We start from the raw sequence: 144,179 nt of genomic DNA on the forward strand, positions 1-144,179 counted from the left end.
TGGACCACTGGAACCCAAATGCATGGGCGAGGCCCACACTCGATACCAGACTTCAAACGGAGAGAACACTGCAGGGGCATCAGATAGAAATGAAACAGGCACCTCAGGGGGAAGGGAATGGGGGGCACCTCAGCCGGATGAGTGCACGACACCAGCTCCACGAGGGTGCCCCATGCCCACTGTGCAAAGCCACAGTCTCACAAGTCTCTCCAGTGGGTGGTTTGCCCACTGCTGTATCCTGGGGAGTGCAAAGCCACAGTCTCTCAAGTCTCTCCAGTGGGTGGTTTGCCCACGGCTGTATCCTGGGGAGTGCAAAGCCACAGTCTCACAAGTCTCTCAAGTGGGGGGTTTGCCCACTGCTGTATCCTGGGGAGTGCAAAGCCGCAGTCTCACAAGTCTCTCAAGTGGGTGGGTTGCCCACTGCTGTATCCTGGGGAGTGCAAAGCCGCAGTCTCTCAAGTGGATAACAGTCTGCACTGGTTCTGGAGGGGGCTTTGTGCCCAGAGTGCTTCATCCTGCCAAGGACTGAGGTAGTGGATGCCTTTCTCCACTGGTTCTGGAGGGGGCTTTGTGCCCAGAGTGCTTCATCCTGCCAAGGACTGAGGTAGTGGATGCCTTTCTCCACTGGTTCTGGAGGGGGCTTTGTGCCCACAGTGCTTCATCCTGCAAAGGACTGAGGTAGTGGATGCCTTTCTCCACTGGTTCTGGAGGGGGCTTTGTGCCTAGAGTGCTTCATCCTGCCAAGGACTGAGGTAGTGGATGCCTTTCTCCACTGGTTCTGGAGGGGGCTTTGTGCCCAGTGTGCTTCATCCTGCCAAGGACTGAGGTAGTGGATGTGATACTCCACTGACGGTGGTGCAACATGCAAGCTGCCCAGGCTCCTGGTACTGACCACCAGCCTCGGACGACTGACCACTGGGGATGGCAGCCATGTCTGCGGTGGTGCCACTGGCTCAGGATGTCGCGGGGCTGCTGTCGGTTCTGGCGGCGGTGTCAGTAGCGGCGGTGCTTGCGGCTGCCTCAGTGGCATCGGTGCTGGCGGCGGTGTCAGTAGCGGCGGTGCTTGTGGCGGGCTCTGTGGCATCGGTGCTGGCGGTGGACTCTGTGGCATCGGTGCTGGCGGCAGGCTCTGTGGCATTGGTGCTGGCGGTGGACTCTGTGGCATCGGTGCTGACGGCGGGCTCTGTGGCATCGGTGCTGGCGGCGGTCTTTGTGGCGGCGGTGCTGGTGGCGGTGCGTGTGGCGGTGCAGGTGGCGGTGCTGGTGGCGGTCTTGTCCGCCGTGCAGGTTGGCGTCGACGTGGACCTGCCCTTGATTTTCTGACCCTTCCCCACCTTGGATAGTGGCGCAGCTGTCTTGCCACTATCCACTTTTGTTTTGCCTGAGCCCTTGGTGGCAGGTGTTTTCGCCTTCTCCCTCTGGGATGTGGGCAACTTTTTTACTTTTGGAGGTGGAGGAATGTCCTTGCCCTTGCTCCGTGGAACAATGGCAGCCCTGTTGCTTGGCGCACTCCAAAAGCCCGCAGTTACTGGCACCACTGTGCCCGGTGATGTGGTGGCTGAGGTGCTGGGTTGGGACCTGGAAAGGCGGGCCCTAAGGGACGGACGGGGGGGAGGTGTAGGGAAGAGGTCAATATTAGCTAGGAAAAGCTTTTTATACACACTGGGACGGGTAGATGGAGGGGGTTTGGGACTGGAGGAAGAGGTAGTGGTTGTAGGAGGTGTACGTTTGCTGACTTTTGGTGAAGGTGCATGGGCTGGAGGCTGTTGTGAGGTGGATGGATGTTGGGTGGGTGTGTGGCTGCGTTTGTGTACTTTGGGATGAGGGCTCACAGAAACGGGGATGTATGAATGGTAGTGGTGGTGGTGAGTGCACGTGAGCGGTGTGTGATGATGGGCGTGCTGGTGATGGAGGTAGTGGCTGAAGATGTAGTGCATGCAGGTGTGAGTGGAGACGAGACAGGGAGGGAGGAGGGAGACGTGGAGGAGGGGGAAACAGTGGAGGCAGTGGATGTTGGTATGTGTGCATAGGTATGATGCTTGTGTGAGTGCCAGTGGGATGTGTGGTGCTTCTGTTTGCCAGAGCCACCCTTGTGTGTTGAGGTGTGTGCATGCTGGTCTGATGGTGTGCTTGGGATAGGCTGAGGTACAGGGGATTGGGTCTGGGTGGAGGATGTTGGAGGGGGGAGGCTGGACACAGGGACAATGGCTGCCATCAGTGCTGAGGCCAGAGCCTGAAATGCTCTCTGTTGGGCTGCCTGGCCAGAATGAATGCCCTCCAGGTGTGCATTTGTTTGTTTCACCTGCCTCTCTACACCCTGGAATGCATTCAGAATGGTAGACTGCCCAATAGTGAGGGATCTCAGGAGGTCAATAGCCTCCTCACTGAGGGCAGCAAGGCTGACTGGGGCAGGGCCTGAGGTGCCTGGGGCGAAGGAGATGCCCACCCTCCTGGGTGAGCGGCCACGGGACACATACTGAGGGGCTGCTGGGAGGGCGGTGCTGGTAGGGGGGGTGGCGGCTGTACCTGTTGATGAGGGGGGCACAGAGGGGCCTGCCACCGCAAGGGAGCTCCCATCAGAGGAAGAGTCACTGATATCACCTCCTGTCCCGGCCGTGGAACTCCCCTCGCCCTCCGTCCCACTGGTGGCTTCAGACTCCATTGTCTCTCCCTTAGGGCCATGTGGGATACAGCTCCCTCCTGCTCCAGTGCCACTGCACCTCTGCCTGATGATGCTAATGCACACAAGAACAGGGAAACCACAAAAAGGGGGGGGAGACAGAAGAAAGACATGTTCAGTGCATGCAATACCTCTACCGTTGGCGGACACTACAAACACAGCAGCCCTCTGCACTACGCCATGCACTTAGAGTTCCCTAATTAATCACAGGGACATGGGGTACAAGGCCTATGCCCGATTGCTGCACACATGGAAGTCACAGGAGCCTGACTAGGTGTAGATGGCTCTTACCACTGGTGGGGTTGGGGTGCCACAAAGCCTGCCTCACAAAGGGACCTTGCCTACAAAACTCGCCCTGGCCTAGGGGAACCCACTGACCACCTCCCCCACCCAGACACCTCGTAATGCGCGCTGAGTCAGATGGATGTGACTGTACTCCCCCCCTTGTGGCTGCTGTGATGCCCTCAAGCGCCCATCCAACTCTGGATAGGCCACCGCTAGAATCTGGAACATCAGGTGGGTCATGGTGCGACGGGTACCCCTCCCACGTTGGGAGGCCATCCCCAGCTGGGCCTCCGCCGTCTTCTTGCTCCAGCGGCGAATGTCCTCCCATCTTTTACGGCAGTGGGTGCTCCGTCTGTGGTGGACCCCCAGGGTCCAGACGTCCTTGGCAATGGCACGCCAAATATCCTTCTTCTGGTGGGCACTGACCTAGAGGAATAGTACAGGGGAAAAGGATTATCTTTAACCGTCCGGACCGTCACAGTCATTGTCCCACGTTCCCACCCTTGCCCTGATGCACATATATTCACCGTCCGCTCATCCATGCCTCAGTCCCCCATATCTTCCATCCACACTACTCCAAACAGGCATTGCCCATACAGCATGCTCACAGTGTACTCACCTGTTTGTCTGGAGGACCGCAGAGTAGCGTGTAGTGGGGGAGGACCCCATCCACTAACTTCTCCAACTCCTCCGAAGTGAAGGCAGAGGCCCTTTCCTCAGACACATGAGCCATTGTCGCTTCCAGACTGAGGTCACAGCAGCCCTTGCAGTGTAGGTCCTCTCCTGTCGAAGGTCAGGAATCAAGTGAGTGAACAGACAGAAAATGGTGGTCACGTCCGCAGCGGTGCGTACCGTCACTGCCGGCGTACATCGTCATTGGCTCCTGGGACCCATAGTGTCCAATGTTAGCCAATGCAGGATTGCGCCGCGGTCTTCGACCGTCTACAGCGTCGGTGTACAACGCCAGCACAGTTGCCTCACATCCCCTTGTCCCACCCTACAGGTCAGGCAGCCGCCATTTCAGTGGGTCACATGGCATTCATTTTAAATGCGTCACACCTATCTAGGCCTTGCATACACACAGTGCGGATTGACAAATGTGTGCAATAATTCTTTTTTAATACCTCAGTGTTGGCTGACTCTCTGCTCGCTGTTCTCATCCATAGGGCACGTCCGCTGCAGCAGGTGAGGAGATGGCGGCATCCTCCGGTGTACAGACCACTGGTAGACCTGTCGACAATGGAAGAGAGACACGTAATAGTCACCTACAGACTTGATTGTGCAATAATCCATCAACTGTGTGCCCAGTTGGAGCCAGACACGATGTCAGCAATCCGCCATCCCACAGGGATCCCTCCTCTAGTGCAGGTCCTGTCAGTACTGCATTTCCTGGCAAGTGGGTCTTTTCAGACTACAGTGGCCATTGCATCAGGGATGTCCCAGCCTATGTTCTCAAACGTGTTGTCCAGAGTGTTGTCTGCCCTGCTGAAACACATGCACAGCTACATCGTTTTCCCTCAGGTGGAGGATTTGCCCACAGTGAAAGGTGACTTCTACGCCCTGGGACATATCCCCAACATCATAGGTGCCATTGATGGGACACATGTGGCCTTGGTACCCCCCCGCAGGAGTGAACAGGTGTACAGAAACCGGAAGAGCTACCATTCAATGAATGTGCAGATGGTGTGTTTGGCCGACCAGTACATCTCCCAATTGAATGCCAAGTTTCCTGGCTCAGTGCATGACGCTTACATTCTGAGGAATAGCAGCATCCCTTATGTGATGGGGCAACTCCAGAGGCATCGTGTGTGGCTAATAGGTGAGGACAAGGACCCTATACCCTGTGAATAGTTGTCTGGGGTTGTCCCTAAGGGTTAGTGTGTCTCTAACAGTTGTCCCTCGACATTTGCAGGTGACTCTGGGTACTGTCATGGCTACTGACCCCAGTGAGAAATCCCAGGACAAGGGCAGAGGAATGCTACAATGAGGCACATGGGCGAACTAGGAGAGTGATCGAAAGGACCTTCGGCCTTCTGAAGGCCAGGTTCCGGTGCCTCCATATGACAGGTGGTTCTCTCTACTACTCACCAAAGAAGGTGTGCCAGATCATCGTGGCCTGCTGTATGCTGCACAACCTGGCTTTGCGACGCCAGGCGCCTTTTCTGCAGGAGGATGGTCCAGAAGGAGGTCTTGGGGCAGCTGTGGAGCCTGTGGACAGCGAAGAAGAGGAGGCAAAAGAAGAGGATATCGACAACAGAAACAACGTTATCCAGCAATACTTCCAGTGAGACACAGGTAAGAAGATGTCACTGGCTCAGACATCTCATACAATTGTTAGACCTATCATATGTCTGTCACTTTCACCCAGTGTATGGACCCTGACTTGTCACTTTGGCTTTCCATTTCACAGATGTGGGTCCCACTGTGTGACCTCTGCTATATTACCTCATGGACTAGAGCTGTGAGACATTGGTATGTTGACAATACAATTGACGTTGCTATTTTCCTTAGTTATTGCAAATACTCATTTGTGAAAGCACAGACTGACTCCAGATTGTTTTGTGATTCAAGTGTGTTTATTTCAGTGCAAATTAGTGGAGGGGGTTGTAAAATGGCCAGGGGTGATGGGGGAGGATTGTCCATGGCAGAGTCCAGTCTATTTGTTTCAGAGGTGCATTGGCCAAAGGGGCATAGGAAGTGGAGCTAGGGCAGTTGATGGATGGACAGGGTGACGAAGTGGGACAGAAGGATGACTTTCAGGGTGGTCACATTTCCTGGCGGGGGTCTTGGAATTGTTCTCTGTCTTTGTCCTGGATCTCAGTGACCGTTTGCGGGGTGGTTCTCCATCTGCAGGGGGTGGGGTACTGGTGTCGTGGTCCTGTGCTGGTGCTTCCTGTCCACTTGCGCCGGCGGAGGTGGTGGGCTGTTCATCATCCAGGCTAGTGTCAGGGGCCCCTTGTTGTGCCACAGTGTCCCTCCTGGTGTTCACAGGGTGCTTCAGCACCCCTACAATGGTGACCAGGGTGCGGTTGATGGACTTGAGTTCCTCCCTGATCCCCAAATACTGTTCCTCCTGCAGTCGCTGGGTCTCCTGAAACTTGGCCAGTACCGTTGCCATTGTCTCCTGGGAATGATGGTATGCTCCCATGATGTTGGAGAGGGCCTTGTAGAGAGTGGGTTCCCTGGGCCTGTCCTCCCCCTGTTACGCAGCAGTCCTCCCAGTTCCCCTGTTTTTCTGTTCCTCTGTCCCCTGAACCGTGTGCCCACTGCCCCCAAGTCCCTGATTTTCTTGGGTTGGTGGGTTTGCCTGGGTTCCCTGTAGTGGTGGATACACTGCTGCTTGACGTGTCCTGGGGATAGAGGTATGGGCCCGCTGGGTTGGTGCTGTGCTGGTGTTTCCTGAGGGGGGAGGCTCTGTGGTGGCATGTGCCAGTGTCAGGGGAACCGACTGTCCTGAGTTCCCAGATGGGCCGGGCTGGTCATCTTGATGGAGTTGGACAGAGCTGCTGTCATCACTGTGGGTCTCTTCTGTGGGGGGAGTTGACATGTCTGGAACCTCCTGTCTGGTGACGTTGGGTAGGGGTCCTGCAGGGGTATAAAGGCATGATTATTGCATCTGTGTGTGCCATCGTGTGCAATGGGTGGGTGACCCTGTACTCCAGTGCTTGCATTCTTGTCTAGGACCTTTTGTGATAGTTGGTTTGGGGATCTGTGTGGGTATCTGTGGTGAACATGCTTTGGTGATGGGTGTCCATGCTTTGGTGTTGCATGCAGGGCTTGGTATTGGGATGTGTGGGTTGTGATAGTGGGGCATATGTGAGGTGTTGGAGTAATGGGGTGTGGGTGGAGTATGTGATAGCATGCAGGTAGGGTGGGGGACGTAATAGTTAAGATTTGACTTACCAGAGTCCATTCCTCCTGCTACTCCTGCGAGGCCCTCAGGATGCAGTATAGCCAAGACCTGCTCCTCCCATGTTGTTAGTTGTGGGGGAGGAGGTTGGGGTCCGCAGCCAGTCCTCTGAACTGCAATCTTGTGTCTTGAGACCACGGAACGCACCTTCCCCCGTAGGTCATTCCAACTCTTCATGATGTCATCCCTAGTTCTTGGATGCTGTCCCATTGCGTTGACCCTGTCTACGATTCTGCGCCATAGCTCCATCTTCCTAGCTATGAAGGTGTGCTGCACCTGTGATCCGAATAGCTGTGGCTCTACCCGGACGATTTCCTCCACCACGAGCCTGAGCTCCTCCTCAGAGAACCTGGGGTGTCTTTGCGGTGCCATGGTGTGGTGTGGGTGATGTGTGAGGTACTGTGTGTTGTGATGTGTGAGGGGATGTGTGAGGGGATGTGTGTGTGTTGTCTGAGGTGCGTGGATGTTATGTGAGTGATGGTGTTGTGTGCCTGTGGATGCTAGTATTGTTGATGGTGGTGTCTCTCTCTGTGCTTCTTTCTCAATTTTTGTCGTAGAGGTTTGTGGGTGATGTGGGTGTGTGTTTTATATTGTATTGAGTGTGTGGGAGTGGTGTGTGTATGTGTATCAGGTGTGTGTATTTCGAATTGTCCAATGTGGTTGTGTTTTGTAAATGTGTGTGTATTTTGAGCGCGGCAGTGTGTACCGCCAATGGAATAACGCGGTTGAAAGACCGCCGCGTGGATTCGTGGGTCGTGATAGTGTGGGCGTATTCCTGTTGGCGTGATGGTGGAGGTTTTGTTATCGCCAGTTTATTACTGACCCTTGGTGTGGCGGACTTGTGTGGGTGTCTGGATTTTGGCAGATTCTGGCCTGTGGGTTGTAATAGCTGTAGCGGAATTCCATCACCGCAGCAGTGTGTTGGCGGTCTTCTGCACGTCGGTAAGCGGGATTTACCGCCAATGATGTGGTCCCAGCGGTTTTAATCTGCCAGGGCAGCGCTGCTTGGATTACGAGTCCCCTTCCCGCCAGCCTTTTCATGGCAGTAGGAACCGCCATGGAAAGGCTGGCAGGAAGGGGAGTCGCAGGGCCCCGGGGGCCTTTGGCATGGGCAGAGCAGGGGCCCCCTGGCACAGCCCCACACAGCTTCTCACTGTCTGCACAGCAGACAGTGAAAAGCGCGACGGGTGCAACTGCACCCGTCGCACGGCCGCAACACCGCCGGCTCCATTTGGAGCCGGCTCCCATGTTGCGGCTGACATCCCCGCTGGCCTCCCCGCTGGCCCAGCGGGGATGTCATAATGGCCACCGCAGGAGTGTGGCCGCATTGGCGGCCGCATGGCCACCCGCCAAAGTTGTAATGAGGGCCTATATGCCCACTGCCTTCTCCTTGTCATACGTATGCCTCATTTTCAGGAAGGCATGTGCAATTTTGTGGATGTGGCCATATCGTGCCCTTCTCAATGCTACAGTTTTAGCCATATCTGCTGTCTTGTGAGCTAAGGAGAAAATTGTACTTCGTATTAGGCCAAGATTTGTATGTACAAACCGTATTACAAAAATCAAGCTGACATTGTTATGAAATTATACGAGGCAGTCCATACATGCACTGAATATTAGTATGTTCACTATACCTTCATTACAATGACATTTCCAATTACAATTTGCCAATCTAACAAGATTAAGGTCAGTGTAGGTGTACAAAATTCTCTTGAGTCACAGCATGCAGCCATTTCGGTAATATCAGTGATCCCCACTCACAGTGATGTTTTCAAGGAAACTTGCTACCCAAGGATCGTATGTGCAAACTTTTTGTGTTGGCCTTGCATCTTGCAAGGTGGTGCAAGGGCAAGCCAAAATCTAAGTGAGATGTGTTGAGATAAGAAAGGGCAGTTTATGTGGCTCTGCATGTTTTGAGTAATCTGGAGTTATGCAAGGCAGCGGAATTTGCTGAATTTACTTATTACGGCAGGGAGGCATTCCATAGGTGGAGGGTGGGTTTCTCACTGCATCAACCTGTTTTTGTCACGGCGTCCCAGATTTGCATCACTGTTAGACCTAGAAATGTGTCAAAATGCATCAAGTCCCCTGGTGAGCATGAACCAGAAGAAATAATCTAATTTTGTTTGTTTTTACCTCATTATCTGTGTGCTGAATTCTGCAGCACACAAAGAAAGAGAAAAATCCCTCTCTGGAGTGTGTCTATACAGGCAGGTGTCTCTACCTGCCCAAAAACTATTTTGCCTGCAATACAGGCCCATGATGCAAGGGTGCCTACATTGACGCTATGCAGGCAAAAGTATATCACCACTAGAAAAGGACAGGAACGTGCTATATAATGGAATTACTGTGCATTCGTGACCTTTCCAAAGTGGCTTGCTGTATAGCACTGCATGAAAGTTTGAGAAAAATGCCACCCAGGTTAGATACTGCCCAGGAGGCTGGCATTGATGTGCCAAAACATGGAAGATTTAAGTGCGTATGTCCTGCTGGCCAAACTTAGGCCAATGCACTTGTGTCCATGCTGTGGTGCCTACTGGAGCTGTATAGGTTCTTCATAAATGATATTACCATTCTGTGCTCTATCTGATACAATAATAACTGAGATATGCAGGCTGCCATCCACTGTACATCTGCTAGGCATCTGCTAGGCCACAGCACAAGTTCCATGATGACATCTCCCCTCACAAGGTGCATATGATTGAGAGGTATTTTTTGGTAGCAAACTTTGGAACAATACCTTAGCTGCCCTACAGTCATTTAGCCGAACATGGACACCTCTGATGAAGAGTCAGACACCCCTGGGACAAGATTACAACAGATACACCTCAGGTAAGTGGTAATAGTGAGGAAATGTTTGGACAGAATAGAAATGTCTCACAACTCTGTGGCAGCACATAGTGAGATGTCAATTGCTCTTTTTATAGGTTGTAATCAAGATATACCTATTGTTAGGGTGTTACTGGCACATTTCCAGCACCTATCTGCTGTGCACTGTTTGCAATATGATGGCTATCCTGGTAACACTGTAATGATTGTCTATGCAAAGTGCACTTAGGTATGACACACAAGTACTGTTACAGGTGTAACATCTCCATTTTCCAAGTGCGCTACAGCAGAAATACTCCATTCACAATAGTGGCTCCTGGTTTGTTTGAAATTGTGTCTAAATATGTGATGTGTTTGCTCAAAAATGTGAATGATTGGTTGCCAGTTGAGAAATACCTTGTCATACACATTACACTGTTACCACTATGATGAATCACACACACTGGTTACAAAGCTACAACCATGTTGTCATGACACTTTCCGCATTAGTATCCCTGAAGCAAACAATTTTGCCTTGTGAAAAAATGGCAATGTCCACCTGCAAAACATGTACGGTAAAATTGCTTGAAAATAGTGCAGCTACACACAGTTCTAAATATAAACTAAGCACTATGGCATACCAGTGTAATGGTATATTTAGACACCCTTAGACACTTATGTATACATTTTCAGACCATTGAATGCAGCTAGTCACTTATCAGGGCAGAGCTGCCTGAAGGTGGAAGGCCAGAAATGTCTAACATCATAAACAAAAATTGTGCCCCTTGATTGTGCTGTTGTAAGAACTGCTGCCCAGCTTCATCACAGGCCCCCTTGCAACATACCTCAAAGGTGCCGGCATTGGCACTAGGCAGCCAAAAGTGCACCTACTTTAGGAAAGGACACCATGTAATATTAAATATAGAACATTATAGTCCTGTCCCTCTCACGGAGCCCAGCAAGGTGGCTTGCTGCATAGTGCTGCAACAAACATTGAGAAATCTACCTCTGTATGCCCAACTTTATCTACTTATGCACAGATATTCACATACACAGGAATGTGTACTGCTTCTTGGATATACATTGAGTAGTACATATATGAAAAATGTGTCATTCACCAGTGCCATGCAAGGACACACAGTGAAATACTTAGTACATAAATACTAGCCTTACCACGCATGCATACCTTGTGTAGCATGGGTAATGACATGTATCAGGAATCTAGGCATAAGGGCAGATGTAGCTACATTTTGGGCAGTGTTTGCATCACTGAAATGAGGGAAAACTGCACAAAATATTAACTTCCTATTTTACTTACAAGTGCAAACCTTCATTAGTGCTGGAGATTGCTTAATAGTAATACTCATTTTGGTAAAGGGCTACTTTGCATTCCTTATCATCAAGAGTGCTACCTCCCTGCAATACAATGCTGCAAAGCACAGCATTTTTGACTGGTGTACTGCTTTGGAAGACAGTTTGATAAGTATGGCACCTTAGTGCGACATTTTTCAAACTTTCACAGTGCAGCAAGACACTTTGCTACGCTGCGTGAAAGGGCAGACATGTGATGTATTTAACATTATACAGCACATTCTTGCCCTTCCCTTGCACTGGCACACTTGTGGCTGCCTAGCACCAGTGCAGGCACCCCTGTGCCATGTTGTAAGGGTGTCTGCATCGTAGGTTGGATTGTTTTTGTGTAGTAAGGGGCACCTTTCTGTCCAAAGACAATCCTCAGAGGCATTTCCCTCTATCAAAATGTGCTACAAAGTGTAGCACATTTAGAAAGATGAAAAAAGAGGCATAATAAAGATATTTCTCCTTGTTGCGCCACCCTTGGGAAAGTGCAACTTAATGACTCACTCCGAGGTTTATCAGTGTTGGTAAATCTAGAAATGTGCCAAGATCCATAGATGGATTGTGGGGACACTCATACTACACACATGGAACGCTTCCCTGCAGCAGAATAACACAAGGCGGCAATTTGTGCTGCCTTGCATGACTCCAGATTTATCAAGTCACTCATGGCCATGCAAGGTGGCCTTTCATGGCTTGTTAACTGTCACTTAACTTTTGCATTACTCTTGCACCCTTTTGCATGGCGCAAGGTTGACACAAAACCATTAATAACAATTGCCCCTGGTGTCAATTGTGTGTGTCACAAGCCATTCACAGATAGCAACTATATGTTGAAATTGATATGTACCTTAACTAAGTTATTTATATTACATCAGGCTGGTGGTAAATTAATATATACCTACAGATACACAAATCCCCAAACCCTGCAGGTCCAGCACATCAGCCTTGCGCAAGATAACGTCTGCCCAGTGATGTTTCAGCTGTGACACCGACCTCTCTTCCTGTGACACCTTTGACATATGCCACCGCACACGGTCCCATCGGTCCTTCCTCCAGCAGCATGCATACTTGGCAAGTAGTGCACGTTTAGTCAAATCAGTGCACCAACTTACCCCTCCTTAAGGTGACCGCCACTCCCCTTTCCCGACATGGCCACAATAGCATAAGCCCTATCAATAATTATCCCTACAAAAAAGCCCTTAAACCCCTAACTATACCTAAGTAAATACTACCCCAAATACACAACCACCCAAAAATATTGAGACAATCAAATTGACAAAACTCAACACGTAGGCCCAAAACCTGCACAAAAAATACCTTCATGGGACAGAACAGACAGACTCCACCAGAAACAGCCAAAAAAACAACAAACACCCTCAGAACTCCTCACACCACCAGTATCAACGAACGGACACAAACAGAAAGTGAAAGTAACATTTACACTTCTGGTATGCAGCCACAACCATTTAATCATTTTCTGGGTGTGACAGGCAGGTTGTCATATTTTGCATTGATGTTCCAGATGCATTTCCACACAAATGAACATTGTGTGACACACTACTTTCTCTCTAACAACATACAGGCCCACACTATACCTATATACCTACGCAGTGGTCTATACAGTGTGCTGCAAATAGCCATGCAACGCATTGTTTCCTACACAGTGGATAATATAGCACAATGCATATAGCCACACAGTAGTGCTTAGGCATCAACATGAAGGGCCACGCAGTGGCTTATATAGTGCAAAACAAATAGCCATGCAACACATGGTTCCTATGCAGTGGCTTATATAACACAATGCACATAGCCACACAGTAGTACTTATGCAGCAATACAAAGGGCCATGCAGTGACCCAACTACAGCACTGCAAAGGGCCAATCAGTAGCTCGACTACAATAACTCAAAGGGCCATGAAGTGTCCCAACTACAGCAACGCAAAAGGCCACACTGAAGTCTGACTACATCAATACAAGGGGCTAAGCAGTGGCCCAACTACAGCAACCCAAAGGGCCACACAGTGTCATGACTACAGCAACACAAGGGGCCATGCTGTGACCCAACTACAACAACAAAAAGGGCCACCCAACTCATACATTAATGATGTCCGATTAACCATCACATGGAAGAATCTGATTATATGCGATGGTGTTTTTCAGCAATATAGTTTGCCAGTAATGGGAAAAATTGCTACATATATGAAGATATATTGCAGATGTACACGTGAGCTAGCACTGTAATGCACAGAAGGAGCTATATGTTTGATACATACATGCAACACAACACAGTAAAGCGGTGTGTGAAAGGCAAAGAGCCATAATGCTCCACAATCCTTCTTATAAGTAGCAGTCCTGTCCTCTCTTAGGGCTGATACAGCTTTGGCTACCTTGCACCAACACAGCCATCCTTCCATCATGTAGGAAGGGGGCCAGCCTTGCAGGTAGGTTTTTTGGTGCAGGAAGTGCTGAACTGCTGGACTGCTTATAAGAAAGACTGCTCTCTGCTTTGATCCGTTATCCTACTGCATGCTGATCTCTGCCCTGCTGAGGAAGATCTGGATCCCTCCCATCTGAACCCACAGAGACTCAAAGGACTTCGCTTATCCCCCTGTTCTCCTGCAGTCTCAGGGACCTCAAACAATGTCTACAACCAGTACCTGGACTATCTGTGCTGTAGGTCCTGCTCCGCCAGGTGGTGTCAATTCAGTCCTAGGCCCTTAGAAGTGAGTATCTGTGCTGCAACTCAAGAAAACCAATGCATTAATGAAGGGCCACCCATCAGAACCAACACATTTCCACTTAACACCAATGCAATGTCACTGTTGACCAAGTCGCAGACCCCACATTGCCTACAGCGCGGTGCATCATCCCTGGATTTCGATGCATCTTTGACCTTGTACAGCTTGGCGCGATGCATCGTTAGAACTCAGCGGCTCGACAACAATGCATCACTTTGACGCCCAACACTAACTGATCTTCGACGCATCCTCAATGATGCACAGCTCAGAATCAACGCATCACCTACATCTCCTCAACTGACAGCGACGCATCTCCTCTGCGCCATGCATTCTTCGATGTTGATGTTTTTTCCATCCAAGGTTCTTTCTTAGTAGACCTTGCCTGGGTTCTGTAGCCAGCCTGTTCTCCATCACGGTTGACCTGAACTTTGGATTTACCCCAGTCTGGCATGACCTCAAGTAACCTTTTAGCATTGTTAACTTCTTAGCACTATTTTGGTTTATTCTTTAAAAATTAATATCTCAACTTTTACTGGTTGGATTTTTGTCATTTTGGTCTTGATTTACTCATAAAATTACTGTCTATTGTTTAACCTGTGTGAAGTCTTTTTGTGGTGTTTTCATTTTGTTACTATTTATGTGTGTTGCACAAATACTTTACACATTACCTCTTTAGATAAGCCTGACTGCTCCGGGCCAAGCTACCAGAGGGTGAGCACAGGTTATCTTTAAGTGTGTATCTAGTTTACCCTGACTATAGTGGTGGTTCCTGCTTGTACTGGGTGCATACTCTGACAACCAGCAACCCCAATTCCAACACTGCCCATCTGTCTGGGGATTCGGACATAGGGTCATGATCCATGTCTACAAGCCATATCCTTGGTCACCTGAAATAAGAAAAAATCAACACTTAGGGCCACATGTACGAAGATCCGGTTTTGCGACTCGCAAACAAAACCGGATGTACAACAGTTTCAATGACACTGTTTGCGATTCGCAATGGGGTTGCAAATGACCTGAATATTCATGAGGTAGGTCGCAATTTGTGACCCTATTGGGAATGGCGGCACTCACAGGGATGGTGGCCTGCTTTTGTAGGCAGACCACCATGTCTGTGACTGCTTTTAAATAAAGTAGTATTTTTTTTAAATGCAGCCCGTTTTCCTTAAAGGAAAATGGAATACATTTCGAAAACACAAATGAAAAGTTTTCTTTTCATTTTTTCCGAGCAGGCAGTGGTCTGTGGGACCATTGCCTGCTCTGAATTTTTTTTTTTGCATTCATTCACATTTGCGGTCACAAAACAATCATACATAACATTTGGATTCGGTATTAGGAAGGGACGCCCTTGACACACCCCTTCCTAATAGCGAATCGCAAAACCCAAACTGCAATTCGGTAACAACTTACAAATCGCAGTGTGGGCTTTGTACATCCCAAAAAGCATTTTGCAAGTCGCAAACGGGCCGATTCTGTGAATCGGCCCGTTTGCGACTAGAAAAATGTTTCGTACATCTAGCCTTTAATGAATTGGTTCATTGTTACTTATACATAATTAATTATGTGTATTATGTATGTAGTTCAGGGGTCTCAGAGAGCCCAGCAGCAAGATGGCCGCACTCTGCTGAAGCTCTACCAGTCGGTAGCAGTAATCCGTTGTTTATTCTGGCATTTTGAGGGCCATCCAACTCTTTGAGATGTAGGTGCATGAGCAGACTGTGGACTATGACAAAATCAGCCTGCCTCTTGCAGCTGCTGAAACAATGTTGCCAAGTTGCTGGCTGCGTGGTTTGGCCTGGACTAAGTTGCTGCCGCTACTCCACCAGAAGGAATCTGTGAATGGGGGTCGCAGTGAGGGCCTGCTCAGACTGTGTGCCGAGACTCCCCTCCTGCATTACGCTGATGCGACATGAGGCCCATGACTGAGGTATTGGTGCGGGGACAAGAGCCATCTCGATCAGAGCCCTACCCGCTCTGTGGTGCTGGTAGGGGCCGCGGCCTGCTGGCTGTCACCACTGAGGAGGGGGGTGCCCTGGTAGAACCGGAGCTGAGGGCCCCGTCTTTGCCGTGCCTGCACGCTGCCCTACGGTGCATTGGAGGGGGCAATTCAGCACTGCCTAGATGGTTGAGGTGCCGGACTGACGTTTTGAGAGGGGCGGGCAGAGGTGGGGGACCTTTCGGGCTTGACCGGTATTAAATGGGCTGGCCAGTCAGAGGCCCTAGGGGTTGCGTGACAGCCCCGCTACTGATGCTGACACCCACCCCAGGGGAGGACGGTGTGCGACTGCCCCAAGTTAGTGCCTACTCAGGGCAGTCACCCCTGCACTCTGGATACTGGGCAAAGACGGAATTGCGTGTGGAGGCACCAGGACCCAGGCACGCTCTGGTAGGATGGTGTCTGAAGAGGACTGACTGCCTGTGATAGTGTTAGGATGACCCCGTCACTGAATGATTGGGCAGGAGAAAGCTATAATAACCAAGACACCATACCTCACCTGTATTTGATGGGTACCTGTCCCAAGATGTACCATGTCGGCCCATCACTGGAAATTACTAGACTGGATAGTACCGAAGTTCCTGGAACCCATGCTGGAAATAACTGCTGGTGAGCGGAATCTGATTGTAGCTGGCTAATGTTGGACATGTGGTGATGCTCTGAGATGTGGCATTCCCGAGTGCCTGCCATAACACTCTACTGCATGGCAGACCATTTTGCTTGAGGACTGGAGAAGTGACAAGGCCTACTCGTGCTCCCCCAAAATAGCCTTCTTGCCTGGAATAGCCCAAAATGTTTTGATTACTGGACTGAAATATTTGACAGAATTCAAAACATTATGGGACACCGACTTGAGCACGCCCCTGTGAGAGCTGTGCTGGGATATGTTAAAGATGTTCCCTCCAAAACTCACCAACTAATAGCAATTCCTTTACTGCTTGCTAAACACAGAGTGGTGATGTGATGGGGCACATATATTGTGCCGCTTCTAGCAGATTGACTTGCTGATGCTGCATACTCTCAAGAGAAGCTCGTGGCCTATTGGGATCTTATGCCTCCAAAATCCCATCCCAAAAATATCTGGCTTCCCCTTGAGCGATATCTGCATGCTCAACTCGAAACAGCAGATGCTGAGTGACATGGAGTAAATGCTGCTCCCATGACTAAATTGGCTGTAATACAGATAGATTCTGGCCCTCGCACCCTCATGAACATTGAGCTTTACAAATGCTCTTGATAGACCTTCCTATCCCTGACATTTTAGTCATACCCATAGGCACATGCGCATGCGAGGGACTGCTTTATAGTCCCCTCCCCACTTTCTTGCTTCTTTTTTTCTGTCTCTTCCACCTGTGTTACTACTTCTTTAAAGGGATTGTAAACCTGCAACATGTATACTATGGGCCCCATTATGAGTCTGGAAGTCACTTATCGACAGATAGGCGGTGGCAGTCAGACCACCATCAAAGTGGCAGTCCGAGCACCATATTATGACCACAGCAGTCGTGCCATGGTGAGACCATGAGCACCGCCAGTATCAGAGATCCTGGTGGTCTGGTGGCTGAGGTGGTCCTAATCCACCATTTTATGACCTTGTTATCTGTCAGCGATTTCACGGCGGTAGCACTGCCATGAAATGGTTGGCCAAGAACAAGTGCAGGAGTCCCCCTAGCTAGGGCCATCACAATGTTCACTGTCTGCTTTGCAGACAGTGAACACTGCAAGTGTGCTGGTGCTCCCTGCATCCTACAGTATTGGCGAAGGCTCGATTACGAGCTGGAGACAATGCTGTAGGGTGTTTCCCACTAGGCCAGTGGGCAGAAACTCAGGTTTTCGTCTGCTGACCTAGCGTAAAACTCATAATGGGCCAGGTGAGGAGGTAGCCACTATGGAGCCAAACTCCCCGTCAGATGTTCGGCAGATAGCCTAAACCATCTACCAAACTCGTAATGATGCCCTATGTGCTTACTTGTATGTGTACTGTAGTTGGAGATGAGCTACGTCTTCATGTTCTACTCTGTTATATTTGCTGTAACACCAAATTTCAAAAATAAAATTTAAAAATTGTATGCAGTCAAATTCATACACATTTCTTTTACTTTTAACTGATATGTCTTAGGTATTGTTGGCCTTTGATTTACACATGTATGATCAACATACATGGGTCATTGCACATATCGTACAGAGTGTAAGACATACAACATATCAATATGCTAACTTGCATGTTTAGCCAGAAGATCACTACAATAAGCAAGTTAGAATATTTGTATCATCTATATGAGAATGGCAGTCAATATGTATGCAATTTATCTAACTTAGGATCACATTATCTTTCATACATTTTGAGCTATATAGGTAGTGACCGTGGCAACTTGTTTGAGACTCACACATACATTTGTCCTATTTCACCTATGATGTCTTTGTTTAGCTACATACCAGGTGCATGTCCTTAGATTAGTTTCCATAGTTGTTTTGTAAATGTAACCATTATTCGACATGTAACATGGAAATAAAAAATCAGATTAGTTTTACATCAGCTAATGCTTTTTGCATGCCACATTCCCTTGCTGAACTTCAAATGACATATAGGTATTGCAATGTAGCCCTTTTTGCATGAGATAAAATAATGTAGAAATAAGTGACTTTGTCTTACAAACCTGTATGCAAAACTTTCTATAGTACCATGTATGTATGTGGTTTTGCCTTGTCTGTGAATCTGTACTTATATGCCTTTTACACCATTTCTTTAGAATGAGACAGTTCAAATTTTGATTGTAAATAAACTACGGTACCTTACTTTGGCCACATTTTCACATAGGTTATATCCTAGTGTATAATGTATTTCTCAGCCTATTTATCCATTGTGTCAGCAGGAACTGCAACCACATGATTTGTCAGCTTATGTCTTTGACACAGCAGAAATTGTGGTTCCGTCCACTCACACAGTGTGGCATGACGCAATACTTTTCACTGTGGGATTTTGCCTACTTCCATTGCAAAATCAGTGAGGGAATCACGCAAGGGGACATCACTGGCTGCATGTTGGTGTAAAATACTACCACTATGTGCACATGACACAAGATCCAGACACAAACACAGAGATGGATATTATGTCATATCTTACAACTCATTAGTTAGTATATTGAATAGTTCTGCTTTCTTGTCAATGAGTTGGGTGTTCCCATATCTTCCATTCTGAAACCACTAATTGATGGTACTGTGGCAAAAGGTGTATGCATCATGTACATTACCTCAAACTTTTGCAAGGACATTGATGACATTTCTATGATGATCCAATATTGCCTGAAAATTAATTGAGTAATTGTGTGTGTAGTTTCTGTACAAGTGTGATCTGACTGCAGGGGGCAAATATTGTGTATGTGTACAATCGATGGCACCAAGCACATGAGGGAATCCAGCAATGTCAGAGAGGTCTTGCTTAGTATCCAGTTGCTTTTGGGTAGTTTTGGGGAAGAGAAGGTCCTTGGTTTTGGACAGTGGATTATTGGTAGGGGCAGATAAGTGCTGACACTTAGTAATAGGCTACTAACCCCCAATAATTCCGGGGAGGTTTCAATAAAGAAATCCCCTTGGTGTCCTGGCAACGAGCTACAAGTCTTAACTTAGGAGACAGGTGTGTAAAGCATTTAAAAATCACAAAACAGTAGCTAAGGAAAACACAAAACACATTTAAAATCCCATACCAAGTCATAAAAATGGATTATATTTTTATCTTTAAAATGACACCAAAACGATTCAAATCGGATAAGGGAAACAGGAGATATGATTTTTTTAAATAATTAATGTTTTCTAGCACATAGAAACTAAAAGCGCCAATCTGGTCATCTGTTCGCACTAGATCGGGGCAAGGTTTGAGGCTGACCGTGATGGAGCCTTGCTCGGCTACAGCAAGGGGGAGGCCTCGGTCAAAGGTTTCCCCACAGACTAAGGCCCTCATTATGACATTCGCGGTAAATCCCGCTTACCGCCATGCCGACTGCCGCCAACAAAATGCCCCGTGGCGGATAACCGCCAAGCATATTATGACACACACATACCAATCCATCACTATACAGCCACACATACAAGTCCGCCACCCCAAAGGTCAGTGATAAACTGGCGGTAGCAAAACCCACACCGTTACGCCAACAGAACTACTCCCACAGCATTATGATCCACAAATCACTGCAGCGGACATTCAGTGGTGGTAAACCATTAGCGGTACATACCGCCCCGCTCAAAATACACACACTCAAACAAACCCACACCACATTCCCAGGATATGCTGAACCAGATACTGGACAAGTTGCAGGAGAACATGCGGCTGCAGGAGGGACAGTACCTGAGGGTCAGGGAGGACTTGAAGGACATCAACACCATCCTGGTCTCCATTGCAGGGGTGCTGGCAGATATGGCCAACAATATGAGGGAGGCAATGGCACCCCTCCGGGCCTCTGCCACTAGCCAAACTGATGAACAGCCCTCCACCTCCGCTAGTGGACAGGAGGCCCAGCCACAGGACTAACAGGCCATCAGCACCCCTCCCCCTGCAGAAGGAGAACCACCCCACAAACGTTCCCTGCGATCCAGGCAGAAGCCAGAGAGTATTGGCAAGACCCCCACCAGGAAATAAGACTCTCCTGCTTGTCACCCTTGTGTCCCACTCTGTTAACCTGTCCACCTTGAACTGCCATTGCTCCCTTCCTGGTCGGAGAGGATCCCACGCACCAGGCAGCCACACTGATAGGGTGCCTTTACCAAGTGCTGCAAGGAAGGGCCAGGAGGCACCCCCAGCTGCTGCAGGGAAGGGCAAGGAGGCACCCCCAGCTGCAAAAAGGAAGGGCAAGGAGGCACCCCAGCTGGTAAAAGGAAGGGCAGGGAGCAATCCCCCGCTGCTGAGAAGAAGGGCAAGGAGCAGTCCCCAGCTGCTGCCAAAAGGAGCAAGGAGCCATCCCCAGCTGCTGACAGGAAGGGCAAGGGGCCTGCACCAGAAGGCAAAAAGGACAGGAGGCCTGGTGCTGGGACTCAGTCGGAGTCCCCACCACCAACCATGATGGTTCAGCTGTCTGAGGCTGCAGGGGAAGAGCTGGAGTCTCCCCCCACCACTGCCAGCACCACCACCAGCACCCCTGCCTGCAGCAGCAGCCCCAGTGGGCAGCCGTCCGAGGCTGCAGGGAAAGGGCTGGAGCCTCCCCCCACCACAGCCAGCACCGCGACCAGCACCACTGCCAGCAGCAGCAGCCCCAGTGGGCAGCTGTCTGAGGCTGCAGGGGAAGGGCTGGAGCCAGCACCGCCACCAGCACCACCACTGCCACCACTGAGCAGCCGTCACCGCCAGCAGACAGTGTGTTGTCCTGCGTCCATGGGCTGTAGTGCGGCCTGGCCCCAGCAAATCCTGTGGGTCTGATACCCAGGTGAGAGACTGTGACCTTGCACTCCCCAAGATCTACATCACAGGGCAAGTTGCCCCCTCCAGAACCAGTGGAGAAGTCATCCACTCACCCCATTCTTCCCAAGATGAAGCTCACTGGGCACAATGCCCCCTCCAGAACCAGGGGAGTATTCACCTACTTGAGAGACTGTGGCCTTGCACTCCCCAGGATCAAGCGCAAGGCATGTTGCCCCCTCCAAAGCCAGTGGGCAAGTCACCCACTTGAGAGACTGTGGCCTTGCACTCCCCAGGACCAAGCACAGGGCATGTTGCCCCCTCCAGAGCCAGTGGGCAAGTCACCCACTTGAGAGACTGTGGCCTAGCATTATTCCTGAGGGGTATTGGTGAATATGTTATGTTACTGCATCTGCTTCTGTGTATGGTGTTGGGGGTGGGGGTGTTGCGTGTGTGTGTCACTCTCTTTTTCCTGCCTCCCCCCCCTGTGTGCTAGGCGACAGTACTCACTATGGTCGTCTTCGGCGGCGTTAGTGTTCGTAGTGGAGCAGCACGTAGAAGCGCATGGGGAACACATGCAACTCGGGCTCCATGGAGGCTTATTTCTTCCTTGAGTCTCCAGAGGTGAGTCTTTTCCCTTCTGTGCAGTGTTTCAGCCAGGCTTTTGATGTCGTTGGTCCCACCCTGGAAAAGGTGGCGGATTGGTGTCTCATAATACAGTGGGCGAAACATTGTCCTCCGCCTGGCTGTAGGCGGTCGGTGTGTTAAAGTGTCTGTCTGTCTGAGTGGTTTCCGCTGTGGTCATAATTTCAAATTTATTACAGCCGGCCTGTTGGCCAGTGTTGTAATAAGGGCCTTAGTCACTTTTTTTTTTGGCTTTTTCTCTGTGACATTGGACGACCCTCCACAGCAAGCCAATTTTGAGGTGACATCATCAGATTGCCTTTCCAGGAGCCCTCGGTGAAATCCTGGAAGTCTGGGGCTCCGGAGTTTTTCAGCGGGACGAACCTGTAAGCCAAGCCGGCTTGACTCTGAATGGGAGGTCGGTCCCTTTATGGAGCTTTTTACCAAAAGTTCTTTAATCTTCTCCAAACTTCTGGACCTTCTTCCAGAAGGTCTTTGAGGGTTCTTTAGGAGCCCATAGCTCACTCCAAGGTTCCAGGAGCTCTGAGTTGCTCCTTGAAGGCTAGGACTCCAACTCTCAGAATACACCTGGTTCAAATCCAAAATTGACTTGCGGGGGACTCTGGTTAGCTATTTTTTACCTGTAGCATGCAGGGAGTCCCTTCTTGAACCAGTTGAAGACAGGCAAAGTCTTTTTAGTGGTGAGGCCCAAGTGTGCAGCTGGTGCAGTCCTTTAGTGTGCAGAGTCCAGGTGCAGGCCAGGGGTCCTGCAGGGCAGCCCTTCTTCTGATGATGATGTTCCTTGTAGGGATCTGAGGTGTGGGTGCAGCTCTGCGATATTTATCCTTGCTCCTGTGGTGAAAAACAGGGGGGGAAACTGTCCAATCACAGGCAGGCCGTTACCCTCTTGATGACCACTTCCTGGGAAGTGTGGCAAAAATCTATCCCAGGGAGCAACATTCTTCAAAAATCCAACATGGCTGAAACTGATTTTTGGAGGTTAGGGGTGCCTGAGCCCACCCATTGGCGTGGCTCAAGATACTAAGCACACCCCTCTCCTGCCCTCTCCTAATCTAATCAAGAGGGCACCTGGTTGCCTGAGTTTGCAGGAAATGGGGGAGGTCCTGAGCTGCTCCAAATGTCCCTCCTTTAAAGACCTGTTTGGCTGCTCCCCCCCATCCTGTTTCACCATCTGCCGAGGCAGATATCCTTCCCCAGGCACTTCCCTTGTGTTCAGCCCAGGCCACTTCACATCTCATCAAAGCAGTGTGGCCAGGCTGTCAGAGGCTGACCAATCAGAGAAGGGCACTACAGATCTGAAACTGGTAACTTTTAGGAAGCGTTTTAAAACTCTTTCCCTGACATAGTTATATTAAGTCCAACAATAGCAGGTTGTGGGATTTATTATAACAATTAATTTGAAACCAAACTTGCCATATCTTGCTCCTTTGGAGACTTTATTAATTAAAACAAAGTCTCCCTATTTTAGCCTATAGAACCTATTCACTACAGTGAGGGAAAAACAAATGTGGCTATTTTACATCACCAGGGCTTATAAAACAATGTTTATATGGTCCCTGCTTATAGTTACATGGCACCCAACCCTAGGGGAACTAAGGGCACATCTTAGGGGTGACTTATATGTAAAAATAAGGTAGTTTGAGACTTTGTAAGTACTTTTACTTCCAAATTCAAATTTGCATGTAACTTTAGTTTAAAAGCATCCAGCAAGGCAAGCCTGCCTTTAAATTACACTGGGCACCTCAGCAGTACACTTATAGCTGCACCACCTATGCTGGGCTCCCTAAACCTACTTGCCCTACCATATACTAGGGACTTATAACCAGCAAAAGTGAAAGATGGGGGCAAAAAGCTAGGGGCCTCTGCAGTCAGCCCTGTTATCTCACACTGGGTTTAAGTTCTATGATGGCATCCAACACTGATGGAAGAAAGGCAGAAAATATTCCTTGTGAAATGCCAGCCAATGTGGCTGACTTGGAAGGATCCTAAGGCCAACATGTGTAGCACACTCATCAATTTTACCTGTGCTGGGATGGCATTGGTCCTTGCAGTTGCTGGCTGGAGACTTGGTGCTATCTTCTCTAACAATTTCATGATGGACTCACTCTTCACTCCCTGAGGTCAATGAGGGATATGAACTGGGAGAAAACACATTCCTTCCTCCTTCACTGCCTATGTTGTTGTCTTTTACCTACTCCCAACTGCAGTATAAGGACCTCCATGGCATAGTTGGACTTGTCAAAGTGTACTGTGATGGTGAGCTTTTTGTACGATAGCCACTGCATCATTTCCTGTGCCTGAGTTGCCTATGCACAGCAATGTAATGCATTTCTATTGTTGGTTACACTACGCCACGATGTGTGGTGCAGTGATATCATGTTAAATACCACTTCATTATATTTGTATTGGATTTTACACAGGAACGCCTAAATTGCATCAATTATTTCCAGCATAATGCAACCAGATTCAGAGCAGCAGTTGCACCATACAGTTGCCAGAAAACAACGCATTTGGGCTCTTGTGTTCTTTGTTAAATCTAATGTACTGCTTGTGTCAGCCTTGCATCACACTACGTGACACAAGGCCAACGCAAGCCCTTAATAAATATACCCCTGTGTTCGGAGGTGTGCGACTTAATTTGAAGGTGGTGCATAAATTATAAATTTAAGTCACAATTATAACTTTACACTTTTTAAAGTTTGTGTATTTTAAATTGGGTTTGTATCGAAAGAATACCTAACATATTTCTAACTATAAATTATCCTTAACCTTTGTTTTTTTCATTGTATGTTAATTTTTTTTTTTAAATAAAAATATGTTTCAAATTGCAGGGTGAGGTGTCATTGATTAGAGTGTCATAAAGTGCAGAGTAGTACAGTACATTGAAGAAGAGTGTTGTGGAGTCTAGCATTGTAGAGCTTTGTAGAGTAGAACAGAGTGCAGTCTTGCAAAATGGAGTGACACAGCTTACAGTGGAGTAAAGTGTTATACAGGGGAGTTCCATGGTGTGTCGTATCATGGAGTGGAGTATCGTAGAGTGGAGCGGTGTAGTGTACAGTGTAGTGGAGTATTGACAACAAATCTGAGTGTTATACAGTGATCATCGAGTAGAGTGTTGCAGAGTGGCATAGAGTGTAACAGAGTGCTGTAGAGTGTAGTGGCACAGAGTGGTGTTCAGTGGAGTAGAGTGTTGTATGTTTCAGTGTTGTCAAGTATAATTTTGTGCAGAAGAGTGCTGGAGAATCTCATACAGTGTTGTTTTGTACAGTGGCTTATCATTATTTCTAAGAACACAGTGCATGGTAGAGTGGTGAGTTATAATTAGTTTTTGCTGGTTAGTGAGCTGAAAAAGTGTTTAACAAGGTCCGCTACTTATACTAATTTAAAGGTGGTGAATAAATTGTAAATGAAAGTTTTAACTATAACTTTAGAATTTTTAAAGTTTGTGTGATTTAATCTTCAGTTGTATGTGGAACGTTTTCCTAACTATAACTAAGCTTTCATCTTTTTTATTTTTATTTCAATGCTTTTTTAAATTTTTAAATAAAAATGAATTTCATATTCTAGAGTCCAGTGTCACAAGTGGAGAGTTGTTATGTGGAGTTTCGTACAGTACAGTGGAAGAGAGTGTTGTAAAGTCTTTTGTCATACACTTGAGTATTGTAGATTAGAATTGAGTGCAGTAGAGGAGAGTGTATTGGCATACTGTACAGTGGAGTACAATGTAGTAAAATGTTATATAGGTTAGTGGCATGGTGTCTCATATAGTGGAGTCAAGTATTATAGACTGAAACAGCAAGTTGAACAGTGGAATAGCAGTTGAGTAGTGTGTCAGAGACTGTCATAGAGTGGAGAAGAGTGTTTTAGAGTGGAGTAGGGTAAAGTACACTGTCACTGAGTGAAGTATCATCAAGTGGAGTGTCGCAGAGTACAATGGAAGAGAATGTAATGTAGTGGAGTGTACTGGTGTAGCGCAAATAGTAAACTATTATAAATTAGAGTGAAGTCTCGTACAGAAGAGTGGATTGCTATGTATAGAAAAGAGTAGTATAGTGAAAAAGAGTGATGTACATTGGAATGTATGGGCATAGAGTTAAGTATAGATTTGGACAGTAGAGTGTACGGAGATAGAGTAAAGCAGAATGTCGTATGGTGCCATTAAGTGTTGTAGAGTTTTCTAGAGAGAAGTTATATAGAGTGGAAGAGAGTGTCATACAATGGAGCGTCATAGAGTGGAAGGGCGTGTACTGTAGTTGTGTAAAGTGGATTCTAGTAAAGTGGAGTAGCTTACAGTGGAATACTGTACAGTGGAGTGTAGAAGAGTGGAGTGACCTTGAGTGGAACAGCATAGAGTGGGTTGGTGTACAGTGAAGTGGCATAGAGTGGAGTAGGGTACAGTGGATTAGGATGGAGTGTAGTGACATACATTGAGGTGGCATAACGTAGGGTTCAGGAAACTGTTATAAATTGGAGTGGCATCTCTTATAGTAAAGTGGAGTGCTGTGTTGTACAGAGTTCAAAACTATTGTAGAATGTTGTACAATAGAATGTACTAGTATAGAGTTGGGTGCAAATTTGGACAGTGGACTGTAAAGGGAAGGAGTGAAGTAGAGACTACTAGAGGGGCATAGAGATTTGAGTGGAGTTAAATAGAGTAGAGGAGTATACACTGGAGTGGCATACCATGGTGTGGCAATAGAGTATAATAACACATATCTTAGTAGTCTACAGTGGACTGGTGTAAAGTGTAATAGCATACAGTGTAGTGGCGTAGAGTGGAGTGGTTTAGACTCGAGTTGTGTATTGTGGGGAAGAGTAGAGTGTAAAAGAATACAGTGGAGTGGTGTACAGTGGAGTGGAGTACAGTGGAATACCATGCAGTGGAGGGGCAACGATTTAAGTTGCGTACAGTGTAATAGCATAGAATGGAGTGGTATACATTGGAATAGCACAGAGTGGAGTACAGTGGAGTGCCATTAAGTAGGCTAGCATAGAGTGGAGTGGTGTACAGTGGAGAAGTACACATTGGAGTAGTGTACAGTAGGGTAAGGTAGAGTGAAATAGCAGATAGTGGAGTGGCGTAGAGTGGAGTGGCATCCAATGGACTAGCGTAGAATGGAGTGGTGTATATTGGAGGGGGCTACCGTGAAATGTCATATAATGGAGTGACATACAGTGGAATAGCATACAGTGGAGTGGTGTCCAGTAGAGTGACGTAAACTGGAATAGCACATAGTGGAGTAGCGTACACTACAGTGGCATACAGTGAAGTGGTGTGGACTGGAGTAGGCATACACTGGAATTGGGTAGAGTGTAAAAGCATTCAGAGAAGTGGTGTAGAGTATAGTAGTGTCCAATGGACTAGAGTAGAATGGAGTGGGGTAGAGTGGCATGGCACACACTGGAGTGGCATAGAGTGGAGTGCCATACAGTGGTGTGGCATACAGTAAAGTAGCATGGAGTGGAGTGGCATACATTGGAATGGCATAGAGTGGAACAACATACACTTCAGTATCATATCATGAAGTGGCATACAGTGAAGTGGCATCTACTGAGGAGCGGTAGAGTAGAATTGCATACTGTGTAATAGCATAGAGTGGACAGGCACAGAGTGGAGTTGTGTATAGTGTAATAGTGTAGAGTGGGGTGGTGTAGAAAGGAGTGTTGTACAGTGGAATGGCATAGATTATAATAGTGAATAGTGGAGTAGTGTACAGTGGAGGGGCATATGATGGAGTGGTGTATACTGGAGTGGTGTACAGTGGCGTGGGACAGAGTGTAATAGCATACAGTGGAGTGCCATACATTGAAGTAGTGTGCAATCAAGTGGCATAGAATGAAGTGGCGTAAAGTGGAATGCCATGCCCTTGAGTGGCATAGAGTGGAGTAGAGTAGAGTGGAATGGCACACAGTGGAATAGCATACAGTGGAGTGTTGTGGAGTGGAGGGGCATACAGTGGAATAGAGTAGAGTGCAATAGCATAAGGTAGAATGGCATAGAGTGGAGTAGCATATTGTACTGCCATTTGTTAAAGTTTGTTTTGACCAATGACTTTGTGTTTCACCACTGCGCATATTAGTTGCTCAATGTTCACCAGTAGCACATGATATGTTTTGTTCAGTTTAGCCATCTATGGGCTTTGACATTGCATTAGCCATTACTTTCTGTATTCAGTTGAGCCGCCTATGGGCTTTGACATTGCATTAGCCATTACATTCTGTATTCTGCCTATTGGCTTTGACATGCTGTATCCAGTCTAGCCGCCTATTGGCTTTGACATTGCATTCCTATTGGCTTTGACATGATGTATTCAATTTAGCTGCCTATTGACTTTGACATGCTATTAGATATTCTGCCTATGGGCTTTGACATGATATTATACATTGCATTTTGTATTCAGCTCAGCTGCCTATTGGCTTTGACATGATATTATACATTGCATTTTGTATTCAGCTCAGCTGCCTATGGGCTTTGACATGATATAAGCCATTGCATTTTGTATTCAGCTTAGATGCCTATTGGCTTTGACATGACACTAGACATTGCATTTGATATTTAGGTTAGCTGCCTATTGCCTTTAACATGACATTGCATTTGATATTTAGGTTAGCTGCCCATTGCCTTTAACGTGGAGTTAGACATTGCAGTTGAGAATCCAAGCTGTATTTTTCCAAGCTGTGTTTTTGCACAAGATGAACCAAGATGTTTTTCTCACAGTAGACTAGACATGATAAGAGAGAGTACATGGGTGTTGTTCTCTCTGCTTGAGCTTGGGAACAGGAGTAGTCTTGGAGACCTGGCCAGTCTCCAAAAGGCTTGCTCAGTTTCCCAGGTCTGAGAGGAGGGGGCACACCTTTGTAACGAATGTAACAGGCTGCAGAGGGTCAGATTCGAATCTGCCGGACCTCGTGCTGGAGCTTGGCGCCAGCTGCCAGCAATCCCGTGTGGGTAGATGAATCTCTTTCCCGCGGCTGACAGGGGTCATCAGCTTGCAGACCTTAGAAAGATGAAGCTGTAGATAGTTCCCACACGGTGAAGTATTTGTTTTGCTTTGCATTCAATATCTTATAAATATAACCTGCTGTGTATATTGCAAACTGATATATTTTGTTTGATTAACGCGGACTTGAAAGCTACTAATTCGTCATTCATAAATATTGTGGTTGGGGAAGAATTAACAAGAATAAAAGTCTTCTTTGACCTCAGAAGTGCATTTCTGTTGTGTTATGTTAGTGCTTAGAAACTAGATAAGAGGAAAGCACTACACATATAGTGGAACAGCGTCCAGTGGAGCGGTGTACAGTCATATTGCATACAGTGTAATAGCTTAGAGTGAAGTGACGTAGAGTGAAGTGCTGTAAAGAGGAGAGGCATAGAGTGGAGTGAAATAGAGTGGAATAGCATATAGTGGAGTGTCTACAGTGGCATGTCAAATGGTTATACGTGAAATTTAGCACCAATGTAGATTATGGTGTGCAGAGTAACACACAATAGAAAATTGTGCTTCGTTGTGTTTCTCCAGATTTACCATTCAACGCAGGGTCATGCATGGTGGTCTTGTGCTCCTTTGTACATCTGATGCAAGTATTGCACTGCTCATGCAACACCATATGTGACACAAGGTTACTGCAATCCAATAATGTGGTTAGTTTTATTTTGGGCCATGTTATACTCTGATAACTTTGCAATATACCATGGCATGTGACAAATCCAAGCTAGTATATAATTGTGTAATGGCTGTTTTTTTAGAATGAAAATCCAGCTATTTGTTTTTTTTACTACACTTTGGCTATGTGCAGTGTCAGGGCCTTAGATATAGGTGAGTTGCAGGTCCCTACCTATTACCACTTTAATAAAGTGATAATAGGCAAGGAAATATTTTTTTTTATATATTTTAAAATATGTTCACGGCCATGTGCCATGGTAGTTTTACAAAATATAGTGAAATTCCATGAAAGTACAGTGGTTACAGATGCCACTACGTTCATATGCCTTATTACTTAAAAAATACTTACCCTACTTACTGCAAATAATTTGTAGTTCCCTACCTATTACCACTTTATTAAGGTGATAATAGGCAAGGAAATCATTTTTTATATATTTTAAAATATGTTTACAGCCATGTTCCATGGGAGTTTCACACAATTTAGTGAAATTCCATGAACGTACAACAGTTACAGATACCACTTTGTTTAAATGCCTTATAACCTAAAAAATATTGAATCTACTTAACTGCAGTACCCAAAAAGAATCATCTCTGCGCAATAATGTTTAATCATGCTAAATTTCATGTAAATCCATTCAGCCATTTTTGCGCTACATCAAATTCAATAGTCTTTGAAAAATGCATTGGTGAAAAACACGTTTGGGACCCCCCTTTGAGTTTGCACCCGATTCACAAAAAAAAATTAGATCATCTCAAAATGTAGAAATGCTATAGGTCTGTAAAGTATAGTAGCGATTCGTCAAGTGGGTGGAAAATTATTAGGGAGGTAATATTCAAGGAATTCCTATCTTTCGGAATACTAACTGTAACTACAGAGTGGCAACCAGATTTGATGTGATTCCTCCCTTTTTATCTATTGTGTTTGTTATGTACTTGTTTATTGATTTACATAATCATATGACCATAAATGTGTCTTGTAGTTGTTCCTGTAGTAATTCTGAAACTTAATATATGCAGTCTAGTTTATTTTTGGTCTTCCTGGCAACTTTTAATAGGTTTGTGCTACATATGAAGCCCAAAGTGAATGAAAGCTAATCATTGTTGGTATAAAAATTAAGATAATTATTTTTGTTCCTAATGGCCAATTATCATGCCCTCCATATAATAGTTTATGTAGCTCACTGCTTGGTCACTTTTCCATTTTGTTACACAGGAGTACATAAGGCAGATGCTTTTTTGTTTGGCTTGTTGGACAGAGTTTTATTTTATGAGCCCGAGAGCAGGCAAAGAAAACTTAAGTAGATTAAGATCTATTCCATTTGTTATGTATTTGTTTATAGGGTTCCATTAGCTGTGACCATAAATCGAACTTTCAGTTGTTCATGTACTAAATCTGAAACCTTACTCATGCAGTCCAGTTTATTTTTTTGGGCTTCCTTGCTACTTTTAGTAGTATTGTGCTACAACATATCTCTAAGTAAAAAACATTATAACTTAAAGTTTACTTAATAAGAAAAAAGAAAAAGCTGTAGCTCAGTGTGAAAGTCACAGTTATGGTTACTTGAAAGAACTCTAGCTATAACTGCTGAATTTCTATGGTTTTGCACGAGTAGAGTCTGAACCTAACTATAACGTTCCTGTAACCTCTATAAAATATATAGATGCAAATATATATATATATATATATATATATATATATATATATATATGTGATTTTGCATATATACAAATCCTTTGATAAAACTACAACATTACCGCCCATATCCGCTGGACAGGTAATTATATTTTTATCTTTTTCTATAGAATCAATAGCCTTCCTCGGAGAAATGACTCTGCGACGCAAGGAATCCAAATATATTGTAGATCTTGAGCCTAAAAATCTTGGAAATGGAACACAGAAGAGGAATTAAAGATTCATCTGGATAATCCATTCTGTATTCAATATGTATTCAATCACCATGAGCTTTGATGCATATATAAATGAAGTTGGTGACAATTGATACATTGTGCTCTTTTATCTCTGCTTGTTTCGTGTGGTATTTGGTTTTGGATTTAAACGTTTCTATTTTTTTTCACATGAACAGGAGGTAGGGAATCTCAAGTGAGATGTGGCAATAGCACCATGGGGCTGCTTCCCCCCTCCGATAAGGAAACACCCTTTGTATCTTGTACTGTTTTTCCTTTGTGTTTGCTCTAAACTTAAAATTAATGATTTTGAGATGTATAAAAATTGCTCAATGTATATCTGCTTGGGTGTAGTGACTTTATTCACATAGGTCTGTTGACCTAATATTGAACATGTCTTTGACAATGTGATTTGTATTAATAGGCTTGAAGACTATGGCCCTCATTACAACCCTGGCGGTCAGTGTTAAAGCGGCGGTAACACCGCCAACAGGCCGGCGGTAAAAAAAATGGAATCACGACCACGACAGAAACCTCCAACATAGACAGCCACTTTAACACTCCGACCACCACTGCGGTAGCAACAAACACTGCGGCAGTCACCGCCAACAGACAGGCGGAAGACAATGTACCGCCCACACTATTATGAGAGGCCAATCCGCCGATGGTGAGTACTGCACCTAGCACACAGGGGAGGGGAGGAGGGAAAAGAGAGTGACACACACACACGACATGCAACACCACCACCCTCACCCACAACAATATACACACTAACACATCCAACAACATTACTGATACACCCCGTCACCCCCTGGAAGAACGCAAGGACAAAAGGAAATGAGTTTAACCAGTGTTATATTTGAACATTCAGATATAGCAATAGATTTTAAATATTCAGTATATACAAATATTTACATTATGTACATAAGGCCGTACACTGTCCCTTGTAAATGTCCGTGGACCAGTGGTCCTAAAAAGCAGGGGCGAAGCCCACACATGACACCTGCCTCAAATCAGAGAGAACACTGCAGGGGCATCAGTTCGAAAAAACACAGGCACCTCAGGGGGAAGGGAAGGGGAGGGGACACCTCAACCGGATGATGGTACGATGCCAATGCCCCTCGAGGGGGCTCCATGCCCACTGCTTGGTCCTGGGGAGTGCAAAGCAACAGTCTCTCAAGTCTCTCTAGTGGGTGGTTTGCCCACTGCTTGTTCCTGGGGAGTGTAAAGCCACAGTCTCTCTAGTGGGTGGTTTGCCCACTGCTTGGTCCTGGGGAGTGCAAAACCACAGTCTCTCAAGTCTCTCTAGAGGGTGGTTTGCCCACTGCTTTGTCCTGGGGAGTGCAAAGCCACAGTCTCTCAAGTCTCTCAAGTGGGTGGTCTGCCCACTGCTTGGTCTTGGGGAGTGCAAAGCCACAGTCTCTCAAGTCTCTCAAGTGGGTGGGTTGCCCACTCCTTGGTCCTGGGGAGTGCAAAGGCGCAGTCTCTCAAGTGGGTGACATGTTCCACTGGTTCTGGAGGAGGCTTTGTGCCCAGAGTGCTTCATCCTGCCAAGGATTGGGGGAGTGGATGCCTTTCTCCACTGGTTCTGGAGGGGGTTTTGTGCCCAGAGTGCTTCATTCTGCCAAGGATTGGGGAAGTGGATGCATTTCTCCACTGGTTCTGGAAGGGGTTTTGTGCCCAGAGTGCTTCATCCTGCCAAGGATTGGGGAAGTGGATGCCTTTCTCCGCTGGTTCTGGAGGGGGTTTTGTGCCCAGAGTGGTTCATCCTGCCAAGGATTGGAGGACTGGATGCCTTTCTCCACAGGTTCTGTAGGGGGCTTTGTGCCCAGTGATGCTGCACCTGGGGCATGGCAGTTAACATCGTCTCACCTGGGTGTCTGAGCCACGAGATGTACATGGAACAGGTAGCATGTAACTCCATGGAGGCAGAGCCACACTCCATTCTGCGGCGACTTAGGCTGCCAACTGCTGGTCGTGCCAGTGCTAGTGGTTGTGCCTCAAGTGGCGTTTCCAGGGTCCAGGACCACACCTGCAGCCTCGGACGGCTGCCCACTGGTGATGCTGCTGACGTGCGATATACTGGTACTGGCTGGGCACATGGCGGGGCAGATGGTGGTGCAGGTGGTGGTGGATGCAGCAGAGATGCTGCCGGTGCTGGCCGTGGTGCAAGTGTCTGGTGTGGTGGAGGGAGACACCATACCGTCTCCGGCAGCCTCGGATGGCTGATCCTTGGGGAGGATGCTGCTGACTGACGCTGTGGCAGTGGCGGTCTAGGTGGCGGTGCAGGTGGCGGTCGTTGAGGCGGTGCAGGTGGCGATCGTTGCAGCGGTGCAGGTGGCGGTCATAACGGTGGTGCAGATGCCCTTTGTCTTGTGTCCCTTCCCCACCTTGGCAGTCGCTGCTGGGACCTTGGTACTGTCCTCTCTGTGTTTGGGTGAGGCCTTGCTGGGTTTGTGGTGCGTCCTTCCCCTGCTGGAAGCCAGCCCCTTTTTTACCTTGGCAGGTGGCGGAATCGGGTGCTCCTTCACATCTGCAGGTGGCACACTGGCAGCCTTCGATCCACCCTGACTTGCACGGATCACAGCAGACGCAGATGTGGTGGCTGAGCTGCTGGGCTGGGATCTAGACATCCTGGCCCTAGGGGACGGACGGGGGGGAGGTGTAGGGAAGAGGTTCAAGTTAGCTAGGAAAATTTGCTTAGACATGCTGGGAAGGGAAGATGGAGGGGTGTGGGAGTGTAGGAAGAGGTAGTGGTTGTAGGAGGTGTACGTCTGCTGAGTTTGGGTGAAGGTGCATGGGCTGGAGGCTGATGTGATGTGGATGGCTGTTGAGTGGGTGCGTGCCAGCGTTTAGGCACTTTGGGAGGAGGGCTCACAGACACACTGGGTGAGGACACAGGGGACGTGTGAATGGTAGTGGGGTTGTGATTGCACGTGAGTGGTGTGTTGTGATGGGTGTGCTGGTGATGGAGGCAGTGGCTGATGATATAGTGCATGCAGGTGTGAGTGGAGACGAGACTGGGAGGGAGGTGGAGGATGTGGAGGAGGAGGGCATAGTGGAGGAAGTGGATGTTGGTATGTGTGCATGGGGATGGTACTTGTGTGAGTGCCTGTGTGATGTGTGGTGCTTATGTTTTCCTGAGCCACTTTTGTCTGTTGATGTGTGTGCATGCTGGTCCGAAGGTGTGCTTGGGATAGGCTGAGGTAGAGGGGATTGGGTCTGGGTAGTGGAAGTTGGAGGGGGGAGGCTGGACACAGGGACAATGGCTGCCATCAGAGCTGAGGCCAGAGCTTGAAATGCTCTCTGCTGGGCTGCCACACCAGAATGAATAACCTCCAGGTATGCATTTTTTTGTTGTAAACGCCTCTCCACACCGTGGATGGCATTCAGAATGGTTGACTGCCCAACAGTGAGGGATCTCAGGAGGTCAATAGCCTCCTCACTGAAGGCAGCAGGGCTGACTGGGGCAGGGCCTGAGGTGCCTGGGGTGAAGGAGATGCCCACCTTCCTGGGTGAGCGGGCACGGCAAACACGCTGAGGGGCTGCTGGGAGGGCGGTGCTGGTAGGGGGTGGCGGCTGTACCTGTAGTTGGGGTGGGCACAGAGGTGTCCGCCACCGCCAGAGAGCTTCCATCAGAGGAGGAGTCACTGTCGCTGGCATCCCCTCCTGTCCCCGTCGTGGAGCTCCCCTCGCCATCCGTCCCACTGGTGCCTTCACCCTCCGTGGATTCACCCTCCCTGGCCATGTGGGATGCAGCTCCCTCTGTCGCCAGTGCATATGCTCCTTCACCAGATGATGCTAATGCACACAAGGACAGGGTGACAAAACAAGAAGGGGGGGAAAGACAGAGGACACACATGGTCAATGCCAGCAACACCACTACCGTTGGCAGACACAACACACACTGAGCTGTCCTGTACACTAGGCCTTGCCCAACCAGTTACTATGGTAGTCACCACCCCATGGGGTACAATTCCTAACGCCAACACATGCACACCTGACACCCACAGAACCCTGCACACTAGTAGCTGCCCAATTGTACTACTGGGGTAGGGGTGCTTCTGAGCCTGCAAACAAGGGACCTACCCTGGCATGACCGTCCTGGCCTAGGGGCACCCACAGCCCACACCCCCTACCCAGATCCCTCCTAAACCACGCAGAGTCAGCTTTATGACACTGTACTCACCCCCTTGTGGCTGCTGTGATGCCCTCAAGCGCCCATCTAACTCCGGATAGGTCACTGCCAGGATGCGGAACATCAGGGGGGGTCATGGTGCGAAGGGGGCACCCCTTCCACGTTGGGAGGCCAGCCCCAGCTGGGCCTCCACCGTCTTCTTGCTCCAGCAGCGCAGGTCCTCCCATCTCTTGCGGCAGTGGGTGCTCCATCTGTGATAGACAACCAGGGTCCGCACTTCCTTGGCGATGGCACACCAAATACCCTTCTTCTGGTGGGAGCTGACCTAGAGGGAAAGGACAGGAGGAAAAAAAATTACTCACCCGTCCGGACCGTCATACTCATTGCCCACCAGTTCCCACCCATGCCCTTACGCACATACACTGACTATCCTCACATGCGGCACTCAGCCCCCCCCAACATGTGGCTTCCATCCACACCACTCCAAACAGGCATTGCCCACGCATCATGCTGACAGTGTAATCACCTGTTTGTCTGGAGGACCGAGGAGTAGTGTGTACTGGGGGAGGACCCCATCCACCAGTTTGTTCAACTCCTCCGCAATGAAGGCAGGGGCCCTTTCCCTAGACACTGTAGCCATTGTCGCTTCCAGACTCAGGTCACAGCAGCACTTGCAGTGTAGGTCCTCTCCTGTTGAAGGTCAGGTATCAAGTGAATGAACAGATAGAAAATGGTGGTCACGTCTCCAGCGATGCCTACCGTCACCGCCGGCGTACATGGCCATTGGCTCCTGGAACCCATAGGGCCCAATGATAACCAATGCTGAGTTGCGTGGAGTTCTTCGACCGCCTATCGCGACGCTGCACAACACCAGCACAGTTACCTCATTTCCCCTTGTCCCTCCTCACAAGTCAGGGAGCCGCCATTTCAGGGGTGTACATGGCATGGCACCTAAATGCATCACACCACATATTGGCACATTTACGGACTAACTCTTTCACACACCGATTCACTAACATTCGTGCAGACGCAGTTGTGCTACCTATGTGGTAAATGACCCTCTGCTCACTGTTCTCCTCCATAGGCTACAACCTCTGGGGCAGATGATGAGATGGCGGCATCCTCTGGTGTACAGACCCCTGGTGGACCTGTCGACAATGGAAGACAGACACATCATAATCACATACAGATTTGATCGTGCCACAATCCAAGAACTGTGTGCCCAATTGGAGCCAGACCTGATGTCATCTATCCGCCAGCCCACAGGTATCCCCCCTCTAGTGTAGGTCCTGTCAGTGCTCCATTTCCTGGCAAGTGGCTCCTTTCAAACTACAGTGGCCATGGCATCTGGGATGTCCCAGCCAATGTTTTCTAATGTGTTGACCAGAGTTTTGTCTGCCCTGCTGAAACACATGCGCAGCTACATCGTGTTCCCCCAGGTGGAGGATTTGGCCACTGTGAAAGCTGACTTTTATGCCCTGGAAATACCCCCAACATCATTGGTGCCATTGATGGTACACGTGTGGCATTTGTCCCCCCTCGCAGAAATGAACAGGTGTACAGAAATAGAAAAAGCTACCATTCGATGAATGTGCAAATGGTGTGTTTGGCGGACCAGTACACCTCCCATGTGAATGCCAAGTATCCTGACTCTGTGCATGACGCCTATATCTTGCGGAATAGCAGTATTCCTTATGTGATGGGCCAACTCCAGAGGCACCGGGTGTGGCTAATAGGTGAGCCCAAGGTCCCCACACAGTATGTGTAGGTATCTGGGTATGGGGTAGTCCCTAAGGGTGAGTGTGTGTCTAACAGGTATCCCTCGTAATTTGCAGGTGACTGGTTACCCCATCCTCTCATGGCTACTGACCCCAGTGAGGAATGCCAGGACAAGGGCAGAGGACCGCTACAATGAGGCACATGGCCGAACTAGGTGTATTATTGAGATTACGTTTGGCCTCCTGAAGGTTGGATTTCGGTGCCTCCATCTAACAGGTGGCTCCCTATACTACTCACCGAAGAAGGTGTGCCAGATAATAGTGGCATGCTGTATGTTGCACAACCTGGCATTGAGATGCCAGGTGCCTTTTCTGCTGGAGGATGAGCCGAGTGATGGTCTTGTGGCAGCGGAGATGCCTGTGGATAGTGAGGAAGAGGAGGCAGAGGAAGAAGAAGAAGATATTGACAACAGAACAAACATCATCATGCAGTACTTCCAGTGACACACAGGTAAGAGACTGTAACTCACATTTGAGTATACTTTGGGACATTGTACATGTCAGCCACTTAACCTCTGTCTACGGACACTGACTGTTCCCTTTGGATTTCCTTTTTCCAGATCTGGGTACCCCATTCTGCATTCTGCTATATGTACTGCTGCCCAACAACTGTCATCCATTGACATGAGTAAATGAACATTTACAGTGCTATTTGTTGCTAATGTTGTAATTATACATTTGTGAAAGATCAGACTGACTCCAGATTGGTTTTTGATTAGAGGGATTTTATTTAGGTGCTAATGGGTATAGGGGTATGTGCAAGGGGCTGGGGTGATGGTGGAGGAAGGTCGATAGTAGAGTCCAGTCTATTTGTATCACAGGTGCATTGTCCAATGGGGCATAGGAAGGTGGAGTAATGGTACTTCAAGTTGGACAGGGTGACATAGTGGGACAGAAGGGTGACAATCAGGAGAGTCTTATTTCCTGGCGGGGGTCTTGGCAATGTTCTCTGTCTTCTGCCTGGATCGCAGGAACCATTTGTGGGGTGGTTCTCCTTCTGCAGGGGGTGGGGTGCTGGTGGACTGTTGGTCCTGTGGCGGGGCATCCTGTCCACTAGCACTGGCGAAGTTGGAAGGCTGTTCCTCGGTTTGGCTAGTGTCAGAGGCCCTTTGTTGAGCCACTGCCTCCCTCATGGTCTTGCCCATATCAGCCAGCACCCTTGCTATGGTGACCAGGATGGTGTGCATTTTGGTGAGGTTATACCTGATCCCCATGTATTGCATTGTACCGTATTGTAATCATATTTATATAGCGCTTACTACCCCTGACGAGGCGTCGAAGCGCTTTTCGATGAGTAGCACGCTACTCTGGAACCCAACAAGAATTAGTGATGGATTAGTATCGTAAAATAATGAGTACAGTTTTAGTATTATTATGAGTTAATTTGAGCCGCGGATATGAGAGTTTGTTAGTTAGATTGACTGGAGTAACGGAGGGGTGGAGGAGGAAAGAAATCCAGAAGTGTTAATTGGGAGTATATCCTTCATTTACTCAACCCAAAGGCTTGGGATGAGTAAAGGGGGGTGGGGGGGGAAGAGTATGTGGAAGGGTTAGGGAGAGCATAGTAGCAGGGTGAGATAAATGCAGGAGAATTTAGTAGGGTTGTGTGGGAGGTCACAGTAGTAGAGTGAGGTTTGGTGAGTTAGATGTGGAAGCGGAGGGAAGAGCTTAGGCAGAGATATTTAGGAGATGAAAGTGGTAGAAGGGATTTGGGATGAGTCAGAGTGAGAATGGAGGATGGTTTGATAGAGACATGACATGAGAGTGATGAGTAGATAAGTGTGATAAGAGAGCAGGAATTCATAGATATCTAGTATAACAACCCACCCAGGAGCCATGCAATGATCCACGAACATGCCAAGCACAGAAACAACATATACACATACATGCATATATATATATATATACACACACATATGCACATACAATACATAATTAGAATCATGGGTAAAAAATACTTAACAGGTTTAAAGAGTGTGTGTGTATTTTATTGTTATGACATAGTAGCAATACATATTTTCTAAAGAAACTATAAATAAATAGAAATATACATATAATCTGAAAAAAATATTTATCAACATAGGCATATGCAGTTCATAGTTGTTTCAATAAGGTGGTTATGAAGGAAAGAGCCAACTCTTGAGTAGTTTTCTGAAGACAAGAAAGTTATCTGTGGCTCTTATAGTTGGGGGTAATGAATTCCATAGTTTGGCTGCTTGGACGGAGAAGGATGTACCACCTATAGTCTTTTTCTTGTATGGTGGTGTTCTAAGGCGGGGTGCCAATCTTGAACGGAGGGTTCTTTGTTGGATGTATTTGGTAATTTTCTTTCTGATAAAAAGCGGTCCTGTTCCATGTACAGCTTTGTGGGTGATACAAAGCAGCTTGAAAGTGCATCTTCTGGCAACGGGTAACCAGTGTAGTGCTCTCAAGGCAGGGGAGATGTGGGCTTGCGGCTTTATATGTAATAGTAGCCTGGCTGCGGAATTCTGGATATGTTGTAATTTTTTCATAACAGATAGAGATGATCCATGGTAGAGGCTATTGGCATAATCCAGTTTGGATAGTACAAGCGAGATAGTAGCTTGCACCTTGTGTGGAAATCCGAGGTGGGGGAAGATGCGTCGTAAAGTCTTTAAGGTGATGAAGCTTGTGCGTGCTAATTTGTCTACTTGGGCATTCATAGTTAACTTGGAATCCATGGTGATTCCTAGGTTTTTAACTTCCTTGGATAATTGAGGAGGTGGTCCGAGATCGTCAGGCCAGACGCACAGAGGGTCATAATTTTTCCAGTCACCACATATGAGTATTTCTGTTTTGGAGGTATTTAGTTTGAGATGGCTCCAGGTCATCCACTGATCAACGGCTCTGAGGCAACTGAAGATTTGTGAGTTTTCAATGTTTTTGGGGCATTCTAATTTAAGTAGTATTTGTGTGTCATCTGCATAGTTGTAGCATGTGAGATGGAAATCATTGATCAGTTCTGGTAAAGATATCATGTAGATGTTGAAAAGCAAAGGTGAGATGATTGACCCTTGGGGGACAAAGTAAGAAATAGCATGCACAGAGTCCAAGGGTTCCCCTTAGAGGTAAGATAGTGACAAAAAGAGATAATTCTAATGCTCTATTTTGTGGTAGTGTGGTCGAGCAGTAGGCTTATCAGAGGGTAGTGTTAAGCATTTGTTGTACACACACAGGCAATAAATGGGGAACACACACTCAGAGACAATTCCAGGCCAATAGGTTTTTGTATAGAAAAATATATTTTCTTAGTTTATTTTAAGAACCACAGGTTCAAGATTTACAAACAATACTTTAAATGAAAGGTATTTCACTTAGGAACTTTAGGAACTTTGAATTAGCAAAATAGCATATACAGTTTTCACACAAATGGCAAATAGCTATTTTAAAACTAGACACTGCAATTTTCAACAGTTCCTGGGGGAGGTAAGTGTTTGTTAGATTTGCAGGTAAGTAAACCACCTGCAGGGTTCAAAGTTGGGTCCAAGGTAGCCCACCGTTGGGGGTTCAGAGCAACCCCAAAGTTACCACACCAGCAGCTCAGGGCCTGTCAGGTGCAGAGGTCAAAGTGGTGCCCAAAACGCATAGGCTTCAATGGAGAAGTGGGTGCCCCGGTTCCAGTCTGCCAGCAGGTAAGTACCCGCGTCTTCGGAGGGCAGACCAGCGGGGTTTTGTAGGGCACCGGGGGGGGACACAAGTCAGCACAAAAAGTACACCCTCAGCGGCACGGGGGCGGCCGGGTGCAGTGTGCAAACAGGCGTCGGGTTCGCAATAGGTTTCAATGGGAGACCAAGTGGTCTCTTCAGCGATGCAGGCAGGCAAGGGGGGGGGCTCCTCGGGGCAGCCACCACCTGGGCAAGGGAGAGGGCCACCTGGGGGTCGCTCCTGCACTGGAGGCTGGATCCTTCAGGTCCTGGGGGCTGCGGGTGCAGTGTCCTTACCAGGCGTCGGGTTCTTAGAAGTAGGCAGTTGCGGTCAGGGGGAGCCTCTGGATTCCCACTGCAGGCGTCGCTGTGGGGGCTCAGGGGGGTCAACTCTGGCTACTCATGGGCTCGCAGTCGCCGGGGAGTCCTCCCTGTAGTGTTGTTTCTCCACAAGTCGTGCTGGGGGCGTCGGGTGCAGAGTGCAAAGTCTCACGCTTCCGGCGGGAAACGTATGTTCTTTAAAAGTTGCTTCTTTGTTGCAAAGATGTTTCTTCTTTGGAGCAGAGCCGCTGTCCTCAGGAGTTCTTGGTCCTTTTAGATGCAGGGTAGTCCTCTGCAGTTTTTCTTGAAGTGGGGAGACAGGCCGGTAGAGCTGGGGCCAAAGCAGTTGGTGTCTCCGTCTTCTCTGCAGGGCTTTCAGGTCAGCAGTCCTTCTTCGTCTTAGGTTGCAGGAATCTATCTTGCTGTGTTCTGGGAGCCCCTAAATACTCGATTTAGGGGTGTGTTTAGGTCTGGGGGGTTAGTAGCCAATGGCTACTAGCCCTGAGGGTGGCTACACCCTCTTTGTGCCTCCTCCCTGAGGGGAGGGGGGCACATCCCTATCCCTATTGGGGGAATCTTCTATCTGCAAGATGGAGGATTTCTAAAAGTCAGAGTCACCTCAGCTCAGGACACCTTAGGGGCTGTCCTGACTGGCCAGTGACTCCTCCTTGTTTTTCTCATTATCTCCTCCGGCCTTGCTGCCAAAAGTGGGGCCGTGGCCGGAGGGGGTGGGCAACTCCACTAGCTGGAGTGCCCTGGGGTGCTGTAACAAAGGGGGTGAGCCTTTGAGGCTCACCGCCAGGTGTTACAGTTCCTGCAGGGGGAGGTGAGAAGCACCTCCACCCAGTACAGGCTTTGTTACTAGCCACAGAGTGACAAAGGCACTCTCCCCATGTGGCCAGCAACATGTCTGGTGTGTGGCAGGCTGTTAAAACTAGTCAGCCCACACTGGCAGTCGGTTAAGGTTTCAGGGGGCATCTCTAAGATGCCCTCTGGGGTGTATTGTACAATAAAATGTACACTGGCATCAGTGTGCATTTATTGTGCTGAGAAGTTTGATACCAAACTTCACAGTTTTCAGTGTAGCCATTATGGTGCTCTGGAGTTCGTGCATGACAGACTCCCAGACCATATACTCTTATGGCTACCCTGAACTTACAATGTCTAAGGTTTTGCTTAGACACTGTAGGGCCATAGTGCTCATGCACTTATGCCCTCACCTATGGTATAGTGCACCCTGCCTTAGGGCTGTAAGGCCTGCTAGAGGGGTGACTTATCTATACCTATAGGCAGTGTGAGGTTGGCATGGCACCCTGAGGGGAGTGCCATGTCGACTTAGTCATTTTATCCCCACTAGCACACACAAGCTGGCAAGCAGTGTGTCTGTGCTGAGTGAGGGGTCCCCATGGTGGCATAAGACATGCTGCAGCCCTTAGAGACCTTCCTTGGCATCAGGACCCTTGGTACCAGAGGTACCAGTTACAAGGGACTTACCTGGATGCCAGAGTGTGCCAATTGTGGAAACAAAAGTACAGGTTAGGGAAAGAACACTGGTGCTGGGGCCTAGTTAGCAGGCCTCAGCACACTTTCAAATCATAACTTGGCATCAGCAAAGGCAAAAATTCAGGGGGTAACCATGCCAAGGAGGCATTTCCTTACACTTTGGTTCTGTCAATGTAAAATGTAAGTGCTCATTCAACATCTAAAGTGTGTAAAGCTCTCGCCACAACCGAGTCACGCTGCAGAGAGAAGACTGGTAATGGATTGGTTGATATGGAATTGGGAAACCACTTTAGGAAGGAAGTTTGGGTTTGTACAAGGACCACCTATGAATTTGGAAGAAAGGCTCTTCCAAGGCTAGGGCCTGGAGCTCACTAACAGGTATGAGTGATGTGATACTGACAAAGAATGCCACTTTCAAAGAAAGGTACTGAAGAGGGCATGAATGAAATGTCTCAAAAGGAGGGCGCATTAACCTAGTAAGCACAATATTGAGCTTCCAGGATGGTGCTGGAGGCACTCTGGGTGGAATAACCCTTTTAAGGACTTCCATGAAAGCTTTGATGACTGGGATTCTAAACAAGGAACTATGGGGGTCATTCCGACCCCGGCGGGCGGCGGAAGCCGTCCGCCTGGCGGGAACCGCCAAAAGACCGTAACGCGATCAAATGACCGCGGCGGTCATTCTGACTTTCCCGCTGGGCCGGCGGGCGACCGCCAAAAGGCCGCCCGCCGGCCGCCCGCCGGCCCAGCGGGAAAGCCCCTTCAACAATGAAGCCGGCTCCGAATGGTTGAAGTTGAAGGGGTGCGACGGGTGCAGTGGCACCCGTCGCGATTTTCAGTGTCTGCTTTGGGGCCCCATGACACCCGTTCCCGCCATCCTGTTCCTGGCGGAAGGGGGTCGGAATCCCCATGGCGGTGCTGCAAGCAGCGCCGCCATGGCGGATTCCTTGGGCCAGGGGTAAACCGGCGGGAAACCGCTGGTTGCCCTTTTCTGACCGCGGTTTTACCGCGCGGTCAGAATGGCCCAGGAAGCACCGCCAGCCTGTTGGCGGTGCTTCCGCGGTCCCCGGCCCTGGCGGTCATGGACCGCCAGGGTCGGAATGACCCCCTATGTTGTCTGTTCTGTAGATATGCAGCTATAGATGTGAGATGTAAGCGAATGGAAGTGTAAGCTAGATTTGCTTTCTGTAAGTGGAGCAAATAAACAATGTCTTGTACAGTAGTTTTAATGGGCTTACTACGTTTGGGATGGCAGTAACATACAAAACGTTTCCATTTTGCTGCATAACATGTTCTGGTTGTGGGTCTACGAGCTTCCCTGAGAATGTCCATACATTCCGCAAGCAATCGTCAGTAACCAAACTTTATGACTTCAGGAGCTATCGCAAGGTTGAGTGACTTGAGGTCTGGATGTCTGATCTGTCCTTGATTTTGAACAAGAAGGTCCAGCCTGTTGAGGAGTTTCTTGTGGGGAACTAATGTGAGGTTCAGAAGTGTGGTGAACCATGGCTGACGCGCCCAAGTGGGTGCTACAACGATCATGGTGAGAGATGCCTGCCTGATTCTCCGAACTAGAAATGGTATGAGAGGGAGACGAGGAAAAGCATAAACATATACACCTGATCAGTTCTTCCATGGAGTGTTGCCCTTGGATAGAGGGTGTGGGTACCTGGAAGCGAAACGTGGGCATTTTGCGTTTCCTTCTGTGTCAAAAAGGTCTATCTGAGGAGTTCCCCACTTTTTGAAGTACGTTTGAAGGACTTGTGGGTTGGAGTTCCCATTCATGGGCTTGCTGCTGGATCCTGCTGAGCACGTCTGCAAAGTCGTTGTCCTTCCCTGGGAGATACTCTGCCACCAGGTGAATGTGGTGGTGGAGACCCCACATATTGTCTAAGAGAGTTTTGACACATGGGACGACCATGTCCCACATCCCCCACCCCTGTTTCTGTAAATAATAAATGGCTGTCATGTTGTTCGTGTGGACTAAGACAACCTTGTGTGACAGGTGACGAAGAAATGCTTAGAGGGCTAGAAACACTGCCCGAAACTTGAGGTAATTGATATGTAGGAATGGGTGACTGAGATTGCAGAAGCCCTTTCCTGTGAGGCATTGAAGGTGAGCACCCCAACCCATCAGTGATGCATCTGTGGTTAGAATGACCTGCGCGCAGGGTCAAGAAAAGGCCGCCCTGTACCACCATTGTGGAGAGCAGTGAATATGGTGGTCTAACAAAACTAGATCCTCCCGGTGACCCTGTGACTGAGACTACTGACGAGACAAACAGCGATGTAGGGGACACATGCGGAGTCTGGCATGGGGAACAATGGCAATGCAGGATGCCATCATTCCTAACAGGCGCATGATAATCTTGACTGTGTATGTGTGATTCTCCTGAAACTGTGGGAAAAGAGACTGAAAACTCTTAACGTGGGAGGGGTTGGGGTATGCTAGCCCCAACTCTGCATCAGGAACAGCTCCTAGATAGGGCTGTATCTGTAGAGGTTGAAGATGGGATTTGACAGAGTTGATTGTCAATCCCAGCATGTGAAGCAGGTCCACTGGCATCTGAGTGTGATATTGGCACTGTGGTAGTGTGGTGGCTTTGATGAGCCAGTCGTCTAGGTAAGGGAACACGTGTATGTTTTGTCTTTTGAGATGTGTGGCGACTACTGCTAAGCACTTTGTGATGACTCTGGGAGCAGTTATGACTGAAAGACAGGACTTTGAACTAGCAATGTTTGCCTGCAACCACAAATCTTAGGTATTTTTGGTGTGCAGGGTGAATGGGGATATGGAAGTAGGTGTCCTTTAGATCTAGGGTCGTCATAAAGTCACCTTGTTGCAGAAACGGAATAACATCTTGAAGAGTTACCAAATGAAAGTGTTCTGAGAGAATGCATTGGTTTAATGGTCTGAGGTCCAGAATAGACCTGAGAGAGCTGTCCTTTTTGGGAAAAAGAAAGTGCAGGGAGTTTACTACTGATCCCTGGTGTTGTGAAGGGACAGGCTCCATAGCCCTTTGAGACAAAGGGACTAAACATCTTGTTCGAGAAGAGTGAGGTGCTCATGGAATAGTCTGAGTGTGAGGGGAAATGTTTGGAGGAGTGGTAATGAGTGCCAGACAACCATGTTGGATAACGTAAATGACCCACTGGTCCGTGGTGATGCTGACCCATTCAGGATGACATTTTTGAAGTCATCCACCGACAGGTGTGTAGTGGGCGGGGGAAGACACAGGTAGTCACTGCTTTGCAGTGGAGGGAGAGCCTCGGGAGGCGGTGTTCCTACCTCTGCCCTTGCGGTTATTGCCTCTGTAGGACCACCTAAAGAAACACCTAGAATAGGAGGATGAAGGCTGTCTGGGTTGGGAGGTAGACGCCTCTGAGGCCGTGGATCTGTAACCACCTCTTAAGGTGGGGCAATGAAAAGTGACCCTTTGTGTGGGAGACTGTTGGGCACCCATGGCGTTTGCTGTATTTGTGTCTTTTTTTCAACTTCTCAAGGGTCGAATCCACTTGAGGGACGGAAAGATGCTTCTTATCACTGTGAATGTTAAGCACTGCTTGATGGACCACTGGTTTAAAACCAGAGTAGCGAAGCCTCACATGTGTCCTAATCAAGACACTGGTATTAAAGCCGCATGCAGCTGTATCTCCGGCATCTAGGCCATAGCGAATGGAGTTGTTTGTGACAGTTTGCGCCCCTTAGCTGTCCTCTTCTGCAGCCACTCTTTTACCAGAAGCATCTATCTTCTTACTCTCCTTGTCAGAAGGAGGAGGCGGAGAGTCCCCTGTGACCTGGTTACTGACACGTTTTCATGCAGTGGTGGCTTCTATAGAGTCTGGAGGGACCTGTGGCTAATATAGACCAGATCTGTGGGAGCAGGCTTATATTTTTTATCTACTCCAGGGGTAATAACTCTGAAGAGGACGGGTTCTTTAAAAAGTTTTGTCGATGTGACGAGGCATGGGAGGGAGCACAGGGAGAACCTGAATATCCCTATGGGTGGATGTAAGGATATCGAACAGGAAGTCCTGTTCGATGGGGTCCCTGTGCAACTTTACATTGTGGAAGGTGGCAGCCCTTGTCACTACCTGCTGATAGGAAGTGCTATCCTCTGGTGTGGAGAGTCGTGCAGGATATAAATGTGGGTCGTTGGTCAATATGGGAAAAGGGCCATGTGTGTCCCATGGATCTGGGACCTGCTGTGTCCCACCCAAATCTTCCCCAGTGTTTACAGGGGATCCCTGAGGTGTAAAATCTCCTGCAGTAGGTAAGGCAGGTGAATGAGGAGGGGAGGCAGGTGGAGGAGGGGGAGAAAGAGGTGGAGAAGGTGGAGGAAGAGGCAGAGGAGGAAGAGGTGGAGAAGACTTGTGTGGTGCGGAGGAAGCCTTGTCCTTGGGAACTTTTTCTGGAAGTGTCCAAAGCCTCTACTAAGGACAGTTTCCTCTTGAAAAGTACTGGGGGGAAGCAATAATGCACCCGGTGCCCTCCTGGATATGGAGGTGGCACTGTCAAGCATCCATTGTCTCTACAATGGGCTACACAGGTGAAGGAGTAGCTGACGACTGGCTAGAGTCCTTGTGCTCCAAAGTGCTTGACTCTGTGGTTTTCGGCACCAAAGTTTTTGGTCGGTGCGACCTGCTTGGCCCCGAAGCGGAGGTGGTAGCTGGTCAGCTCGAAGCCAAAGTAATCAGAGCCAAAGTTCAGACCGAGATGGCAACAATGTCTTGGACCGAGGTGCCGGAGGCCAAAGACGCTGTCTTGGCTATTTTCAGAGCAGAGCTGGAGGGCGGGGTATCCAAAACAGTTTTTCGGATCCGGCCTTGGCGGCAGTCCAGTGTACTCTGCAAGGGACTTTTTAATAGTCTTAGGGTGAGGGCAGGAGGGGCCATAGGTAATCACAGGCTGTGCGTATGTCATGTCATCTCGTGGTTTTTTGATATGCAAACTGCATGTCGGAGTTCTGGATTGAAAAAGGCCTCCTCTTGTTCCGACCCCTCCTGGGCATGTTCCTCCCCAAAGATTTCCAGGGGTGTCGTCCGGTGGATTTTGCGCCATCTCCAACCGACCAGCATTCCGGTCTCGAAGGGTCTTCTTTGACCGGACGGATTTGCAGGTAGCTTCAAGGTGATCAGGGGAGAGGTACAAATTACACACCAGATGTTGATCGGTGTGGGGGAATTTTGCCTGGCACTGAGGACAGAAACAAAAAAGCATTGGTTCTATCAGCTAAGCATAATGTTCGGTGCCGCTTGGTGAGGTAGGCCCGAAACGGGCAAGGTCGCCCCAGAGGCCACGCAGCTGGTGCCCAGACCAACGAGTGGAGATGAACACGAAGATGGAAATATGCGATCGAGAAACAATACTGCTGATAAAGAGAAGACGGAAGGAAAGATTTTGAAACGGAGTGAGGTAAAGGACACGTCCGAACATGAAGGCAGAAAGAAAACAATCTAACAAAGGAGTTGATGCCCATGAGCAGTATCACCAAGAAGGAGGAGTCACTCAATCCAGTGACTAGAAAATGCTTCTTCGAAGAAAAATAACTTGCAACACTCCGGACCCAACACTAGATGGCAGGAGTATGCAGAGCATGTGTATCTACAGTCATGCATGCCATCGAACATATAGTATCCTGCACTGCTCTGGGGAAGATGAACCCTAATACAACAATTGAGTAGTGTCTCAAGTTCAGAAACAAGAACCAGGCTTAAATATTGTGCAGGGGAACCATAGATAGGGCTGTACAATTCTGTACACAAACAAAAAGAGCTTGGAGGACCGATCAAGCCTTAGCCCAAACTTCGTATGTAAGAAAAAAGGAAAGGAGGCACCTTACGTCCTAAAGGGCATTCATAAACACAGTGTTTGGCTGAGGTACCAGTAGAGCCACCAGCAGCACTCAGCATCACACACAAAAGCTTAAAAATAATGTGCAATGCGCTCCTGTTACTAGATCAGTGAAGGCCTAGCACTCCCAACATAACTGCATGTAGCTTGCATTTGAATAATCTAAACAAGCAATGTTTACAAATCACCATGACAAAGGTAGTAGAATCACTGTCCCTCATCTGTTAGTAGGTTTTCAGTAAGACTGAAATGTTCGGTATCTGTGTATGTTCTTTCTGAAGGATACTGTTTCTTTTAAATTGTCCAGTAACCAGGTTGAGAAACTAGAATATCTTTTCACATTACTGTTATCTGGAAGCAGCATGTATATACCATTTTGTTGCACGCTTGCTGCGCACATTCAACTAGATATGATGACATGCCTGTATCTCCCAGGTCCCAGACATTTCAGGCAGTGGCGTTCCGAAACATAAGGGACCCCCCCCTCTGCAAATTACATGGAGGGGGGCTCCCTTCCTCCGGCCCACCACCTAGCACCTCAGAGACCCAGTCAGTGTACTCTGCTGAGGGGGCCCGCTGGAGCTTGGTGTAGGGTGCTAGCTCAATTTAATGTGTACACCTATGATGTGGTCCCCTACAATGAGTCCCAGCAACCCTTAGTGATAGTGTTTTGGTGCCTGGATAACTAAAGCTCTCTAGGGGTGGCTGTGGATAGCATGCTCCGGCTTATCAAGGAGGCGTGTAAAGCACTTACAATACCACAGAAGTCAGTCAGTAACTGTTACACAAGAAAGACCAACACCAGTTGTTGCAAACAAAGTATTTTTTTACTACTTCACTAGACTAAACTAATATTGGTAAATCTCCACTTGGAGATATCAACACACAAAATATACACTTAGTAACAAGCAGGAAAAGCATAGAAATGGATGGAGCCCTATGGGAGGCCCACACCATACACCGAGAAAGAGGTATAAGAATGGAAGTACCCAACCAAAGTAAGTGTGTTAGAATCCCAGAGGCTGGGGGAGTAAGACATCACCAGATGGAAGTACTAGAAGTCCCACAGGTGCAGAGTTGTTCTCGAGCCGGGTGTCCCATAAGATAACACAGGACCATAGTGGTTGGATTTTTATGAGTTCAGGACCCTTCCCAGTGGACCCTGAGGAAACCAGTTGCACAAAGAAGTTTGGATAATGCTACCACCAGTGGATACCTGAAGGCCGGAGTACCTGCACCATGGAGCCCAGGTGCATAAGGGTGAAGCAATGTCAGAAACCTTCGTTGGAGTCAATGGAAGCCTCGATTATCCCGCTGCAGTCGCGATCTGTGGACCAGGTCGGTGGAACCCAAGGGTGGATTCCAGACGTGAAGAACCTGAAAATGAATGGGACAGTGTCCAGACAATCCGGTGTGGAGGTAGGCAAAGCTCACCCTCCTGCAGTTAAGTTCCTACAGAACGGTGAAGGAATACGTCCAGCTGCAGAGTCCCGGGGATGCAGGAGATCCTTGGAGACACCCACAAGCTGTCCATATCGGTCACCAGATTGCAGGAGGCTGAGTGGCCAGCAGGGCCACCAACAAGCCTTGGCAAATGCAATTAGTTGTTGCAAGGAAGATTGCAGGTTTTTGGGGACCAGCAAGGTCCTAGTGACACGACACTTGAGGGGTGGGGAGAGAGGAATCAGGGCAGGCCTTCAGCAGGAAGGAAAGCCAGCCGGAGTCGGAGGAGCCCCTACAAGTGATTCACTGGCAGAAGGCACAGGGAGTTGCAGGGAGGCCTCAGCAGCACAGCAAAACAGGAGTCCCACGAGCTGCAGAGTGGAAGCTGATTTTGGAATTGCAGAATGCTGGAGGCTGGGGCTTCTTGGAGCTTGAAGATCTCTTAGAGGAAGAGCCAACAAGCCTTGGCTAGAGCAGCAGTGGCGGCAGCAGGGTTCCACCGTCTCCCAAGTTGGTTAGAAGACAAGTTGGACCCAAAGAGAACCACAGAATCACCCCCTGTGAACAGAGCCTTTTCGTTGTATGTGAGACAGCAAGATCCACCAGCTGGTCTTTGTCGTCTTGAGGTTCCTGTGGATGCAGGGGAGTGACTCCTTCACCCCAAGGGAGATTCCCTTCTTGCTTCTTGGATGCACTCAGTCCTTGTGACCCTGGAGGATGCACAGCCATGGATGCTGCAAAATCTTGCAGGAGCTGAAGAAACAGTGTTGCAGTGGAGACGTCACAACTGGATAGTCTTGTTTCAGTTCCAAAAGCAGACCAGCAGTGGTTCCGGAGGCGAGGAGCAGATGATGTCTTGCAGAGAGTTCTTTCTAGAGTCTTGCTCGATGAATCTGAGAACCCACCCTGGGGGGGAGCCCTTAAGTAACCCTAAAAAGGGGATTGGTCACTCTCTGTAGTGACCCACCCATCAGAGGGGGTCAGGGACGTCATCTAACTGGCCTGACCAGTCAGATTCTCCCAGGGGCCTCTGCCTACCTTGCTTCCAAGATGGCAGAATCAACTGGCCACCTGGCAGAGCTCTGTGCACCTCCCTAAGGGAGGAGCTGGGCAGGGGCGGTGGTCACTCCCCTGTCCTTTGTGTGGTTTCGCACCAGAGCGGGACCGGGGGTTCCAGCACTGGAGCAAACCGGTTCATGCAAGAAGGGCACCAAATGTGCCCTTCAAAGCAGTCTGGTGGCTCCGGGAGGCCAACCCAGCTCAGCCCAGAGTCATCTACTTCTAAAGGAGAGGAGGTCACACCTCCCACCTACAGGAAACCCTTTGTTCTGTCTTCCCTGCTTGAGTTAGGCTCAGCAGCAGGAGGGCAGAACCGTGTCTGGGGTATGCAGCAGCGTGGGCTGGCAGGCAGACCATGTAAGGCTGTCCAGGCAGATCGGGGGCGTTCTCTAAGGATCCCCCCCCCCAGGGTACATGGTATCATGCAACTAACACTGGAATCTGTGTAGTTGCATGATTCCAACATGTTTGATACCAAACATGCCTAGGTTCTGTGAAGCCATTACATAGTAGGACTACTCATGTTGATCAGTGTCAACTACATGCTTCAAAATATCCTCCCCGCACTTACAAAGCCCAGGGAATGGAGTCTGGTGTTTGTAGGGGCACCTCTGCTCATGCAGGGGTGTCCTCACACTCAGGACCATGCACCCTGCCCTGGGGCTGAAAGGCCTACCAGGGGGTGAATTATAGTGTCAAAGTGCAGTGGCCGCGTTATAAGGCAAGCCTTATATCTTAAGTGAAACGTGCATGCACCATTTCACGCAGGCTGCAAATGCAGGATTGCAGACAGTTTGCATGGGCTTCCACAGGTGGCATAATACATGCTGCAGCCCATGGAAGACCCCTGGTGTACCAATGCCCTTGGTACCTAAGTTCCATGTCCTAGGGACTTACATGGTTACACCAGTATGCCAATTGTGGGGTGTAAAAGTTTACCAGCAACCAAATTTAGAGGAGAGAGCACAGACACTGGGGTCCTGATTAGCAGGATCCCAGTGTACTAAAGTCTAAACATACCGACACCAGGCAAAAAGAGGGGGTAACTATGCTAAAAAGATGCCACTCTCTTACACTTACCACCCGCCCCGCCCCCAAGCCTGCCACACTTCAACAGGAAGGACTGTTTCACACTAAATGCAACTATATGAGAGAGTGTGTCACTCACTCACACTACTGGGTGATATTGCTGCCAAGAAGACTAAAAAGTGTAGAGGGGCACAAAGATAACTAAGCAAATACAGGAACCATCAACTATGGCACCACCACATGTATGGAACTGACAGGTATGATGAGATACCACAGGAACCTCACAAAACAGAGTCCTTTACAGATGATGTCACCACCCAATCTCCAACAGTGGGAATATGCAGGCCTCCTTCAGAGCTGCAAGGCAAAGTGCTAAACTAGCAATAAAGGTACATAATGAAGGGCCACATTCAATGGACAGAATATTTATTTTATTTCTTTTTCTCCTTATCCATAAACCATATAAAGCCTCACCTGTGGCAGCCATTTATCATAACAGGTGTTCAATGAGAGGATGAGTGTGACAGTAAACTCATTCTACACGTTTGACATCATCACACATCTAACTAATTGTAAATCCAGGTGGACTTTGAAAGAGGCCCCGATACCCAACGACTGATTCACTCTACTGCTCTTATACATCCATGGCTGTCATCCTCTCCACCGCCCATTTGTGTGGTTCAATTACCCAACTCCCCCAAAGTTGACGGAGCCTTGGATATTTGGCCATGTCTATTGCATCCCAGACCCCAAGTATCCTAGCTGGTGCCCGTCAAGTTTTGGTTGCCCTAAAGGTTCCCTCTTATTCTTGCCCTATTTTGCCATTTGTGCACAACTCCACAATGTTTCGAGTCACGTGCCCTTGAGCACCTCAAGCATAAATCAGGTGCCCATAATATCTATACAGCTGTCCCTTGTATAGTATATTCTATGCAGGACTTTGAGCTGTACAGTCCTAGAAGTGGGTTTTATTGATACTCTTCTGAGAAATCTAAAGATTACTATCCCATATATGATACTAAGTCATGCCCAGGCCCTTTCCCATTTACCTTTTTAAGATGATCAAATCTCTGCTTATCAATCATAAAGCTAGCATAAGCCTGAAGTACTACCTGGCCAGTTTACACTAGTCTTCTAAGGGTGAGTCTTCCATTACTTCAATGTCAGCCCCATGCGTCACCAATGCATGCTTGAGTTGTAAGTATCTAAAAGTTTGTGTTTCATTTCACTTTCATTCAACTTACAGTCATCTCATGTTCACTCTGTAAGAGTGGGAAAAGCGGCATTCTATCTGCATCTCACATCGCTTAGACTGGAGATCCAGACTCTAGCCTCGTACCCACCCACGACAGGGTTTTAGGAGACAGCCTTTCTCCCAAATGCTTTTTCTTATTGAGCTGATAGCATGTCTTTGCTGTGGCTGATGTAACCTGCCATGTTCCATATTACAATGGCCCCCATATCCTTGACCATCTACAGCATCTATTGAATCAACCGTCTGTTCGCCTCTGGACACCTTTATTTTCAAAATGTAGTTCACCAGCCACAGGGTGATTAACTGAAATAGGACCCACTGCCTTCAAAGACACCAGTTACAATTAAACTACATTAAGCTATGTTATTATACTATACTTCAGAAAATCTACAGTCAAAATGTTAGCAAGATTTCAATGTATAAAATACTGGAAATTACTGCTGCTTCAGAGCTGAACTTGCCTCTCCCCATTTGCTTCTCCAAAGAAGGCCATAGTCACACCATCAGTTGTGCGTACTAAACGGCTCCTTGGGGGGGGGGGTTTCCAGCTGTGGATCAGCTCCCCAGAGCACAGGTGGCTCTTAGTGACATTCCAGAACTCTGATGTGAACTCCTTACTCACTACAAATACCCAAAAGTGCAACACACACCGATTTTACCTACACAAAGTCAAAACAGCTGTTTTTTCTAATCCTTTGTTTAAGAAACCCAAAAGAAAGGGAAAATGTAGAGGAAGAGCAGATATAAACTAAAATAGTAAGGTGAGGTTTTGAGAATCAGCAGACCTTTGATTGCATGTATGAAGAACAGGCATTGGAGAGGAAGGATGCTAGAGCATCTTATAAGCTGCTTACCCCTAGTGACGTCGCAAAATGACAGCAGAGCCAGGGCAGAAGCATTACGCACAATAGGAAGCAAAACCCCTCGTTCATGTCACGATATTGAAACATGGAAGTATGGCGTCGGCCAGGACAAAGCAACCTACCCTCAGCATCTGCTATTGTCTCTCCTGTAGCCGCTGGGTCTCCTGAAACTTGGCCAGTACTGTGCCCATGGTCTCCTGGGAATGGTTGTATGCTCCCATGATGTTGGAGAGTGCCTCATGGAGAGTGGGTTCCCTGGGCCTCTCCTCCCCCTGTCGCACAGCAGTCCTCCCAACTTCCCTGTTGTCCTGTGCCTCTGTCCCCTTAACCGTGTGCCCACTGCCACTGACCCCAGGTCCCTGATCGACCTGTGTTTGTGGGGTTGCCTGGGGTCCCTGTGGTGGTGGACACACTGCTGATTGACGTGTCCTGGGGACAGAGGGATCGGTCCGCTGGGTGGGTGCTGTGGTGGTGTTTCCTGAGGGGGGAGGCTCTGTGGTGGTTTGGGACTGTGGCAGGGAAACCCACTGTCCAGAGGTCCCAGATGGGCTCGGCTGGTCATCCAGATCCAAGCGTGCAGAGCTGCTGTCATCACTGTGGGCCTCTTGTGAGGGGGGGGACTGGATGTAGCTGGCACCTCCTGTCCGGTAACGTTGTGTAGGGGTCCTGTTGGGATGCAAATGCATTGTTATTGTATCTGTGTGTGCCATCATGTGCAATGGGTGTGTTTCCCTGTATGAACGTGCTTGCACTATCGCCTTGGCCTTGTGTGATTGAGATTATGTGGGCTGGGTGAGTCTATCGAGTGTGCATGCTGTGGTGATGGGTGTCCATGCAGGTCTGTGATGGGGGTCCATGCATTGTTGTTGCATGCAGGGCTTGGTATTGGGAGGGTTGGGTTGTGCTAGTGGGGTATATGTGGGGTATATGTGAGGTGTTGGAGTGATGGGGGTGAGGGTAGGGGTAGGAGTTTGTGATGGCATGCAAGTAGGGTGGGGGGGATAAAGTAGTAAAGATTTGCCTTACCAGAGTCCAGTCCTCCAGCTACTCCTGCGAGGCCCTCAGGATGCATGATCGCCAAGACTTGCTTCTCCCATGTTGTTAGTTGTGGGGGAGGAGGTGGGGGTCCACTGCCAGTCCTCAGTACAGCAATCTGGTGTCTTGAAACCACAGAACGCACCTTCCCACGTAGGTTGTTCCATCTCTTCCTGATGTCATCCCTTGTTCTTGGATGCTGTCCCACGGCGTTTATCCTGTCGACGATCCTCTGCCATAGCTCCATCTTCCTTGCAATGGATGTCTGCTGCACCTGTGATCCGAATAGCTGTGGCTCTACCCGGATGATTTCCTCCACCATGACCCTTAGCTCCTCCTCAGAAAACCTGGGGTGTGTTTGAAGTGCCATGATGTGGTGTGACTGATGTGGGAGGTGATGTGTGGGGTGCTTTGTTGTAATGTATTATGTGATGTGGGTGGATGGTGTATGTGTGATGGTGTTCTATGCCTCTGAGTGATGGTGTGGTCTTTGCTTTCCTCTCTCTCTGCTTGTTCTGATTTGTTAGTTGAAAGGGTTGTGGGTAATGTGGGTGTGTGTTTTATAGTGGTGTGAGTATGTGGGTGTGGTGTGTGTATGAGTGTCAGATGTGTGTATTTTGAATTGTCCAATGTGGTGTAGTTTTGTAAGAGTGTGTGTATTTTGAGCGCCGCGGAGTGTACCGTCAATGGTTTACCGCGGTTGAAAGACCACCGCAGTGATTCGTGGGTCGTGATACTGTGGGCGTATTCCTGTTGGCATGACGGTGTGGGTTTTGCTATCGCGTTTATCACTGACCTTTGGTGTGGCGGACTTGTGTGGGTGTCTGTATAGTGGCAGATTTCTCTGTGTGGGTAATAATACCTGTAGCGGAATTCTGCAGCGGTCATGGTATGTTGGTGGCCGTCGCCACGGTGGTAAGCAGAATTTTTACACCTGGGTTGTAATGAGGGCCTATGCATTTTATTTTATGTTTCCACTGGTGCTTTTCCCATATAGAATTTCATAGATGTATCCGTGACGATTTTACCACTAGGTATGTATTTCAATATTTTTCACCAGAACAGCCATGTATACAAAACTCTTCCTTATATGATACTACCTGCTTAGGAACAAAATACCTCACTGGTGCTTGTCCCGATGATAATTAAAAAATTACATATTACTGTGATTTATTTTCCACTAAGAATGTAATAGAACATGTTCCATCAGTGCAACCATATGGATATATCTCTACCCCATCTCTACCCCATGTGATGTATTCCACATTTAGAAATTTTGGCCCTCATTACAACATTGGCCAACACACCGCCGCGGCTGCGGAATTCTGCCACAGCTATGACGACCCACAGCTCAGAATCAGCCAAAATCTAGACACCCACACAAGTCCGCCACACCAAAGGTCAGTGATAAACTGGCGATAACAAAACCTCCACCGTCACGCCATCAGGAATACGCCCACACTATCACGACCCACTAATCCACGCGGCGGTCTTTCAACTGCTGTATTCCATTGGCGGTAGACACCGCTGTGCTCAAAATTCGCACACATTTACAAAACACAACCACATTGCACAATTCCAAATACACACACCTGATACACATACACACACCACACCCACACACCCAATCCAATATAAAACACACACCCACATTACCCACAAACCCTTACAACCAAAAATGTTGAAGAAGCAGAGAGACAGCAAAGCAAAGACCACACCAGCATACAGAGGCACACAACACCATCACTCATACACCATCCACGCACAAAACATCACACACCCCTAAACATCACCCCACACATCACAACACACACCACCACACACATCACCCACACCAACCCATGGCACCGCAAAGACACCCCAGGTTTTCTGAGGAGGAGCTCAGGGTCATGGTGGAGGAAATCATCCGGGTAGAGCCACAGCTATTTGGATCACAGGTGCAGCACACCTTCATAGCTAGGAAGATGGAGCTATGGCGCAGAATCGTGGATAGGGTCAACGCAGTGGGACAGCACCCAAGAACACAGGATGACATCAGGAAGAGGTGGAATGACCTACGGGGGAAGGTGTGTTTCGTGGTCTCAAGACACCACATTGCGGTTCAGAGGACTGGCGGCCCACCCCACATCCTCCCCCACAACTAACAACATGGGAGGAGCAGGTCTTGGCTATACTGCATCCCGAGGGCCTCGCAGGAGTAGGAGGAGGAATGGACTCTGGTAAGTCAAAGCTTTAACTACTTCCTCCCCCCCCACCTTACCTGCATGCTATCACATACCCGCACCCTCGCCCTCACCCCATCACTCCAACTCCTCACATATGTCCCACTATCACAAACCACACATCCCAACACCAAGCCCTGCATGCAACAACAAAGCATGGACACCCATCACCAATGCATGTCCACTACAGATACCCACACAGACCCCTAAACAATTATCACACAAGGTCCTACACAAGAATGTAAGCACTGGGGTACAGGGTCAACCACCCATTGCACACCATGGCACACACAGATGCAATAATCATGCCTTTACACCCCTGCAGGACCCCCTACCGAACGTCACCGGACAGGAGGTTCCAGACATGTCCACTCACCCCACAGAAGAGGCCCACAGTGATGCCAGCAGCTCTGTCCAACTGGATCTAGATGACCAGCCTGGCCCATCTGGGAGCTCAGGACAGTCGGTTCCCCTGACACAGTCACAGGCCACCACATAGTCTCCCCCCTCAGGAAACACCAGCACAGCACCCACCCAGTGGGCCCAGACCTCTGTCCCCAGGACACGTCAAGCAGCAGTGTGTCCACCACTACAGGGAACCCAGGCTAACCAACCACCCCAAGAACATCAGGGACCTGGGGGCAGTGGCAGTGGGCACACGGTTCAGGGGTCAGAGGCCCAGGAAAACCGGGAAACTGGGAGGTCTGCTGTGCGACAGGAGGAGGACAGGCCCAGGGAACCCACTCTCCACGAGGCCCCCTCCAACATCATGGGAGCGTACCATCATTCCCAGGAGACGATGGCAACGGTACTGGCCAAGTTTCAGGAGACCCAGCGGCTGCCGGAGGAACAGTATTTGGGGTTCAAGGAGGAACTCAAATCCATCAACACCACTCTGGGCACCATTTTAGGGGTGCTGAAGGACCTCATGAACACCAGGAGGGACACTGTGGCACAACAAGGGGCCCCTGACACTAGCCTGGATGATGAACTGCCCACCACCTCCACCGGCGCTAGTGGAGAGGAGGCACCGCCACAGGACCACAACATCAGCACCCCACCCCCTGCAGATGGAGAACCAGCCCGCAAGCGGCCCCTGAGATCCAGGACAAAGACAGAGAACAATGCCAAGACCCCCGCCAAGAAATGAGACCACCCTGAATGTCATCCATCTGTCCCACTTTGTCACCCTGTCCATCCTTAAACTGCCACTTCCTATGCCCCTTTGCACAATGCACATGTGAGACAAATAGACTGGACTCTGCCATGGACATTCCTCCACCATCACCACTGCCCATTTTACAACGCCCTCCACTATTTTGCACTTAAATAAACACCCTTGAATCACAAAACAATCTGGAGTCAGTCTGTGCTATCACAAATGTGTATTTGCAATAACTGAGGGAAATAGCAATGTCCATTGTATTGTCAACATACCTATGTCACACAGCTCTAGTCCATGAGGTAACATAGCAGAGGTCACACAGTGGGACCCACATCTGTGAAATCGAAAGGAAAAGTGACAAATCAGGGTCCACTGGGTGAAAGTGACAGACAGATGAGAGGTAGAACAATTTTATCAGATGTAGGAGGCAGTGATGTCTTCTTACCTGTGTCTCATTGGAAGTATTGCTGGATCACGGTGTTTCTGTTGTCTATGTCCTCTTCTTCTGCCTCCTCTTCTTCACTGTCCACAGGCTCCACAGCTGCCACAATACCTCCTTCTCGACCTGCAGAAAAGGCATCTGTCGTCGCAAAGCCAAGTTGTGCAGCATACAGCAGGCCACGATGATCTGGCACACCTTCTTGGTGAGTAGTATAGGGAACCATCTGTCATATGGAGGCACCGGAACCTGGCCTTCAGGAGGCTGAAGGTCCTCTCTATGATCCTCCTAGTTTGCCCATGTGGCTCATTGTAACGTTCCTCTGCCCTTCTCCTAGGATTCCTCACTGGGGTCAGTAGCCATGACAGGTTGGGGTAGCCAGAGTCACCTGCAAATGTCGCGGGACAACTGTTAGACACACACTAACCCTTAGGGACAACCCCAGACAACTATTCACAGGGTATAGGGTCCTTGTCCTCACGTATTAGCCACACACGGTGCCTCTGGAGTTGCGCCATCACATAAGTGATGCTGCTATTCCTCAGAATGTAAGCGTCATGCACTGAGCGGGAAACTTGGCGTTCACATGGGAGATGTACTGGTTGGCCAAACACACCATCTGCACATTCATAGAATGGTAACTCTTCCGGTTTCTGTACACCTGTTCACTCCTGCGGGGGTTACCAATGCCACATGTGTCCCATCAATGGCACCTATGATGTTGGGGATATGTCCCACTGCATAGAAGTCACCTTTCACTGTAGGCAAATCCTCCACCTGAGGGAAAACGATGTAGCTGCGCATGTGTTTCAGCAGGGCAGACAACACTCTGGACAACATGTTTGAGAACATAGGCTGGGACATCCCTGATGCTATGGCCACTGCAGTTTGAAAAGACCCACTTGCCAGGAAATGGAGTATTGACAGGACCTGCACTAGAGGGGGGATTCCTGTGGGATGGCGGATAGCTGACATCAGGTCTGGCTCCAACTGGGCACACAGTTCCTTGATTGTGGCACGATCAAGTCTGTAGGTGACTATTATATGTCGCTCTTCCATTGTCGACAGGTCCACCAGCGGTCTGTACATCGGAGGATGCCGCCATCTCCTCACCTGCCCCAGCGGACGTACTCTATGGATGAAAACAGCGATCAGAGGGTCAGCCAAAACTGAGGTACTAAAAAAACAACTTTATTGCACACATTTGTCAATCCGCTATGTGCCTGTCTTACTCTGTATGCAAGGCCTAGATATGTGTGACGCATTTAAAATTAATGCCATGTGGCCCCCTGAAATGGCGGCTGCCTGACGTGTAATGTGGGACAAGGGGATATGAGGTAACTGTGCTGGCATTCTACACCGTTGCGGTAGGCGGTCAAAGACCGCGGCGCAATCCTGCATTGGTTAACATTGGACCCTATGGGTCCCAGGAGCCAATGACGATGTACGCCGGCGGTGACGGTAGGCACCGCCACGGACGTGACCGCCATTTTCTCTCTGTTCACTCACTTGATACCTGATCTTCGACAGGAGAGGACCTACACTACAAGTGCTGCTGTGACCTCAGTCTGGAAGCGACAAAGGCTCATGTGTCTGGGGAAAGGGCACCTGCCTTCACATCGGAGGAGTTGGAGAAACTAGTGGATGGTGTCCTCCCCCAGCACACGCTGCTCTACGGTCCTCCAGACAAACAGGTGAGTACAATGTGAGCATGCTGTATGGGCAATGCCTGTTTGGAGTGGTGTGGGTGGGAGATAGGGGGGGTGAGGCCTGCATGATCCGACGGTGAGTGTATGTGCATCAGGGCAAGGGTGGGAACATGGGCCAATGACTGTGATGGTCCGGACGGTTAAAGATTTTCCTTTTCACCTGTACTATTCCTGTAGGTCAGCACCCACCAGAAGAAGGATATTTGGCGTGCAATTGCCAAGAACGTCCGGGCCCTGGGGGTCCACCACAGACGGAGCACCCACTGCCGTAAAAGATGGGAGGACATTCACCGCTGGAGCAAGAAGACGGCGGAGGCCCAGCTGGGGATGGCCTCCCAACGTGGGAGGGGTGCCCATCGCACCATGACCCCCCTGATGTTCCGGATCCTGGCGGTGGCGTATCCAAAGTTGGATGGGCGCTTGAGGGCATCACAGCAGCCACAAGGGGGTGAGTAAAGTCACATCCATCTGACTCTGCGTGCATTGGAGGTGTCTGGGTGGGGGAGGTGGGCTGTGGGTTCCCCTAGGCTAGGGCGAGCCTTGTAGACAAGGACCGTTTGTGAGGCAGGCTAAGTGGCACCCCAACCCCACCAGTAGTAAGAGCCATCTACACCTAGACAGGCTCCTATGACTTCCATGTGCGCAGCAATCAGGCATAGGCCACGTACCCCATGTCCCTGTGATTAATTAGGGAACTCTAAGTGCATGGCGTAGTGCAGAGGGCTGCTGTGTCTGTAGTGTCCGCCAATGGTAGCGGTATTGTATGTACTGAACATGTCTTCCTACTTTCTTCCCCCCCCTTTTTGTGGTCTCCCTGTTTTTGTGTGCATTAGCATCATCAGGTGGAGGAGGTCCAGGTACCTCAGGCCCTGCCCCAGTCAGCCCTGCTGCGCTCAATGAGGAGGCCATTGACCTCTTGAGATCCCTCACTATTGGGGAGTCTACCATTGTGAATGCCATCCAGTGTGTACAGAGGCAGTTGCAACAGACAAATGCATACCTGCAGGGCATTCATTCTGGCCAGGCAGCCCAACTGAGAACATTTCAGACTCTGGCCTCAGCACTGATGGCAGCCATTGTCCCTGTGTCCAACCTTCCCCCTCCAACTTCCTCCACCCAGACCCAATCCCCAGTACCTCAGCCTATCCCAAGCACACCATCAGACCAGCATGCACACACCTCAACACACAAGGGTATCTCTGGCAAACATAAGCACCACACATCCCACAGGCACTCACACAAGCATCATACCCATACACACATACCAACATCCACTACCTCCACTGTGTCCGCCCCCTCCACGTCTCCCTCCTCCCTCCCAGTCTTGTCTCCACTCACACCTGCATGCACTACATCCCCAGCAACTACCTCCATCACCAGCACGCCCATCACCACACACCGCTCACGTGCACTCACCACCCCCACTACCATTCCACATCCCCAGTGTCCTCTACCAGTGTGTCTGTGAGCCCTCCCCCCAAAGTACACAAACGCAGTCACACACCCACCCAACAGCCATCTACCTCACGACAGCCTCCAGCCCATGCACCTTCACCCAAAGTCAGCAAGCAAACACCTCCTACAACCACTACCTCTTCTTCCACTCCCAAACCCCCTCCATCTACCCATCCCAGTGTGCCTAAAAACCTTTTCCTGTCAAACCTTGACCTCTTCCCTTTACCTCCCCCACCCCTTCCGTCCCCTAGGGCCCGCCTTTCCAGGTCCCAACCCACACCTCTGCCACCACATCACCGGGCACAGTGGTGCCAGCAGCAACTGGATTCTGGAGTGCGCCAAGCAGCAGGGCTGCCAGTGTCCCAAGGAGCAAGGCCAGGGACATTCCCCCACCTCCCAAGCAGAAGATGTTGCCCACATCCCAGAGGGAGAAGGCCAAAACACCTGCCTCCAAGGGCTCAGCAAAGACAACAGTTGGGAGTGGCAAGACAGCTGCGCCACCATCCACGGTGGGGAAGGGCCAGAACAAGAAAGGCAAGTCAACGTCGCCACCAACCTGCATGGCGGACAAGACAGCCACTGGCACTGCCACATGCACCACGGGCACCGCCACGGGCACCGCCGCCAGCACCCAAGCTACTGAGCCCTTCACCAGCACCGCAGACACTGTGCCCTTCAGCAGCACCGAGGTCAGTGAGCCCGCCACCAGCACCGCCGCTCATGACACCGCCGCCAGCACCGAGGTCAGTGAGCCCCCCACCAGCACCGCCGCTCATGACACCGCCGCCAGCACCGAGGTCAGTGAGCCCCCCACCAGCACCACTGCCCGATGATCACCGCAAGCACCGCCGCTACTGAGCCCGCCGCCAGCACTGCCAGCGGCCACGCCACATCCTGAGCCAGTGGCACCACCGGACACATGGCTGCCATCCCCAGTGGTCATTCGTATGAGGCTGGTGGTCAGTTCCAGGGGCCTGGGCAGCTTCCATGTTGCCCCACTGTCAGTGGACTGTCACATCCACTACCTCTGTCCTTGGCAGGATGGAGCACTCTGGGCACCAAGCCCCCTCCAGAACCAGTGGAGAAAGGCATCCACTACCTCTGTCCTTGGCAGGATGAAGCACTCTGGGCACCAAGCCCCCTCCAGAACCAGTGGAGAAAGGCATCCACTACCTCAGTCCTTGGCAGGATGAAGCACTCTGGGCACCAAGCCCCCTTCAGAACCAGTGGAGAAAGGGATCCACTATCTGAGTCCTTGGCAGGATGAAGCACTCTGGGCACAAAGCCCCCTCCAGAATCAGTGGAGAATCACATCCACTACCTCAGTCCTTGGCAGGATGAAGCACTCTGGGCACAAAGCCCCCTCCAGAACCAGTGGTGAAAGGCATGCACTACCTCTGTCCTTGGCAGGATGGAGCACTCTGGGCACCAAGCCCCCTCCAGAACCAGTGGAGAAAGGCATCCACTACCTCTGTCCTTGGCAGGATGAAGCACTCTGGGCACCAAGCACCCTCCAGAACCAGTGGAGAAAGGCATCCACTACCTCAGTCCTTGGCAGGATGAAGCACTCTGGGCACCAAGCCCCCTCCAGAACCAGTGGAGAAAGGGATCCACTATCTGAGTCCTTGGCAGGATGAAGCACTCTGGGCACAAAGCCCCCTCCAGAATCAGTGGAGAATCACATCCACTACCTCAGTCCTTGGCAGGATTAAGCACTCTGGGCCCAAAGCCCCCTCCCGAATCAGTGGAAAAAGGCATCCACTACCTCAGTCCTTGGCAGGATGAAGCACTCTGGGCACAAAGCCCCCTCCAGAACCAGTGGTGAAAGGCATGCACTACCTCAGTCCTTGGCAGGATGAAGCACTCTGGGCACCAAGCCCTCTCCAGAACCAGTGGAGAATCACATCCACTACCTCAGTCCTTGGCAGGATGAAGCACTCTGGGCACCAAGCCCCCTCCAGAATCAGTGGAGACTGTTATCCACTTGAGAGACTGTGGTTATGCACTCCCCAGGATAAAGCAGTGGGCAACCCACCCACTGGAGAGATTCGAGAGACTGTGGCTTTGCACTCCCCAGGATAAAGCAGTGGGCAACCCACCCACTGGAGAGACTTGAGAGACTGTGGCTTTGCACTCCCCAGGATAAAGCAGTGGGCAACCCACCCATTGGAGAGACTTGAGAGACTGTGCCTTTGCACTCCCCAGGATAAAGCAGTGGGAAAAGCACCCACTGGAGAGACTTGAGAGACTGTGGCTTTGCACTCCCCAGGATACATCAATGAGCATGGAGCCCCCTTGTGGAGCTGGCGTTGTGCACTCATCCGGCTGAGGTGCCCCCCTTCCCTTCCCCCTGAGGTGCCTGTTTTATTTCGATCTGATGCCCCTGCAGTGTTCTCTCCGTTTTGATCTGGTATCTTGTGTGGGCCTCACCCATGCATTTTGGGCCCAGTGGTCCACGGACTATATAGGTGCAGTACCTGGACTTGAATTCTTGGTGTACATATTTGTTTATAGTATATATAAAATTTTGACTAATGGATTTTTCTTGATTACATATGGTTACAATAATTTCCTTTTGTCATTGCGTTCTTCCAGGGGCGGTTGGGGGGTGTAAATGTAATGTTGCAGCATGTATCTGTGTGTATGGTGTTGTGGGTGAGGGTGGGGGTGTTGCGTGATGCGTGTGTGTGTCACTCTCTTTTCCCTCCCCCTCCCCGTGTCGTAGGTGCTGTACTCACCGTGGTCATCGCTGCCGTCGGTCATGCTCCTGGTAGAGGAGCAGGAAGACAATCGCAGGGAGTATTTGGAGTTCAGGCTCCATGGCGTCCTGGTTCCTCGTGGGGTGTTTAGAGGTGAGTGTTTTCCCTTCCAAGTCCTGTTTCCGCCGTGTTTTTGTTCGCGTAGAGTCTGCTCCGGAAAAGGTGGTGGATTGGCCTGTCATGATACTGTGGGCGGTACATTGTCTTCCGCCTGTCTGTTGGCGGTGACCGCCATGCTGTTTGTTTGTACTGCTTTGGCGGTCGGAGTGTTAAAGTGTCTGTCTATGTTGGCGGTTTCCGCCATGGTCGTGATTCAAATTTTTTTCCGCCAGCCTGTTGGCGGTCTTATCGCCGCTTTACCACCGACCGTCAGGGCATGTAATGAGGGCCATTATGCCTTACTTTTGACACATTTTGTTTCAAAATGATATCTGCTTGGATTCTACAATGTGTCTAATATTTTTTCATAAGCAAAAATATTGGTTTATCAATGGAGTTTTCTAATACTGTTCAAAACTATTGCAATAAGAAGTCAATTTCATTTCGCAATGCATTTACATTTGTTGGAAAATGGGTTATTGGTAGGGCAGGTAGGTACCTACACCTAGCAACAAGCCACAAACCTCCACATAAGTACAGTTAGGTCTCAGTAAATTAATCCCAGCTCTACCCTTGGTAGCTTGGCATCGAGCGTCAAGGCTTAACTTAGGAGACAAAGTGTAAAGCATTCAAATATCACAAAACAGTAATTAAATAAAACACAGGAAACAGTTTAAAAATCCAAAACCAATTTATAAAAATAGCTTATATTTTTATCTTTAAAATGACACAAAAACGATTAAAATCGGTTCAGGGGAACCGGAGATATGAATTTTTTAAGTATTATTATTTTCTAGCGCTTAGAAACAAAAAGCGCCAATCGGGTCATCTGGTTGCACCAGGACCGGGGCAAAGTCAAACTTTCAGGCCGACCGTGATGGAGCCCTGCTCGGCTACAAGTCGCGGGAGGCCTCGGTTAAAAAGTTACCTTCTGACTTAGTCTCTTTTTTGATGTTTTTCTTCCCCGGGACGAACCTGCCAGTTGGATCCGACCTCCTGGAGCCCTTGTCCGGATACGCGAAGTCGGTTTCCTCGGTGGTGATTTTTACCTTCGGACTTAGCCGTTTTTTCGAGATGAAAATCCTTCGACCGGGGTAAACCTGGATCTTGATCCGACGTCCGTGGAGCCCTTCTCGGATACGATGGCTGGAAGGTCCCGGTCAAATTTTTACGTTCGGACTTAGTCTCTTTTTTGGATGTTTTTCTTTACCGGGACGAACCACGAAGTCAGGCCGGGTCGCGGTTGAGGCAAGCCGGCTAGAATTTCCGCGTCGGGTCGGTCACTTTATGGAGCTTTTTTTCAAAAATTCTCCAATCTTTTCCAAACTTCTGGGGCTTCACCCAGATGTTCTTTTAAGGTTCTTTTGGGGTCCACAGCTCACCCCAAGGGTCCAGAAGTTCTGTGATGGTCCTTGGGAAGTGCGGACTTCAACTCCCAGAGTGCACCTGGCGCAAACTCCTTTTTGGCCACTGGACAGTGGTCAGCTGGTCACTTTTTCAGGAGTTGGTGCAGGGGACTCTGGTTAGCAATTTTTCACCTGTAGCAAACAGGGAGTCCCTCCTTGAACCAGTGGAAGCCAGGCAAAGTCCTTCTTGTGGTGAAGCCCAAGTGTGCAGCTGGTGCAGTCTTTCTGAGTGCAGGGTCCAGGTGCAGGCCAGGGGTCCAGCAGGGCTGTCCTTCTTCTCCTTGTAGTTCCTTCTTCTTGAAATTTGGTGGGGATCTGAGGCGTGGGTGCAGGTCTGCCAGTTTTATCCTTGCTCCTGGGTGAAAAGCAGGGGGGCCCTGGTTCTCCAATCAGGGACAGGGTCGTCCCCCTTTGATGACCACTTCCTGGGAAGTGTGGCAAAAATCCATCCCAGAAGGCAACAGTCTCTAAAAATCCAAAATGGATGAATCTGATTTTTGGAGGAGAGATCTGGCTGAGCCCACCCACTGGTGTGGCTAAAAATCATAAACACACCCTTCTCCTGCCCTCTCCTAATCTAATCAAGGGGGCACCTAGCTGCCTGGGGTTGCAGGATGTGGGGGTGTTGCTGGGTGCTCCAGATGTCCTTCTCTGCCTTTGAAGACCAGTTTGGCAGCCCTCCCCCTTCCTGCCTCACCATCTGCTGAGGGGAGATTCTCTCCCCCAAGCACATTCCTTTGTGTGAAGCCAGGCCACTTCACACCTCATTAAAGTAGCCTGGCAGAAGCTGCTGCAGGCTGGCCAATCAGAGCACAGCAGCAAAAACAATGCAGAGCTGAAATTGGCAACTTTGTAGGTAAAGTCTAAACTTTTTACCTGAACTGGTTATATTAAATCCAACAACTGGAAGTTGTGGGATTTATTATAACAATCAATTTGATACCAAATTCTTGGTATGTAACATTTAAGGAGACTTTAAAATTTAAAATAAAGTCTGCCCATTCTAGCCTATGAAGGCCATTTACTTCAATGAGGGAAAAACGAATTTGGCTGTTTTTACCTCACCAGGGCTTATAAATCTATTTTTATAAAGTCCCTGCTTATAGTTACATGGCACCCAGCCCTAGGGGCACATAGGGCACACCTTAGGGGTGACTTATATGTAAAAATAAGGTAGTTTAAGACTTTGGAAGTACCTTTAATTCCAAAGTCGAATTTGCATATAACTTTAATTTAAAAGCAGCCAGCAAGTCAGGCTTGCTTTTAAAATGACACTGGGCACCTCAGCAATGCACCTAGGTGTGCACCACCTATGCTGTGGTCCCTAACCTACATGCCCTACCATATACTAGGGACTTATAGGTAGGTTAACTTAGCCAATTATAATTAGCCTAATTTGCATATCCATTTTACACAGAGCACTGGCCCTGGGACTGGTAAGCAGTACCCAGGGCACAGCCAAGAGTCAGTAACCACCAGTACCTATCCAGAAAGAGTGGGGGTGATCAGGCAAAAAAAAAAAAGGACTTTCCTACACTGCCCCCCCCCAGATGAAAGGTGATGGGTACTAACCTACACCCTGGTAGTCCTCATCAGCTAAGTGGAAAAACCTGGAAAGGCCATCTGCATTGGCATGAGCAGTCCCAGGTCTGTGCTCCACTGTGAAGTCCATCCCCTGTAGGGAAATGGACCACCTTAACAGTTTTGGGTTCTCCCCCCTCATCTGCATCAACCATCTGAGAGGTCTGTGGTCAGTTTGTACACGGAAGTGAGTGCCAAACAAGTAAGGCCTCAACTTCTTCAGGGACCAAATCACAGCAAAGGCCTCCCTCTCAATGGCACTCCATTTTTTCTCTCTGGGGAGTAGTCGCCTGCTGATGAAGGCAACTGGGTGATCATGGCCCTCTTCATTAACTTGTGCTAACACTGCCCCAATCCCTTCCTCTGAAGCATCTGTTTGCACTACAAATTCCTTGCTATAGTCAGGGGCCAGTAACACTGGTGCTGAACACATAGCCTGTTTTAGGGTGTCAAAAGCTTTTTGACACTCTGGGGTCCAAATGACCTTCTTGGGCTGTTTCTTGGAGGTAAGCTCAGTTAGAGGGGCCACTATGGTCCCAAAATTTTGAACAAACCTCCTGTAATACCCAGTCAGGCCAAGAAAGGCCCTGACCTGAGTATGGGTTTTTGGAGCCTCCCAATCCAGGATAGTCTGGATCTTGGGCTGGAGAGGTTGTACATGGCCTCCACCAACAAGGTGGCCCAGGTACACAACAGAACTTTGCCCTATCTGGCACTTGCTTGCCTTGATAGTCAGGCCTGCTTGAAGCAGGGCCTGAAGCACTTCCTTCAGGTGGACCAGGTGGTCCCTCCAGGTGGAACTAAATACAGCTATATCATCCAGATAAGCTGCACTAAAAGATTCCAACCCAGATAGGACTCTATTCACCAACCGTTGGAAGGTGGCAGGAGCATTTTTCATCCCGAAGGGCATCACCTTGAACTGAAAGTGTCCCTCTGGTGTGGAAAATGCTGACCTCTCCTTAGCTCTTGGACTTAAGGCAATCTGCCAATATCCTGAGGTCAGATCAAATGTGCTCAGGAATTTGGCAGCCCCCAACCTGTCAATGAGCTCATCAGCTCTAGGTATGGGGTGAGCATCAGTCCTAGTGACTGCATTTAGACCTCTGTAGTCCACACAGAATCTTAATTCTTTCTTCCCACCTTGGGGATTAGCTTTGGGCACCAGTACCACTGGACTGGACCAAGGACTATCAGAGGGCTCAATTACCTTCAGGTCCAACATCTTAGCCACTTCAGCTTTGATGTTGGCCTTGACCTGGTCAGACAGCCTGTACAGCTTGTTCTTGACAGGCAAGCTGTCACCAGTGTCAACATCATGGACACACCAATTGGTGAGTCCAGGGGTCAGGGAGAACAGACTAGCAAACTGTCCCAAGACTTGCTTACAGTCTTGTTGTTGCTGATCTGTCAATTTGGGAGAGAGTACCACTCCCTCCACTGACCCATCTTTTGCCTTTGAGGACAGGAGGTCTGGCAGAGGTTCACCCTCCTCCTCCTTCCCTTCATCAGTGACCATCAGCATGGTCATGTCTGCCCTGTCCTGGTGGGGTTTCATCCTGTTTACATGTAGGATCCTGTGAGGATTCCTGGGGGTGCCAAGGTCCACCAGGTAGGTGACCTCACCTTTTTTTCTCTAGGATTGGATAGGGCCCAGTCCATTTGGCCTGTAGTGCCCTAGGAGCCATGGGCTCCAAAACCCACACCAGCTGTCCTGGGTGATACTCAGGCATGGTAGCCTTTTGATCATGCCAGAGCTTCATGAGCTCCTGACTGGCCTCCAGGTTTCTGCTTGCCTTCTTCACATACTCAGCCATGCGAGACCGCAGGCCTAGTACATAATCCAGCACATTCTCCTTGGATTCCTTGAGAGGCTTTTCCCAAGACTCTCTCACCAAGCACAATGGGCCTCTTACAGGGTGCCCAAACAGTAACTCAAAGGGGCTGAATCCAACCCCCTTCTGTGGCACCTCCCTGTAGGCAAACAGCAGGCATGGGAGGAGGACATCCCATCTCCTCCTGAGTTTGTCAGACAAACCCATGATCATTCCCTTCAGGGTCTTATTGAATCTTTCCACCAGACCATTGGTCTGTGGATGGTAGGGTGTGCTGAACTTATAAGTAACACCACACTCCTCCCACATGGCTTTCAGATAGGCTGACATAAAGTTTGTGCCCCTATCTGAGACCACCTCCTTTGGGAATCCCACTCTGGTGAACACACCAAGTAGGGCCCTAGCCACTGTGGGAGCAGTGACTGTCCGGAGGGGTATTGCCTCAGGGTACCTGGTCGCATGGTCCACTACCACCACAATGTACCTGTTACCTGAAGCAGTTGGTGGGTCTAGGGGACCAACAATGTCAATCCCCACCCTCTCAAAGGGAGTCCCAACCACTGGCAGTGGAATCAAGGGAGCCTTTGGCTTGCCCCCTGTCTTGCCACTGGCTTGACAGGTGACACAGGAGCTGCAAAACTCCCTGACTTTTTCTGACATTTCGGGCCAATAAAAATGGTCTTGGTCTGTCCCAAATGACCAGCTAAGGGGATATCATGGCTTAAGATAAGGAGGAATTCTCTATACTTTTGGGGGACCACTACTCTCCTAGTAGCCCCTTCTTTAAGGGCCCTTGCCTCAGTGTAGAGAACTCCATCCTCCCAGTAAACCTTGTGGGTACCACTGGTATCCCCTTGTTCTTGCTTGGCAGCAGTCTGCCTCAGGCCCTCAAGAGTGGGACACTCTCTTTGTCCCTGGCACAAATCTTCTCTGGTGGGCCCACCTGCCCCTTGCAGTTCTGCCAAGTCAGGCAGAGTTTGCAGGGAAGGTGTCCCTCCCTCAGAGTTCAGATCCTCCCCCTCAGGGTTGGATTCTTCCTGACCCTCTGTACTTGTTGGGGCTGGCAAGCCAGACCCAGTGCCTTTTCTCTTTTTCTTGGAGGCTTGGCCCATTGTTCCAGGGTCCAAGTGTCCAGCATTCCCCTGTTGTGCCGCCTGTGACCTGGTCACAGCACACACCCATTCAGGGAGGTCCAGCATCTGTGCATGGACCCTACTTTCCACTTCTGACCACTCAGATGCTTCAAGATCATTCCCCAGTAGACACTCTACTGGGAGGGCAGGAGCTACTGCTACTTTTTTAGGGCCAGTCACACCTCCCCATTCCAGACTCACCATAGCCATGGGATGGAGTTTGGTTCTGGTATCTGCATAAGTCACCTGGTGGAAGACACCAGGTAAGACCTGCTCTGGAGAAACCAGCTTTTCTGCGACCATTGTCACACTGGCTCCTGTATCTCTCAGAGCTTCCACTTCAGTCCCATTGACTTTAGGCCTCTGCCTATACCTCTCCATGATGGGAGGTAAGGTGGCCATAGTTGCAATGTCCACCCCACCCACGGATACTAAGGTGACCTCAGTGTACCCTGATTCCACCCCTGGGCCAACTTCCACCCCCAACCCTACACTAGCAATCCCCTGGGATTGCCCACCAGTGGGGGGCTTCTTGGAGCAGATAGTATCTCCTCTTTTATGTCCTGGCTGATGACAGTCAAAACACTTGCCGGCCTTAGCAAGCTCCTGAAACTTTCCTGCTTTAGCAGGATCATAATTCTTTCCCTGATACCCTTTCCCTTTAAAAGTGAATTGGCTCGGGGTTCCCCCTCCCTGAGAAGTTTTTGGGGACTCTTGTGAGGACTCTTTGGGTTTTTTGTCATCTTTCCCCTGGTTCTTCCCCTGAGAAGAACCATGTCCTCCCTTTTTCTGATCACCCCCTGGGGGTTTCTGGTTAACCCTAGTTCTTAACAAGTCATCTGCTGCCTCCCCCAGCTCTCTGGGGTTGGTCAACCTAGAGTCTACTAGATACTGGCGGAGCCTCTCTTGGACACAATTAGTTAGAAGGTGCTCCCTCATAATCAAATTGTACAGCCCCTCAAAGGTACTTACCCTGTTGCCCTGTATCCAGCCCTCCAGTGCTTTTACTGAAATGTCCACAAAGTCCACCCAGGACTGGGTGCTTGTCTTTTGGGTGTCCCTAAACTTAAGCCTATACTGCTCTGGGGTTAGACCAAACTTTTTAGTCAAGCAACTCTTCATACTGGGGTATGAGTCTGCATCCTCCCCACTCATGGTTAGGAGCCTATCCCTCCCAGAGTTGGGAACTAACTCCCAAAGGAGTGAACCCCAGTACTGAGGCTTGACTTTCCTCATCTGGAGGGCCCTCTCAAAGGCCCCCAGCCACTTATCTATGTCATCCCCCTCTACATAGGCAGGAACCACCCCTTTGGGTAATCTGGGGGCAAAACCCCCACCCAGGGACACCTCAGTTTCTTTCTCGCTGCCTCCATCTTTTTTTTCTTTGCTTGCCCACTTTTTCTTTTCTAGGGCAAGCTTATCTGCTTCCAAAGCTAGGTAGGCTAGCTGGGCTTCCAGCTCTCTTTCTCTGATGGATGGGTTCTCTCCTCCTGAAAGGACCCCCTTCCTACCACTAGCTTTGGGTCTGCCCCTAGTGACTGTATCCACTGAGGACCGTTCCCCCTCTTCCTCACTTGGGGTCTGATGCCTTCCCTCCCCTGAAAGGTTAGAGCTAGCATCTTCCCCTTTTTCTTCCTCCTCTGGAGCTTCCTCTGTCTCTACCTCTTGGGCCTCAGCCCATGCTGTCAGGGATTTAATCAGGATTTCCTTCCTGAGATTAGTGGTTGCAGGCAACCCTCTTTCAATACACAACCCCCTAAGCTGGACTACTGTCAGTGTGGGTAGGCTAGCCAGATCAAGCTCCATGGTTCCCTAGTTTTGTGTCAACAAAAACTTTTTGCAAAAATTGGAAACAAGAATTTAGAAAAATTACAAAAATTCAATAATTGAAATTAATCCAAATTAAAAATTAAAAACAATTTTTGCACTAGGACAATTTAAAGGATTTTTAATTTGTTTTACCTAAAACTGTAACGTGATATTGAACACAAGTACAGGATCCCGTCGCTGCTTCCAATTATGTTGGAAAATGGGTTATTGGTAGGGCAGGTAGGTACCTACACCTAGCAACAAGCCACAAACCTCCACATAAGTACAGTTAGGTCTCAGTAAATTAATCCCAGCTCTACCCTTGGTAGCTTGGCATCGAGCGTCAAGGCTTAACTTAGGAGACAAAGTGTAAAGCATTCAAATATCACAAAACAGTAATTAAATAAAACACAGGAAACAGTTTAAAAATCCAAAACCAATTTATAAAAATAGCTTATATTTTTATCTTTAAAATGACACAAAAACGATTAAAATCGGTTCAGGGGAACCGGAGATATGAATTTTTAAAGTATTATTATTTTCTAGCGCTTAGAAACAAAAAGCGCCAATCGGGTCATCTGGTTGCACCAGGACCGGGGCAAAGTCAAACTTTCAGGCCGACCGCGATGGAGCCCTGCTCGGCTACAAGTCGCGGGAGGCCTCGGTTAAAAAGTTACCTTCTGACTTAGTCTCTTTTTTGATGTTTTTCTTCCCCGGGACGAACCTGCCAGTTGGATCCGACCTCCTGGAGCCCTTGTCCGGATACGCGAAGTCGGTTTCCTCGGTGGTGATTTTTACCTTCGGACTTAGTCGTTTTTTCGAGATGAAAATCCTTCGACCGGGGTAAACCTGGATCTTGATCCGACGTCCGTGGAGCCCTTCTCGGATACGATGGCTGGAAGGTCCCGGTCAACTTTTTACGTTCGGACTTAGTCTCTTTTTTGGATGTTTTTCTTTACCGGGACGAACCACGAAGTCAGGCCGGGTCGCGGTTGAGGCAAGCCAGCTAGAATTTCCGCGTCGGGTCGGTCACTTTATGGAGCTTTTTTAAAAAAATTCTCCAATCTTTTCCAAACTTCTGGGGCTTCACCCAGATGTTCTTTTAAGGTTCTTTTGGGGTCCACAACTCACCCCAAGGGTCCAGAAGTTCTGTGATGGTCCTTGGGAAGTGCGGACTTCAACTCCCAGAGTGCACCTGGCGCAAACTCCTTTTTGGCCACTGGACAGTGGTCAGCTGGTCACTTTTTCAGGAGTTGGTGCAGGGGACTCTGGTTAGCAATTTTTCACCTGTAGCAAACAGGGAGTCCCTCCTTGAACCAGTGGAAGCCAGGCAAAGTCCTTCTTGTGGTGAAGCCCAAGTGTGCAGCTGGTGCAGTCTTTCTGAGTGCAGGGTCCAGGTGCAGGCCAGGGGTCCAGCAGGGCTATCCTTCTTCTCCTTGTAGTTCCTTCTTCTTGAAATTTGGTGGGGATCTGAGGCGTGGGTGCAGGTCTGCCAGTTTTATCCTTGCTCCTGGGTGAAAAGCAGGGGGGCCCTGGTTCTCCAATCAGGGACAGGGTCGTCCCCCTGTGATGACCACTTCATGGGAAGTGTGGCAAAAATCCATCCCAGAAGGCAACAGTCTCTAAAAATCCAAAATGGATGAATCTGATTTTTGGAGGAGAGATCTGGCTGAGCCCACCCACTGGTGTGGCTAAAAATCATAAACACACCCCTCTCCTGCCCTCTCCTAATCTAATCAAGGGGGCACCTAGCTGTCTGGGGTTGCAGGATGTGGGGGTGTTGCTGGGTGCTCCAGATGTCCTTCTCTGCCTTTGAAGACCAGTTTGGCAGCCCTCCCCCTTCCTGCCTCACCATCTGCTGAGGGGAGATTCTCTCCCCCAAGCACATTCCTTTGTGTGAAGCCAGGCCACTTCACACCTCATTAAAGTAGCCTGGCAGAAGCTGCTGCAGGCTGGCCAATCAGAGCACAGCAGCAAAAACAATGCAGAGCTGAAATTGGCAACTTTTTAGGTAAAGTCTAAACTTTTTACCTGAACTGGTTATATTAAATCCAACAACTGGAAGTTGTGGGATTTATTATAACAATCAATTTGATACCAAATTCTTGGTATGTAACATTTAAGGAGACTTTAAAATTTAAAATAAAGTCTGCCCATTCTAGCCTATGAAGGCCATTTACTTCAATGAGGGAAAAACGAATTTGGCTGTTTTTACCTCACCAGGGCTTATAAATCTATTTTTATAAAGTCCCTGCTTATAGTTACATGGCACCCAGCCCTAGGGGCACATAGGGCACACCTTAGGGGTGACTTATATGTAAAAATAAGGTAGTTTAAGACTTTGGAAGTACCTTTAATTCCAAAGTCGAATTTGCATATAACTTTAATTTAAAAGCAGCCAGCAAGTCAGGCTTGCTTTTAAAATGACACTGGGCACCTCAGCAATGCCCCTAGGTGTGCACCACCTATGCTGTGGTCCCTAAACCTACATGCCCTACCATATACTAGGGACTTATAGGTAGGTTAACTTAGCCAATTATAATTAGCCTAATTTGCATATCCATTTTACACAGAGCACTGGCCCTGGGACTGGTAAGCAGTACCCAGGGCACAGCCAAGAGTCAGTAACCACCAGTACCTATCCAGAAAGAGTGGGGGTGATCAGGCAAAAAAAAAAGGACTTTCCTACAACATTCATCTGTGTATGGCAATGAAGTTCCACTTGGGACATGGCTGTGAAAATTTAATGGTACAATACAAGAGTTTAAGTACTTCCTACTACACAAAATCAACAAAACTATATTGTTGCAAAACCATGTCCTTTATGACTTGGGTTATGCTATTTTATTATGCTTAGCTATTTTGTAAATTTGGTTTATATGTGGTCCATTCTGTCTCATAAATAATGTTATTTGTTGTCAGAGTAAGAATATATGTATCAAAGGATTTTGCTAACTCTCTTCACATGCTTATGATGTTTACAATATGACACCGCTGTTTACTGTTTGGGGTGTTTCCTTTTAATATTAGTCCTTCCTTTCTGTTTGTGTAAGGATTCACTAAGGTGGTCATATAATCAATGCCCTATGGCCGAAACGCTTTGTATGTTTGATTTGGAATAAAGCCCTGTGGCTTCACAGTTACTGTGTAAGCGATATTTTTTTTTTGTATGTTCATGGATAGATAGATAGATAGATAGATAGATAGATAGATAGATAGATAGATAGATAGATAGATAGATAGATAGATAGATATCCATAGACTTTTCAATCAGACATAGCAAAAAAATGGCTGAATGTCATTTGGCAGGAATATGCATTATGGTGTGAAAAGGGTCCATTTTATTATTTGATCTGAATTGCTTCAGTAGTTTTTAAGTAATAAGGAACATAGCACTCCAGTGTACAAGATACCATTCCACTCTAAGGGCCAGATGTACGTAGCTTTTTTTTATCACAAATGGCCGGATTCACAGAATCAGGCCGTTTGTGACCAAAAAAAAGCATTCAGCAATGCACAAGCCCCAATTTGGTGATATATTTACGGAATCACAAAATGGGTTTGTGACTCCCTATTAGGAAGGGGCATGCCAAGGGTGTCCCTTCCTAATAGCGACTTCCAGTGGTAGGAATGATTAGTTTGTGACCATGAATGCAGTGGCAAAACAATTGCAGTAACCACCAATTTCAAAATGTTTTTTAAGACCAGGCAGTGGTCCCACATACACTGCTTGCTTTTTAAAGGCATCCCATTTTCCTTTAAGGAAAATGGGCTGTGTTTAAACAAAAGATTGCTTTATTTAAAAAATGATTGCTTTATTTAAAAACAATGACCCCAGCTGGCCACCATCATGTGATTTTTGCGATTCCCAGTGGTTCGCAAATTGTGACCTACCTCATTAATATTAATGAGGTATGACTATTTGCAACCCACTGGGAATCACAAACGAAACTCAATGGAGTCTAATACAATTGGAATTGCAATTTCCTAATTGCTGTTCGCATAGAATTGCAATTAGGAAATCGCAATTCCAAAGGTTTGCACATGTGGCCCTTAAACAGACCACTCCACTCTATGACATGTAACTCCACTCTATAACACACCACTAGCCTCTGCTCCCCTCCCCTCTAACACACTCTACGACATGCCACTCTATGACATGACACTCCACTCAACGACATCACTCCATTCTCCAACACTTTACTCCACTCTATGCCCCTCCACTTTATGCCACTCAACTCCACTCTACGACTCACTATTCCACGACATGCCACTCCACTTTACAACACCCTACACCACTATACCACACCCTACCTCACTGTATGACATGCCACCACACTCTACGACATCCCACTCCAGTGTATGACATATCATTCCACTCTAAGGCACACCACTCTACACTACGACATGCCACTGCACCCCTCCACTCTAAGACGCTCCCTGACATGCCACTCCACTCTACGACACACAAATGAACTCAACATCAATCCACTCTACAACATGACACTCCACTGTATGACACGCACCCTGATTTACTCTGTGACATGCCACTCCATCCCACTCCATGACACCCCACTCCACTGTGACCCCCAATCTAATGTATAACACTCCACTCTATGACACACCACTCCAGTGTATGACATGCCACTCCAGTCTATGACGTGCCACTACACCCTATGCCACTCCACTCTTTGCCCCTCCACTCTAAGACACTCTACAACATGCCACTCCACTCCATGAGACTCAACTCCACTGTATGATACTCCATGCCAATCCACTCTACAACACACCACTTCACTATATGCCACTCCAATCTTGGTCCCCAATCAGCACTCCTCCACTCTAAGCCACTCTATAACACATCACTCCACTCTACTCTACAACTTTCCACTCTGATCTACACCACTCTACTCTTCTCTAGTACATGCCACTCCACTTTATGACACTCCACTCTATGATACTCCACTTCACTCTACGACATTCCATAGCACTCCAATCTACAACACACCACTCCACTCTATGACACGCCATTCCATGCTCCTCCATTCTACTCTACAACAAACCACACCACTTTCAGATACACCACTCCACTGTACAACACTTCAGTCAATGATACTCCATTCTATGGCACAATGCTCCACTCTCTGCATTCCACTCCACTCTACAACACCCCACTTAACTCTATGACACTCCACTCCACTGTAAAACACTCCACACTATTTGACATGCCACTCCAGTGTATGATATGCCACTCCACCCTAAGACACTTCACTCCACTGTACAACACTTCACTCCATGACACTCCATTCTATGACACACTACTCCTCTCCCTGACATTTCACTCCACTCTACAGCATCCCACTTCACTCTATGACACTCCACTCCACTATAACACTCCACACTATATGACATGCCACTGTACTCTATGGCATGTCGCTCCAGTGTATGGCATGCCATTCCACTCTAAGACACACCACTACACTCTAGGCCACTCCAATCTTTGTCCCTCCACTCTAAGACACTCTATAACACACCACTCTATGACATGCTACTCAACTCTATGACACGCAACTGATCTCACCACCAATCCACTCTACAACAAGCCACTCCACTGTATGACACACCACCCCCTCAATGACATGCCACTCCATCCACAACACTTCACTCTACAATACCCCACTCCACTCTACACCCCTACACTCTAAGACACTCTGCAACTCACCACTTTACGACACACCATTCCACTCTCCTCTACAACACACCACTCCACTCTACAATACTTTACACCACTCTATGCCCCTCCACTCTAGTTCACCATATGACACTCTATGACACACCATGCCAATCCAATCTATGACACATCACTCCACTCTATGACAAGCCCCGGCACTCTACAACACGGCACTCCAGTTTACAACATGCACTTCATTCTACAACATGCCAGTTAACTCTATGCCACTCCACTTTAAACCCCTCCACTCTAAGACACTCTACGACATGCCACTCTATGACACACCACTCAATACTACTCTATGACGCACCACTATACGCCACTCCACTCTATTCTATGACTTGCCACTCTACTATACAACTTGCCACTCCGCAACAGGTCACTGAACTTTACTCCACTTCACTCTATGAAAGACCACTCCTCTCTACTCTACGCCACACCACTCTAAGGCACCATATGAAAGGCTCACTATGACAAGCCACTCCACTCTACTCCACACCACTCCACTACACTCTGCTCTACTCAACACTCCACTTTAAGAGACACAACTCCATTGTACACTACTCCACAACACTCCACCGTACAACACACCACTTTGCTCTATTATACACCACTTCACATGCTAATGCACTCTACACCCCTCCACTCCATGACACTCTGCAACACGCCACTCAACGGCATGTCACTCCACTACATTCATTGACATACCACTCCACCCTATGACAATTCACTCTACAACACTTTACTCCACTTCTTGCTCCTCATTCTTCCTCCTTGTACTCCACTCTACAACACACCACCCTACTCCACTCTACGACACACCACTCCATTCTACGACACACAACTCCACTTTACGGCACACTACTCCAGTGTATAACACACCACTCCACTCTGAACCACTACACTATATGTCCTTCTACTCTAAGACACTCTATGACTCTTTACTTTGGCACACCACTCCACTCTATGACACTCCACTCTATATATCACTCCATTCTATGGCAAGCCACTCCACTATTTGACATGTCACTCCATGACAGGTGTCTGCACTTTATGATATGCCACTCCATTACCCTATGCCACTCCACCCTCCACTCCTCCACTCTAAAACACTCTATGTTACACCACTCTATGACATACCACTCCACTATACTCTATGACATATCACTTGACTACCTTGTGTTACTCCATATTTACCAACCATGTAGGGCCACACAAGGTGGCTTTGCATGGCTTAGTAAATCTTACCTGAGCCCCTAAGTTACCTTGCATCACCTTGCGTCATGCAAGGGCAATGCACAGGCTTAGTAAATCTGGCCCTATGTATTTGTCATTGGTTAAAATTCAATAGATGGGTGAGCACACAGGGGGTAATTCTGACCGCAGCGGTCGGCGGTCACCACCCGCCGCCCGCCAAGCGGTTTCCGCCGAAAGACCGCTCCGCGGTCAAAAGACTGCGGCGGCCATTCCGGCTTTCCCGCTGGGCCGGCAGGTGACCGCCAGAAGACCGCCGGCCGGCCCAGCGGGAAAGCCCCTTCAACAATTAAGCCGGCTCGGAATGGAGCCGGCGGAGTTGCAGGGGTGCGACGGGTGCAGTGGCACCCGTCGTGATTTTCACTGTCTGCAAAGCAGACAGTGAAAATCTTTGTGGGGCCCTGTTAGGGGGCCCCTGCACTGCCCATGCCAGTGGCATGGGCAGTGCAGGGGCCCCCAGGGGCCCCACGGCACCCATTCCCGCCATCCTGGTTCTGGCGGTGGACACCGCCAGAAACAGGCTGGCGGGAAGGCGGTCAGAATCCCCATGGCGGTGCTGCAAGCAGCGCCGCCATGGCGGATTCCCTGGGCCAGCGGGAAACCGGCGGGAAACCGGCGGGAAACCGCCGGCTCCCCTTTTCTGACCGTGGCTTTACCGCCGCGGTCAGAATCGCCCAGGAAGCACCGCCAGCCTGTTGGCGGTGTTTCCGTCGCCCTCCGCCATGGCGGTCATGGACCGCCAGGGTCAGAATGACCCCCACAATCTTTAGGTATGTCGCCTCAATCTGTTACTTCACAGTATGACATCTGTGTTGAAAAGACTGGAGAGGGTAGCTTGCTCCATATGACTCCAAATAGATTGGCAGCAACGTTACATGTAGTGCACAGTAGCCTGCACAAATGGAGGGTAGCAGAGTTACAAACCTAACACCCTGACAGGAAGTGAGGTCTGCACGCAGTATCCCTGAATGCATTGAACAACAGCATACTGACAAGACGTAAGATCTTCATAAAGTATAATTGAGTGCATTGAATGTTTTGGATATATGGGGCACAAGTATGACTTACAATGAATTCAATTGCTAACCCTTGATGCAGAGAAAGCCTCTGCTTATGTCAAGAGACCTTTATTTAGAAGTGGGCATTTAATGTTTTGGATACATGGGAATTGAGTAGGTATTCCACTGAAAATCAAGAGGCACTATTGCTAACCCTTAATGAAGAGGAAGCCTTTGTTTACGTCAAGACATCTTTAATTATAAGTAGCACGTGAAGTGGAAATGGAAATCTTTCTGTTGTGTGAGCGAGGCTTTTGGATTTTTCACATGGCTATTTTGGGTCCTGAAAGCAGTTGAAATCTACTTTTGAAAGAAAACACATCAGGAAATGGGAGAAGAAACGCCGAACATCCATTATGTCCTGCCCATAGATTTACTGGCAGCCCAGTAACAGTAATTCAAAACGGACAAATAACAGGGATTAATCTAGGGCACTCATAATAAAGGCATAATAGTCTAGCTCCTGAGGGTTAGTCAATGGTCTTGCTTTTTCCAGTTTCCTTTCACAGATTACCCCTTTTGCTTGCTTTTGATGATGTAGACACTGGCATGCTCCATCACGGTTAAAAAGAGAATTGAGGTGCTAGGGTGTGGCAACGTTCCTGTTTCGATAATGATTTTCATAAGTATCAAATGTAAATTGGGGCTCTGCAGATTGTGATTCAGGAGGTGCAAAGTTATCCTTGTTAGCAATCAATATATTACAGTTTGTGAGAAATTGGGCTGTTGGTTGAATGCAGTGACTCCTGTTCAAGCAACAGCCACCATCCAGTTAGAGGTGAACCACAAAAGTCACTAAATGAACCCGTGCTTAACCCTCTCGTAGTTTGGCAAAAAAGTAGTCAGGCTTTACTAAGAGGCAATCTGTAAAGTATTTGTGCAGCACACAAACAGTAATAAAGTGAAAACACAGCAAAAGAAATATCCCATGCCAATTCAGAAATATAGATTAAATGTTAATGAATTATGTGACTCGAAAATAACAAAAATCAAATCAGTATAATCAGAGTCATGAATTTTAAAAACTTTTAGTGAAACCTAGCACCTAAATGATCAGAGCACCCACCGTAGACATCTATTTGCACAAGAGTTGGCTAAAGTAAAAAAATATGACTGACCGCGGTGGAGCAGGGTTCAAATACAAGACGTGGATAGGGCCCGGTCTGCCCTTGGCATTAGACTTTGAAGAAATGTTTGAGAAAATGCTCAGGGAAAGTAAAGTTCACGGAGGCAAGGCTGCAGGAGAGAGCATCATCATCGAGGGAGACACTGGACAAAGTTGGGGTGAAGATTTCTATGTTCAGACTTAAAGCCTGATTTATGAAAAGTTAGTGCCGCCTTAGCGTCATTTTTTGAAGTAAAAGTGGCACAAATTTACAAAATATAATTGTGTTTTGTAAGTTTGCGCCGCTTTTGCATCAACAAATCACGCTAAGATGGCACAAACTTTTCATATATCAGGCCCTTAGTCTATTTTGTGGAAATTAAAAATCATCCGTGGGATGAAACTAGAGGCTGTAGCTGCTGAGATTTCAAGGAGGTCTGATACCCCTTTGACGAAAGACCCCTGAGCAGGATCTACTGCTGTGGCAAAGAAGGTAGCAGGAGTTGGCATGAAGTCAGCCAACCAGCGATGTACCTTCGGTGGATAGACAAACAGGTTGGTCCCCTCGGAACAGTTTTTAGCCAAAATGTTTTTATGTCCCAAGATGTGGAATTTGGCTGTCTGGGCACCTCCAACACTACAACCAAGGGTCCAGAACTGAAGGGGCACCATTTTGGGGTTCAGAACACACTCAGGCTGGGTCCTGGTAGGAGTTCAAGATGGTGGGAGTCTTTCAGGTCCCTCTGGCTCTTACCAGGAGGCCAGCAAACATGCACTTGAAGTCACTCTAGTAGACCTGGGTTCAAGTGATGAAGCAGGGCTCAAACAGCAGGGAAATGCTCTGAGAGTTCAACGCAGGCTCCATGCAGCAAAGCAGGCCTTCCAGGTGCAACAAAGCTGTCTTATAGAGGTCACAGCAGGCCACAGCAGGAAAACGTCCTCTGAGATTCCTTCTGCAGGTGTAGAAAGTGAACTGAAGAGTGGGTCTGGGGGTCATATCTTTACACCTGATGCCTTCTTTGAAGTAGGAGAAGTTTCTCTAGAAGGTTTCCTTTGAAGGGCTTGGAATTTCCAGACTCTCCTGCCCTGACTCCTAGCTGGCTGCAGGGACAAGGAAGGGGTGACAAGTCCTTTGTGTAAAGGGAGAGCACAGCCTATCAGTTGCAAGTGGGGTTCTGTCCAGCTCCTCCTCCCTATTTTTGCCAGCAGAAGGCCCATTCAGGCACACCCGATCCCTCTATTGTTTCTGTATAGGAGGAATTAACAAACTCCAACTGCCAACTACACCCAGTCATAAGACTGATGTCAGGCTGCAGGCACCAAATGGCAAGGGCATGAAAATGCCAACTTTTTAACAGTGGCATTCTCAAAATTGTAATTTATAATCTGACTTTCTCATTAAAGTGGATTTTTAACTACAATTGTATAGACACCAACATGAAAGGCTTGCCTGTTCCAATTCAAATGCCAGTTTTTATTATTTGTAATACATTAACCCAATGTCATCCCACGTGACAGGTAGGCATAAATTAGGAGTTTCTTACTACCAGGCCAAGTAAAACTTAAAAGTACAGATCCAATCTCTTAATTGCCATGCACCCTGACCTATGGGCAACTTAGGGCTGTCCTTAGGGGTGACGTATATGCAATGAAAGGGGTGTTTAACCCCTTCGCTGCCAGGCCTTTTGCCCCTCAGGTGCCAAGCCTTTTTTGGCTATTTGGGATAGTTCGCGCTGAGGTCCTCATACCTTTTTGTCCACATAAGCTATTCTCGCCAAATTTGAATCCTTTTTTTCCAACAGCCTATGGATTCTAAAGGTACCCAGAGTTTGTAGGTTCCCCTGGAGGAGACCAAGAAATTAGCAAGAATACAGATAAAATTTCATTTTTTTCAGGGAAGTGGGAAAAAAGGGCTGCAGAAGAAAGCATTTAGTTTTTTCCCTGAAAATGGCATCAACAAAAGACTTGTGGTGCTAAAATCACCATCTTTCCAGCTTTCAGGAACAGGCAGACCTGAATCAGATAACCACATTTTTCAACACGATTTTGACATTTTACTGGGACATTATCCATTTTTACTATTTTTTGAGCTTTTAGCCTCTTTCCAGTTAGTGACAGAAATAGGTGTGAAACCAATGCTGGATCCCAGACAGCTAAACATTTCTGAAAAGTAGACACAATTATGAATTCAGCAAGGAGTCATTTGTGTAAATCCTTCAAGGTTTTCCTACAGAAAGCTAAATTAAACAAAATATTGAAATTGAGGTGAAAAAAGAGCCATTTCTGCTCACGTTTTCTTCCATAAATTTTTCCAGCTATGGCAGATTTATTAAAGCAATATACCGTTATGTCTGCTGGGCTTTTCTGGTTGTGGGGATATATAGGGCTTGTGGGTTCATCAACAACCCTAGGTACCCAGATCCAATAAATGAGCTGCATAGTGCAATGGGTTTTCATTGGATATCGGGTATTTAGGAATTCATTTGGTAAAATATAAAGAGTGAAAAATAGGTATCAAGGATACCTTTGTACTTCCAAAATGGGCAGAAGATAAGGTGTTGAGAAGCAGGGATTATTTGCACATCTCTGAATTCTGAGGTCCCCATACAAGCAGGTAAATTGCAGGGCATTTCTCAAATAGACTTCTTTCTTTCACACTGTCTAACATTTGAAAGGAAAAATGTAGAGAAAGATAAAGGGGAATAATACTTGTTCTTCTATTCTGTGTTTCCCCAAGTCTCCTGAAAAATTGGTACCTCACTTGTGTGGGAAGGCCTAGTGCCTGCGAAACGCCCCAAAATGTAACATGGACACATCACATTTTTATATTGAAATCTGACGTGTTTCTTGGAAAGTGCCTAGCTGTGGATTTTGGCCTCTAACTCAGCTAGCACCTAGGGAAACCTAGCAAACCTGTGCATTTATGAAAAATAGACCCCCTAGGGAAATCCAGGAATGGGTGACTTGTGGGGCTCTCACCAGGTTCTGTTACCCAGAAACCTTTGCAAACCTCAAAATTTGACACAACTGAGGTATCATTTTTATCTGCAAACCGAGGGGAATATTGGGTGGTAGGAAATTTGTACCGGAATGGTGGTCCTACAAAGAAAAGTGAGGAAATATGTTTTTTAAGGAAATTTTGAGGTTTGCGGGTAGTCCAGGTAAGGAAAATTTGGGGGATCCACTCAAGCCATACCTCCCTGTACTCCACCTGGTGTCTAGTTTAAAAAAATATCTGGGTTTGGTAGGTTTCCCTAGAGGGCCGCGCACCTCGGACAAAAAACATAGGTGCCCCCCTTGCAAAAACAGGTCGTTTTGTAATAGATCATTTTGATGTGTCCACGTCTTTCTGGGATGTTCCAAACATTCAAATTTACACGACCATTCACTGCCGCCAGCCGAGGGCCCAGCACATTACAACACTTGCATCAACAGACAGCGCCATTCAAGAGTCCATTAAATCCATACGCCCACATGCCTGACACAGCACTCACACCAGCTGACGGAGTCTATGGACTGGCATTGGCTAGCAGTGTCACTATTTACACCGCCAGCCAAGCGCCTCTCCACGCACACTGCCATCACTTTTTTTAACAAAAAAGAAAACACTAACTAATAATAAGTACAAAACTACTAACACAAAAGCTGTAACTAAATACATGGCAGTAATGCCAACCGTGAAACTGAACAAAAAATATAAAACAATATAGAATAGGCAGTTTACACTCACGGTAGTTCCCAATAATTTTTTTGGGTGTGGGAACTTCTGAAACAGCTGACTACACACAGCCCAGGCTTAGAAGGACAGTGTCAGAGTACCCTAATTGGGTACTCTCAGGAGCAGAAGATAAATCCTCAGTCCCAACCCAGACTACTCGCAACGAAATAGAATCTCCGTATTGAGCACCCTGGAAGGGGAAAGGAGATTGGGATTTAGAGAGACTGCCTCAGAGATGATGTTTCGTCAAATACTCAGTCTGCCACCTCATGTCTTGTTTGACTGGATATCAGCACCTGAAAAATCACATTTACAATTGCTAGGGACACACTATTATATGTTACTATACTTTCTTATTAACTAACAATTAATTTTCTCTGACATCCAATGCTATACTCACTCACCCTAAGCTCTCTGAGGATTTGCCTCTCTGTTTGTATAAATGTTTATTATTGATATGATAATGAACTTCTTGAAATAGTTCTCAAATGATCACGAATAATTGTCTGCTTCTTGACTCTTGTGATGAGGTTTTCAATTCTGTATACGTTTCTTTACATGTCCCTAATGATTGAGCAGGTTTGCTATATATATAGTTAATAGTTATTTATGGTTCCATTAGTTGTGTTAAAGATTTCCTCTTGACTGTCTTCTAATTACTTTTCCTATCAAGAATAACTTGTGTGCCTTGTTGAAAAAATGCGTATTGAACTTCCTGTTGTAGATTTCTTAAGCTTTGTTGTTTGTATATTGTTAACTAGATTATTTGGTTTGTTGTTTGAATATCTTAGTCTAGTTTTCCTCACGAAAACGTTTACCTCAAAAGATGCGCTCTCTCTGTACATCTGGATTCGGTCAGATCACAGTTGAAGTGCGAAGCTCTCAAGCGGCGCGCGCGTATCCTAGCAACTAAACTGAAAGCAGCACTAGAAATACAACTTAACTTTCCGGCTTCTCGTCGGCCATCTTGGATTCCTTTCTTTGGCCTTTTCTTTGTAACAAGCGCAGCACGACTCAGCAAACCTTCTTCCAACTAGGACGTTACTGTCTCCAATGTGGATACTTCTTTGCTTGCATTCTTATTGCTTTTCTTGGACTTTTCACCGTTACTGCTTGGCAGGTTTGAAGGGTCGTGACAGACAGTCGGGCAGTATATACAAGTCTCCCTCCAGATACCTCTTTGGGCACAGACTCTACATTTCTTAACGGGAAAGTCTTTTTTGGGAGTGGGAGGAATCTGATCAGGAAAGTGGCAATCTTTCAATCTAGCCACATCCTCCACCACTGTTACTCTAGGAACTCTTGCCTGTTCCACCACAAGGCTCTCTATCACTGACTCCTGAAATTTAACAAATGTCATCCTTGACTCAGGGGAACAATCCTTGAACACAATCAAAACATTAAAAGTTGGTAAATGGAACAAATGTATAGCCAACCTTTTACACCAAACATAAGAGTTACGAACAGCAGTGTAAGGTTCCAAACTCTGATCTACTCTAGCAACACCACCCAGTGCTTACTGTAGTCCAAAATGCACGCAGATTTGCACATTTTGACAACCTGACCCCAAACAGTCATAGGGGAAGTACTCTCATCATGGATGGAGCATGTAGACATCCCTCCTGTCTGCAAATTTCACATCTAGCAGCTCATCATTCCGCATGGCACTGCACTGTCCCCTCTCAAGTTTTTTACACACAAGCTCCCATGGATAGCCTTTCCAGTCAGAGCGGATTGTTCCACAAGCAACAGTGTCCACTCTGAACAATTCCCTGAACAATTGCACTCAAGTGTAGAAGTTATCTAGGTACAAATGGTGACCTTTGAAATACGGTTGTCTACCAAGTTCCCACACAATTCTTTCACTAACTCCAAAACTGGGCGGACAACCAGGGGGGTCAATACTGGAATCCCTACCAGTGTAGACCCGGAAATTATAAACATATCCTGTACTACTTATCTTAATTCCATTCCGTGCCCTATTGCTAGAAATGTACTGCCTAGAAACCAAACCGCCCTTGAACAGGACCAAAGACTTATCTACAGATATTTCTTTCCCTGGAACATAGACCTTTGAAAACTGATCTACAAAATGATCAAGGACAGGCCTAATCTTAAAAAGACGGTCAGAATCAGGGTGATCTTGTGGCAAGGTTAAAGCATTTTCAACAAAATGCAGCATCCGACGAAGAAGCAAATGCCGGTTACAAGTCATGGTTGCAGGAAATATAACCATTGCCATCAAGGGACTAGTAGACCAATAAGAAGCCAGTGGCGGCTTCCTTATCAACCCCATCAAAAAATCAAACCCAAGAACTTTTTCATCTCTTCCAGATTTGTGGGAATCCAGTGGGTAGCTCTAGAATGTGGCCTAAGTCTGGCACTGTTGTCCCTCAAATGCTGCTCAGCATACAAATTAGTCTGCTCAACAATCTCTTCCAAAAATACGTCGTTCATAAACAACTGAAAGAAATTGCTAGGCAAAAAGATTTCTGTGTTGAATCTACACCGTGGGAGACCAATAAAGGCAGGCAACTCTGGCTGCTCCATGTTTGGGCCACCCAAGAGTTCAGGTCTTCCAATGGGAAACCTTTCAGCCCCATGCTGCTGCAATATTGGCACATCAAATAGGTCCTTCATCTGCACTGAGAGTGGCTTCTTCATCAGAAGATTCCTCTAGGACAGAAAATAATTCACTGCCAGAGTCTTGCACTTCCTCCTCTGCCTTAGATGCAGAGTCAGTCTCATAATCATGGTCAAAAGATTACTCAAAAAGCATACCAAGGACCTGCTGAGCGGTCACCCTGCGGCTAGCCATGATCCTTTCTAAGAAAAGTAACTTGACAAATATGCCACCAACAACCAACACTGTCTAAGATAAGCAGTAAACAAAGTGTGGCTTTATTACAAAGAGTTATGTACTAAAAAACTATGCCACTCACTTGCCTGAAAAAGCTAGACTAACCAGCAACTACTCTGCACAGACACAGCAATCACCAATGACATCCCACTAAAAATAAAAAATAAAAGAAAATTAGACATAAGACATCACAAATATCATGGTGCACAAATCGAAGGACAATTTCACACACAAAAATGTCATTCATGCATGGCAACAATGCTCATTTGAGGTAAATTGTTTTTTCTTACCTAAAACATGCAACTATGCAAACTGCAGGTCAACCACTGCCAAAACCACAAGGAGTAACAGCAAAGGAAACAAAAGCTTTGAACTAGAACAAAAAGGAGAAATAAACTGTTATAATCACAAATGCAAATACTTCACCAGTTGACAAACACCCCGCCACCAAACATTTAGAAATTTTCCCGGGGGTCTTGTGATTTCTGCTCCCCTTGGGAGCAAATTGGCCTAAAAAAACTAGGCTTATCTGCCCCCAAGGGAGGTCAGTAATGGCCAACAGTTATGTGCCCCCTTTGGGTGGGCGACCCTTGCCCAAGGGACTGCCCCCCCACACAAAAAAAACATAAACAAAAACTATCCCTGGTGCCTAAACATAATAGGCTGATCTTCCCCAAGTGGGGGGCAGAAATGGCCAAAAGTCAAGTGGCCCTTGGGTTGGGCAACCCCCCCACACCAAAAAACATAAAACAAAATATTCCCTGGTGTCTTTGTGGCTTCTGCCCCCCTTGGGGAGGATTACCTTAAAAAAAATAGGCCGATCTGCTCCCAAGGGGGGCAGAAATGGCCAACAGTTGTGTGCACCCCTTGGGGGGTGACCCTTGCCCAGGGGCCACCCCAACACAAAAAATAAAAAAAACACAAACTGAAAAAATCCCTGGTGTCTTTGTGGCTTCTGCCCCCCCCCCCCCCCTTGGGGAGGATGGGCCTAAATATAATAGGCCGATCTGCCCCCAGGTTGGCAGAAATGACCAACAGTTGTGTGACCCCATTGGGGGTTGACCCTTGCCCAAGGACCACCCTAACACTAAAAAAGAAAACTAAAAAAATCCCTGGTGTCTTTGTAGCTTCGACTCCTCTTTGGGGCAAGTGGGCCTTAAAAAAATAGGCCGATCTGCCCCCAGGGGGGGCAGAAATAGCCATCAGTAATGTGTCCCCTTTGGGGTGGGATCCTTGCCCAAGGGGCTGCCCCCCCACACAAAACACACACAACATCCCTGGTGCCTAAGTGGTTTCTGCTCCCCTTGGGGGCAGATTGGTCTAAACAAAATAGGGTGATCTGCCCCCAAGGGGGACAGAACTGGCCAACAAGTGCCACCTCCACACAAATAAAACAAACGTAAACAATCCCTGACATCATTGTGGCTTCTGGTCCCATTTGGGGCAGATCGGCCTAAATATAATAGGCCGATCTGCCACAAAGGGGGGCAGAAATGGTGTACAACATTATGCCCCCCTAAGGAGAGTGACCCTTGCCCAAGGGGCCGCTCCCCCCAAATGAAATTTACAAAAATAAACTCCCTGGTGTCAAGTGGGCATTCCTGCACCGCGATCGGGAAGCAGGAATGCTGAAAGAGACATTGAGGAAAAGGAAAGGCCTTTCCTTTTCCCCCATTGTCTCTTTTACAGAAAATCCCCCCGGCTGCAGGAGAAACTTACCTGTTTCTCCCTCGTTGCGCTGGAAGCAAATGGCTTCCAGTGCGATGGCGGCCTCTAATGAAGTCAGCACATAATCGTGCGCTTATGTCATTACATGGGGCTGGAGGGTGCAGGGTTGGAATGAAAAATTATTCCCCTTCCATCCCTGCCCAGGGGGGTGGGAGGCCCATGGGGGAGCACTAGCTCTACCCCATGGGTCAGGTCTAGGACGTAACGGTTACATCCTCGGCACCTGAGCGGTGCAGCCAAGGATGTAACTGTTACATCCTCAGCACCTAAGGGGTTAAGGCTTACCACGGTGGTTATGCTCCCAAGTTGAATTAGCAGTTTAACATTGAATTAAGGCTGGAATGGCAAACCTAGGACATGTTTTATGGGACTACTTAAATTGGTGGCATAGAACGTGCTGCAGCACACTAGTAGCATTTAATCTACCCGACCTTGGTATATAGTATACCACTCTACAAGGTATGTACAGGTAAATTAACAATGCAAATCAGGTGTAAGCCAATTTTACTATATTTAGGGGAGTGAGCACAAGTGTTTTAGTACTGGTTGGCAGTGGCTAAGTGCACAGAGTCCTAAGGCCAACAAAAATTACTTCAGTGAAAATGAGGAGGTGTGAATGCAAAAGGTTTAGGGGTGACCCTGCAGACAGGGCCAAGTCCAGCAAAGTTGTATTTGCCTCATTCGCCAGGGGCTATAAGAAATGTGGGGGTATCTGTGGACACATGGCCTATTCTGGATGATAGATTAGCATGCTTTTTAACATAACGATAGGTGTTTACACAAACAGGAAATAGGATGACAAATGAAGATGACAAATCACTGACAAGAAGGCCTTGAACATAATAGCAATATTAGAGCTTAATAATCTCAATCATAAGCACAAAAGGTGAATCTATTATTTTGATCAAAACGTTATCCTTAAATTTAGAAAAGACGGTGAACTGTGTATGAACAGTGAATTGCTCGAACACTATAGGAACATTCTGCAATAAACTCAGGACCTGATTTACAGTTTGGCAGATGAATTAATCCATACCAAACATGATGGATATACTGTTTGCTTTATTGCAAGTGCATTGTGGTCTTTGGCATTTGTAATGAGGTGGACAGGATATTTGTCATGTTTATGACAAAATTACCCTTCCACCAAACTCTAAATTAGGCCCTAACATTTCTCCCTCTCTAGATATATCGAATAATGGTTGGGTTAAAGGTACTTAGAAGATATCACTACAAGCTCATCAGGCTCTCTAGGATGCATGAGACATCTTCACAGATCTACCCTAGAGGTTGGAAAGGAGTGAGAAATGTTCCAAATTTGGAAAGAATGTGCCAAACCCCGGACATATTAGGTGAGCCAAGTCTAAGGGAGTCTCAAGAAGAGAAAGGAAAATATTAAGGGCAGACTGACGAGCTCTTGGAAAGAAATGGAAGATGGAAAGGTTACTACACAAAAGAGCAGCTATAAAAGGTCTGTCATGTATTCATTATAGAAAAACACATTTCTGGTTAAAGGTGGCTAGTCCTTTTTTATGGCATACTCAGGTCTTTTTCTACTGACATACTCATCAGACTACTCATGCATTTGTATCCAAAAAGCTTGGCAAATGTGCAGCTTTGTCGAGAACTGACACACTCATAAGACCATTCCTTGTCGTGGTAGTATGGGTTATATGCAATATACAATAAATACTTGATTGATTTATTTGATGTTTGTGAAAAACTCAAAAACTTGCCAATAAATTTATGGTTAAAGATTAAGCCAGTGCAATTCACAACAGAAAAGAAATAAAGCAAAGAAATTCCATGCTTGTAAATTCTTTTAAGGAGCAAACAGGAGCATTAGAGGTGTGGAAGAGGAATTGAGAACAAGCTTTCAAGCAATCAAGGATAAAGCAACAGAATGATAAGAGACAGCACGAAATAACCAAGGGCCAGGAAATGAGGAGGAGGAAAAGAAGAAGAGAAGGAAGAGGATAATGAGGAGGAGAAGGAGGAGGAAGACGGCTAATTTCTAGAGGAGGCTAAATCCTCAAACAAAGGCGACAGTGTTTGCAGCTCTAGAAGACCAGCCATGGAGGAATAACATCATTCACTCTAGTACAACCTACACATCCGTGACGATAGACACCCGCGAGCCAAAGCATGCTAATAGTTCCATGAGGAGTATTATAGGATTGAGTCCTGCAAGGAATTTTCAAATAAGAGGCTTTTAATTATGTTTTACGTAAAAAAGCAAAATGTTTGTTTCTGGGAAAAATGAACTGAAGAATAGATTAACATTGTGGAGCCACCGACTGAGGACGGCAATGCTGCTTAGAGAGGCATAAGAAATTATTTGTTTTGAAATTTGGGAGTATACTACCAAGGAAGGGCATTCTGTGATGGCTCCAAAGATAATTGCTATGGTAGGAATACGATATTGACTTATTCTTAGTAAGATTGACAGGAAATGAAGTACGTAGTATAGAAAACAAATTCTGAACCACTGAAAACAAAACAATATTGTTTTTACATTGAAATAAGTCAAGGGAATATTTTGGTGTAAAAATATAGCAAGCAAGAATAACCATTTTCTACACAGATAAGAGGAAAAGAGGGAATGTGTAATAAACAGTCTACCTGGTGTGAAGGCTTAAGGGTTCTGTCTGCCTACATGTTGAAGGGATCCCTAACAGTCCACTAGATGAACCACTAAAGGACATTGGTAGGTTGGCAGCGACTTTAAATACCTATAAATTATGTTATTTTTTATTCCTGACAGAAGGTGGTTGATTGCTTCTCTGACAACTCTCCAATTTGAGTTGCTCTTGAATTTGTTTCACACATAGTGACAAAAATGAAGGTGAAGACACACAAATCTACACTCGTCTTCAATTAGTCCATTGGGGGCAGGGATCAGTGTTATACGGGTTCTCTACAAATCAGGTGGAACTGTGTATCTGGTCAACACAAACATATGTCAAAATGTATAGGGACTTAGGCCCATATTTATACCTTTTTAGCGCTGCATTTGTGTAATTTTTTTACACAAAAGTGGCGCAAACTTGCAAAATACAATTGTATTTTGTAAGTTTGCGCAGCTTTTGCGTCAAAAAGCGACGCAAATGCGGCACTAAAAAAGTATAAATATGGGCCTTAGTCCACTTATACCATCAGGGAATGTTCACACGGTTTCTAGGTACCTCACAGTGCTCCATCTGAACCCCTAAACACACAAGGGTACCAGATGATAATGCAACCTCGAACGTGACTGCTTAGAAATTGTGGAAACAGAGTAACCCTTTGTTGTCACAATGATGTACCCAAGATGAGACAAAAGAAAGATGCTGAAATGTAATTTCAAACATTTATTGCAACAATCATATTCTTGCGTAAAAAATATGAGTTGAGATTATTAGGCAAACAAGACAAATCATGGTAACCAGCATTGGGAAAATGGTGAAAAAAATAAACAGTTCAACCATGATAATGTTATTATGTTGGTACATTCCTATCTGTCAGTGCCTACTCATTGAGAACATTGTAGGAGTACCCTCTGCCAGGTCTATTGGGATAGCCTAACCCTCCATACCTGGGCAAGATGTACTGGGAAGCCATGAATCTGGTCCAATGTAGTGCAGGCTATTGTCCAGTGCTGTGTAGAGGTCATAGTCAGCATCAGAGTCAGCAAGCCTGCATCTCGGGCCCTGTGTGCCGCACTCCAGGATAATTGTAGCCAAAGTGCTCCTCTCCTGAATGTGATGCAGATGCAAGCACTGTGTCAGAGATGCAGGGCCGATGCGATGATATATCTGCAAGTAATGAGCAGTCTCCGTGGACAATCACAATAATAGTGAATTGAGTTCTGTGTGCCTAGCTTTGGACAGAAGGTACAGACTGGATGGCAGCAACGCTTACAAGAAGCAAGCTGCATGTACAGTGAATCCTCAGAACAATATCTCATGAGTGAAAAGTCATGAAAAGGTCACTGTTAGAAAAGGAATGCAAAGTTAAAATGTGTATTCTAAAATGGAGGTACTGAGTGGGCCCCATGGTGCTTCACCACACCAGGACATAGCACTGCATCCACGATACATAAAAGAGAATGCTGACAGACCATTAATGGCTTAGGTGGTCGACCTTCTGCGAGCCAGATGAAAAGTAGAAGGCACATTTCTCAAATGTAAAGCTGCGAAACAGCATCTAGTAAGGTAAAAAGTTAGGAAACTCCAGAACAGCTATGATCAATTGCAGAGCAGTTTCCGGAAATGGCCAAGCACTGGGCATTTCAAGGCCGCCAGGAGGGATAACACTTCATAGAGATTTCATAGTGTACATCAAAATTGAGTAGAGCCGAGAGAAAATAACGTTTTTTAATGTTACCTCTTGCTCATAATAAAGTTCACAATGGCTGAAGCAACCGCATACGCTGCAGCAGTGAAACAGAAGCTCACACTCAAGTAATTCATATTATCAAAGAACTGGTCTGGTCTTTGTCATGTGCATTTTTGGTCTTCTGTATTGGTCATGTATGTCAAAAATGTTTATCAACATAAGGTCAGAAACTCAGTCGTCTTGTTTTTGGAAAAAGAGGTTTGTGCTTTTAGAGACCAAAAAGTCTGACTATTTTTCTAAAAGCCATTTCTTGTAGAAAGATGCTGTCATCAAGGATACCACTAGAGACTTCTGATGCGCACTTACACTTACAAGTCCAAAAGCAACTTCACATTCCATACATATTGACCTCAAAAGAAAGAACATTTGGAATATGGCAGCTTTAAACACAACTAATACTACAAACAGAAAAAAACACACGCCGACTTCTTGCATGTGAGAATCAGGTGGGAGGAATCAGAGGTAAGCAACTAGTTTCATGGGGTTTATCCTTATTTACATTTTAAGACGCTGGGCTTTACAATTGCAGGGAGAACTTATTGTAGCTCACCCTTGTGTTTTTTGATGTTGTCATAGGATGACAAACTTAAACTGACATAAAGTCAGCCTTTGGCAAATTTACTGCACAGGTGAAAGCCTTTGCTTTACAGGTAAAAGTGATGCTCGCATCAATGCAATAGTTCAGGATATAGGGTTGGCGAATTGAACACAGAATGCCCCACCCCCCGTCAAAGAGTTTCATACATGTGACCCCACCTGAGCTCACTGCTGATCTTTAGCAGGGAGAGGAGTGGATCCTAGTATGTGTGAACGCTCAGTGACCTATAGAGAATGCCGACTGAGCAATAATGTCTTTTGTGGTCTACTCTCTGCGACCCAGATGTGGTATACCTTTTGCGACCCAAATGAAAAGTAGACTTCAAATCTCTCAAAGGTAAAACCGCGAAACAGCATCTAGAAGGGTAAAAAGTTAGGAAATTCCTGAACAGCAAAGGTAAGGTACAGACCTAATGCTGAAAACACATAAGACTTTGACATTGTTAAATGTTGCTTAACTGATTGCTGTTGCCTGATTCTCTCAGTGGAGTAAGGAAACTGCCCCCCCCCCCTGCATAATAACATGGTGGGGACTGCAGTGGCCTTTGTTACGCCCCAGGATTCTCTCATGAAGTCAGTCTGTCTTTTTCTGTTTGTAGAATTAGTCACAGTTCCAGGACGATGAAAATAACAGACCTTAAATATTTCTTGCTGCTCATTTCTTGTAGTACCTACATAAAGAACAACTGAAACACATAACATTTGCTTAATTTTGTGTATTTGGACAAGTGACAAGAAGGTCCTACAATAGGAAAACATAATACTTGCCCCACCTCTTCAAAGGATGCTGTCTCTGTGACATGCACTTAGACGGCTTCTGAGAAATGTATCCTGTTAGCTCCTGGAACATTGCCTTTGTTACCAATAGCAGGCTAAATCTCTCGCTTTTTCATTTTGTCTAAGATTATGACATTGTGATCTTCTTTCACATTCTCTTCCGCCAGTTTCCACAGTGCCATTCATAGACTGGTAAATTCATGTTAATCCTGCTTCCATTTAGTATGGTTCTAAATTATTCTCCTTTCTTTCTTAGCCCCATTTTCCTTGCTCTCGACGTGGTGATTGATTTCCTCTGCATAACTTAGCGTGCAAGGACTCTAATTGAGGACGGAAACAATGCACGGCATACATTTGTATGCTCTCTATGGTTTGTCCTATGGTACAGAATGGAACGCTAATGGCACCTCTTGAGGCTACAGTGCGCCCCGGTGTTCAAGGTCAATGAGTAGGCTGTGTTCTCGTCCTCTGCTGACAGAGGTAAGTACGTGCCAGTTTTGCTGCTTCAGGCTTTCCTGGTGACTATGCTCATGATCTAAAGATGTGTTTATTTTATGTTGCATGCAGTTCCCATGTTTTCAATCAAGGTGGGAGGAACAATTTCTATCACTGAGTCTGCCATTAGCATTTATCTTTAGCAAATGAGGTAATCCCCTTGGTTAAGGAGCCAGCTGATCTTTGCTAACATGGATGTTACGGGTTCAAGGGTCAGATGTACTAAGGGCCAGATTTTCAAGGCCCTAGTGCCTCCTTGTGCCACATTAGTCTTTTTTTACCACAGTATATTTACAAAGTGGCACAATGAATGCATTGCACCACTTCGCGACCCCTTGCACCAGATTATGCCTGCGTCAGATATAATGTATGCATGGGGGGAACATTCCGGCGTTAGGAGGCCAGCAAAAATGGCACACTGAAATCAAAAAGATTTCACTGCACTACCTTTGGTGCTCAGAGCAGGTGGTAAAATGAGGCACCCATTTAAATCTTTGGGCCTCCTTGCACTTTGCTACACTAGCGTCAACATTTTTTATGCTAGTGTAGCAAAGCGCCACAATAGCGTTACCAATTTTGATGCTATTTTCTAACGACTGCCATGGTGCGCAGTATTATAAATACGGTGCACACATGGTGTTGTTAGGTGGGGCAAGGGCGCCGTAATAAAAGTGCTGCATCAGTACCTTGTAAATCTGGCCCTAAATGTTTCTATGGCCACAAACACTGCTACAAATCTCTTTTTTTGATTGCAAATACTTTTTTTGCACTTTACTACACCATTTTAGGAGTCCGTAAAATGTTGTGAACTTTGAGAATGGGTTTGCAACTCCAGTTGCCCTTTGCAAATACCTAACCAGTATGTGATGTATCAATGTTTTGAGACTGATATACAGAAGTTAAGGACCCCTGAGTAAAAGTGCTAAGCCATTTGCAAAATAGAAGTGGTTCTAATGGGTAACAAAAACAGTTGGTGGGCAGTAGGCAGTGGATTTAGGGGACACTGACAACTCTGAAAGAAAATTTTAAAAGGGTAACTGTAATTTTTAAACGCTGCCCCATTTCCTTTAAGAAAAATTGGCTTAATTTAAAAAAAAGTGTTTACTTCATTTAGGGGCAATATAAGACATGGCAGTATGCTGACCCAAGCTGGACATCATCCTTGTGATGTCCACCAATTGGAGTGAGTCACAATTTTCAAATGACCTCAGTAGTATTCATGAGTAGGTCGGATTGTGACACTCCCTCAATCAGAATTTCACAAAGTAACCTATTAATAAATAGGTTGGTTCAAAATTCAATACTGGTCACAAAAACTGTTTGCAAATTGTGACCGGTCTTTTGCTGCCGATATTTAGTTCATCTGTCTCTAGTTCAATAAAATCAACCCTTCTTTTTTAATCCTTTTGAGGCAGACAAAATAAGCAACCAATCCAGCAGGGAAGAAATATGTTTTTTGTAAGTGATCATGCACCGAACGAAGTATGAATACAAATATTTGTGTCAGGCATTATCATGGCCAACGTTGATATTACTCTTAACGTACCTATGCCCCTAAGGGGCAATGGGACAGAGGCAGGGGCTGGTGAGAAAGCACTACCAGGGTTTACGGCAGGGGTGTCAGGCAAAATCTTGCAACTCCTAGCAGAATTCTAGTGACTGGCCAACAAAATATCACCTAGGCTGGCAGATACATAGAACTGCAAAGACCCTGAGCTGGGTGGGCATCAATGCCCCACTCCACAGGGGGTGCTTGGTCTTCTGGCCAATAATGTAGAAACTTCCTTATTTTGAGGCATCAGCTGTTAAACTATCACTGAAAACTGAAGTTTTTAATGTTTACTTTTTAAACTGGAAATATGCCAACTCACACACTGAGGCCCATATTTATACTTTTTGATGCAAATTAGCTCCAGGGCAGATTTGCGTCAAAATTTTTACTGCCGGCTAATGCCATTCCAACGTGCCAGCCGAGCACCTTATTTATGGAATGACGTTAGCCGGTGCTGCGGCCTGGTTTGCGTCAAAATAAGTGACTCTAACCGGGCAGTGAAGGGACGACTGGGGGTGTGCGTCAAAGAATGGTGCAAGGCAGATTAGAGTCACAAATATTGGTTCTAACCTGACTAACGTCATTTTTTGACGCACAACCCCATGGAAATGACTCCTGTCTTAGCAAAGACAGGAGTCATGCCCCCCTGCCCAATGACCATGCCCAGGGGACTTCTGTCCCCTGGGCTTGGCCTTTGGGCACAGTGGCATGTAGGGGACCCAAGTTAGGCCCCCCTCTGCCACTTTAAACATTTTTTTATTATACTTACCTGCACTTACCTGCACTCACCATGGATGGCTTCCCCCATCCATGGGTATCCTGCAGGGGTGGGCTAGTGTGGCAGGGAGTGTCCCTGGGTGCAGGGAAGGGCACATGTGGACTGCTTCCATGGTCTTCCACCATTGGAAAGGGCCCACATGTCCCTTAACGCCTGCCCTGACCCAGGCGTTAATTTTTTATGCAAATCGGGATTTACGACATTTTCCGGCTCCGCCTCCCAGCCGTGCGCCATTTTTGCCTGGTTGGATAAATATGGCGCACAGGTGTTTAAGTCATTTTGTGGACGGGAACATTACCTTGCATGTCATTAACGCAAGGTGGTTTCACGAACCCAGAAAATGAATACACACTGAGATATTTTGACGTTAGCGGGGTCTAGCGTCAAAGTATAAATATGGTGTTAGTTTTGCGCTGAATTTGCATTAAAAAATGACGCTATTCCGGCGCAAGCAGAGTAGTAATATGCCCCTGAATGTACCAGAGGATAAATGAACACCATTTCACATTAATCACAGACACAGTTTAAAAATGTGAGTATTTCTGAGTGAGCCGATGCTATGTCTGTGAAGCTTGTGCGGCCTATGCCTGCTTTATTTCAGTAATACCGCTCATAAAATGAAGGGCCGGAAACAAACCCAGAGCTTGCACAAACAGAATTTCAAGGGATGATAAAACTACCCACCAGTTCCTTTGTTTGTGTGACAAGAAATCGATATAATCACTTCCATACTATCTCTTAGAGAAGTTAAACGAGATAATGTAAGTGTGGACAGCCCAGCGCAATGTGAATGAGCGGTGCCGCTCCGAGGTTTCATTATTTACCAAAAACATTAGACCACCGAAGCTTAATCACACAATGGCCTCCTGTATTGACTTCGCTTTTGACAGAGCATGCTGTGTTCCATGCATCGAATGATTATCCCCAGACCAGTCTGGCGCCAGGGGTAAAGTAAAGCAAATTTAGAGCCATGGAAGCAGCCTTAACATATGGGCAGACATGAGGACGCACGCGCACCTGTAGGCCGCGAATGCTGTAATTTTATTGATGACCTCTCCTAACATATTGAGCTGTTTTTTCAGATGGCCGGTGGTGATTATGCTACCTCATAAAGACTAACAAATGCAGCAATAGCTTTAACACCTCTCGCTGTTATTGAGTGTAATTTCTATTTATTAGCATTACTGAGTGTGGGGCGGGTCCTTGACATGATAAATATATTTATGCCATGACAGTGAACATGAGTGTGGCACAATAACACGTAGCCCAATTGTTCTACATAAGCTAAATGTACACATTTATGAAAACACTGCAAATGTCTCATTTTTATTTATTGTGGCAGTGTTTCACAATTGAGAAAAAACACATTTTGCTACCTCATAGTTTGCATATAATATGCTACTTTTTATCGTTGTTGAGGGATAGTTCGGGTATCATGAGTCACTCGATGGTTAATCTCTCTCGAGTCATGGTTCCCAAACAATAATGGTAATGAATAGCATATAACAATCTGCAAATATATGCAGGTTTGTGTGTATATAGCTATCATCTATATATAGATATATATATATATATATATATATATATATATATATATATATATATATATATATATATATATAACATAGTGGCGGTGACCACTGGGTAGCTATAGATAGGACCATGATTCCATAGAAAAAGCATTTTTTGACTTGCCGATATCTTTGGCACCATTTGACGAATCTTCCCGAAATGTTCCCAAAAAAGTGGCCCAGTGATTCTTGTTGTGCCTGGATAGTTTCGGTGTGATCTGTCAAGCAGGGGCCGAGAAAGAGAGGGCTAAAAAACTTCTTCATTTCACATGTTAATTCCCATAGGTCCTTTAGACACAACTACAGGCCGAACCACTGGGCGGAATTACACCAAATCTGACAGAAAGCTAGCTGTTGGTATGCAGATCACGTTTTCGCTTATTTGGTGTGAATCCGTTCAGTAGTTATGGAGATATTAAGGGGGGAAATAAATTAGTACATCTAGGGATGCAGGTCCTTTGTGATTATTTGCGAAAAAAGACGAATTTGTGCAGGGAAATGTACAGCTCTGATTGGCTGCCAACACTTCCAATCAAGAAGTGTTTTAGAGCCATCTTGGGACTCAGCTTCAGCCAAGTCCCAGGAAAAAAGTTTTAAAAAATGAGAAAAGGGGCCAGGGTAGGGACACTCTGACCCCTTCCCTCTGGTGGGCAAAAAAAAAAGCATTTAAAAAAAAGATTTTTTAGCTGCAAATTCACGTTATTTGAGGAAATAAAAATAAAAATAAACAAGCACAGGCTCCTATGCTTGTTTTTTGAAAGACCTCTGGGTGGGCCAGGTCCCAGGGGCATTGATAATTTTGTGTGGGGGGGCTCCCACGAGGACCACCATCTCCCAAAGCAACTTTTGTCAATATATGCCGGGGCACCGGTGGCCCCCCCACAGCCCTGGGATCACCACCTCCCGAGCCAATGTTGAAATCTGGTGCGAGGGGGCATGTGCCCCCCCTGCAGCCCCAGGGATCACCATCTCCCCGGGGCAAAGTTAAAATTGGGTGCAGGTGGCTGCGCATCCCCCCCCGCAGCACCAGGGATCACCACCTCACCGTTTGGAACCCCTTAGCCCCAGGGACCACCATCTACCTGGGCTATCGTCACGTTGGAGGGGGCTGTGCGGCCCCCTTCATGGAGCCAAAAATGGCCCTGGGGACTGCCCCTTCCCCCCCCCAGGGCTGGCTCCTGCTATGTCCCTGGGTGCCCACCCCTGGTACATAGCTGTTTGCTGTGGCTTGGCTGCAGCTCTTTTTAAAAAAACGAGAAATACATTTTTATTTTAAATTGTACACAAATATCTCATTCTAGGTATATCAAACTTCAAAGCCTAAAAAACTCTGGGGCAGATTTAAGACCCCCCAGTGCCTCCTTGCGCCACATTATCATCATTTTTTTTAACGTTAATGTGGTGCAACAAGGCCAAAATCACAGCGCCAAATTTACAAAGTAGTACAGTGCATGCATTTTGCCACTTTGGAACCCTTTGCACTACATTATGCTTGTGCCAGGCATAATGTATGCAAAGGGGGTGTTCCCCTATTAGAGGGGCTGAAACTGGTGAAAATAAAGCTAAGAGATTTCTTTGCATCATTTTTACAGCACTTTTAACGCCTTCTCAGAGAAGGCATTAAAAGGAGGCACACCATTGTTTACAAATTAGCCTTAATGGGCTTTGCAGTTTTAGCGTCAACATTTTTTACGCTAATCCTGCAGAGCGGCAAACTAGCGTACAAAAGTATGATGCTAGTTCCCTAACTACCGCCATGGTGTGCCATATATTAAGTACGGCGCACACATGGTGACGTTAGGGGCCGCTAAGGGGCACTAGAAAAGTGGCGCTGCATTAGGTAAAGTGCCACTTTTCATAAATCTACCCCTCTGTGTCTCTCTACCTCTCACTTTCTTTCTCTCTTTCTGTCTCTCTTTCAATCAATTTCTCCCACTCACACACCCACTCCCTTATGCACCTACTCACAGACTCACTCAGACACTCACGCACCCACTCACAGAACCACTCACACACTCAGGCACCCACTCACAGACCCACTCAGACCCTCATGCACTCACTCACAGCCCCAGTTAGACACTCACACACCCACTCACAGACCCACTCAGACAGTTATGCACCCACTCACACACCCACTGACACCCTCATCCATCCACTCACAGACCCGCAAGTCCTTCGTCAACCTCTACTGCACATGGGAGAAGGCCCTGCGCGGTGCAAGGTTGGGTGATTATAGGGGGTAGGCCTCAGGGCTTGCCGCAAGCCAGGCCCTGTGTCCAACTGCCATCGCACGCTGCCGAAGGACATGCTTGGCTGTGGTTGGATTAACACATAGTACTAAAAATTACTATACGTTAAAAAACCTATAGAAATTCACTGAAAAAAACAAAGGTTACAGGGACTTTATAGTTAGGTTCTGAATTTACTCATGCAAAATCATAGAAATTCAGCAGTTACAGTTATTTCAAGTAACTATGACTTGTGGCCTAAGGTAACTGTAACTCGCACCTTTGCCATGCACTGCTAGTTACCACAGATATTACATCACTCATGACGACTTTTATAATGTCAATAAAAATATCAATGAAACCTTAGAAGTCAAATTATTGCAGAAAAAACTGTGCATCCATCAATCGAGGGCTGAGAAAAAGGGATGAAAAAAAACATGCGTTTCCCATGTTAATTCCCATTGGAGTTTTAAACATGACGACAGCCCAAACTGCTGAATGGAATTACACTTAGGCTCTCATTACAACCCTGGTGGTAAATCCCGCTTTCCGCCGTGCTGAAGACCGCCAACATACCGTTGCGGCGGGGGAAATCCGTCACAGGTATTACGACTCACAGCTCGGAATCCGCCACAATACAGACACCCACACAAGTCCGCCACACCAAAGGTCAGTGATAAACTGGCAATACCAAAACCCACACCGTCACGCCAACAAGAATACGCCCACTCTATCACGACCCACGAATCAACGGGAAGGTCTTTCAACCATGGTAATCCATTGGCGGTACACACTGCCTCGTTCAAAATACATACACATTTACAAAACACAACCACATTGGACAATTCGAAATACACACAACTGATACACATACACACACCACACCCACACACAATCCAATCTAAAGCACACACCCACATGACCCACAGCTCCTTACAACCAAACATTTGAAGGAAGGCCAGAGAGAGAGATTAGCAAACACAACACCAGCATCCACAGACAGACAACACCATCACTCATACAACATCCACGCACTTCAAACAACACACACCAACACATCCCCTCACCCATCACAACAGACAGCACCTCACACATCACCCACACCACATCATGGCACCTCAGAGACACCCAAGGTTTTCTGAGGAGGAGCTCAGGTGGAGGAAATCAACCGGGTAGAGCCACAGCTATTCAGATCACAGGTGCAGCAGACATCCATTGCTAGGAAGATGGAGCTATGGTGGAGAATCGTCGACAGCATCCAAGAACATGGGATGACATCAGAAAGAGGCGGAACGACTTACGGTATAAGGTACGTTCCATGGTATCCAGACACCAGACTGCTGTACAGAGGACTGGCGGTGGACCCCCAACCTCCTCCCTGAGATCCAGGAACAAGACAGAGAACATTGCCAAGACCCGCCAGGAAATAAGACCCCCCTTCTGTCCCACTTTGTCACCCTGTCCACCTTAAACTGCCATTGCTCCTCTTCTATGCCCCATTGGATAATGCACTTGTGATACAAATAGACTGGACTCTGCCATGGACATTCCTCCACCATCACCCCAGCCCACGTCACAAGCCCCTCCACTTATTTGCACAGAAATAAACACCCTTGAATCACAAAACAATCTGGAGTCAGTCTGTGCTTTCACAAATGTGTAATTGCAAAAGCTCTGGAATATAGCAATGTCAATTTACTTGTTCACAAACCAATGTAACACCGCTGTAGGCCAGCTATAAACATAGCAGAGGGCACAAATTTGGACCCAGATCTGTGAAATGGAAAGGCAAAGTAACAAGTCAGGGTCCATACACAGAGTGAAAATGGCAGACTTAGGCTAGCTCCAACAATAGTATGAGATGTGGGAAGCAGTTCCATCTTCTTACCTGTGTCTCACTGGAAGTATTGCATGATGATGTTGTTTCGGTTGTCTACATCTTCTTCTTCTGCCTCCTCTTCTTCACTGTCCACAGGCTCCACAGCTGCCACAAGACCAACATCAGGCCCATCCTCCTGCAGAAAAGGCACCTGGCGTCGCAAAGCCAGGTTGTGCAACATACAGCAGGCCACGATTACCTGGCACACCTTCTTTGGTGAGTAGTATAGGGATCCACCTGTCAGATGGAGGCACCGGAATCTGGCCTTCAGGAGGCCGAAGGTGCGTTCGATAATCCTCCGAGTTCGCCCATGTGCCTCATTGTAGCGTTCCTCTGCCCTTGTCCTGGGATTCCTCACTGGGGTCAGTAGCCATGACAGGTTGGGGTAACCAGAGTCACCTGCAAATATCGAGGGACAACTGTTAGACATCCTCCAAACATTAGGGAATCTCCCATACCTAGACCCCTAATGAAACTGTGTGGGGACTTTAGGTTCACCTATTAGCCACACACAGTGCCTCTGGAGTTGCCCCATCACATAAGGGATGCTGCTATTCCTCAAAATGTAAGCGTCATGCACTGAGCCAGGATACTTGGCATTCACATGGGAGATGTACTGGTCTGCCAAGCACACCATCTGCACATTCATTGAATGATAGCTTTTCCGGTTTCTTTACACCTGTTCATTCCTGCGGGGGGACAAATGCCACATGTGTACCATCAATGGCACCAATGATGTTGGGGATATGTCCCAGGGCATAGAAGTCACCTTTCACTGTTGGCAACTCCTCCACTTAAGGGAAAACGATGTAGCTGCGAATGTGTTTCAGCAGGGCAGACAACACTCTGGACAAGGACAACACGTTAGAGAACATTAGCTGGGACATCCCTGATGCCATGGCCACTGTTTTTTTAAAAGACCCACTGGCCAGGAAATGGAGTACAGACAGAACCTGCATGAGAGGGGGGATTCCTGTGGGTTGGCGGATAGCTGGCATCAGGTCTGGCTCCAACTGGGAACACAGTTTGTGGATTGTTGCACGATCAAGTCTGTAAGTGATAATGATGTGTCTCTCTTCCATTGTTGACAGGTCCACCAGGGGTCTGTACACCGGAGGCTGCCGCCATCTCATCACCTGCCCCAGCAGACGTGCCCTATGGAGGAGAACAGTGAGCAGAGGGTCATCCAACATTTAGGTATCACGATGTGTTATTTGCTAAAACGTTAGAAATTTGCAATGTGCCTTTATCTGTCCGTATTCCAGGCCTAAATAGATGTGACACCGTTTTTTTGCCTCTCATGTGGCCCCCTGAAATGGTGGCTGACTGACCTGTAAGGTGGGACAAGGGGAAATGAGGCAACTGCGCTGGCGTTGTACACCGTCGCAGTAGGCGGTCGAAGACTGCGGTGCAATTCAGCATTGGTTAACATTGGGCCCTATGGGTCCCAGGAGCCAATGACGATGTACGCCGGCGGTGCCAGTACACACCGCCGCGGACGTGGCCGCCATTTTCTAACTGTTCCCTTACTTGATACCTGACCTTCAACAGGAGAGGACCTACACTGCAAGTGCTGCTGTGACCTGTGTCTGGAAGCGACAATGGCTACAGTGTCTGGGGAAAGGGCCCCTGCCTTCACTTCAGAGGATTTGGCGAAACTGGTGGATGGGGTCTTCCCCCAGTACACGCAACAGTACAGGCCTCCAGACAAACAGGTGAGTGCACTGTGAGCATGGTGGATGGCACATGATTGTATGGAGTGTCGTGGATGGAAGAGGGTGGGGAGGGGGACAGGCCAGCATGTCAGGGTAGTGTGTGTGTATGTATGTCTGGCCGAGGGTGGGAGGTGTTTAAGCAATGCGTGAGATGAAATGTATGGGATAGTAACATCCATTCTAACTTCACATTTCCTTTAGGTCAGCACCCACCAGAAGAAGGGTATATGGCGTGCCATTGCCAAGGATGTCCGGACCCTGGGGTTCTACCATAGATGGAGCACCCACTGCCGGAAAAGATGGGAGGACCTGCACCGCTGGAGCAAGAAGACGGCGGAGGTCCTGCTGGGGATGGCCTCCCAACGTGGAAGGGGTGCCCGTCGCACCATGACCCCCCTGATGTACCGGATCCTGGCAGTGGCCCATCCAGAGTTGGATGGGCGCTTGAAGGCATCACAGCAGCCACAAGGGGGTGAGTACACTCTCATTCAGCTGACTCTGCACGCTTTACGAGGTGTCTGGCTGGGGGAAGTGGGCTGTGGGTTCCCCTAGGCCAGGGCGAACTTGGTAGGGTAGGTCCCTTGTTAGTCAGGCTCTGTGGCACCCCAACCCCACTACTGGTAATAGCCATCTACACCTAGTCAGGCTCCTGTGGGTTCCAGGTGTGCAGCAATTGGGCTTAGGCATCGTCCCCCATGGGCATGTGAATTTCCTAAGAACTGTTAGTGGATGGCTTAGTGCATAGGGCTGCTCCCTGTGTGTTGTGTCCGCCAACAGTAGTGGTGTTGCATGCACTGGAACATGTGCTTCACCCTGTTCTTGCGTGCATTAGCATCATCTGGTGGAGGAGCAGTGGCACCGGAGCAGGAGGGAGCTGCATCCCACATGGCCCTGGAGGGTGAAGTAACGGAGTCTGACGGCACCAGTGGGACGGAGGGCAAGGGGAGCTCCATGACGGGGACAGGAGAATACACCAGCGACAGCGACTCCTCCTCTGATGGGAGCTCCCTTGCGGTGCTGGGCCCCTCTGTGCCCACCGCATCAACAGGTACAGCCGCCACCCCCCCCCACCAGCACCGTCCTCCCAGCAGCCCCTCAGCGTGTGTCCCGTGCCCGCTCACCCAGGAGGGTGGGTATCTCCTTCGCCCCTGGCACCTCAGCCCCTACCCCAGTCAGCCCTGCTGCCCTCAGTGAGGAGGCTATTGACCTCCTGAGATCCCTCACTGTTGGGCAATCTACCATTTTGAATGCCATCCAGGGTGTTGAGAGGCATTTGCAACAAACAAATGCATACCTGGAGGGCATTCATTCTGGGCAGGTGGCCCAACAGAGAGCATTTCAGGCTCTGGCCTCAGCACTGATGGCAGCCATTGTCCCTGTGTCCAGCCTCCCCCCTCCAACTTCCTCTACCCAGACTCAATCCCCTGTACCTCAGCCTATCCCAAGCACACCATCAGACCAGCATGCACACTCATCAACACGCAAGAGTGGACATGGCAAACATAAGCACCATACATCCCACAGGCACTCACACAAGCACTATACCCATGCAGACACAGCAACATCCATTGCCTCCACTGTGTCCCCCTCCTCCGCGTCCTCCTCCTCTCTCCCAGTCTCATCTCCACTCACACCTGCATGCACTACATCCTCAGCCACTACCTCCATCACCAGCACGCCCATCACCACGCACCGTTCACGTGCAATCACCACCCCCACTACCATGTCCTCTCCCAGTGTGTCTGTGAGCCCTCCTCCCAAGACACACAAACGCAGGCACTCACCCACCCAACAGCCATCCACCTCACAACAGCCTCCGGCCCATGCACCTTCACCCAAATTCAGCAAACACACACCTCCTACAAACACTACCTGTAGTTCGGGCTCCATCGTGTTCCTGGTTCCTCGCTGGTGTCGAAAGGTGAGTGGTTTCCCTTCTGTGTACTGTTTCTGCCGTGCTTTTGATAGTGTTGGTTCCGCCCGGAAAAGGTGGCAGATAGGCGTGTTGTAATACAGTGGGCGGAACCTCGTGTTCCGCCTGTCTGTTGGCGGTTACCGCTGCGGTGTTTGTTTCTACCGCCTTGGCGGTTGGCGTGTTAAAGTGGCTGTCTATGTTGGCGGTTTCCGCCATGGTCGTGATTCAATTTTTTTTCCACCGGCCTGTTGGTGGTATTACCGCTGCTTTAACACCGACCGCCAGGGTTGTAATGAGGGACTAAATTTGTTATAAAGCTAGATTTTGTCCCGCAGATTGTGCTTTTGGTTGTTTGGTGTAAATCCGTTGAGGCGTTTTTGAGAAAGAAAAGGGAAAACAAATTTGTGTGTCTAGGACCCCGGATCCTCCCCGATGACTACACAAATAACAAGAGCTTGGCAAGGAGCTACAGAGCTCTGATTGGCTGCCAACACTTCAAACTAGGAAGTGTTGGCAGTCATCTTGGGATTCAGCATCAGCCTAGTCCCAGAGAAAAAGTGAAAAAAGGAGAAGTAGTCAGGTTAAGGACAGCCTGACCCTTTAGCTTTGGTGCTGGGGTCTCAGAGGGACCCCGGCAGGGCAAAACAACACTTTAAAAAAAAAATGTTGCTGCAAATTTGCAACAAAATCACAAATTCATGGCAAAAATTGTAAAAAGAAACAAGCATGGGCTTTGCACCTGTTTTTATGAAGCTCCCAGGTTGGCCAGGTATTGGGGGCCTTTTGAAATAAAGGGTGGTGCACAGGGGCCCCCATCCTAGGGTATTTTGATGCCCCGGGGACTACCTCCTCCCCTTAGCTTAATTTATAATGAATGTGCCCCCCGCAGCCCGAGGACCACCACCTCCCTGGGGCTTTGATCAAAAATAATGCAGTGGTGGGTGCATCCCCCCCTGCAGCCCTGGGTACTACCACATCCCTGGGGCTTTAATCAAATACAATGCAATGGCACACGGCACCCCGCAGCCCCAGGGACTGCCACCATCCCGGGGCCTTCATCAAATACAATGCACAGGGCCACACGCCCCCCCCCCCACATCCCTGGGGACCACCACCTCCCCAGGGATGAACTAAAATATTGCGGGGGTTCTGGTGCGGACCCCCACTTCCAGGGACCACCCCTCCCCAAGACTCCTAAACATTGGAGGAGCCCCTTTGAGGAGCCATAGACGGCCCTGGGGACCCCCACCCCCAGGGCCGGCTCCTGTTATGTCCTGGGGTGCAGGACAGGACAGATCGATCGAACATTTCTCACTTGCAGAAAGTTGTGTTTCCATCTGTTTCCCTGCATGCAAATATGTGTGCAGGGAAGCAGATGAAATCATTTCTCCCGCAAGCAGGGAGCTGCTATTTAAAGCAGCTATCTGCTAGTGGGAGCAGTGCCGGCTCCCGCAGGGCTCAGGGAGCTGGCTAGGACCGCAGGGGCCCTGAGGCTCCCCGCGGTCCTGTCACTCTGTTGTGAGTCACTCACCTGTACTCCAGGTGGTTCAGATGGGGTGACAATAATCCCTGAATCCCAATGAGACCTCACAGGGAAGCGATGAAGGTTACACTGCAACCCTAGGAGTTTCCAAGAGGGAGGGGGGTTGGGATGAGAGAGAAAGAGAGAAATACCAGGACTTCTGCGTTGTCTGATTCTTCTTCTCTGGGCACTCCTAGGCTCAAGGATATCTGGATTCTGGTTCTGGATTAAGGATATTGGCAATCACGGTTATTCAGATACAAGGCTCTGGACTCAGATTTCGCTATAATGAAACCACACTTTAAAACAGGAAAAACTGAAAAACAATTGGGCATTAACTAATTTCAAATCAACATACCAATAATTCACACTAGAAAGATTCCCCTTTGTGATTCAAGAATTCTTCAGGAATTATCATGAACTGAAATTATCACGTACAAGGATTTATCTGAGAGAAAATAACTGGGTTAATCATAACAAAACTACTTACAATTCTTCAGAAGTTCAAGAGTCTCAAGAGTTCAAGGTTCATATGCAAATATACAATGGCAATCAGATTAAAGTTCTCAATGGTCCAAAAGTTTTTAGAACACCAACATCAGATCCTGATCGAGAAAACACGGATTGAAAACCAACTATGAGCACAAGATCCAGGAAGGCGCGGCTATTACAAGAAATACAACTTTTGACTAATGTCCTTCAGTTTCAAGACTGATCCGAATATTATTTTTGACTTTAGATAAGTTTGATTAATCAGCACTGATCAAGATCCCAAATTAAACCGAAAAACCTGTGTTACTTTCTTTAGGATGACTCATGTCTTTTTGTCAGTGCAAGAAAGCGTGATGCGAGAGATGAATTGCAAGCTTCCTGCCTTTTACTGGTACTATGGTAACTGCGGAGAAAATCAGAAATACTAGGTTGGAATTCAGGAATCGCATAGCTGCGAGGAGAAGCCTGTCACTGTGAAGGTATGGATAATGCGTAGAGAGGAGTGCCGCTGTGAAGGGAAGGCTAAGGAAGACTGGAGACAGGTAAGCGTTTCTTCTAAGTTACACAATGCTAAGCAGGATTTTGTCTGAAATGCCGGCTTCTATAGCCGGCCCGAACCAGGTGCAAGGAAACACATTGGGAAAACAGAGGAACTTGTTAGTCATTAGTGTATTTGCACATGTTTCTCAACTGTATTTTTCCATTAGGAGAATCAATTAAAGAACTGGCAGTTGTCAACAGTTGACATCTGCTTCCTAGATTACCTGGGTGAGGCCCAGGTCAGGTGGTTGTAGACAGTTGACATGTGCTTCCTGGAATTGCTGGGTGAGGCCACGGAGTTCAGAAGTTATCTTGACAACAAGCATTGGTCAAGATCTGCTTTAAACATTGTCATTATGTTAATAACTGAGTTGTCCAGTTACACAAGGTTTCAAAGGCATAACATAATTCAAACTTGTACTGTGATGAAAATAAAATAACAACATTGCTGCTATATCTCAGGGGGGGAATAAGGCATGACTAAGGCATGACTAGCCCTGCTCACAGCTGGGACCATGACACATTCTTTATCTCTCTCTCTCTTCCATCCCACAATAGGATGGATGAGAGAGAGAGAGATTATTATTGCAATAGTCACTCCCTGCAATGACTTCAAAGAGTCAAACTAGCAAGATGTTTGGCACAAATGTGATATTTATGTTTTGATGGACCACTTCTGGCCTAAAGGTAAAGCACTTGGACTGTCAGTAGGATGAAGGTTAAAATTCTAGTATCTCATGGCAGTGTGTCTGTTTAGTTTCTAGTGTTTTGACTGTTAAATATTCTTGGTGATGGAACATTGAGGCCCGTATTTATACTTTTTGACGCTAAACTGCGCTAACGCAGTTTAGCGTCAAAAAGTTTTGCGCCGGCTAACGCCATTCTGAAGCGCCATGCGGGCGCTGTATTTATTGAATGGCGTTAGCCGGCGCTAGCAGACCGGCGCTGCCTGGTGTGCGTGGAAAAAAACCACGTACACCAGGCAGCACCGGCGTTGGGGAAAATGGCGTTAGGGCGTCTTAAAATGGTGCAAGTCAGGTTGACGCCAAAAAATCGCCTCCACCCGATTTGCGCCATTTTTAACGACGCCCAGATGCCATTTACATGACTCCTGTCTTAGTAAAGACAGGAGTCATGCCCCCTTGCCCAATGGCCATGCCCAGGGGACTTATGTCCCCTGGGCATGGTCATTGGGCATTGAGGCATGTAGGGGGGCACAAACCAGGCCCCCCTATGCCAAAAAAAAAAAAAAAAAAAAAAAAAATATTATACTTACCTGAACTTACCTGAATGTCCCTGGGATGGGTCCCTCCATCCTTGGGTTTCCTCCTGGGGTGGGCAAGGGTGGCAGGGGGGGTCCCTGGGGGCATGGGAGGGCAGCTGTGGGCTCATTTTGAGCCCACAGGTCCCTTAACGCCTGCCCTGACCCAGGCGCTAAAATCCGGCGCAAATGCGGGTTTTTTTGCCCCGCCCACTCCCGGGCGTGATTTTTGCCCGGGAGTATAAATACGACGCATTTGCGTTGCAGTCATTTTTTTAGACGGGAACGCCTACCTTGCATCTCATTAACGCAAGGAAGGCGTTCACGCCAAAAAATGACGCTCTTTCCTCATACTTTGGCGCTAGACGCGTCTAACGCCAAAGTATAAATATGGCGTTAGTTTTGCGCCGAATTTGCGTCGAAAAAAACGACGCAAATTCGGCGCAAACGGAGTATAAATATGCCCCTGAATTCTTTTTCCCCTCAAAGTCTGTGATCCACAAAGGTAAACTTAGACCAAAAGTCTAAGTTTAGACTTTGCAAAGTTAGGCTTTTGGTCTACATTTAGACTTTTGGTGTAAGTTTAGACCAAAAGTGTAAACTTAGACCAAAAGTCTAACTTTACTCATAGTATCTGCCTAGTACCTAGTATCTGTGTGTGTCCCCTAATACACCCCTTACAGATTGTGGTTTATTCAGGGCCCTAGGCCTTTGTATCACACATTAAGACAACACTATAGTTCACTCTTACGTGCAAGATTAATACACCTGCCTAGGGAAGACCACATACTCCAATTGTTCAACCTTACTGTCATTTATTAGACCATGTTTGTTGTGACTTATGGTTGCTGTTTTGGAAAAGTTTAGAACTTTGTATCAAGTGCTCATTAGAAGCTGGTATACGGACCCCGTTGCACAAATTGATTTTATGGTCCTGGTTGTCATATTGGTGGCTACGAGGGATACATGAACATCATTTGAAGAGATACCCCCCTTGTTATTTGCTTAATCGGATCCAGGATTGTGGAAGAGATTTGGGGTATGACTGACTTTATCGTTGACACAAAAAGTGTACTGCCCTTGGATTTGTGGGTTATGTTGGGGGGATCTGAATAAGAAATAAGGGCCCGCCATGAGAGAAGAACAGTAAAGCTCCGCCTGGAAATGTCTGGATTATCCTTTATCAAGACACTAAGGCCCACATTTATACTTTTTAGAGACGTATTTGCGCCGCTTTTTGATGTGAAAGTGGCCAAACGTACAAAATACAATCGTTTGCTTTTGGTCAAAAAATTATGCAAATGCGGCACTAAAAAAGTAGAAATATGGCCCTAAGTGTAGTATGGTTCTTGATGATTGCAGAGGTGTTTTAATGGTTTGGGAGACTATACGTATGTCCTGAGGAAGGTGGTGAGAAAATTGTGAAGATCACCGAAAAGCATTGACGCAATATGAAGATTGGATCCGATGGGACTTCATTGTATCGGTCACTTGCCATGTTGATACCATTCATGGGCAGTGACGGATGATAGACTAGGGAAGGTGTCTTTTGTTTGTCGCACTGTGATTTTTGCGTCCTCTGTGTTATTTATTGTGAGGAGTCCTTGTGAGGGCCACTTGTTGGCTCAATGGGGCATTTCATTATTTTATTGTTCTACATATGTTTTCACATAACTGTGGTCATTACTATGCTTAGGATATTTATTTATTAAATTAGTATTTTTATATATTTTAGGTATTCCTTTATTATCACTGACCATGTTTGATGGATGAATGTAGGGTGGATTGATTATTGAAGTGATGGATTTTGAGAGTGTGTTTCTTTCCCAAGGGGATATTAAAGTTAGGAACTCAACCAATGTCTCCAAGCATAACTGCAACACATATACAGATGTCTGAAAGCACAAAGCATATATTAACAATGTACTGTAAACTAAAAGTTCAATAAAAATTGGTTAAAAAAATAAAGAGCATCGCCTACAACCTCCAAATGTCACAAATGCAGACAACTCCACCAAATACAGTAATTCCTCCAAGATGCGCATTGAGTCTACCACCTCCTGGATCTCTCTGGAAGTTGTCTGTGTCAGTGGCACCACAAAAGAAAAAAATCCAAGCTACTGCTGTTACAGGCAATTTTAGGCAGGAGGGGCCCTACGAACAAAACCACCCAATGGCACGTTTGTACAATGGGAAGCTGGCTAAAATGTTAGCACTGGAACTCCTCCCTTTTTCTTTGGTGGAAGGAATGGGATTTTTAGAATTTGTGGTGGCAATCTGGCCAAAATGGAAGGTTCTCAGCAGGACCTATTTTGCCAGAGTTGCTGTTCGAGAGCTCCATCACAATGTGCTGCAGTTGGTTTGACAAGGTGGGCAGAAGAGTACTATTCACATTATCCACTTGACAACAGACATGTGGACCAGTTGTCAAACAGCTGATTACATGTGCATCACTGTACACTTGATCTCTTTTGTGGGGGTTAAGCAACAGCTAACAGCAGGTCTCATGGCTGAAGAAAGTTTTAAGGGTGCTCGGTGGCATGCAGCAGTAGCGATGTTTGCCATGGACAAATCCCATATAGCTGCAAACATCTTGGAAGAGATAAACCTCAAGGTGTTTGAATGGGTTCAACCCAGAGGTTTCAGAATTGGATTTGCTGCCACTGACAATTACAGTAATATAGTCAAGGCCATGGCAGCTGGTGAATATTTCAGAGTCCTGTGGTGAGCGCATTGCATCAACTTGACTGTGCAGGTTTTTCTTAAAAAGAAGACATTGTCAGGGACATACTGACCACCTGGGGAAGAATCTGCACTCATTTCAGTGATTCTTTTAAAGCCTGGAATCAGTTGAGGATCATTCAAACTTTTAATAGAGTACCAGTTAAAGCCCTCATACAGGAGGTGCCAACACTATGGAACTCAACCTACTACCTGTTGCAACGTCTGTTTGAGTAGTAGAGACCGATCACCGGCTATGCGCTTCAAAGAGAAGGGGATGCAACTGGAAAAGGTATGAACCTGGAGATGGAATCATGTGGGCTTCTCAAATGCATGACACAAATACTGCTTAATTTTGAGGTATTCACAGAGGAAGTCAGCAAGGAGGACAGTACGATGAGCCAAGTAATCATGTTGTTGTATCTGCTCCAGGACCAGTTGAAAAGGGTACTGCAAAGGTTCGCAGGTGTGAACAAAGAAGGATATGAGCCAGTTCAGATCTTAATCTTTTGCCTGGCTGTTCATACAAGGCTGCAAAGAGAGATTATGTCCTTCAAAGAGTACATATGGGCCACAATACTTGAACCACTGTATAAAACAAATACTGGCCACTTTCATTTCTTTTTTCAGAAGGGAATGTTTCACTTTACAAAACTTAGACTCCTGATCAAGCAAGAGACTTGGAAGAAGAATGGCTGGAAGTTAGAGGCCCAGGCAGACGTTCTGGCATGCAGTCTTCAATGTTCAGAGAGACCAGCATCACTAACAACACCACCATCAGAAGAATCGTACCTAACCTCTGCAATGGCTTGGTTTCAAGTGGCAGGGCTTAAGTCAAGTGCAGAGGCAATGGCAACAGAGGTCGAGCAAGTGGCAGCATCAATGACCATTCAGTGGATGGTCCATGACTATCTGAATGACCCAAAAGAGGTCTACCTTGATCAAAAACCATTGGTCTATTGATGTGGGAAGATGTGACAATGGTGGGAACTCAGCAGGCCGGCAATAAAGTATCTGGTTTGTCTTCTAGGCAGTGTATCTTCTGAGTGTGCATTCCATGCTTCTGGCACAGCTGTCACAGTCAGAAGGAACAGTCTCTCACTTCAAAATGTGGAAAGATTAACCATGATAAAAATGGGCCAACTTTTCGTACCACAAAATTACACTGCTCCTGAAACAGGGCAGGAGGAGTATGAGGGGGATTGGTCAGACTAAAGTGTGTTAGCTGATCAACTCTTTGCAACCCCCCCCATTAGAGGATGAACTCTACTTCCCTGACTAAGTAGGTCACAACAAAACTTTCATACATTATCATCAAACTGCTTTAAAAAAAACATAAAAAAGAAACTAAGTGGCATAGAAAAATATTTATATATTTGGTGTCTGGTTGATGCAGCCACATCATTTATTTACATGTATGGAGTGGAGTTGGACCAGTATGTACAGAAGAAGCCTCCCTATTTGCTTAAAGGATATGAAGACAATGTCTCCCATCCCTTATCCTTCTTTTTCATTCCCTATCTGGGCTGCCAGCAAAACTCAATAGTTATATAAGACTGACATTGTTTGTTGCTTCCATGGGAAAAGAGAAAGTACAATAGACAAATATGTACCACGCTCAGAATAGATAACTATTGTACCAACAAGTGATATATTGAGTGAATATTGATTTGTGTGGTGGCTTGGACGGTGTTGTTCAATTAATTCGTAACCTTCATTTGTAAAGTTTGGTGTCTTATGGATGTTTCTGCCTGAATGGTTACCTTGTTTTCACACTTCACTATAGTTTTACTTACCTGGTCCACTCCTTTCCCACACTTCTTTTTTCAGGTTCTTTAGAGAGTAGTCCGTTTAGTTAACAAAACTACATAAAATGCTCAAGTTCATTTGCTCTTCTTGTTCATCAATGCTACTTGTTTATCTCTCTCAATCTCATTTGGATCAGGACTTGGAGTCAGGAGAGGACTATCCCAACATCATGAAGAAGGAAAGTAATGCCTGTCTACTTCAATGGGAAACAATATGACTCAAGAGGCCTACTCAGTCCTGTGGATAGGAGAGAGGTGCATTGATTTGGAAAAGGCAGAGTAGTGTGCAGGCTCAACTTGATATTTGTGAGATTGATCTTCCAGGGACATACAGCTACGTGTCTGCGATATGTGTTAACAGATTGTTCTCACTTCCCAGTTACGTGCACATGACTGTACCAGCCTATTCTCTGCACTCTTGGTCCTCGTCTACCATGAAGCTTACCTTCTTCTTGACTCTACAATACTAACATTTGAGTTTTTGCATTCCACAGGCCTTCTCTTCTTCTGCATGAAATAAAAGCACCATAACCCTTCTGCTTACCAGACCGGTTTAGCCTTGCACCAAAGAAGGACATTCAGAGAAGAAGAATGAAGAGGCACAGTGACTTTTGGCATGTATAGAGTATAATCTTTATTTTCTTAACAATAACAATTTGTAGAACTGTGTGGGGCCTCCCTATTTTGTATTTCTCTAACCTAGGTTACATAACAATTAGATAACTTGGGACTCTAGGGCTGAAAGACTGTTTGCAATGCAGTTAGTAACTGAAGTGTGTCATTCCTTGATTCCTTCCCAGAACAGATGTGATGATGTGCTGCCTATTGACTTGAGGAAGGTGTGTTTGTCTTTGTCTCACCTTTGCCCAACTACTCTTTTCCATCCATTCATCAAACCACTAACTCTCTACCCCCAGGTTGTGTGGTCTATTGAAGTATGACTTAAGAATTTTTACCATAAATAGATCACAGACTTGGTGGGGTGGATGTAGTGAAAGGGACGCCAAGTCAATGTTACAAGATCTTCTTAACTAAACAATAGCTCATGCCAGCCCTACTTATCCACCCAGGCATGAAACGGACATCATCATCTTATTGCAGAGTCTTAGTGAGAACAATATCTGTCCCAGGATAAGTAGTACTAGTGTGCAGAAGTCAAGTCAAAGTATCTTTATTCGATCTTTAGATAAAGCTCATAAAAGAGCATATTACAGTTCAACATAGATACACAAAAGACTCATCACAATAACATACATATTCCTAAAAACTGAATTAAAAACAACAGTTTCCTCTTTCATAAACGGTTATTAGAGGGATAAGGATTACCCTAATACACAGAACAGATCATAAAAATAGGGACATAAAAGATGTTTACAAAGTCAGGTAAAACAATCACATTGCAAGATGGGCTACCTTATAAAGTGCTTTAAGCAAGCAGTGGACAGCTTCTACAGCCTTTACCCCTCCATCGATTTCCTACATACACTTAAACAAATATCGGGGCTACTTAACATCATCTGGATATGCAGTAGGGCCTCTCTACATTTCTTATATGAAAACAGCTTCGAAATATGCTCAAGACATAGTTGGAAGAAACACCTATAACATTGATAAAAAAATATAAAATGTAACATCGACTGCTCAGCCAGCCTGGCACAAGGAAATACTGGTAGATCACTGTCCCACACCGATGCCCTATCTGAAAAGCTAAAAAGTTGCCAAAAAGTACCACACTTAAATCTAAATAAAAGGGTCCTCTCTTACCATGAGAGTGCCAGGCTTTAGTAAAATTCCAGATCTCCCGTAGCTAGTGTAATAAAATAATTACAAACAGAGTGCTTACTGAAAACCTTCTCCGTCCTTTGGGAGAAAATGTATTCTGCATGATGGGAGTTTACCTTTTATTCTGTTTGCAATATGTATTAGGGGTGGTAAACATTTTGGGGAGCCCAATATCACTGAAGGATTTACTAATGAACTTCAGCCAGGGAATGGAAAGCCCCCATCTAAACTGAGACAATCAAGAATGACATCTCTTTCAAAACATGCATCAATATTGGTCCACACACTTACCCAAAGCAAGAGTGGGGCCAATTTGATTCTGTCTGAAGCATTGCCTAGCTAAAGTTCAGAGTGTAAAATATAGTGGGAGCTGGTTGGTGGAAGATTCAGTATTCATATGCAGAACCTATTTTCTTCCACCTGTAAAGAGGAAACATTACGATACCCCCAATCCCTGCTCTGTATGGAGCTGTAGGGACACACTGCAACCTAAAAATCTTAATATAAGGAGAAATGGTGCCCCTGCCTTCCCTAGTGTGCACTATCTAGCCTGCTATACAAAGGTAAAGTCACACTTTTGATGTACGTTTATTCTTGAATAGTAACTATACTACCACCAGTGCCTTTACGAGTAGTAACTAATTAGTAGTAATAGTAACTACATTTAAAGTGATAGGAGTTACTACTCACAAAGGTACTACTCATAAGGTTACTGTTGAAAAAGTTACTAGTCATAAACCTGTGTGTGTTGCTTAGAAAATCTATGCAACATGGAGTAACCTAACCTTCTCCTGAGTCCTGAGTCCTGAATCCTGGCTCGAGGTTTTTGTAAGTTTAGTTTTAATTTTTTGTAAGTTTAGTTTTAAACATTATTACTAGCTCCCCAGATTGCTTAGAGGTTACTACTGCTAGATGGTGTCTGTAATATGACTTTTTCGTCATGTGGTCTGGTCTCAGTTTTTGATTACCTTCGAACTGTGTTTCCTTTCAATCTAGTTCCCTGTGATGGATAATCCTTCTAAATAATCATATAGTTGGAGTGCACCTCATTCAAATTTGGTGGGAGTGGGGGTTCGCATTGTGAAGTATTCCCTGATAAGACTAGCCTACTACTACCACCAGCATTAAGAAGGCCCTTTGGAAAACCCTGAAATAAGGTTTGGGACGATTGAGAGAGGTAGCAGACATCCCTTAATCTATCCAGGCAAGACTAACTAGTTCCAAGTCGTATCTTTATGACTGTACTCGGGGTGGAATCTAGCACTCAGGGCAGAATGTCCGTACTCAAGACAGAAACTCTACACACCGTGGAATCTCTGCACTCAGGGCCGGAATGAGTGTAATTTTATGCACCTGCAGACAATGAATGTCACCTGCAACCCATGCACTACAAGCCACATAAAAGCACACATCAAATGCTTTGATTCTATACCCACCTGCCTGATCTGCACTTTGCCATCACCATGCTACATGTGAGAAGGAAGAAAAACTACACTGAGAAGGAGACCGCTATGATTGTGACCTTTGTAGTGAGGAACTACAAAAAACTGTGAGGTCAACCTCCATACCTCAGCAGTGCAACACAGAAGCGAGCCCTATGGCAGCCGTTGGCTAATGCAGTCAATGCATTAGTGGAGGATGTCCAGTCTGTCACAGTCATCAAAAAGAAGTGCAGGATGAGAGGAGGTGGGTGAAGAAGACATTTACCATGATAGAGGTGACCAGAGCTCTCCCTGCTGGACAAGCTGGAACCTGTCTCCTTTTTTTACCCCACTTGTGAAGGATGTCCTGCCCACCATATACACCCAGCTGCTGCATGGGCTGCATGTTAATGATGACCCTAATGTGGTGCCTGGTAACATGTGATGATTTAAACAATGAATTGAAGTGATAAACGTGTACAATACACTCAAAATGTAACTATATAAGCCACTTCAAGTTTGGGCAAAACATCCATTGTAATGTAGACTTGCATGTTGTCTCAATGTGTCTATTTTGTCTATTGCTCTACAAGTCCTAGAAGGCTTTGTGACGGAAATGCTAATGCCAAAATATCAATATGTCTCATTGTGTCTCATTTTGTATTTTGGCTGAAAGTCCCAGAATAATTTGTGATGGAAATGGTAACTTCAAGTTCCTCTTTTGCAAACAGTGGCCCATCACCGCTGGTGAGTTAATTTCACACTGGTACGTGGCCATAGAAAATGTGCCTGATTTAGTAACCATCACGGTTGTCTTGCAAATGCAATTGAGTAATATGAGAAAAGTTATAAATAATCATCATGCGTTGGAATTGTCTTTTGTCTTCTTCTTTTTATTGCCAAATACAGCCCGAGTAGATTCACCCCCTGGAGCAGAGGCCCATGCATTTGCAGGGAGGCAATGTCATGGGGCACATCGACCTATACCACCTGCACCAGGTATGTCAATATGGCCAGAAGAGGGTCACATTTAATACACTGTGATAAGACAACTCATAGATTCTTAACGTAGAATCCATCATTAACCTCAAACATGCGAAGTGGACTAGGATATTTTGCGTAAAACGTGTCAACTAGAGTGTAAAATAAATGCACTTATATCGTTTTAGGCTCTGTGTTGTTGGCCAGAAAAACATCTGCTACAGCATTCTCTGCTCCACATACAGGTATGACATATAGGCCCTCATTCTGACCCTGGCGGTCTTTGACCGCCAGGGCGGAGGACCGCGGGAGCACCGCCGACAAGCCGGCGGTGCTTCAATGGGGATTCCGACCGCGGCGGTAAAGCCGCGGTCGGACCGGCACCACTGGCGGGGTCCCGCCAGTGTACCGCGGCCCCATTGAATCCTCCGCGGCGGCGCAGCTTGCTGCACCGCCGCGGGGATTCTGACCCCCCCTACCGCCATCCAGATCCCGGCGGTCGGACCGCCGAGATCCGGATGGCGGTAGGGGGGGTCGCGGGGCCCCTGGGGGCCCCTGCAGTGCCCATGCCACTGGCATGGGCATTGCAGGGGCCCCCGTAAGAGGGCCCCTACATGTATTTCACTGTCTGCTGCGCAGACAGTGAAATACGCGACGGGTGCAACTGCACCCGTCGCACAGCTTCCACTCCGCCGGCTCGATTCCGAGCCGGCTTCATCGTGGAAGCCTCTTTCCCGCTGGGCTGGCTGGCGGTCTGAACGAGACCGCCCGCCAGCCCAGCGGGAAAGTCAGAATTACCGCCGCGGTCTTTCGACCGCGGAACGGTAACCTGACGGCGGGACTTTGGCGGGCGGCCTCCGCCGCCCGCCAAGGTCAGAATGAGGGCCATAGTCAGGTACCACACACTGGGCAGATGATAAACCCTGGTAAGTATACTGAAAAATTACTTTACTGATAGTTCATAGTCTTAAATATTGGATGATATGTCAGCAGTATGTGTTATGTGTCTAATATCCCTGTTGTAACTTATCTTCATGTGCTCAGATGTGGCTCTTAAGAGTGTACTACTTCATAAGATGTTGGCTAATGAAAGGATGGCTCTAGTTTTATTTGTAACACATACTGTATGTACCAAATTGCTGATATTTAGCCACAAGTGGGTTGAAAGTCTATACCTATGACATATACATGTAAAATGATTCACACCATCCTTTGTATTGAAATATGGATATTATGGTACATTACACCTGCTGGCAGGACACCCTCAGTCATCCAAAGTACCTCATCCAGGGATTAGGGAGACATTCTGGCAGCAATCAGACCAACTACCATCCGTCTGTCAGGTAAGTGTGCCGTATAGTGTTGAAAATGATTGATTCTCAAATAGTGCAGAATATTCAATTTCTTGTGAATGGATATTAGCAGATGTTTCCACTTTTTCACGCATCTGATTTGGTGTGTAATATGTTGCTAACATACTCAGTGATGTCTGTGTTACATTTTCATGTTCACTTATAGTTCATGCTGAACATTAATAACAATCTCACGTTCTTCTGAAGCGGCTGGATCAAGGGCCATCTCTTCCACCACACACTCAAGGAGCCAGATTTAGCAGCTGACATCACGAGGGATCTCAATACCACACAGAGCTATGGCTGGAGCTGGAGAGTTTGATGTTGCATTGCACATCTGCACTGAACATCTCAATGCTACAGTGTGAGCTGGCATGTGTAGGTCATAGATGCAAAGAATATTGGACCCAACCCTTGTGCTGTAGCACATGATTTACAAAGGAAAATACTTATTATGTTGCAACTTCTGTCTTTCATGTGCTGAGGACAATGAGTCACTTGATGAAGCAGAATCATCCACTAGTGGAGGGCAGAAGGCAATCTGAGGAAAGAATCCGATCCTCCTCCAAGCAGCAATGTCAGCAGCAGCAATGCCCAAGGTAAGGAGGAAGAAGATTATGATGTGCTGGTCATGGAAGATTACCTGGATTTTAAGGAAGACATTTTTGGCCCACTGAGCAAAACACTGAAGGCAACACCAGGTCCAGTCAGCACTGTGCCTCCTACTTCACCTCTGAGGATTGCCCATTCCCAGAAGTCAGCCAACAAGCCACAGCATTCACCTACCCCAACACAACCATAACTTCCTCATATCCTTCACATCTAAGATAGATGTGTTGCTGCTCCTACACACTCCTCCCATGACAGTGCCTCCCTGGCCTTCTCTCAAGCATCTGAGATACCTAGCACCCCTGGTGAGGTGCAGGCATCCCCTAGGCACCAATCTTCTCCCCACAGGCTCCCACGCATCACACCTACCCATGCTGGTGGACCTGACTGTCATATCAGAGGTCGTCCCATGCGGAGGGGTCTGGCAGATGGTCAGTGTGGTCAGTGGGAGGGTGAAGTTTCCAAAAACAGGCTGATGTAAGATGGACATTTGTGCCATAGGGGATACTCTGTTTGAGATGTCAGACTCACATCAGGAAATCCCTCAGATGATTGGCAGACAGACCTGTCTCTCAGACAGGACTGATACATCTTGCCAAGACATGTCAAGGAGGCAAAACAAGATCATAGCAATCTATAGGGAAGAGAGTGCAAGACATATTACCTTGGGCATGAAGATGATGAAGGGCATGTTGAAACTGTTTCAAAGTCTTCCTTCATGGTCAAATCATGAAGTGTACCCATCACACCTACCTGCATCACACCCCACCCAGTCAACTGTACCACATCCTGCACAAGCACCACCAGGAGGTTCATAGATACCAGCTCCTATTGATATGTCCCCCTTGCACAGTCATGTCCCCCAACAGTAAAGGCATCCTTGCACTCTGTACAGGCACCACCACCACATGGACAGGCATCCTCACCCCCTGTACATGCAAATCTCCCAGGGCTGGCTCTAGGGTGGTGAGACCGGTGCCACTGCACTGGTTGTTGACTTCGGGTGGAGGTGCAGTGTTTGCAGGCATATTATGGTTTTAAAAGCACCTACTATGGAGTTCCTTGCCTCCATAAATTTTCAGGCAACAATAAATATGTCAGGATAACTCTAGTGATTAATGGTCTGTCTGGAGAGAGGTCAGAGTTTTCTCTAGTGGAAGTTTTAGGGAAGCGCAGAGGGTTAATATGCCTGCTGCACAGAACGTGTACCATGCAGATCACAAAGTGCATATAGTGCAAATAGGTCAGTGGTTATTACTTTTGACAGAGAAGTCATTTTGTTACTTGCAGTTTATCAGTTAAAATCCTAATATAGAACAGTAAGAAATTAACTGTCATCAAAGAACTGCATGCATACTGCAAGGTAAAGATTAGATTGTTATGATTTTTTCCCCAGTCGTTCATTATCCTAATGTTGCAAAAAGGGTTCATTTGGGTAGAAACCAACTGTTATTATTAAACAGAAACCTAAACATGATGTTACATTTTAAATTGTGAGTTTGTGCTTCTCCAGACCAAGCACTCTTAAATTATACAGCCTACCAGTATGAATGACATGTGACCCCCTACACCTTGTAGTCCTCTGTCTTATGCAAAAAAGATTATACACTGATTTACAGATCTATGATTGATTGTCTCTGTGTAATTTGTTTGTGATGTAAAGTGCTCTGACAACTACACTAGGATGAGTGGTGCTATAAAACTAATTAAATGCATGACAGAGAATGGTTATGGAGACTTGAGGGGCACTATTAAAGAGTGGTAGTGAAGGAATCTGTGACGGAGGTGGTCATTGGGGGCGCCAACAAACATTGTCACACAGGGTGCCACCAGTGCTCAGGCCAGCCTCCCCCACCTTTATAGGCACCCTCAGCCCCTGAATAGACACCTCCCCACCTGTACAGGAACTCTCACCTCCTGTACAGGCACCTCACCCACTTGCACAGGCACCCTCACCCCTGGACAGGCACCTTCTCCAACTGTACAGGCAGATGCACAAAGCCCACCCACACATCAGCACCAAAATATTAAACGTACTTACACACAGTGATCCTACACCACTATTGCGACTTCGCAAGAGAGATTCCCCATGATCACTGTAAAATATACTTCCTACAATTATTTGTAAATAAAAATATATTTTCCACATTTCAATACTGAGTTGAGTAAAAGTTGATGGTGGTCAATTGGCTACTCTTGATGTGGATCATATATGTGACTATAAATGTAGGTGACTAAAACATGGTGATTTGTAGGACCATCTGTGTAACAAGGTATATGTTGAAAGCATAGCTAAACACCTCCCGATGTAGACTTTCATACTTTAAACCCAGCATATCTAATGAAAAACACAAGATAGAGATGTTGTTTCAGAATTAATTTATATATTGTAGTAAATAAATTAAATTGTTCACTGGCTGTCCTTACTGTCCTCCTTGACAATAATGTTCAAGTACTCTGCTCCTGTGGACTCACTCAGGCTAGCCCTGCAGGACGAGACACTCCACAGGAGCAGCAAACATTAGTGGTACAAGGGGTAGCAGGGGAAACAGAGAGGGAAGAAGAACTGTGAGATGCTACAACAGAGGTTTGGGTGGGCCGTTGGGCCAAGGCAGATAATATGGCTGCACCCAAGGAAGTGATGGAGTCAGTGATGTTGGCCATATCTCTGGAATGTACCTCTCGGAAAATTCAGAATTTGTCCCTGACATCCTGTAAGATCCAAAAGGACATATTCTACTCAACCTCAGATGCCAACATCAATTCCTGGGATGCTGCCACAGGAGTAACAATACATGAAGGGGTTTGGGTTGAGCATGAGGGCTGTGGAGTGTCAGGGGAGATGTCTTCCTCAGCTAGCCTGGGCAGGCACTTGGAGGGAGAGTACTGGCAGTGGGTGCAGTTAGAGGCCTCTATGGAATGGGGGCCTCAGTAGTTAGAGAAGACCAATGCATGCACAGATGCTGATGTGGCATGTTTTGGGGACACCACTTAAAATTTTAGGTCTTCTTGGCCAAGGGGAAACCCACATTCTCCCCATTCTTGGTTTATGGTGTCCCTCTCAATGTCTCCACCTTCAGTGTCTTTAGCCTCCACCTGGGCTGTTGGTTCAGTCCAGGTGGGTGCACTATCCTTGCCTGGTTCTTGGTCTCCCTCCATGTCCTCATTGGTGCTGTTCAGGGGTCATGCCTGCCAGCTAGCCAATATTCCACTCGTCTGCCCCTGGTTCTGTCTGGATGTTACTTGCCATCCAGGTCCACTACAATAGAAGGCAAACAACTATGTAGTTGGTGTACAAATAATAACAAAGCTCAAGACAACATGAAGGAAGTGCTGACTTTGTACTCCTTTGATCTCACTAACCAATTATATGTTTTTGAACCCCAAAGTATATGCATTATCACTATAATGTCCTGAAATTACTCATACAATAACATATTTCCCAATTTTGGTCAGTATACTCTTCAGCCTTGGATATGACCTTTCTATAGATGTTAATCAAAATATTATATCATCTCTTGATAACATTAGAAACTCTACATGGCAAATGTCACATTTAGTATGTCAAGACAGCTTTGTTTGTGGTGTACACTGGCAAACGCATGTGCAGAGTTAGTACAGCTACCTAGATACTAGAAATGAGATACATGCCACTGTTGAGAAGATGTGTATATTTTGTAACCCCTTTGATATGTTTGTATCATTTTGAGTGAGACAAGCATTGCAGCGTCTGCCTTTACTTTATGTTGAAAGAAAATAATTGTCAACCATGAGAGAATTCCCACAAAAGGCTTGCATGATAAAGCATTCAACACCCATACTCCTCACATACCAATTATAGACATTGTACCAGCCATTCCTTCACCATTTGATACAATGATTATAAGTCCCTTAGTTGACTAGTCATTGTGTTGCAAGCACATTGTGGCATGCTTAAATGTTATCATGCTGTAACCTGGCACTGCCACACCATTGGTTTACTTATGTTCCATTATAGAAATGTTATTGTTAAGCTTTGAATCGCCTGTTGCCAGTGTTCCTGGCCCTTTTGTACAAATTGTGTTTTCATGTCTTCTTTCCATTGAAAGAAGAACTACATATAAATAATTAATGTGGATTTCTGTGGATCCTAATGCTACACATAATCGATGATGATCTGAAGTTCTCATTGTGCTTTCATGTTTGTAACAGGTTCTGCTGTTTTGGTAATCTGACCGACCTGTGCCTGACTCTGGTTATGGACATAAGCCCAGAAATCCAGTGTTTACTTTACCAGAGTGCCTTCTGCTGTACTGTGCAGTATTTCCTTTCATTTGGATTACCTTCTTTAAAACTGTTGCTACCATAGGTGCGAATGACTACCACCGCACAGCAGCCACAACAGTGCAAAGCGTGTTGGGAAGCACGCGAGTATGGAGACTCTCAGGAAGCATCAGATCGTAGATGTGCATAGGAGCACTATTGTAGTAGTAACCTCAGCGCAACTCACCATTTTAGAAGCTCTCATGGAGTTTGCAGCATTTGGGTCTTGAAGCTGAATTTTGTTCTGATCAACTCGTTTCTGTTTAACATCCAGTTCAAAACACCGGAACCTGGATCAATAGTGCCATCTACTAACAGCATTTTCTCAGTGATTGGCACACTGATTTATTAAAGAATTTGTAATGCAACAGCACCACCTGCTGATACATGTATCACAGTGATTGGCACACTTATGAAATAGATTCCACAACCTCATTGGCTGATTTCAGTGATCAGCACACTTACTATTTACATTAACACAATTCGAGTGTGCAAAAGCGCTGCTGCTGATTTCAGTTGCTCATTATATATTGACAGATTTGGAGTTATTATTTATGCTGTTGGTTTATTTTTGTGTTATTAGTATATTATTATTTTTTCCTCTATTTCAGCACCTTGTTACTATTATTATTATGATGCAGTCTGTCATACCTTCCAGCACCTTCTTATAGGACCCAAGGGAACCTCTCTTGAGATGGAGGTTATGGAATCTTACAGTTATGGATCTTTTAAAGCTTACTTGGGGCAATTGATGGTAGAAATTCAAAACAGATCATAAAAGCAATTTACTTTATTACTATCTGGGAGTACAAGGTCAGAACGTCTTTGATCATCTTCCTGAGTTTGTAAGCACGGGGTCCAAAAATATGATAAGTTTGAGGTGGTGGTAAAACAAATGGAGACACATTTTGAAGGCAAAATGTAGTTGTGCATCGCCACAAATTGTTTACATAAGTGTAGGCTCCCAATGAATCAATAGATTCTTATGTTACAGTATTAAAGGAATTAGCCGCATTTTGACAATTTGAGGGGTTCACCTCTCAGGTGATAGGCGATCAAATTGTTTTGAGATGTCATTCTAAGAAAATACAACAAAGATTATTGCTGTGCAAGAAACCGTCTCTTGACGAGGCCATCGATATTGTGAAAGGCACGGAAATCTCTTTGGAAGACACTAAACAATTAGGGTATGGGGAAACACAAACAAGTGTAACAAAAGTTAATATTAAAATGTTCCAAATAACAAGCAATCTACAATGCAAAGTGCTTCTACCAATACCAACAGACGGAGAGGATTTAGAGGTCCAAATAGAACTATGTGTTTTAGGTGTGGTTCTTCCCCACATATGTCCAACTTCAGAAATTGTCCTGCAGCCACACAGGAATGTTGGAAGCACAATGAAATTGGCCACTTTGGGAAAGTATATAGGGAAAGTAAATGCATTGGTGTCAGAAGTGTATAATATCAAGAGTTGGATGATGAAGAAGACATTGACAAAAGGGCAGAAGAGTTAGTTTTCTCAATTGAAAGTGTTGAAGTAGGTCATGTTAACAGTGATAAGAAATACAATGATCCCCACATTTCCTTATTAATTAACAATATTCACATTCCATTGCTTGTAGATTTTTGGGCGAAAATTACAATCATTTCTTTTTGAGGAGTACAATGATGGTGTTGTTACCTCCTCATGTAATTACCATTGATTCTAATGGCAGTCAAATACAGCTTGATGGCGTTTTTTGGCTAACAACACTTTTGAAATCAACACCATCAAAAGAAAAGCGTTTGTATCTCGCAAAGGTATTAATGTGTTGGGCTGTATTGGGCAATCTGATGATCAGACCTGGGCATAAGCAACCAATGACTTTAGTCATTGCTATTACTAAGCAAAAGGTGTTTCAAAATATGGTGGACAAAATTAGGAACTTCATTCACACCATTAAAGTCAAAGAGACTATCAAGCATAAATTGTACAATGTTCCCTACAGTGTACGAAGTGAGTTATCTTCAATTCTAAAAAAGAAATGTAGGATGATGAAATAATTGAACAAGTGGATGCAAGCTTATGGCTCTGTCCAGTGGTTCTTGCTAAAACGCAATCTGGGGAAGAATGTATTTGTGTGGACTTAAGATCATTGAATGAGGCAATTTGGGTGGGACATTTTCCACTTCCAGAAATTGGAGATTTAATTAATACTGTGGGAAAATCAAAATGGTTTTCTAAATTGGATCTTAGGGCAGCCTACCATCAGATCATCCTAGATTAACACTCTTGTCATCTTACAACTTTTGTCACACCTGATGGCGTATTACAGTTTTGCCGTATGCCATTTGGGTTAGCCTCTGCAGCATCAGTATTTCAAAAACCAATGACGAGAATGTTTGAAAATATTGCAAATGTGGTGATATTTCAGGACCATGTTCTGATTTATACTGACTCCTTATAGGAACATAATGAGTGTATTCAGAAGGTTATCTCTGTACTGGAAAACAATTGGGTGACTAGCAGGGCAGACAAGTGCATAATGACTGTCAATAAAATAGAATATTTAGGACATGTCCTGAAAGGGTAAAACCTAAACCAAGCATCATGGATGGCATTGTGAATGCTACATATCCTACTTACAGAGCACAACTTAGAATATTTCTTGGTCTCTGTGAGTTTTATGCTAAATGTATTCAAAATGTTGCTGATTTGACCACATGTTTCAAGAACATACTGAAAAATAATTTACAGTTTGTGTGGTCCAATGATTGCCAATTAAATTTTGATTGCATTAAACAAAGACTTTTGTCAGCTTCTCTTTACAACCGTATGTTGAAGGTCGTGAAACTTTAGTAACTGTGGATGCCACCTCTTACGGTATCAGTGTAGTTTTGTTCCAAGGGAATGATGGTAATGAAGTTTCGGTTGGGTTTGCTTCCAGGAGATAAAGAGACATAGGGGCATTTTTATACTCTGCTTGCGCCGACTTCGACGCCCGACCCCGCGGACGTCAAAATCCCACCATGTGCATCATTTTTTGGAAGGGGGAACCTGCCTTGCGTTAATTATATGCAAGGTAGGCGTTCCCTTCCAAAAAATGACTTTAAGGCCTGTGCGCCTTATTTATACTCCTGCGTCATTTTGACGCACAGGAGGGGGTGGGCCTTAAAAAACGGCGCCCAGCCTGATGGGCGCTGTTTTTTAACGCCTGGGTCAGGGTAGGCGTTAAGGGACCTGTGGGCTCGGAAGGAGCCCAGAGGTGCCCTCCCATGGCCCCAGGGACACCCCCTGCCACCCTTGCCCACCCCAAGAAGACACCCAAGGATGGAGGGACCCATTCCAGGGAAGGAAAGGTAAGTTCTGGTACGTATATATATATTTTTTTTTTAAGTGGCACAGGGGGGCCTGATTTGGGCCCCCCTACATGCCACTATGCCCAATGGCCATGCCCAGGGGACATAAGTCCCCTGGGCATGGCCATTGGGCAAGGGGGCATGACTCCTGTCTTTGCTATGACAGGAGTCATGTCAATGGGGATTGTGCATCAAACAAATGGCGCAAGTCCGGTGTGAGGCCTGATTTTTGCCTCAGACCTGACTTGCACCATTTTTTGACGCACAACCCCCATTTTCCCATACGCCGGCGCTGCCTGGTGTGAGTCATTTTTTTTTACGCGTACCAGTCCGCAGCGCCGGCTAACGTCATTCCATAAATAAGGCGCCCGCATGGCACATTGGAATGGCGTTAGCCGGCGGTAACATTTTTGACGTACAACTGTGTTGGCGCAGTTGTGGGTCAAAAAGTATAAATATGGCCCATAAAGTCAAGATATTCAGTTGTAGAGATGGAGATGTTGGTTTGTGAATGGGGATCAGAAAAGTTTAAACCCTATCTGTGGGGCAGAAAATCTGGTCTCAGAACAGATCACAGACCTCTTGTGGACATCTTATCAGGAAATACAATTTAAAAAGCCACAGCTAGGTGGCTAGGTTATCGACAAAGTTGTTTGAATTTAATTCAATGTGAACTATGTTGCTGGTGGAAAAAATGTGAAGGCAGATTTGTTATCTTGTTTGCCTGTAGAAAATTCAGATGTGAATGATATATATGAGGAAATTAAAGAATGAATCATTGTTAAGGTTGAAGGTCAAGTGAATTGTGCAGACATGAATGAATGGTACAAGAAGTTAAAAGAAGATGGTATTTTGAATAATGTTATCACTCTGGTGAAATCTGGATGGCCCAAGGAAAAATCGCTTGAAACGTCATTACAGTCCTATTGTATGGTATCAGATGAGTTATCATTGGAAGGGGAGCTATTGGTGAGAGGTGAAAAGTTGGTACCACCAATATGTTTTAGTCAACAGATTTCAGAGACAGCACACATAGGATATCTAGGCATAACTGCCAAAAAACAAAGAATTAGGAATGATTTTTGGTGGCCAGGGATGGACGCGGATGTAGAAAGGTTAGTCAATAACTGTGTGCAATGCTGTTCCAGTGATAAGCAATTTACGACCATTGTGCGAACACCGATACCGGTAGCTAATCCAGGCAAAGTGTGGCAAGGAATTACAGTAGATTTTTTGGGACTACTTCACATATGTCCTCCTAAAATGAGGCATTTTATTGTGTTAGTAGATCACCTATCAAGGGTTGGTGGAAGTGCTAGGTGTAGCTGAGCCTAATACTGATTCTGCGATTAGTTTTTCCATGATGAGGAAAGGGATCCCTGCGGAATTGCTTACAGAAAATGAGGTGCAGATTACCTCTACAACTATGACAGAATTCTTGAAGTGATGTGGTGTGAAACATTTACACACACCTTTATACCATCCCCAAGCCAATGGGAAAGTTGAGATGTTTAACATGCATCCAAAGTGCTATAAGAGCTAAAGTTGATTGTGAAAATGCCATTAGAGAGTTGATTTGGGCTTACAGATCTACACCTCATTCAATCACAGGGGAGATACCTTTTAAGCTCATGAGAAGAAGAAAAGTGGTGCCCTTTTTGTGTTCGTTTTGGAAAATGGAAGTGATGGGTCAAGGGGATGATGTTACTGTAGCCTGTAAGAATGCAAAAGTCTCAAGTGACAAATACAGTTGTAAGCAATGACAGAAAGATACAAAAGATATGGATGGAATGATCAAAAAAGTTGAATTAAGGGATATTGTACAAATTAGAGATCCTATATTGCAAAGAAAAGGTTTGTCTAAGTTTCGAGATCCTGTTAAGGTTACTGAAGTAAGAGGGAATGCTGTGCGCGTGTCAAATGGACAATGGTCGAATTTATCCAGAGTTGCAAAAGTGGAAAAACACAATATGGAAAAAGGCAGAGTTACTGAAGATAGTGTAAGCTCACAAATTGAGTAACATTGTTAAAGAGCCAGAAAAATCTGAGTTAAGAAAGAGCAGTAGAATTATCAGAGTACCTAAAAGATATTTTGATTAGATTTAGTGTTTTGTTATAATTCTATTGTTTCTGTTAAAAAAGAATGATATCATGTGAGTAATCAAATCAGTTTAGTTTCTTTGATCATTAAGTTTGTTTTGTATACATCTCTGTCATTGGGTCCCTGTATATATACATATATACACCTGCAGTGGGGTTGGTGGCAGGGTATGTGCCCATTACTCTTTGGGCTGCCAACAGCTGCAGGTACACAGCCTTTAACTGTGCACAACATGGTTGGCTGCAGAGTGTACCCAGCCTTCATGGGCAGGCAACTCCCATGGCCTTTCACCATGCACAGTGGGAGTTGGTGAAAGGGCCCTTCACCCAGCCCACCAGGAACGACCAACTACCCTTGTGCATACTGTGCACCATGGAAGATTGGGTGCATGTCCTGGGCTATGGTTAGGGACTGCTGCCACAATGGTGCATTGCACCAACCCCCACATGTGGCATTTGGCCAAGCACAGGAGCACAATTTGTGAAGCCATTATAGGATTAATGAATCTTGTTAAAAAAATATATTTGTTCTTATTTTTATTTTACTGCCACGGGGTCTCTTTGGGGACCCCCCCAACATGGACGAGGGGGTCCGGGTGTATTCACCCTGCCCCTTTTCTTTTGTTTTTTCCCAACATGGTTTTAAATGTCTCATGTTGGGTAATGGTGACTGCTTCAGAAATTTTTCTGTGACGGCCAGCCAGTCGAAATGCAGTGGAAAACCACAATGCAAGACGGGAGAGAAGGTTCTCTCATCAAATATTGTGAATTTATTTTAACTTTTAATCTGTGGAGGATGCACAAATTAACATGTCAGTTATCACTAAAATGTGAACTCTTCATGTTCAATCTGAACCCCTATTTGAATGTTAATTTCTTGAAAACTACTGAGTGACTTTACACAAAACTTGGCAAAGGTACTTCATTGAGTAAAAGGTCTACATTTGGCCAAATTTGGTGTAATTCTGTTTAGCTGTTTTTTTTCAGCAATTCAAATGGTAAATGACCATGTACCCAAAGTAGATGTACTTTTTAGGAAACGTTTGACGCAGATTCATCAACCTACTCCAAAGTCATTAAGAAAATGAGAAATTACTTCCCATGGAAACTCCGACCTAACAGTAACTACACTGAGGTTATTACTGCCAGTCCAATATGTTAAAACATAAGTCAAATTTAAACATCTTGAGCAAAGGTATTTTTAGGTACTTCCTCCAACAATTGAAAGATGTTTGGATATATTGGGAATGTGGGGCATCTGGGAAATTATGAGGGACATAAACCTTATAGACATTTGGCGCAGGACGTTTGGGACTCACAAATGTTTTACCTTTTACATTTAAAAATAAGGGTTTCACTTTGGGATTGATTATTCCCTCCTGGACCAAGCCTTGAATGACTTGGTAGAGTCAGTTCCCTATCTTCCAGCTATGTTGTCAGACTATTTGCCTGTAATCCTAAAACTGAACTTCCCAGCTAGGCCAAATCCAAGGAGATGGATTCTGAATAGGGTCCTGCTGCTTGAGCAGAGCATATGTTGAGAAATGACAAATAAGACCATCAAGTTATTTGCACAAAACATGGGCACAGCTAGTCAGTCCATTACCTGGGATGTGTATAAGGCTTACCTTAGGGAAATAATAAGCAAACTTTCAAGTAGACGCAAATTAGAGCCACTAAAGCAGGAGGAGGCCTTAAGGGTAAACACAAATAAAAGAGAGAGAAATTTAAGGCTCTTCGATTGATGACCCTTCTAGAATAGCAGCTCTCCCCTCAGAATAGGAGGTAGTGCAAGCAGAATATGAAGGTAGGTTAGCAAGGATGGTATAGGACTGGTGAAGAGTCAGCAAGATGCAGCACTTTGCATACAGGGAACATTGTAGTGCTCTCTTAGCCTGGAAGACCAAGACACACTGAATCAGAAACTTTATGTACACAATAGGTCTTAAGCTCCACTAAGAACGTAGGGTGGGAGAGCTTGAAATACATGTTATCGTTGTATAGGGAAAACATCTATCCATAAATAGAAGACATCGAAAAGCTAGAGAGAGAGTTCCCAATGTTAACGCAGCCACAGGTTAAAGCTCTGGGCTCTGAGATCATTGAGGAGGAAATGCAAGGACATGTCATGATTCTAAAGAGCGGCAAAACATTAGGGCCCAATTTGCTTCCTGCAGAACCTTATTAGCTGACACTGAAACCCTTGATCCAAGTGCTGAAGGCATTGTCTAATTCAATTTATCTAGAGTGGGAGAAGATTCTGCCTTTCTGGTCATAGGCTACCATAGTAATGGTGTTGAAGCCGACTAAAGATCCAGTGTGTGCAAGTTCTTAAAGTCCAATATCATTATTAAATTCTGACTACAGGGTAGCAGATGTAGTTAATACTGTTGTGCCTTGTGATCAGAGGGGCTTCATACCAGGAGGACAATTGAATAAACTGGCCCATCTTGTGATTGGAGCTATTGATCTAATGGATGCTTATAACATTTATTTGACAGTGGCAGCCCTAAAAGCCACTAGAGGCATTTGACAGGGTAAATTGGACATGTCTTAGAGAAGTTTTTATGATGTTTGGGTTCAATCAAGCAATGGTCAGGACTCTTACAGAATTTATTTGAAGCACCATTTGCCAGGATCTTATTAACAGAGATCATCCCTATCACAAGAGGCCCTAGGCAAAGTTGTCCCCTTTCACCGCTAATTTTAAATTTGTATATTGAACCTTTTGGCCAATGGGTTAGGTCTGATAGCACTATTATTCCATTTTGTACCCTGTGACTTGAGGGAAAATTGTCCCTTTACGCAGATGATATTTTGTTGTACAATATCAACCCGACCTACTCAATACTTCAAATATTAGAGGAAGCTGAGGAGTTTGGCAAAACCTAGGGTACCAAATCAACAAGGGGAAAATGGAGGTTATGTTATAGAAGGTGGGGAGTGAAGTTTAGAATTCTAGGAAACAGATGGAATTCAAATAGTACATGAACTAGTAGGTCTCTCCGTTATAAATCTGAAAACGGTCAACAGTGAAGTGGAGAAGATGTTTAGGAGATCGGACAGTTTACCACTGAGGATCTAAGGGAGGGTTAACTTGGTTAAGATGATGGTGCTTCCAAAAGTGACTTTTCTGTATAACACAATGCCCCTTCTGTTTCCAAAGGAGTATATCTGTAAGATACAGGGCAGAGTAAGTAGTTTTGTCTGGGCATCAACAAGCATCAGGCTTTCATGGAAAAAAAGTTAGCCGAAAACTGGCAGCCAGGGGTTTGGTGCTACCTGACTTCCAGATATATTGCTATGCCTTCCACTTTAAAAACTGCAGAATGTTAGCTAATGAGCCAGATAATTTACCAATGGGTAGATTATATGCAACAATGTTAAGCGGATTTGGCCAAAGCCACTTCCTGTACAAATTTGGGAACCCCAAGTATTTCAAAAAGTCAGGCTAAAGATCTTAGTCGCTGCATTAAAGATAGGGGTAAGAAGAACCTTTAATATTCCCTAGTATCCATCTTTGGACCCAATTTGGGATTCACCCAGGACTCCAGAATGTTTAAAAGACTCAGTAGGCCTTTGAGGCAAGCAAGGTTAAACTACTGGGGAGACCTGAGGGATGGGACGAAGGTGGTAGGCTGGAGACAATTGCAGCTCTTATGGGGAAGAACTCTCCCATTGTTAAGTACCTTCAGTTGAAGTTGTGGTGGTCTTCAGATACATGGATCTAGACGATTGGGCAACAGTGGGAGAACCGCATGAAAAGTAGCCCAATTCTAAAGAACGAGGTAGCACTACGGTACAGGGATCTTCTTGAAGCCGAAGATAATCATCGGCAAGAACCATATCTGATCCGGAAGAACGATTTACCAGAGACTGATATAAGACAATTGGGCAAGCATCTTTAAATACTCTTTACCCAGTTGCAAAATTTGCACCATTAAAGAGGAATAATTTTTTTGCTTTCCATAGGGCTTATTGGACTCCATGCAAGCTGACAAAAGCACTACATAAGGTGCCAGGATACTCAAAATTTGAAAACCCCACGGATGGATGACATACACATGTTTTTTGATTGAGCTCCACTGTCACCTTTTCGGAGCAAGGTGAGTGGGATCTTAACAGAGATACTGGCCGCTAGATTAAGGTAAGCCTCCCATTAGTGCTTTCTGGTTGTGATCCGGAGCTCAACATCATGACCATTAAGACCCAGGTGAAGCTCATAGTCTATCTGTTTCTGTTAGCAAGAAAAGGAATCTGTAAAGTATGGATGTCACCAGACCCACCATCTCCTGAAGAATTTTTGAAGTATGCTATCTATATCTCCCAAATGGACATGGAGTGTGAGCCAGAAAGTCACAATAAACTCAGGAAGAGCTATGTTAACTGGCAATAGGAACTGATCTGTCCAGTGATTACCCCTCATATGCTGCGCTTGCTGAGTCAGTGAATTGTTAGCAGCAAATTCACTAAGCCAGTTTCTTCTCTAGAAGAAACCATGCAACGAGAAGCTGATGGTGCAATGAGGATAAAAAACCCTCGAAAGGACACTGAGGAACATTGGGCCAAGTTGTGCTTTAGAAAACACCATAAATAAACACATAAATGAATACAAACATACATACTATATCTTCTCATACCAAATGCAAACAAATCTTGCTTACTTCGGATTTCACTCTGGCCTCTTTCTTTTCTTTCTCTCTCAAAGGCCCTCATAATGAGTCATCTAGGAATTTCCCCATCCCTGAAGTTACAGGTATCAGGTGTACTGGAAACAGTGGAAGTTTGGAAAATCCTGCTCATTAGAAGTTGGTCCCTGAGTTGGGTGTCCACTAACAAATTAGTAATTACTTAGCAAATTGGTAATTCCAGGTACGATGCCCCTGATAATTCATCACGTTGACATTCACCTGGAGTATTTGACTGGTTTCAGCAGCCGAAACTTGGGTTGAAAGCTCATAATTCCAATGGAGCTAGTAGATGCGGTTACTGACCCTGTCAGACTTAAAAATGCCAGGCGTAGTAAGTGCCTGACTCTCTTGGGAATGGGTCACAAGACTTCGGTGTGGGTGAGGAAAATGGACAATTGCTGCAGGGCAGCGTCGCAAGTCTTTTTGCTGCACTGCTCTATGCCAATGTGAAAGTGTGGAAATGCACCATATTTAATTTCAGTGCATTCCTGTACTTTTACCCAGCGCCGTGCACAATTTGGTGCCTAGCACCAATGCAGGCACCCTTGCACCATGATGCAAGGGTGCCTGCGTTGCATGCAGGACTGTTTTTGTGCAGGAAGGGACACCTTCTGGCACTAAAACAATCCTGAGAGGTGTCTTCCTCATTCTATGTGTACTGCAGAATGCAGCACACATGGAAAGGGGAACAAACGAAGAGAAATGAAAATATTTCTCCTTGTTACGCCACCCATGGGGAGGCATACATTTTTGGCGCTGTCCCAGGTTTACTTCATTCAGTAAATGTGCGACAGACTCAAAATCCATGGGAGTTGCATGTAGGAACCCACCTCAATGCCCATGGAACACCTCCCTGACGCAGAGTAGGCCAACCATAGAGATATCAACTGCTTCGCTCTTCTCCATATCTATGAGGCCATAAAAAGCCTCTCAAAGTGCCTTTGCGTGGTCTCATAGATATAGGTGAGAGACTTGTGCCAACGGAGCATCAAAAAAAGTGACACTCTGTTGGCACAAGCCGCTCATAAATATGCCCCTAAGGCTTCAAAAAGTGACAGAAACTAAACAACAGAGGACAAATGATTAAAAGATGCAACAATATTTTTCTTGTCGTGAAAAACAATTACTTCGGTTTTGGCAATCTTAACCAACGTTTGCTTAAAGATTACCATAGCTATAAGCAACTACTGAAGTACAACTGGAAGTCGGTCTCAAAGAATGCATCAGCAAAAATTGGTTGTCTGATATGTACAGCTCCTAATTTTGAGATCTGCCACATGGTTAGCTAAAATGGGATTGGCACAAAATCCGTCCTTATTTTAATCTATTTCTGATGGAGCGTTTGATGGTACTTGTCCTCTATGGGGCATATTTAAGAGCCTGCTTGCACCACATTAGCGTAATTTATTTTTATGTTAATGTGGCCCATCGAGGCCAAAATCACTGTGCCAAATTTACAAAATGGCACAAAGCATGCACTGCGCCACTTTGCAGCCCCTTGCGCCACATTATGCCTGTGCCAGGCATAGTGTATGCAAGGGCAGCACTCCCCATTTAGGGGGGATGAAAAAATGGTACAATGAAATCTAGGAGATTTCTTTGCATAATTTTTTTCGGATCTTTTAACGCCTGCCCAGAGCAGGGGTTAAAAAGAGGCACACCTTCATTCATAATGGGCCTCAATGGCTTTTGCTGCACTGCTCTATGCCAATGTGAAAGTGTGGAAATGCACCATATTTAATTTCAGTGCATTCCTGTACTTTCACCCAGCGCTGTGCACAATTTGGTGCCTAGCACCAATGCAGGCACCCTTGCACCATGATGCAAGGGTGCCTGCGTTGCATGCAGGACTGTTTTTGTGCAGGAAGGGACACCTTCTGGCACTAAAACAATCCTGAGAGGTGTCTTCCTCATTCTATGTGTACTGCAGAATGCAGCACACATGGAAAGGGGAACAAACGAAGAGAAATGAAAATATTTCTCCTTGTTACGCCACCCATGGGGAGGCATACATTTTTGGCGCTGTCCCAGGTTTACTTCATTCAATAAATGTGCGACAGACTCAAAATCCATGGGAGTTGCATGTAGGAACCCACCTCAATGCCCATGGAACACCTCCCTGACGCAGAGTAGGCCAACCATAGAGATATCAACTGCTTCGCTCTTCTCCATATCTATGAGGCCATAAAAAGCCTCTCAAAGTGCCTTTGCGTGGTCTCATAGATATAGGTGAGAGACTTGTGCCAACGGAGCATCAAAAAAAGTGACACTCTGTTGGCACAAGCCGCTCATAAATATGCCTCTAAGGCTTCAAAAAGTGACAGAAACTAAACAACAGAGGACAAATGATTAAAAGATGCAACAATATTTTTCTTGTCGTGAAAAACAATTACTTCGGTTTTGGCAATCTTAACCAACGTTTGCTTAAAGATTACCATAGCTATAAGCAACTACTGAAGTACAACTGGAAGTCGGTCTCAAAGAATGCATCAGCAAAAATTGGTTGTCTGATATGTACAGCTCCTAATTTTGAGATCTGCCACATGGTTAGCTAAAATGGGATTGGCACAAAATCCGTCCTTATTTTAATCTATTTCTGATGGAGCGTTTGATGGTACTTGTACTCTATGGGGCATATTTAAGAGCCTGCTTGCACCACATTAGCGTAATTTATTTTTATGTTAATGTGGCCCATCGAGGCCAAAATCACTGTGCCAAATTTACAAAATGGCACAAAGCATGCACTGCGCCACTTTGCAGCCCCTTGCGCCACATTATGCCTGTGCCAGGCATAGTGTATGCAAGGGCAGCACTCCCCATTTAGGGGGGATGAAAAAATGGTGCAATGAAATCTAGGAGATTTCTTTGCATAATTTTTTTCGGATCTTTTAACGCCTGCCCAGAGCAGGGGTTAAAAAGAGGCACACCTTCATTCATAATGGGCCTCAATGGCTTTTGCTGCACTGCTCTATGCCAATGTGAAAGTGTGGAAATGCACCATATTTAATTTCAGTGCATTCCTGTACTTTCACCCAGCGCCGTGCACAATTTGGTGCCTAGCACCAATGCAGGCACCCTTGCACCATGATGCAAGGGTGCCTGCGTTGCATGCAGGACTGTTTTTGTGCAGGAAGGGACACCTTCTGGCACTAAAACAATCCTGAGAGGTGTCTTCCTCATTCTATGTGTACTGCAGAATGCAGCACACATGGAAAGGGGAACAAACGAAGAGAAATGAAAATATTTCTCCTTGTTACGCCACCCATGGGGAGGCATACATTTTTGGCGCTGTCCCAGGTTTACTTCATTCAGTAAATGTGCGACAGACTCAAAATCCATGGGAGTTGCATGTAGGAACCCACCTCAATGCCCATGGAACACCTCCCTGACGCAGAGTAGGCCAACCATAGAGATATCAACTGCTTCGCTCTTCTCCATATCTATGAGGCCATAAAAAGCCTCTCAAAGTGCCTTTGCGTGGTCTCATAGATATAGGTGAGAGACTTGTGCCAACGGAGCATCAAAAAAAGTGACACTCTGTTGGCACAAGCCGCTCATAAATATGCCCCTAAGGCTTCAAAAAGTGACAGAAACTAAACAACAGAGGACAAATGATTAAAAGATGCAACAATATTTTTCTTGTCGTGAAAAACAATTACTTCGGTTTTGGCAATCTTAACCAACGTTTGCTTAAAGATTACCATAGCTATAAGCAACTACTGAAGTACAACTGGAAGTCGGTCTCAAAGAATGCATCAGCAAAAATTGGTTGTCTGATATGTACAGCTCCTAATTTTGAGATCTGCCACATGGTTAGCTAAAATGGGATTGGCACAAAATCCGTCCTTATTTTAATCTATTTCTGATGGAGCGTTTGATGGTACTTGTACTCTATGGGGCATATTTAAGAGCCTGCTTGCACCACATTAGCGTAATTTATTTTTATGTTAATGTGGCCCATCGAGGCCAAAATCACTGTGCCAAATTTACAAAATGGCACAAAGCATGCACTGCGCCACTTTGCAGCCCCTTGCGCCACATTATGCCTGTGCCAGGCATAGTGTATGCAAGGGCAGCACTCCCCATTTAGGGGGGATGAAAAAATGGTGCAATGAAATCTAGGAGATTTCTTTGCATAATTTTTTTCGGATCTTTTAACGCCTGCCCAGAGCAGGGGTTAAAAAGAGGCACACCTTCATTCATAATGGGCCTCAATGGCTTTTGCTGCACTGCTCTATGCCAATGTGAAAGTGTGGAAATGCACCATATTTAATTTCAGTGCATTCCTGTACTTTCACCCAGCGCCGTGCACAATTTGGTGCCTAGCACCAATGCAGGCACCCTTGCACCATGATGCAAGGGTGCCTGCGTTGCATGCAGGACTGTTTTTGTGCAGGAAGGGACACCTTCTGGCACTAAAACAATCCTGAGAGGTGTCTTCCTCATTCTATGTGTACTGCAGAATGCAGCACACATGGAAAGGGGAACAAACGAAGAGAAATGAAAATATTTCTCCTTGTTACGCCACCCATGGGGAGGCATACATTTTTGGCGCTGTCCCAGGTTTACTTCATTCAGTAAATGTGCGACAGACTCAAAATCCATGGGAGTTGCATGTAGGAACCCACCTCAATGCCCATGGAACACCTCCCTGACGCAGAGTAGGCCAACCATAGAGATATCAACTGCTTCGCTCTTCTCCATATCTATGAGGCCATAAAAAGCCTCTCAAAGTGCCTTTGCGTGGTCTCATAGATATAGGTGAGAGACTTGTGCCAACGGAGCATCAAAAAAAGTGACACTCTGTTGGCACAAGCCGCTCATAAATATGCCCCTAAGGCTTCAAAAAGTGACAGAAACTAAACAACAGAGGACAAATGATTAAAAGATGCAACAATATTTTTCTTGTCGTGAAAAACAATTACTTCGGTTTTGGCAATCTTAACCAACGTTTGCTTAAAGATTACCATAGCTATAAGCAACTACTGAAGTACAACTGGAAGTCGGTCTCAAAGAATGCATCAGCAAAAATTGGTTGTCTGATATGTACAGCTCCTAATTTTGAGATCTGCCACATGGTTAGCTAAAATGGGATTGGCACAAAATCCGTCCTTATTTTAATCTATTTCTGATGGAGCGTTTGATGGTACTTGTCCTCTATGGGGCATATTTAAGAGCCTGCTTGCACCACATTAGCGTAATTTATTTTTATGTTAATGTGGCCCATCGAGGCCAAAATCACTGTGCCAAATTTACAAAATGGCACAAAGCATGCACTGCGCCACTTTGCAGCCCCTTGCGCCACATTATGCCTGTGCCAGGCATAGTGTATGCAAGGGCAGCACTCCCCATTTAGGGGGGATGAAAAAATGGTGCAAAGAAATCTAGGAGATTTCTTTGCATAATTTTTTTCGGATCTTTTAACGCCTGCCCAGAGCAGGGGTTAAAAAGAGGCACACCTTCATTCATAATGGGCCTCAATGGCCTTTGCAGGATTAGTGGCAACATTTTTTATGCTAATCCTGCAAAGCTCCAACCTAGCGGTAAAAACTTTGACACTAGTTCCCTAACTACTGCTATGGTGCCCCGTATATTAGATAGAGCGCACACATGGTGGCGTTAATAGGGGGGCTGAGGTGTGCAAGATAGGTGTTGCTGCACTGGGTGCAACGCCACTTTTCTTAAATCATGCCCTATGTTTCAACCTGACACTGACCATGAATAATCGATATTCATCAAAGGGCGAATACACTTTCATTACATCCCACATATTTTAATTTGGCCCATAAACACTTCTGACTAATGTTATCGAAAACTGATCTTTGGTCTAAGAGACAATCATAGATTAAAGTGTCTAGCTCAAATAATTATGATATTGTCAAGGCTAGACTTTTCTCAAAGGAGGCCAAACTGCAGAAGGGACTTAACTTTTGATCTTCAGATCATGGCATCTGCCCTACGTTTATTTTTTTAGTAGAAAGCTTAGCATCTGAATCCAAAATTTCCATAATGAAAAAGTTTCATCCACTCCGCACCTCATAGTATTTGTAAACTGGGCTTAATTTTCTACACTTTGATAAGTGCTGTAAAACCTAAAGTCTACCAAAATGGCTAAACTCTATAGTTAGTAAAGAATGCCACTAATCAGCTGCGGCTTCTAGAAATATGTTTGGTATATGATTGAGCCCACAAGAATGCATATTGTGTAAACGGTGTATCAGCATACTTCAATGTCACGCCCAACTCGAACCAATGGAACTTTTCACTACTTGAGGGAAGCAAAGTGGCTTTTTATACAGGCCATAAACCTGCTCACCCCAAACTACCGCTCCATCTGAATATAAACCCTCTTATTGAGGCTCTTAAACGTTTTATTGACAAAAGGCGGCGAGCATCACATTAGCCCTGTCTCCATTGGAAGCCCAGCCTGCCTTTTAGTAGCCACATTTTAACACTGTTGTCTGGTCGCAGCACGTAGCTGCCATAATTAGAATTAATCAACGGAAAGTTGGAGCTTCTTAATATCAACTTTACGTTTCAATTTGCTATGACTGCATATGTTCCATCGGTGTTAATTACAGTTCTCTGCCTCCTTTCAAAGGAAGCATATGGTTCATAACTCCATGCCAACTCAGTCTTGTAAAATGTTAGGTGCTGTTATCATACCGTCTTATAGGGAAGATCATTAACATTTGAGGAAAAACATGGATGAGTTAGCAGCACAGAAAAATATGTTTTGCTCTCTGTTCTTTGAAGAATCGGTGTAGTCATTTAGGGCCAGATGTAGAAAACAGTTTGCACGTCACAAACAGCGATTTTCGCTGTTTGCAACGTTCAAACTGCACTATGCAATGCACAAAACCCATTTTGCGATTCAGTAACCTGGTTACCGAATCGCAAAACGGGTTTGCGAGTCGCAATTAGGAAGGGGAGTCCCCTTCCTAATTGCGAGTCGCAGTGCAATGCCAGATTGCAGAATTAGGAG

This window comes from Pleurodeles waltl, chromosome 5, assembly GCF_031143425.1.
Source record: "Pleurodeles waltl isolate 20211129_DDA chromosome 5, aPleWal1.hap1.20221129, whole genome shotgun sequence".
NCBI lineage: Eukaryota > Metazoa > Chordata > Amphibia > Caudata > Salamandridae > Pleurodeles > Pleurodeles waltl.